At 37.4% G+C, this 140479-nt stretch overlaps 12 protein-coding genes and 2 long non-coding RNA genes across 23 annotated transcripts in view; 4 read left to right on the plus strand and 10 right to left on the minus strand.

Annotated features, from left to right (window-relative positions):
* Positions 1 to 14488: 14488 nt before the first annotated feature.
* LOC149014660 (FRIGIDA-like protein 3) lies at positions 14489 to 20092 on the minus strand. 2 transcript variants are annotated; one of them, XM_089156145.1, is made up of 4 exons: positions 19952 to 20092; positions 15784 to 16842; positions 15404 to 15576; positions 14489 to 15270 (listed from the first exon to the last, which is right to left on the minus strand). In XM_089156145.1, exons 2-4 carry the CDS (start codon positions 16838 to 16840, stop codon positions 14803 to 14805), a joined length of 1698 nt encoding a protein of 565 aa, XP_089012271.1. In that variant the 5' UTR covers positions 16841 to 16842; positions 19952 to 20092; the 3' UTR covers positions 14489 to 14802. The 2 variants fall into 2 exon arrangements, with proteins under 2 accessions (XP_089012271.1, XP_089012270.1); XM_089156144.1 differs by having other exon boundaries at positions 14491 to 15288.
* Positions 20093 to 22781: 2689 nt separating this feature from the next.
* Positions 22782 to 26679, minus strand: LOC149014661 (metal transporter Nramp3.2-like). The gene is made up of 4 exons (XM_089156850.1): positions 25929 to 26679; positions 25434 to 25570; positions 24684 to 25336; positions 22782 to 23659 (listed from the first exon to the last, which is right to left on the minus strand). The coding sequence occupies exons 1-4, from the start codon at positions 26498 to 26500 to the stop codon at positions 23438 to 23440; spliced, it is 1584 nt and encodes a 527-aa protein (XP_089012976.1). The 5' UTR covers positions 26501 to 26679; the 3' UTR covers positions 22782 to 23437.
* Positions 26680 to 28705: 2026 nt separating this feature from the next.
* On the minus strand, positions 28706 to 32172 carry LOC149014662 (E3 ubiquitin-protein ligase APD1-like). Its single transcript, XM_089157067.1, has 8 exons — positions 31967 to 32172; positions 31646 to 31872; positions 31447 to 31543; positions 31282 to 31350; positions 30428 to 30651; positions 30261 to 30330; positions 29867 to 30161; positions 28706 to 29782 (listed from the first exon to the last, which is right to left on the minus strand). Exons 1-8 carry the CDS (start codon positions 32064 to 32066, stop codon positions 29704 to 29706), a joined length of 1161 nt encoding a protein of 386 aa, XP_089013193.1. The 5' UTR covers positions 32067 to 32172; the 3' UTR covers positions 28706 to 29703.
* An 852-nt stretch (positions 32173 to 33024) lies between these two features.
* LOC149014663 (MAR-binding filament-like protein) lies at positions 33025 to 41455 on the minus strand. Of its 2 annotated transcripts, XM_089155726.1 has the most exons (7): positions 40988 to 41455; positions 40639 to 40844; positions 40209 to 40506; positions 38410 to 38517; positions 34083 to 34318; positions 33861 to 33986; positions 33025 to 33442 (listed from the first exon to the last, which is right to left on the minus strand). In XM_089155726.1, the coding sequence occupies exons 1-6, from the start codon at positions 41207 to 41209 to the stop codon at positions 33878 to 33880; spliced, it is 1179 nt and encodes a 392-aa protein (XP_089011852.1). In that variant the 5' UTR covers positions 41210 to 41455; the 3' UTR covers positions 33025 to 33442; positions 33861 to 33877. The 2 variants fall into 2 exon arrangements, with proteins under 2 accessions (XP_089011852.1, XP_089011851.1); XM_089155725.1 differs by lacking the exon at positions 33025 to 33442 and having other exon boundaries at positions 33468 to 33986.
* A 4357-nt stretch (positions 41456 to 45812) lies between these two features.
* On the plus strand, positions 45813 to 47547 carry LOC149014664 (uncharacterized). 2 transcript variants are annotated; one of them, XR_016173519.1, is made up of 4 exons: positions 45813 to 46028; positions 46126 to 46255; positions 46618 to 46702; positions 46790 to 47547. It is a non-coding gene; the product is annotated as an uncharacterized LOC149014664 (long non-coding RNA). The 2 variants fall into 2 exon arrangements; XR_016173518.1 differs by having other exon boundaries at positions 45815 to 45980; positions 46790 to 47545.
* Positions 47548 to 51802: 4255 nt separating this feature from the next.
* Positions 51803 to 71747, minus strand: LOC149014665 (uncharacterized). 3 transcript variants are annotated; one of them, XR_016173408.1, is made up of 4 exons: positions 71208 to 71747; positions 58477 to 58586; positions 58168 to 58317; positions 51803 to 51937 (listed from the first exon to the last, which is right to left on the minus strand). It is a non-coding gene; the product is annotated as an uncharacterized LOC149014665 (long non-coding RNA). The 3 variants fall into 3 exon arrangements; XR_016173409.1 differs by having other exon boundaries at positions 51803 to 51926; positions 58168 to 58586; XR_016173407.1 differs by having other exon boundaries at positions 58168 to 58586.
* LOC149014666 (transcription factor GTE7-like) lies at positions 53392 to 55994 on the plus strand. Of its 2 annotated transcripts, XR_016173406.1 has the most exons (4): positions 53392 to 55063; positions 55160 to 55424; positions 55517 to 55659; positions 55751 to 55994. XR_016173406.1 is itself a non-coding variant. In XM_089155118.1 (3 exons), exons 1-3 carry the CDS (start codon positions 53591 to 53593, stop codon positions 55582 to 55584), a joined length of 1806 nt encoding a protein of 601 aa, XP_089011244.1. In that variant the 5' UTR covers positions 53392 to 53590; the 3' UTR covers positions 55585 to 55994. The 2 variants fall into 2 exon arrangements, 1 of the variants encoding a protein (XP_089011244.1); XM_089155118.1 differs by having other exon boundaries at positions 55517 to 55994.
* Positions 71748 to 75362: 3615 nt separating the features above from the next.
* On the plus strand, positions 75363 to 81876 carry LOC149014667 (CBL-interacting serine/threonine-protein kinase 8-like). Its single transcript, XM_089155119.1, has 14 exons — positions 75363 to 76040; positions 77578 to 77640; positions 77768 to 77839; positions 77920 to 78027; positions 78110 to 78184; positions 78269 to 78322; positions 78427 to 78552; positions 78772 to 78861; positions 79345 to 79467; positions 79681 to 79800; positions 80096 to 80212; positions 80856 to 80912; positions 81078 to 81152; positions 81366 to 81876. Exons 1-14 carry the CDS (start codon positions 75882 to 75884, stop codon positions 81459 to 81461), a joined length of 1335 nt encoding a protein of 444 aa, XP_089011245.1. The 5' UTR covers positions 75363 to 75881; the 3' UTR covers positions 81462 to 81876.
* A 255-nt stretch (positions 81877 to 82131) lies between these two features.
* LOC149014668 (uncharacterized) lies at positions 82132 to 95606 on the minus strand. 3 transcript variants are annotated; one of them, XM_089155116.1, is made up of 10 exons: positions 95496 to 95606; positions 95259 to 95388; positions 94084 to 94679; positions 92635 to 92760; positions 92341 to 92538; positions 89519 to 89746; positions 88310 to 89425; positions 87894 to 88178; positions 84319 to 84772; positions 82132 to 83589 (listed from the first exon to the last, which is right to left on the minus strand). In XM_089155116.1, exons 3-10 carry the CDS (start codon positions 94651 to 94653, stop codon positions 82727 to 82729), a joined length of 3840 nt encoding a protein of 1279 aa, XP_089011242.1. In that variant the 5' UTR covers positions 94654 to 94679; positions 95259 to 95388; positions 95496 to 95606; the 3' UTR covers positions 82132 to 82726. The 3 variants fall into 3 exon arrangements, with proteins under 3 accessions (XP_089011242.1, XP_089011243.1, XP_089011241.1); XM_089155117.1 differs by lacking the exon at positions 95259 to 95388; XM_089155115.1 differs by lacking the exon at positions 95259 to 95388 and having other exon boundaries at positions 94084 to 94685.
* Positions 95607 to 98276: 2670 nt separating this feature from the next.
* On the minus strand, positions 98277 to 102452 carry LOC149014669 (heat shock 70 kDa protein, mitochondrial). The gene is made up of 6 exons (XM_089155740.1): positions 102237 to 102452; positions 100943 to 101019; positions 100773 to 100851; positions 100114 to 100680; positions 99410 to 100030; positions 98277 to 99217 (listed from the first exon to the last, which is right to left on the minus strand). Exons 1-6 carry the CDS (start codon positions 102297 to 102299, stop codon positions 98600 to 98602), a joined length of 2025 nt encoding a protein of 674 aa, XP_089011866.1. The 5' UTR covers positions 102300 to 102452; the 3' UTR covers positions 98277 to 98599.
* A 2435-nt stretch (positions 102453 to 104887) lies between these two features.
* On the minus strand, positions 104888 to 106972 carry BRK1 (BRICK1). Its single transcript, XM_089155724.1, has 3 exons — positions 106851 to 106972; positions 106492 to 106639; positions 104888 to 105354 (listed from the first exon to the last, which is right to left on the minus strand). Exons 2-3 carry the CDS (start codon positions 106622 to 106624, stop codon positions 105233 to 105235), a joined length of 255 nt encoding a protein of 84 aa, XP_089011850.1. The 5' UTR covers positions 106625 to 106639; positions 106851 to 106972; the 3' UTR covers positions 104888 to 105232.
* A 1848-nt stretch (positions 106973 to 108820) lies between these two features.
* On the minus strand, positions 108821 to 116487 carry LOC149014671 (serine hydroxymethyltransferase, mitochondrial-like). The gene is made up of 16 exons (XM_089155170.1): positions 116308 to 116487; positions 116093 to 116143; positions 115834 to 115920; positions 115591 to 115712; positions 115382 to 115458; positions 115028 to 115152; positions 113888 to 113980; positions 112421 to 112513; positions 112123 to 112320; positions 111926 to 112030; positions 110828 to 110893; positions 110504 to 110581; positions 110156 to 110267; positions 109954 to 110064; positions 109634 to 109808; positions 108821 to 109270 (listed from the first exon to the last, which is right to left on the minus strand). Exons 1-15 carry the CDS (start codon positions 116395 to 116397, stop codon positions 109660 to 109662), a joined length of 1557 nt encoding a protein of 518 aa, XP_089011296.1. The 5' UTR covers positions 116398 to 116487; the 3' UTR covers positions 108821 to 109270; positions 109634 to 109659.
* A 1644-nt stretch (positions 116488 to 118131) lies between these two features.
* On the minus strand, positions 118132 to 126047 carry LOC149014672 (uncharacterized). The gene is made up of 4 exons (XM_089156254.1): positions 124842 to 126047; positions 119743 to 119822; positions 118865 to 119129; positions 118132 to 118722 (listed from the first exon to the last, which is right to left on the minus strand). The coding sequence occupies exons 1-4, from the start codon at positions 125584 to 125586 to the stop codon at positions 118460 to 118462; spliced, it is 1353 nt and encodes a 450-aa protein (XP_089012380.1). The 5' UTR covers positions 125587 to 126047; the 3' UTR covers positions 118132 to 118459.
* Positions 126048 to 135404: 9357 nt separating this feature from the next.
* The window catches only part of LOC149014673 (oligopeptide transporter 4-like), a 6492-nt gene continuing 1417 nt past the window's right edge, over positions 135405 to 140479 (plus strand). The window contains exons 1-7 of one of the 2 annotated variants that reach the window (XM_089156112.1): positions 135405 to 135452; positions 135644 to 135793; positions 135944 to 136510; positions 138918 to 139015; positions 139092 to 139655; positions 139883 to 140135; positions 140229 to 140411. In XM_089156112.1, coding sequence (XP_089012238.1) covers positions 135971 to 136510; positions 138918 to 139015; positions 139092 to 139655; positions 139883 to 140135; positions 140229 to 140411 — 1638 coding nt within the window. In that variant the 5' untranslated portion in view covers positions 135405 to 135452; positions 135644 to 135793; positions 135944 to 135970. Of the gene's footprint in view, positions 135453 to 135570; positions 135794 to 135943; positions 136511 to 138917; positions 139016 to 139091; positions 139656 to 139882; positions 140136 to 140228; positions 140412 to 140479 lie in introns of those variants that run through there. The other variant, XM_089156111.1, reaches the window with a different exon arrangement.

The raw sequence follows: 140479 nt of genomic DNA on the forward strand, positions 1-140479 counted from the left end.
CAGAGTCTTCATCCCCATCTATAAAGTCTATTGATTCTTAGTGCATTCGATATTCCTAGGCGTGTAAGCATCTCCCTTAGGGGAATTATGATGGTTCAAGCCATAAATGTTTACAGTTTTATTAGTTTTTGTTACAGTTGCTTAATCTCCATGAGGTACATCTTGTAAACTCAATCTATTTGTTCTCCTAATTTAGAATGCAAATGGATCAGGATTCTTTCTTCTTCTACTACTCATGAGGATCAGATTTCCTTAGTTGTTGCATGGTTCTTCTATTTTGTATGGAATCTAGTGATCTCTCAAGGGTTCTGATCTTTCTGTGAGTCAAGTGCTTTTCCTGTAGAAATAAGAGTAGGAGAAAGCTAGATTCACATCCTATTCACATACCAGCAGTTCCCTATTAGGTGACATTTAATTATTAATGGTTACAATTAATTAAAACCTAATAAGATACTGAATTTTTAATGAATCTTAAAATTTTAAGATTCATTAGATTTAGTTCATAATTGGGTTTTAGTTTTAATCATTAATAGTTAAATGCAACGTGTCACAATCCTAGACACTAATTATTGGGGTAATTGCAAGCTTGTGAATTGTGGGAGAACATCCTCTGTTGTGCACATTTCTCTATTTTGTACAACAATGCACTTTTGTACCAAATGGTTGGCTAAGAAAACAAAGCAAATACAAGAATATTGATGATTTTAAAATTAAGCTTTTAATTTTAGCATTCTATTTGGTACAAAAGTGCACTGATGTGCACAAGAGAGAGATGTGCATAGCAGAGGATTTTTTTCCCGTGAATTGTAGAGGGTCTAAGATATCCTGGCCATTTGCATTCTAAACTAGGAAACAAAAGTGTTGAGATTGCAGATGGATTTCATGAAGATTTGATAACTGTTTTATTATATTGATCTGAATTGTTGTACTCAGACTTTGAAGATGGACTTGCACATATTTTGGTAGGTAATCCAAATGACACAATTAGTAACATTTGTGATGAAAGAAGAGAGCTTGGCAAGGTACGATCCGACCCGATGAATCAACATGTCTATCCAATTAATATTTGGCCCTCAGACTGTAAAAACATTAGTGTGTTTGTAACTTTTTACTTGTTCTTGTTTTTGTAAGAAAAGCTAATGTACTTAGTTTTTTTTTTTTATTAGTGCTATAATTTTGTAATCATTATTCAACTCCCTCCAATGTTAAATCCTGGCTCCGTGCTTGAATATGTACCTTATGTTCTCCTATAGGTTATTGTGACATTAGGATTTTTTGTCTTAGGGTTTTGGGTGAGAATTTTTATAATGCTATTATGGCATTTACTTGAGAAAGCTCCAATGTAATCTTCTCTATATATAGTAAAAGTTCTTCTTCTTTCGCACATGAACATGACACACCACGTTAATGTGTGAACCCACTTAATTCTCTACCTTCTTTTGTTTCTACACCTATTGATAATTTCTTGGTTTTCGTTCTAATATGTGTCAAGATCCACCGGGATTCCAGCAAACGTGGTCAACAATCAAGGCAAAGTCTTCAGAAAGTTAGTGCGGATAGAAACTACGGATTGTTCAAGTTTAGTGTTAGAAGACTAAATTTGGAGTATCTGTAAGGTCAAAGAGACATGCAAGCAGATTAAACTATAAAAGTAGTGTGTAATAATACATAAAGTTAGTGACAATTAATTTTGCAGATGTTCTTGAGTTTTGATACTATTGAATAAACTATGCTTCATGGAACTCAATGAAGACCTTATTGTTGGAGAGTGAAAATAACTCATTCTAAATAAGGTGAAAACCCTTTTTCTAGGGTAAAAGTAAAACATCACTTGGAAAATTTGTTGCTAAAATTTTGACTTCACATGTAAAATTATAGTCTACGTTAAAACTACCTTTTCCTATGATGAAGGTATTCTATAACAAAGGTTCTCCAATCCACTCTATCCCTGGGGAGTTGAGGAAGAACATATCTTATGAGATAAAAGGTGCCCAAATAATTCCAAGAGTATTTTGGCCATTTTCTTATATGTTGTATGTTTCTCCTATTTGTATGACATCTAATGGTTTGTTAAGGGTTCTGATCTTTATATAAGTCAGTTGTCTTTCGTATAGAAATAAGTACGGGGCCAAAGAATAGTATTTAGAGTTGTGACTTGTGGCATTTGATTATTCTTGGTCACAATTAAGCCCAATTAGAAATTGAATCTAATTAATCCCTTAAATTTCTCCTTATTTTCGGCATAGAGGAAAGAGGAGAGACAAAGCTGGGAGAAATTTTAGGGATTCATTAGATTTAGTTTCTAGTTGAGTTTTAGTTGTGCTCATTGGATAATTAAATGACGCATGTCACAATCCTAGAGTCTAATTACAAGGGAATTGTCAGGTTGTGAACTGTAGAGGATCCAAGAAAGCCTTGATTGTGTGCACTCCAAGTCAGGAAACAAATGTGTTGAGATTGCAGATGGATTTCAGGGAGATTTGGTAACTGTATTGTTATATTAATCCCGATTGTTGTACTTGATTTTGAAGTTGGACTTGCATAAATATATTATGGTGGGCGATCTAAATGACACGATTAGTGAAATCTGTAATGAAACAAGAGAGTTTAGTAGGGAGCGATCCAACTCGATGAGTCAACCTGTTTATCCAATTATAATCTATAATCATGCATAGGGGTAGAACTACCATGGGGCCAGGGGAGAGTGGTCCCCCTAATTTATTGAAATTTTCTCTTTTCTCTTCTTGATTTTTTAAAATTATCCTTCTGACCCTATTTTCATGTGAAATATCAGCACCTCCCCCCCCCCCCCCCCCCCCCCCCCCCCAATTTCTTGAAATTTTCCTTTTGGTCTCTTTCCATGTGTGAAATGTTAATACTTAGTCCTCCGATTGTAGAATCATCATTGTGTTTGTGGCTTTTCACTAATTAGTGTATTTGTAAGAAACTAATGTAGATTATGAATTAATACCTAGCATTTTTTTTTCTTAAAAAAATTAGTGGTGGAAACTTTGTAATCATTATTCAGTGCCCTCCGATGTTAAATCATGGCTCCGCCCTTGAATATTTACCTTATGTTCTCCTATTAGGTCATTATGAGAGTAGAATTTTCAACTTAGGGTTTTGGTTGAGAGTTTTTGTAAATGCCAATATGATGATTGGTTGAGAATTCTCCATTGTAATCTTCTTCGTACATGGTGGAAGTTCTTTTTCTTCGCCCATGGACATGGCACACCACAATACAACATTGATATGTGAACCACGTTAACTCTTTGTTTTCCTTCGTTTTTGTATCTGTTTGTAATTTATTGGTTTTTGTTCTAACATGTATCATGAACCATGGGATTCCAGCAAACATAGACAATAGTCAAGGCAGAGTCTTTAGAAAGTTAGTGTGGACAAAAACAATGAGTTGTTCAAGTTTAAACTACCAAAGAAGGCCAAATCTGGAGCATTTGTAAAGTCATAGAGACGAGCAAGTAGATTAAACTACCAAAGAAGTGTGCAATAATATATAAAGTTAATGACAATTAATATTGACATTATTGATCAAACTATGCTTCATAGACCTCAATGAAACCAAGAACATTATTAAAAGACTCACATTCAGACAAAGATCTGATGATGGATATGTGTATTATACTGAAAATTTTCCTCAAAAGCCTCAATAATGTACAAAGGCACTGAAGACCATATTGTTGGAGAGTGAAAATTTGTAAGGAAAAAATTCATTCTAAATAAGGTGAAAACCCTTTTTCAATCAATTTTGATTTCACATAATTTCACTCCATAAGAAATTTGATTTTTTTTTCACATGTGAAAGTTTACTTTTACTAAAATTTTCAATGTTTAAATAAATTCAACATATAGAGTTTGGTAGTGAAGATGCTATTTCGGAAACCAAATCCTTTCCGAAGCACATTAGACGGCTTGCCATGTAATTTGGATGTGCATTGCCTATTAGGATGTTGTTGTTCTGGGGACCGAATCCTATCCAATATTAATCCAACGGCCGAACAAGAAGCACGGTCCCCCAAAGACATTTCCTGCCTTTGTGATGCCAAGTAGGATCAAATCCACAATCTCTATCCCTATCTATAAATTCCAGTGATCCTTAGTGCATTCTACAGTGTGAGTTGCGAAAGCATTCCGTAGGAGTATTCTGATGGTTCAAGCCATGGAGGAGGAGGATTCCAAGCCCTCTCTTATGCCCCTGTGTTGGCTTCTTTCTGTTTCTTTTGTAGTTCTTCTCATATATTATGCCTTGTTGTTTCTCATTGTTTTCGGCATATCCTACTTCATGCAGCTGGACTGTTGAAGTATACAACAGGTTGATATCATGAGCATTCATAGAAGACAAATAAATAGAATAAAAAGTATTAAGTACAAGAACTTATCTCTTTTAATTGACAGAGTTGAAACGTGTTGTTGGAACTTTCTCTAAGGTATTTAAATGCCATGAACTTTGTAATCATTATCCGGCCCTTGCAAATGTTAAATCCTGGCTCTGTCTGACTATGTACCCTATGTTCTCCTATTAGTTCCATTGTTATTTTCTCCTTATATAGTGAAAGTTCTTCTTTGCCTATGAATATAGCATACCACGTTAGTGTGTGAACCACATTAAATTGTTATGTTCTTTGAATCTGTTTTTCTTCCTATTCATTGACATGCATGATATGAGCAGAGGTTCGACAAATCAAGGTTCCTAATCTTCGTGTGAATCAAATGGTTCTTTATGAGAAAAAAAAAATTAACACAGAATTTTATACTGAAACTATTTTCAGGTAAAATTTGGAAAAAGCTTGACTGCTGCTATCTATAATTCAGTAGTGTTATATTAAAAAGATGTATAATCAAAAAAAGCATATTTAAGTGTCTTTTTCTTACAATGAAGGTATTCATATAATTTATGCTAATCCAACAACAGTTAATGCAAGTCTTGCAGATATACAACTATGTATGAAAGCTTATGGCAACAATTAATGTAGGTTACACTAATAAATTCTACCTTATAAAAAATATTTAGAAACCAAATTATCAAAACAGCACTAAAATCAATTTGATTTTTTTTCCACAATCACAGCCCATTGGGTATAAATGCTATTCATAAACCAAATCCTTTCTGGTGCATGCACCTCCATTGGGTATAAATGATTTTAATTGTATGATGTGCATCGCCCAAAAAGAACCACTGGAATTCTAGCAGACCTAGACTGCAGTGGAGGCGGAGCAGATTAAACTATCAAAGAAGTGTGCAATAATATATAAAGCTGGTGACAATTAATTTTGTTGGTGTTGCATATGGATTTTAGGATATTATGTGAACTATATGGACTGAGGACCATGGACCTCAATGAAACCAAGAAACTTCATCAAAAGGCTCACATACAAAAGAAGATCTGCTAATGGGTAAGCCTAGATCGTATATTATATTGAAAATTTTCCACGAAAGCCACTTAGCTCGATAACCTTTAATACATAGAAGCACTGAAGACCATATGGTTGGATAGTGAAAATTTGTATTGAAAGAACACATTCTAAATAATCAAGCAGAGGATTGAATCAAGGTTCTTCAATTTTTGTGTGAATAAAATGTATTTGTGGCTTTCATATAAAAGGTTGGTCTTGAAAGGAGGAGAAAGCGTTGATATAGATTTTGAATACATACCTAGTCGTCTTTTTTCACCCCCGGATATCTTTATCTTTTTAATTAAGTTCTTTATTTTTTCAGGGTGGTCGCTTCTCACCATGTGAAATGCCATTGTTTGGCCGCCCCCTCAATTTTGAGAATAGGGATTTTTGCCTTTCAGGTAACCTAATTGGTTCTTTTTATCATTGTCTTTCCTTGTTAAAAACTATCATTCACAAATCCCATGTATTCTCCCCCTCTTCTCTCTACCATCTGGTTTTCCTATTTATTCTCTTCCCTTTCTTGGATGAGTTAAAGAAATTTTTTGAAATAAAAATGGCGTTGGCTGAGAAACCTCCATTGAAATGCTTCATTCCTAATTAGAAACTAACCCTCCTCATCCCTATTTATTCTCTCATTTGTCTCATCTCTTCTCTTTTCTTTCTATGTTATATCTCTTGCGTTCCTTTGTTTCCTATTTACTCTTCTTCAACTTTGTTAGTGTTCATTCCAAAATTTGGGGACAAAAATCTTCTTCCACAATTGGTATTCTTTCGCCTATTCTGCAATGTATATATTGTGTATATTTTTTTTAAACTATCATTGAGTTTGCTTTATTAGATTTTGTAATGTTGGTGTCAATTAATTTCTTTTGTTATTTTTGCTATTTTGATTATATATTGATCTTCCTAATAAAATATGTTTGCATTTGACCTTTTAGGATTGAAAGCCAAGATCTTTTTCTCTGGCTTTCTTACAAAAAAGATATGATAATTGGGTATTAGCCTCGTTCTTATATTGTATTGAAACTTTAATTTCCACGCTAGCTACTTAGCTGGAAAGAAATCATTCAATACATATTAGCTACTGAAGACCATATGGTTGGCCCCCAAATAGTGAAAATTCTGTAATATAATAAAATACATTCTAAATAATCAAGCAGAGGATTGAATCAAGGTTCTTAATCTTTGTGTGAATAAAATGGCTTTCATATAAAAAAGGATGGACTGAAAGGAGGAGATAGCGTTGATCAAGCAAATGCAGAGTTAAAAGTGGGTTGAGAGCTCCAAGCAGAGGATTCCTGGAAGAAGTACAAATTCAGTATGAGATTTGATCATTGAAATGGTAGTGTGGAAGGACACGATTGGCATCCAAGTTTGATGTTAGAAGACTACACATGAGGAGTGCTTGTAAGAAAGTAAGAAACCAAGGAAAACAAGCAAAATATTATCAAGGATACTAAAGCACCAACAGAATCATGACCAACAACAGTGTAGAAAACAGCAATGCCAATCCTTCATTGGAAGAACCAGCAGGTTTAACTTGCTATGAGAAACACAAATCAGTTCTTCCCTCACTAACCCAACTCCTCTCCCTGCCTTCTATCAACTCGGATGCGTGCTCTCGAATTGAATGATCACAAACTAAAACTGCCCTCTTCATAATTAGCTTCTGCACGCAGAGTAAGCCCTGGATCATAAGAATGATAGTCTCAAAATAAAACCAAATGCTAGTACTGATGTTTTGATACTCTACGGATCAAGCTGTAGATGATACAACCAATCTGTGTTAATATTGTGACTCATCAGAAACTGAATGCAGTAAAAGAATGCAACAAAAGCCTCTAAAAAGGAACTCATAATATATAATAATTGATGGAAGGGACCTCAAGAAATCAATTAATTTAACTACATCAAACAATCTCCTAGCTGTAGCTATAATGTTATAACGAGCAATAACATCTATCTCTACACCCCCCCCCTTTATAAGCTTGTGTACACATGTCAGAAGAACAGGATGCAAATAAAACTTCTGGTCTCCCTATTTTCTTGGACCTGGAGGGCACCAGAACCACCTTTCAGGCCTCCTAACTACAAAAAATACATAAAACCAACAAAAACATATCCACCAAACAACGGACCCATATGAACGATACGACAAATGTGAGGAAATCACTACCGTTCAAACAACAACAAAAAGAAGAATCCTAATAATTAAAATCACACCACCAGCCTGAACCCCTGCAATAGTATGTGAATCAATTGCACTGACTAGCTCCCTCCACATTGTGCATGTCTAAAGATGCTGTTTCTCCTCTTCCCGTCAATCTTGTCTAAAATCTTTTTTCCAAAGGGATGGTTGCGCAAAGATGGAGCTCGTTTCCGAATTTGACCAACTAAAGCATCATATGTATCCAGCTGCACATGAAAAAAATGGGAAGACGATATTAACTCTTATTAGAAGGTAGTCAGGAAAGTACCTAAAGTTGCAATCACTTGGACAATAGTTCAAAAGATTATGCAGATGGAAAGTTACAATCAATAACATTGATGTCAAAATGTCGCAGATATGCGACAGGAACTACATCATAGATTATTTTGATGTTCAATTCCTGGTATAGATATCAATGGGAACTGGAGCAACACTCCATGTGCGTCCATTTACATGTATAATGTTACTTGAAGATATGTAATTTACAAAACCCAGGTCAAAAAATAAAAGAATAATGCTTCTTTTTCGAAAGCATATGTTCAAAAGAAAGACTATAGACAAGTGGGATTGTATGAAGATCTTTTCTTGGTTTTTTTGGTCAAACAGGATGAAGATCTAACCTGTGCCACAAGCAGAGCCGACTGAACCACATAGTTTCCATATGCATCCTCCAGAAGACTATCAAAACTTGAACAATTGATGAGTTCGCTGATAATCCTTGTGGACTGGTTTACTTCAGAGTATTGCAGACACTTCTCTACCACATGACTGCTGCACTTCTGTAAAGAAAGGTATGCATAGCTTCCCTCAAGTTGTTTCAGTAAGGCATCCACAAAGCGGGGAATCTTTAGATCCAATATACACTGCACAACGTAGTTTCTAAAACAAAGAAAAGAGTATATGTATTTTCATTCAGATGAGAAGAAATTAAATTTCTTAAAAGGTAGGCAGTAGAACATTAACAAAAGTTACAGTGACAAACCCATAAGGATCTTGTGCCAGGACCAATGCATTTTCTATAATTTTATCCAATAGTTTCTCCTTCTGTTCTCCCTGGGCATATTTCAGACAATTCTGCATTGCACAACACCCATTGTTGTCCTTGGCAATCACGACGCAATGTTCTGTTATTGACATCACAAGAAACTGGCAAAGAAACACTATAAATAAAAAAGTGTACTGTAAAATTTTAATACTCTAGCATGTAATTCTAGATATATACATTGTGCACTGTATCTTTAATCTTTAACAAATCATTTGCTGTCTGGCATTTCAATATATAAGCAAAAGCTTTCCAGCATTTTTTTAATTTAAGGACATCTTGTTCAGACAGTAATGAGATCAACATATTCATTTAGAAATTCAGGAAAAATTCTATAATAACAGTCATATGACTGGAGATTTATGATACATAAAAAACTAGTTAACAAACAAAAACAAGACCAAGAACAATTGATGTCAAAATTACTTCCACATTTAAAACTAATAAAAGAAAATGTTTAGATCAGTTTCGCCCAAAGAAAAACTTACTTGAGTATATTCACAAGGGAAAAACTTGAGGCAGTGACGAATGACATGCTGACCATTCTTGTTATATACAAGTTTCAAGATGTCTGGATTTAAAGCCGACACAACAGGAGAAATTTGACGTGAGGTCTCAAGCTTCTCCACAAGTTTCTGAACTGCACGAGTACTGCAACCAGAAATAGTTATAAACGTAATCTAAGAAATAACAACTAAAACAACTATTCATAATATAAGTTAGAAATAACAATCAATTTTCTATACGGATTTCAGAAGCAGAAGAAGCATTACACACCCATAGTCATTGAGACAGATTTTAGCAAGTTGAGAGGGTTCCCTAGTGATAGCATGAACAATCTCCATCTTCTGTTCTTCAGTACAAAAATCCAAGAGGTTCTGAACCAGAAGATTACCGCTAAGATGGATAAATAATTCATCCAAATGGCCTTTCACCTCTGCAAAAATGATTTCAATATCTTCCAATTTTCCCTCCGATAACTTCTCCTGCAAGAATCGACCTCCCTTTTCATCCTTGGCTAGTTGAACCATCTGGCCCCTAAAATCTTTTAAAGCCAAGTAGCTTGGGAACTGTTGTCGAGGCTCAAGGCTCTGATTGGATAACCGGGACCGCAATGCATTTATATCTGGTGAAGCTAATCTGCAATTCCCATCAGAATCGAGGCGAAAACCGTTTCCATTGCAGAGTGGAATCGTCGAGGAACGGTTGGTGTAATCTCTGTAACATGGTTTTGGAAGCTGCAAGGTTCCACTGATACTGGGCTGAGAACGGCAATAAGATTTTCCACAACAAGATACCAAATCCCTTGAACTATGGAGGAATTGGGAACTTGGTTCGTCACGGATAGAGATAGGATTTACTCCAGAAGCCGTATAAGTTCCAGCACTACGACGCAGAAGCTCATTCTCGGCCCTCAAGCACAGCAACTCATATTCTACTTGAGTTTGACGTTGCTGATGAGGCAAAGAAGAAAAACCCTGACCCAGAAAAGTATCCCCAGGAAAAGAGTTCGGGAGTAAGGAGACACCAGAGGCATTACCATTAATGGGAGGAAAAACAGGGGAACAAAACTGAGACTGCTCAGACTGATGGGTAGAGGGTGAAGGAATGGAACCAAAATCATATTGCTCAGATGGATTGATAGTAAGACGATTAAATCGAGATTCAACTAACCCAAAGGAATTTCGAGTATCAGAATATAATGGGAAACTATCGTTAATGGTGTTAACATTGTTGTTGCCGAAGAGCATTGGTTGCGTGGGTTGCGTGGGTTGCGTGGGTTGTCTTAGGCAATATTGATCATTATTGAAGGTAGACCTTGTGCTAGGAATTCCCCTCAAGAACCCGTTGAAATCATCCTCCTCCTCATCCCTTCTCTGCTCAACTCTTCTCTCCATCTTCTACTTGTTCAATCACCGACGAGATTGGGAGAGAATGGAATAGAATCACAAGAACAGAAGAAGAAGAAAGTAGGTTTATGAAGGGTTTTAGGAATTATAAAGATCGGTGACTCTAATTCTCCTTCCCTCCATTATCAAGATTAGGAGAAATATCAAAATCAGAGAAGAAAAAGGCTTTGAAGGGTTTTCGGAATAAGAAAGCTAACGGAATTATAGGTGAATTGGGTTTTAAAGTGGTTTACAAGAGATTTACTTAAAATCTATTTCCTTAATAAACTAATCGATTTCAGTGAAGAAACAAGAGAGACAGAAGCAGAGTTCAACTCAATCACTAAAAAGGATTTTCTTTTTCTCTTTTTTCTTCTTTTTCTTTGGGTTTTTTTTTTTTTTTTTTTTTAACCCTAATTCTTGATTTTCTTATTTCATAAAAAAACCAAAAGGATTTAATAATATATTTGTACCAGGAATCTGAATTTAAAAACCCTAAAAAATCCTTTTGGGAAGATGATCGGAACAGGTAGTTAGTTAGTTACTGGTCTGCAAGGAATTGTGGGGACAGAGAGGGACACAGTGGATCCAAAAGGGTAAAACTGACCTTTTCGTATGATAAATATATTCTAGTGAGCATTATATGACTTCGTCTTGGGGGACCCACACTGAAGAGTCCATGACCCACTGAATCTTATCCACGCTTACGAGTTGCCGCCTGCCAAACGACTTAACCAACTCGGGTTAGTTTTGCTGTTTTTTTTGGTACTTTTTAAATTTTAAATTTAAATTTAAAAATTCTAGATTTTAAAGAGTTGTGCCCTTTGAAATATTTCAAATTTTTTTATTAGAATTGAGATTTGTTGGGCGGAGTTTACACGCATCTTGACTATATCCATTTTTTTCAAGTGAAAAAAATCAATTTATTAAATAATAGACGAAAGGCATGCAAGGAGGTCATACTCCTTCAGCCAGGCAATGAAAAGTGCCCACTCCATCATCATATTAAGTGATGGGGCCTCCTAAGGAATCCAGATCATCACCCCTTCAGGGGAGCAGCTCCCTGACAGTTTTACCACCATAAATCTGTGGGACCCACAGATAAAAAATATATTAAAAAAATCTCATCACCCAACCCCTGGGTCCCCTGTATTTATAGTGGTAAAGTCGTTGGGAAGTACAGAGTGCTCCCCCGATAGGTAGCTGATCCGGACTCCCTCCTAAGCTAGATTATGAACCACACTGTTGGCCTCTGTGAAAATAAAAGAAAAAGCACAGGACACACAACAGTGTTACATCAGGGATTACCAATGCTAGGGGGAAAGGGATAGGAAAGCTATGGATGGGAAGCAACTTGATGACTGTCTTATAGTCGAACCATACAACCCCGTGATCCAACCCATAAGAAATAGCCTCCAAAATCCTATGAGGAATAGCCAAAACTTCCCCTACTTCCCTAACACCTTAACCACATTCTAGGGGATAGTTTTTACATATAATTTAAAAGAGATGTCACTTTTGAAATATTTCAAACCTATTCTGTTAATCTGTTACGAGAGATAAATTTTTTGTTAACGGTGTGTTAGTTATTTTACATGACATTTAGAATTTGGAGAAGGCTTTTCACTTTATTCTTTTGATCATATTCCTAAAATTGTTTGACCCAATCAGAAGTAAAAGTTCATTCATATTTGAAAATAATTTTCAATTAAAAAAATATAAATTATTTTATAATTGTTAAACATAAGACCCAAATAGATTTCTCACAAGAGAAAGAATAAATTCTTACTAAAGTGGCAAAATTTCTTTTAAGATAGATAGTTTAAGGGCCTGTTTGGTTACATGAGTCTGAAATTTTCAAATATCTAAAGTTTTCAAATCTATGAATTTCATAATTTATAAAATTATTATTATTATTATTTTTTTTTTTTTTGTTACAAAACGCGGTCAAATACCCAAAAAAATAAAACAAATCAAACTAGAGCACAACTCTTGAGACAATCCTCTCTAAGGATGTTTGTCATTTCCGGCGGGGATCATTGAAAAAGACAAGATCATCTCTTCCAATTAGCCGCCTCTTAGACAATCAAGCAGCAGCCTTGTTATTTTGACGTCTCACATGACTAAATCTAACATGGCCTCGAGAAGCATATAAGCTTCAAATTTCAGCAACAAATCTTCCCATCGATCTTTTGTTCGTTAACTTCTGGGTCCAGTAACCTTATGGCCTTCAGCAAGTCTGATTCTATTTGGTTGTGGAATAAATTTGTGGATTCATCATAAAAAACTATTTGATCGACCGTGATTTTTGTGAATATGCAAATGTATAGCTTTTTTGAAATTTCTGGATTTCACCATTTACCCATAAATCTACAGATTCACCTTTTTAGTGTAAAAAGGTGAATCTCTAGATTTCATGAATCTAGAAATTTTTACAATCAAACAAGTGTAATTCTCAGATTCATGAATCCGAGATTTCAAATCTCTGGATTCATGTAACCAAACAGGCCCTATGACATTTTTCACTACTCTCAAGTTAAGGGCTGTTTGATTATTTGAGTTTGGAGAATTCAAAATTTTAGAGATTTCAAATCTTTAGAAGCATCAAAGAAGTATCCTATAAATATCTCTTACAATAGATGGACAATTTGCGATCACAAATTTCTTCCTGCCTTACTATATTTTCGAGGACATGGATCTCTTCTTTTGATTTCCTTCTAACCAAATTTAGTTTCTTTTTCCTGCTAATGCTTCTGTAGATGTCAGTTTGAACATATCCCTGCAAGTGATTCTCACTAAATTTGTTTCTTCCCTCACTCGCCAAGTCTTCTTCAAGTCTTCCCACACATCCTCTTCAACATTGTCATTTAAGTTGTGCTCATCTTATCTTTCGCAAGCCTTCCAGGAAGGTAACCCATGAATTTCAACCAAAAAAAAAATCCAACAAAATTATTTGACGAAACACTTCATAAGAAATCTAAAAACGCATTCTGTTTCTTCCAAGAAAGTGATATGAATTGAGACTTCCAGGCACTTCATTCAATAAACTCATTTAGGGCTTGTTTGGTTACATGAATCCAGAGACTTCAAATCTCTGGATTCATGAATTTGAGAATTATACTTGTTTGGTTGTAAAACTCTCTAGATTCATGAAATCTAGAGATTCATCTTTTTACATAAAAAATGTGAATCTGCAGATTTATGGGTAAAGGGTGAAATCCAGAGATTTAAAAAAAGCTATACATTTGCACATTCACAAAAATCACGTCGATCAAATAGTTTTTTAAGATGAATCCACAAATTTCATTCCACAACCAAACATTTAATTTTATAAATTATGACTCCATAAATTTGAAATTTATAGATTTAAAATCTCTAGATATTTGAAATTTCTAGACTCATGTAACCAAACTGGCCCTTAGTAAACTTCGCTTTTTCAAACTTCCTTTCAGATTTCCAGAAAAGGCAACTTCTGATCTTCTTAATGATACTCACGTTGGTTTCCACTCCTGTAATCACAGTGAGAATTCTTACCCAAAAAAAAATCACAGTGAAAATTCTCCATTGACTTCATGTTGCCCAGCAAAGACCCACAACACTTCCTCACAATTTCTGAATTTCAGTAGGTACAGAATACAAGAACCATCTTATGACACTTCACAAAGCAATTCCATGGCAAACCTAAACAGGAAACTTGAAAATTTTTCTCACTAGCACAATAGTAGTAATTATTTCCAGCAGAAACACTATAATCTCATATTCATTTTCTAATCTACATTAATGCCCAGATTGTAGTGTGTGCCAGCCTGCCCAGATGCCCAATACGCACTGGCATGCTGCATAGGATTCATCCACGGTTGCAAACCGATGCAACTTTCCTGGTAATGTTGAAACAATATAGTTCAGATCCCACCATTAGCGGGCAAAAACTCCATTACAGGTCTCAGAGAGTTGGACAGGCAGGGTTTATGGTTCACTCTCTCACAGAGCATTCAACATAAGCATCAAAGGAACAAAATGATATCCAGTTAAAACCAGATCAATGTCAAAGAAAGTATCAGTGAAAACCATCATCAACTAAAAGTTACAGCAAGCGAATGTGTACAAGTAGAATCTACTCAAGGCTCAAATGTCCTTTCCATCAAGGTTTAGCCAACACATAAATCAACCTGTTGATACAATTATCTGGTAGCATTCTAAATTTCCTTGCGCATCCAAATGCTTCCTAATGTATTTGGTAAACTGCATTACATGTAAGTTTGCTGTGAGGACGGCAACCCACTGCCCATATAAGCCCCATAATTAGATGGGTCTGTACCGTACGTGCTTGCTGCAACCCTCTCATCTTGAGGATAATAGTAGGGCCTTTGAGCATTCGTTGGCTGGGTGTATGCTCCCTGGCTGGGAACTTGATAATCGTAAGCAGTTGGACCAGCATGAGGATACCTTTCCGCAACTCCCATATAGGCTCCCCTCCCACTGAAAACTGGCGGCTGCCTATTCACAGCCGTAGCAGGCATACGAGGTCCAAAGTATCCTCCATTTGTTCGAGCCCTCTTTGGCTGTTGATGCTTTGCCACTTCTCCCATCCTTTTCTTATCAGCCTTTGATTTCTCCAATTGAGCCACTCGTTTCTGCAGAGGGTCTAGTGGATATTCCTCTTCAAGCTTGTACTCCTCAACGCACCTGATGACAGCCCTCAGTGCACCAAGCTCCTGCGCATTTACATCAATCTGAATACGAAGAAAAAGAAGCTCTGATTAATAATTCACTAGATATTTGAGCAAGGCAAGATTTACAAACGGTGGGTTCTCTTTTATTCTGCTAGCTGAGAATATTGGTAAGCACCTGAGGACCAGCAGTGACTCCTGAATTGCCCTTTCCTTGTGAATTCCTCCTCAAGTCCTTCAAGTATGTCTTCAACAGAGGCACAGGAGGGAAGCTCTCTGAAAGCTGGAATGCTTGACTTAAGTGGACAGCATCAATTTGCCTTCCACTGCTGATCAGCGATTCAACAATACCTGAAACAGAATGAAGCTCTAAATAATTGGTCATTTCTAACATAATATAGGGTCAGCAGGGCTCTACCCATCTGATCCTAGGTACTCTCTCCTAGCTTTCTGAAAAAGATCTATGTAGTGCTCTGCAAGGCTAATTGCCAATGGTATAACCAACATAAAAATGGTAAGGTCTCCAGACACCATTATGGTCAGTTGCAGAACACCAACCTGGCATTTTGTGTGTTAACCCAAGAGATCGGCAGAGCTCAGGTGCCTGCCTGCGACGAGCAACAGCAAGTACAAGCTTGCAAAGTTCTTCTTCATCAAACTCCGAAGCATTCCTAAAAGTGGCGAGGAGCTGCAGAAATGCCTCTGCTTCCAATGAATTTCCATTGGCAGCATCAACGTCCACACCAGCCAACTTAGGCTTCCAGTCATCAGCAATTGCCTTGGCTTGCTGCTTGATTTCAGGGCTCAAAGGGTCATCAGCACCAGGCTCAACCCCCACCAACAAGGGGGCCACGGCTTCCATCAACATAACACATGATCTTCGCATGCCCTGAAGGGCTGCATCCTTCTTGTTACTTTGATGGTCAGTTTGATCAGGAGGGTAAAACCCCTCCAGAGAACCCAGCACCAAACGGGCTGGTTCAGTTGCACTTTTCAATGCAACAGAGACTTCCTCACGTATGGCAACAATATTTTTTCGGTTCTCCATAACAAAATTCAAAAGCCCTTTTGCATCCATCTGTTCGCAAAATTGCGTCAGCTCTGGACGGGGCTTCACTTCAACAGGCACCCCATCAGCATTTCCCCCTGATCTATGGGGGGATTTCTCCTCCAAATCAGGGAGGGGAGAATTGGTATCACCATCTAATGAGCTGCTTACCTTGTTTTCTGTGTTGTTCTCAACATCTACCGCCTCTGGGGATGGGGGGCAGTACTTCTCTCGTGCCTCCACAATGGCGGCAGCAGCAGCATCTTTTATCTCCTGAACTCGGTCTAATAGAGCTTGTTCTTTAGCAGCAACAGCTGCTTCTCTCTCTGCAAGCAATGTGCAAGTTTGAGATTGCTTCTCCTCAAATACCTTCTCCCTTTCTTCTAGCTCATCAGAACTCTTCTTTAACAATTCCTCACGGCTGTGGAAATATTCTTCAACTTCCTTCCATTGAACTGTGTCCTCCAAGGAATCCTTGTAAGATTCAAATTCAACAAACGCCTTCCCAAGCTGTTCTAACATGGTAGTTGTTGATTCCACACCCACAACTGGCTCTGTCTCCGCCATGTCTTATGAAAGGATAGAGATGATTACAGGTTATACATAATAGATTACAATAAGAAAACTAGCATCTCCAAACATATAAGGTGTCTCTAAACATTCTCAAAATGACAAGTGACACAATGAAATAACGGGGAAAAAGACATCCAGCAGACAATTTGTTGGTATGTTTTGAAACTGCTACATGAGCAGAAATAAGCACATGGCATCCGAGCCAACCCAACATTCCAGGACTAGCCAAACAGTATTAATGTTACATGATCTCAGCAAGACAAAAGGTAGAGTAAGACATAGTTCAAAAGTCAAAAATAGGGCCCATCACAAAGATGCACATCTGAGAGATTCTCTTTCATTCTAAACAATTTGTTCAACTCAAGTATTTATTTTGGTGCTACTACATCATTGGAAGACATCAAACATGCAGCTAAACAAAAACTCAATCAAGTCACGAGAGAGGCAAACCTAGTGCATGAATCCTGCAACAGGTCTAGGGAGGGTCAAAAAGTATGCAAACTTACCCTTACCATGAAATTTCAGTTGGGGTCCTATATTAAATAAAAACCAATAAACTTAGATAGAAAAGGACTAGACTGCACCCTACGGTTAAAATTATGATTGATTTCTCTCTCAGTTGAGTGTTTTTATGGTGTCTTGCTGCTGCAAGTCTGGTTTTGTTCAATTTGGCTAGTGAAGGTCCATGAATCAAGAAACTCAAAAGGTTCTAAAGTGAGATCGAGCATATTACTTGCGGATTCTGAATGACAGCCTTGGGACTTCCATACACTTCAAAGCATCCACAAGGTTCCACATCCAGGTATCTAGCAGACTACAACTCCACCCCCCCCCCCCTTCTCCTAATTATAGTTGTCAAGGCATCACCTACGCATAGGCATGAAGACAGTTTTATAAGGGGTAAGGCATGCAATGCTTTAAAGCCACCTTGGACAAAAAAGAAAGCACATGTAAGGGAATCCAATACAGCTTCTTCCTTTTGTCCACAGCAACAAGACAGTTTTATAAGGGGTAAGGCATGCAATGTTTTAAAGCCACCTTGGAGAAAAAATAAAGAACATGCAAGGAATCCAATACAGTTTCTTCCTTTTGTCCACAGAACCAACTTTTTTTGATACCTTTAAAGCGTTGCATGCCTAGGACACCTTACCCCTTACAAAACCACCTAGACACCCTACAACAGTAGCTATGGGTTCTTTTGGAGTATAATTCACAGATTATCAAAGTAACAATATCAATAGAAAACCTTTGGCAATGAAAAAAAATCAAAAGATAACCTCCAACAAGAAGGGTCAAAGTCAAACAAATCTTTCTTAATTCAAACCCCCCCCCCCCCACCCCCAAAAAAAAAAAGGAACTAATCTTTCTTAATCAAATGGGATAATCTCCTCACTATTCGAATAAGACGAAATCCTGAAAAGATAATGATATAGAGAACAGAAATAACAACAGAAACAGTAAAAGAAGGGAGAAGGGTCAAACAAAGCATAGTTATAGAAAACAGTCTATAGTATATGTAATCAATTTCATTAGCAGACCTTTGAGTTAGTCTGCATATGTGATTTAACCATATAGATGTCATCTTGTATCTTCAATTATTGGACGACACTAAATCCGGTGAGATGCTATACTATCACGAAGATAAGCTTCCAATAAGTCATAAGCATGCTCTACTAGGAAGAGAGAGGCCATTCTGATGTATGAAAGAAACACTTCCTGACGTACGAAAAATAACGAAAAATTACGTAAAAGCCCAACTGATTCATTATCCTATGGTAAGAGTGTGAGAAGAAAGAATATGCAACCAAGGTGCGGGCATTTGAGTAAAGGTAGGTTCTACCGTTCTACATCCCATCATTACAGGCAAAGGGCCTGAATCAGGTTAAGACCTCATAAAAAGGGGGGAATGTTTTTGTTTCTTCTTCATTGCATGTCTCTGGTCTTGTATTTTCACTGGGCTGCAATAATCTCTGAGGTGGATCCTAGTTAGGAAATCCTACACAGGTTACTACAAGAAATTCATCACATAAGAGACAGGACCAGTTGATATAACATTTCCTAATCCAAACAGCAGCAAAATGGAACCGGCTGTAAATGAAATACACTATGCTCCTTTATTCAATACCCACTTACAAAGTGAAGCACTGCAACTCAACTCAGAGAGACATGTATTTGAATGCCTTTATTTCAACTACACGTGGAAGGTGTTCTCTAATATTACTCCCCTCATTTCTGTATCCATCATCAGTAACTCTCAGTACCCTCTCTGCTTATTTTGAAACCAACCAGATCACTCCCCAAATTCTCCTTTTCAAAGTGACTAATCATAAATTACCATTGTTTTCTAATTATATTTTCCACTCGGCACTACCCAATGATCTCCTCTTCTTAACCAAACAAAGAAAGGGAAAAAAAAGAAATTCGAATTGACCAACCAACAGTACCCTCTCTGCTTATTTTAAAACCATCCCGAACGCTCCCCAAATTCTCCTTTTCAAAGTGACCGGTCATAAATTACCATTGTCCTCTAATTATATTTTCCACTCGACGCTACCCAATGAACTCCTTTTCAACCAAACAAAAAGAAGGGGGTGGAAACGAATTCAACAACCAACAGTACCCTCTGCTTATTTTAAAACTAAGCCGAACACTCCCCAAATTCTCCTTTTCAAAGTGACTAATCATAAATTACCGTTGTGCTCTAATTATATTTTCAACTCGGCGCTACCCAATGAACTCCTCTTCTTAACCAAACAAAGAAATAAAAGAAAATTCAAATACACCAACCAACTAGGAACATAACCCATGATTCTGAAGAATTAAAAAGCAAGCTGACGGTAAAATTATTCCTCTTTTCTTTACCAAGAAAGACTGTTCGTTTTCTTTCAAACCCAATGTTCAAACCTCTCGAAATCAAACGCAGTTCATGAAACAAATAGAGAGAAACATGGCGTAGAACAAACACAGAAGCATGAATTGACTAGGAAATGGAGATAAACAAGAACATATAAACCAGGAATTGGACATGCCTTGGATAACAAAGTTCCGACAAAAACAAAGGTCTCAGCAACACAAATTTGAACGAGCAGGGACATTAGGACATACCTCCTACGGAGTTACGAACAATGAACTAGTTCGAGAACCGCTCGTTGATCAAAGGTTGCAGAACGCTGCTCTTGTGATGTGCTAAATGCTATTGCGAATCGCGAAAACCCGAAACCCTAGCTTCGTATCTTTCTCTTCAGAACGAAGACCTTGTTCAAACTGTCTCGACATCGTGGCTACTATTATAAGGAGCGGCTAAACCGGACTGGGCTGGCCGGTACCCGGCTCAATTCTACGGTTCGTCAACCTTATTTGGCAAATTGGCATGCCAGCTGTGTACATTACATACGGGTGTCAATACGATACCGAAACCATTTAATCATACCGTATCGTACCATTTAAAACCCCACCGTACCGTACCGTATACTATTTTATGGAATTCGGTAATGTACGGTTTTGGTTTCAGACGGTATCCGGTTGGTACATACCGTATAATATACCAAATTATCGAATACCGAACTGTACTGAATATCATTTTAAGGTTAGTTTTGTAATTTTAATTTAACATTTAAACCCTAATAGATGAATAACCAAAGTGCTAAATGACTATAATTGTAATAGATGATTTTTCCATTTCTATAGATCTTAACTAGTTAGTCTCTAAACAATTTGTGCTAATTTGGGATTGTATTTCTATTATTTGTTTCCGCATCAAACAGATTACCTATTTGCCTAATAATCATTAACCTCCGAGCAGTAAGAGCCAAGAAAGCATAGCATTTCATTTGTATTTGCAATTTTCCAAGTATTTCAAGTATGAAATTTACATGGGTGTTTCGTTATATTGGAAGCCTAAAAAATGTTATCTTGTATAGGAGAGAACCGACAAACATGAAGGCAAGTTTGAATTCAATAATAGCTAATGTTGTCTCCATTTTTTTGTTTCATCCATATTCTTCAGGCTGTTTAAGGGTATGTTTCCCCTGGCTATTATTTAGCTTAATCAATCTCTTTTCTTTTCTCATCTATTCGAGTGCCCTTCTAAATTAAGGTTCATTAGCAAAGTGATATGATTTTATACCGAATTCATACCGTACCATATACCGAACCATTCCATTTTTATCATATCGATTTCATACCAAAACCGTACCGAACTTATACGGTATGGTACAGTTTTGGTTGGACGGTTTGAAATGCGGTACCGTACCAAATTATCGATACCGTATCATATTGACATCCTTAACATTACATATTAATAGAGGTAGCATCTTCTCTAATATGGAAATATTATAGTTAATAATAAAATATAATATATAGACTCACAAAGTCCCTCTGCAAAGCAAGGGTAAGGCTGCCTAGAAAATCCCTTCCCCAGATCCTACAGTGTGGGAGCTTCGACACTGGGTACGCCCTTTTAATAAATTGTTATGATCTCCAATTAATATAGGAATGTAGATCGCCTAGATTATACGCTGAGGTGATTAAGATCTTCATTTAGAAGTTATATCTTTTTGTCACTTTAGGGATGATCGACGTTTAAAAATAAATATTATTTATAACACTTGCCCTTAAATGTTGATTAATAGATAATGTACCTCGTTTAAAACTTTATTAAAAAACCTATCGTGCAAAAAAAACAAAAAATCTTCTCCAAAGACCACAATCGGGTGTTCGTTTTTTTTTTTCGGTTTATTTTTTCCCTTTTTCTCTCCCGATTTTTTTTTCTTTGACTGTTTCTCCTATATATATATATATTTTAAATGTTAAATACGAATGAGTAAGAGTATGAAATTTCTTGTTGTTTTTCTTATTAATTACTCTTCTTCTTTTTTTGTTGATGAGAGAGTATCTATTTTTAACACACCAAATCAAATTTAAAGTTTAAATTCAAACCCAACCAAATACAAACTTCATCCTAAAACTCAAAACACAACAGAATACGAGAGTTTGTATTATATAGAGTTCTTGACTCTTAACACCTGCAACATTGGATAAAATTTTGTATATTTAAATTTAAAAAATTTGTTGTAAATCAAATCAATCATTCAGGATTTTTGCGATCTCAAAAGATCGTCAAGCTCCATTATGATTTTGAATTATTACTGGTACAAGTTTCTTTTTAAATATTAGTACTAAAAATTCTGTAATTATAATTCAGTCCCCCATTTTGTAATTTTGTCAATGCAGGGTTAGTAAAATGGTAAGATCCATACTTCTCAGTGGAGAGGTCACGGGTTCGACCCTTGCAGATGACAAAGCTTCCCCCTTGAGGATGTAATCGAGGTGTGCGTAAGCTGACTCGGATGAACCTTGGATACTTAAAAAAAAAAACACACACACAACTTCTTATGTTAATGAAGTAAATCCAAGGAAGTCTTAAATTCAAACCTCTATCCCTCTACACCTTCTACCCCTTCTCATCCTTTAGGCCTATGAGTCTGTAGTCCAAATGATTGACTTGATGATGACCAAAAGAAGGAACTCGCCCCCCACCCCCATAAGGGAAAGAAGAAAAGAAGAAAAAAAACAACAATTTTATCATTAATGTGTCTCAAGTTAAGATCCGTAGTGTTTACCAGAAAAGAACAAATTAAAATCCATGGCAAGTGAAATGCAGCATATTAGTAGATTGATTTAAGCATTTAGTGATGCCCCAAATTTTTTGATCTTCTAAGCGTTACAATGTCGCTTTAGATTTAAGTTTCTAGCACATCTGTTTGTGATACGGTCCACAAAAAGCATTTTGCGTTAGAATCTCTCACTTATGGCGGGAGAAGAACCTTAAAAGTTGGACCTCCAACTTTAGATCCTAAACTTGATTTGAAAAATCAGCTCATTTGGTGTCTTTGAATAATACCCACAATCACTGAGATTGAACCATTGTTATCATGTTTAAACTCCTTACAATCATAGTGGAGATTTTAGTGTCAACACAAAATTTTGACTACCCACCATGTCCCTACTCCTGTTGATGTTTCTCATCAGTACTGTATACAAGGAAAAAGAAAAAGAAGACCATGCAGTCTCTAGTATGCATTCTTGAATAGGTTCTGGGTCCATTCTGAAGCAAGACAATCGGGAAGAATGGGAGCTTAAAAATGGATTCTAAGATTCAGAGTCTATTCTGAGAATGCATACCAAACACAGCCTTACTGAACCCATAGCTTAGGCAAGGAGAACAAGTCACTTCAGATGATCAACCCACCAACAGATTCCAGAATGTATGAAGAGCAAAGTTGGAGTAGAAAGAAATCAAAATTCAGGTAAAGAAGGATCTTTCAGGGGTCACATTCATATATTCATTTCATTTCAGTATCTTGAAAGCATGTCTCGGAATATCGTAACATGACAACAGTATACAAGTAAGGAGTCTTACAATCACAGTGGAATACCAAAATTTGTTTCATCGACATTAACCGGTGTGCAAAACAACTAACTATATGTTGGAAAATTTTTGCAGAAGTTGTATACAGCAGAGTTAGAAATACAGTAACTGTCGTAACTATACTATACAACATGATGGATGTAAAACCTTTGTGTCTTTTTTCAGTTCCCACCGGCCGTCACACTCTTAAGGCGTTGTTGACTGCACCACTTGGGGATGATGCTGCCTCGTACAATAAGATAAACAATAAATGCCACATATGCAGCTGTAACAGCACAGACCAAAAAGCCAAACAACAATCCATTCACTTCAGCAGAGAAGAAATCCAATAAGAGATACCCATTGATAAGTATTACCATGGCAGCCACAAACCAAGCTAAAACCTACAGCAAACATTCAAAAACATTAATAGAACATAAAATTTATTTTTCTTTTCTAGCCAATTTCACTCATACAGGAATCAGTATTCAGTTTTAATAGACGAAAGCATTTATAGTGTTCAGGGTTATGAAACATTGATTTTGGTAATGAGAACTGCAATCAAGCTCCGATTACCATGCATTTTACACATCCAAAATGGAGGTTGATTATCATTCAGAGTAGCAGGTTAGAGAAATTATGATGAGAGAAAATAAAGGAATTAAAAGCAAGAAAGATACAAATTTAGAAGACTGAATTGAAGAAGAAGGATTGCCTATGTTACACCTAGAATTTCAGTACATGTTAGTCCATGTCAAACAAAATATCTTTTCTTGTAATAAAAATTCATAAAGCATATCCCTGACTCACTGAGCATCTCTGTTGGCTTCTTTGAGGCTGAAACTCCTCATTTAGCAACTAAGTAAGTTTGTCCATCCGACTCTCAAACTGTTACTTAACTATACAAAACATAACACCCAAAGTTTGTCAACTAACAGGTATGTTTTATAGCCAATTACTGAGATACCACTGCAGCATTGAGCTGTTAGGAATCAATTTCTTTTAGGGCTGACTATTTCAATAATCAATTACATCAACTATTCTCCATAATGAACGAGAAATACGACTGAACACCATATATCCTAATGCCTATACATGATGTAATCCATACACTAAAAATTCCCAAAAATCCTTTGGCTTCAGCAGTGTAATTTCTCTAACTGGGTTGGTTTTGAAATTTGCACCAAGGCAGCTCCATTTCTATTTGGTATATGGTTATGCTAAGAAAATGAGCGATGTATGGACAAGAACATGCAGGAGAAAAAGTTCAAAAAGATTAGGATTGACGATAAATACCAACCGCACTTCGTTAAGTGACTTTAAAGAAAAACGAGTATTCATGCAAAAGAAACATAAATTCAAGTCATGGGTGGAACACAAACACACACATACACACAAAAGTACCAAAAAATAGAGCTAGCATCTAACCTTAACAGTACGGCCGATCTTAAAAGTTCCCATTATCTCCTCCTTAGAGACCAAGAAAAGAAGGGGAATAAGGGCAAAAGGAATTTGAACCGATTGAAGGACATTAAGCCATTCATTTAGAACATCCAGCATAGCCTCAGATGAGTCAAACAAAAGAGCAACAATTATAGTAGGGATAATAGCAGCACTCCTTGTAATCAGTGACCTCATCCATTTCTTCAAGCGGAGATTGAGAAAACCTCCCATAATAAACTGCCCAGCATATGTCCCAGTGATAGTGCTACTTTGTCCAGCTGCTAATAACCCAATTCCCCAGATGTAAAGAATTGGGAATAGCCCTCCTCCATACTTCTCTTCAAGATACTGACCCGCATTTACTAGGCCTACACTATCAGCCTTATCTGTACCATAAAATCCCTTTGCAAAAACAGTTGTGACAAAAAGATTGATCATGAAAGAGATGGCCAAGGCGACAGTGGACTCAATGGAATAGTAATTAAGGGCCTCTTGGACCCGGCCTTTCTGGTGGATCTCGATCTTCCTTGACTGTACCAGAGCAGAATGCAAAAACACATTATGAGGCATAATTACACAACCTACAAGACCAACAGCTTGCCGTATTGTCCTGGAGCTCAGTTTTGGAACCAAAACACCTACAAAGAACGAATTATCCATAGAGTGTTTTCTGTCATGGATGTACAGTAATAACAACTAATAGTGGGGAAGCACAGCACCAAGTAGTTATCTCACCTAGAAGAAGTTCCTTGCCATCAGGCTTAGCTTCACCAAACATCCAGGCAAATGAAAGTGCCATTGTTCCAATAAGAACTGCAAAGAAGGCTTCTAATTTCCTCACTCCATAGTTCTCAAGAAATAAAAATATGAAACTGCATACAAGAGTAGAATAAAATCAGTCAACTCCACATATTGAGCCATAACTATCTTTCTACAAAGAAATTTAAACTCGCACATCCTCTGTCCTCTCCAGAATCAAACTCAAATCCATCATTGGAGAATACACAGATGGGAAGGGATTTTTCTTAACTAAAATCAAATCCCTTCAAATAAATTTGTTAGAAATTTAAACGAAAAATCCATAAAAATCTTGAACTCACAATCAAAGACCAAATTCAGACAATAAAAGGACAAAATCTTCCCCTCTCACTATAAAAAAAACTAGCAAAATCAATAACCCAAACTTAGCCCAAATCAGAATCAGAACAACCCAAGGAAAATAAAACCTACCAGTCAAATGCAGTGATCAGAACTCCTGCCCAGAGTGGCAGATGTCCATTACTGAGAATCTTTATCGCAATAGCACTGCCTATAACCTCCTGAATATCAGCTCCAATCAAGGCTACTTCTGTCATGATCCACAAAAGGTAGGTAGCCCATGGTGGGTACTCCTCCCTACAGAGCTCAGCCAAGTGCCGGCCGGTGACAACACCAAGCTTAGCCGATAACAACTGAATCAGAAGTCCCATGATAGTTGCCCACATCAACAGCCACAAAAGAGAGTAACCCGCGATGGCTCCAGACTGAAGATCGCCTTCTAGGTTTCCTGGGTCCAGAAAAGCAATGCTCATCAGGAACCCTGGACCCGTAAACAACCACAGTTTCTTCCATGAAAAGGGCGGAACAGAGGAAGAATCTTTATCTTGGATGTCGTCGTTCTCGTCCACACCCACAACCACTACTTTCTCACCGGCTTCAAAAGCCGTTTCTGTGTCACCGTTCACTTCTTGTAGCTCCCCAGTAGGTAATAACCTGGCCGCTGCTTCCTCCCCTTCCTGGGTTTGCAGATATTGAGCAGGCATTTCTTCTTCACTTCCCTTATACAAATAATCAAAATCGAAGGAACAAGAACAGAAGAAACAAATCACAACACCCCCTTTTCTTTTATCTATCACCCGAATCTATTCTACAAAGAGTGTTTGGGAGGTACAATAAGAAGAACGTGGCAGATGCTCGTAGAGCTGCGCCTTAAAAAGTTGACGCAGACTGATCGCCCAAATAGTGGCAAAAAGAAGAACCTAATAAATAAATAAAAAGACTTCTAACGGTAGAAGATACTATTCTTATCATTCTATCATTCTACTTGGATGATAATGACAAAGTTTTTATCAAGAAAAAAAAAATCGTTTTTACTGAAAAAGTAAATAAAATATGAATTTTCATCAGAGCTTTACAAACAAGAAGAAATTGTAATAAAGGGCAACTACCCATCCTTCTTTATCTAGATGGGGCACCATAGAAACGTTTTTCAAAAAAAAAAATTGATGTCTACTTGTCTTCTCATTTGGGTTTCCTATCATCTTAAGAAAATCTCATGTACATAATATTTTAAATGATTTGATAGTCAAAATTATATAAATTAGTCAAAATTCAAGTTAACTATCAGTATCAGTATCAAAGGCTTGAGCTTTTCAAGCAAATCTTCCATTGTCATGACTCTTGTAATCTCTATTTTAACAAAAATTGAAATTAATGTCCTGAAAACGTCAACTTATAAGTACCAAATGAAGAGAAAGAAACAGGGTGTGGGATTCTGTGATAAATGAACAATAAACATTTGAGGTGAGATGAGAGAGCTCGAAGCATGGCACGTGAAGGGCAAGGGCATTAAATGAGTTTGGTTTTTGTACAGAAAAGAATGAAGATATCTCCATTAAAGCCTGGAATCCAAAACTACGGCCACTGTTAGTAACAGCAATTTTGTTTTTGCTTGAAAATTAATTCCTGTCTTTCTTGATTGTGTTTATTTCATTTGGATGACGTCAACTGGATTTAAATATTTTTTAAAATTTTCCAATGAAAATAATAATATCATATTATCATCTCTAATTTGTTAGTATTTTCTTCTTCTTTTCTTTTTCTTCTTCTTTTCTTTTCTTCTTCTTCTTCTTCTTCTTCTTCTTTTTTCTTTTTTCTTTTTTTCTTTTTTTTATTTTTATTATTATTACTTTTTTTATATGTATGTTCAATTATTCACTTGTCCATGATGGGGCGAAAGAAGAATGAAGATGATGGATAATGACGCAAGTGTGGCTTTGAACCTAAATGACAACAACTAAAAGCTCCCTTTTCGGCCCATGTTGGTAAAGGACGGAAGCCTCCTTTTCATGAAAGAACAGAGTAAATTCGAATTTTGCTGAGGTTCAGCATTAAGCGTTGGTTTTAGCGGTCGGAATAGAAATCTTGATCGAAATTTCAATTCAACTTTTCAAGTTGTATGGTTTAATAGTTCAACGGATTAATGACGATAAACCGAAGCAAGGTCGAGTAAATGACATCAGTTAAGTGGGCATATCAACTCTGTAGGTTTGAGTTTTTAAGATCGGTCCAGGTCAGTTTAGGTGTCTCAAAAACTGAGATGTATAACATTTTATGGAGGAAAAAAACAAAAAACAGAGATGCATAAGTGTATAACATTTGGGGAAAAAAATCCAGAAGAGGGAAGAGGCTTTTCCAAGTTTGCACTAGAATAGACCTCTATTCAGTGATGAGCCCCTCTTAATGAGATGTGAAAATATTACTATTAATGAAAGCAACAATGTCTAATTCTCAGGCTTCTGACTCTGTAGGGTATATTCTAGTTAAGATAAAATGAAGTCCCTCACCCCGTCGGGGTAGCCCAGAGTGCTCCCCGACGGGTTCCTGACCACACAAAATGTGGGGCCCACGGATAAAATTTAAAATTTTTTTTTTGTGTTTTTCCAAAAAGTGTTTTTCATCGTGGGCCCCACTGCTTTGTGTGGTCAGAAACCGTCGGGGGGCACTTTGTGCTCCCCGTTGGGGGAGCTGATCCGGACTCCTCTCCAACTACCCAGATAAGCTGGCAAGATTAGTTGATATATTTTTGTCTTTCTCTCTTGCATCTATCTTATGAAAAATCACACCAAAAAAAAAAATCTTATGAAAAAGACAGAGATATCTTAATATGATCTTGAAAAATCCTGTATCCGTCCTCCATTTATGTTTTTAAGCCACTCACGTTGAACATTACACTTAAAAAAAAGCCTTCTCCCTCAGTGATTTGAATGTTAGTTCCACTTCATCCACTCCTGATAATATCCAACATTCCCATCTCCCATTCAAACTTGTTGCAGAGGTACTTGAAGGATTGAATTGTGGTTTTCTCTGAAGGTGGATGGAGCACAACTGAAACCAGCTGAATCTTTGCTTGGGTTTTGAGTCTTAAAGGTAATTTATTCTATGCTTAAACCTCCAAGACCTTGCATACCCGGGGCCAGCACTTATTAATGTCTCTTTATAAGCCTCCAACCATTCTACACCACACAAAAGTATGAAAAGGAAGATGTTGAAATTGGAGAATATGGGCTCCATGCCTCCATGGTGAACAAAGACACCAATTCTTTTGCTTTGTTGACTTGTTTTATTGCTTATTAACATTTTTTAGGCAGTGGAGAATAATTAGCTTTCACTTTCATTGATCCTCCAATGTGATTTCTCTGCAAGTTTATCTATCTATTTTGACTGTTAGCCCTCTCAATTTTAATTTGGCACCAATCACCTTAACATCCAAAGATGGTCGAGAAAGGGAATCTGGACTAGTTTATAAATGCAGGCTTCAATGTTGCAGTGGAGTTTCATTTCTTTGCCATGTTATCTTTCTCCTACAAACTTGGCATTCTAGACATCTGGGTAGCCACTAGTTCTGTGAATCAATTAGTAATGAAATGCCACCTTAGAAAAAATTTGGGTATTCATAAAACAACCCTTGTAATGAAGAAGCCAATAAAAGACATCACCCGGTCTATTTATTGGATACAGAATACAAAACCCTTACTCGTCTCCTCATCTATATTTGAATGAGCTACTGCTACTCGTTCGTTTGTTCGTAAGCCTGTATCGACGCTGAGGGGTTGAACTTCTACAACTACATCACCACTCATACTTCTCTCAATCAAGCAGAAATTGGTAAACAGAGAACATTTTCTCACTAGAGGATACAAGCATCCTTTTCAAGCACACCATGGATTCATTGATTGGGAGTTTTTTAGGGAGTGAACAATCTTCTTACTTTGTGAATGAATCTCCTGCATATTGGACATACTTTGTTCTCCCCTTCAATGATCCTGCAAGGAAAAATCCTTTTAAAATCTCAAAATGAAGTGAAGCATGAAATTATAACTACCAACCTTTTTCTCTGTGTGTATTACCTTTGAGCACATTCATAACATGTGGCACAGTGACCACATGGAACAAAGAAGCAGTTTCGTTGTTCATCGTAGCAAATTACACAGATTTTTCCATCATACAAGTCCTCAGAGGAGCTACCAGTTCTTGAATCTGGATCTTCATCACTAGTTCCATAATCAATTTGAATTCTCTTCTCATGCAGTAATGGATCGGTTTCAGTCACTTGTGCCTCCTCTAATGTTCTGTCTACAGATGCATCACCATCACAGACTCCAAGATACTTCAAGATGAAACAAATTAAGATTGCAGATAATCCTGAATGGAAAGTAGATCATCAAATCATTAAGGCCAAGTGTGTCTATCAAATGGCAGAAAAGAACAGAAGAATCAGATTGAGCTTGTGTTTAGTATTACCTAAAATTGAAACATAAGTAGCCAAACGAGCGATGAATGAAAGCTCAACAGACCACCCACTGATGTCCTCCTGTATTTTTTTTTTAGGCACTACCAGTTTAGAAGTTATTCCCAAGGAAATGAGATAAGGATCTATTCTAAATTAACTGAGGTGAAGGTGACATTACATTTTCTGGTGTAGTTAAGACAACGAATTTCATATGTGGGAAGGGAAGCTTCAAGCTGCAAGACCCATTTACTGCCGAACACTTGCTCACTGCTTTAGTGACATCGTACATCTTAGACGAAACATTGACATTCAACAGCATTATGATGCTTCGAGAGTTCATGTTCACTAGGTGGATCTTGTAACTGTTATCTTCCTCAGTAACATATTCAAATTGTCCATCACCTGAACAAATATTTACCAAGTTAATTCTAAAAGCAAACAAGACTCTTGTCTTTTAAAAGCTCTTCTTGATGCTTGCATTCTTGAACTTAATCATCAGTCAATTTTGCAGATAAACCCATGAATCTACAATGAACCCATGATTTGAAAAACAATAGAAGACAGAAAAAGAATGTCTCCGTTCAAATTCTAAGAAATTTGGTTAGACTTAACTCTACCCCAATAACCATTATTTCCTAGATCCCTGTCCTATGAATTAATAAAAAAAAAACATATGTAACGATGTAAGGTTTGAGTCCAGTACTTAAGTGTCCAAATTACCAGGAAGTTCCTGATTTGATTTGGATCAATGGAATTGGTATACAGCAGAGGAATTAACTCTGAAATTTTAGTAGAAGAAAATTTTCCCTTGTAGCCTGTAATTCACCAACCAAAGCTAAATATTCTGCTAGATTTTGAGCAGCTATCTTTAAATCATGGGAATTTGAACTTCATTAAGCCAAGTAAAGCTTCACGAAGATCACCTGCTGGTCATCATTTATGCAGCATTTCTGAACTAGTAACCTATGTAAATAGTACTTTTATGCACTAAACTTAGAAAACAGAACATCTTGAATGAATAGATTCAGTTACCACTTGTTGGATAGCGAAGAGCAAGTGAGCTAGAGGAACTCGGCAATGATCTTTTTAACGTGTTCTCTCCTGTTGAAAGACCCACAGACAAACCAGGTCAAGAAACCAGAATGAAGTCCCAGGACTTGAGAGAAAGAAATAAGGGAAGGGTGCTGGTGTCAAAACCTTTAGTTAACACCACTATGAGATCACTGGAATTGCCAACTGGAACTTCCCATCTAATTTGGAGCCTAGAGCCCTTGTTCAACCACAAAGAAAATCCCTAAAGGAGAAGTTGAACCTCACTGTTAAGCTCTTCTGTTCATCAATATAAACAAAAGAAGAAAAAAGAGATAGTATAAGGAAAAGGACATCTGCAAACTACTTGTTGGCGGTAGGATCCGACGACCAGATACTTCGATATGCTCCAGTTCGTTTCCAAGCTCAATTCTGGCTTCTCCGCAAACCCATGAAGAACAGCACCTTTGCTGGCACTATCTGTCACCTGAATCTGTTTTACAAAGATTGAATTGGCTAACAACAAATGGGATGAGCTTGGTCCAGGCACTGTATGAAGACTCCCATAATATCCATATCTCAAAGTCACAGACACTGGAGAAAGAAAGAGAAGAAACTTCTATCAGAAATTGTCTGCAAACAGCAATGAGAGCAAAGAAGCAACAAGATATAGCACTAAATTACATGCCACATAACCAGAGAGTTAATGGAGCAAGCAACCAAGCACAGGTATCACGAAAACGGCTTGAATGGCTTGGAAATGCATAAGGTCTGGTTCCCCTGTACATTGCTGCCTGTCACTGTTTATGTTTGTATTGCCTGCTTGAAGGAGTGGAAGCTAGTAGAGAATAACTAGAGAGAAGAAGAGGGAGAAGGTGAAAATGGGAAGGAGGGAAGGAGCGAATGGTCTTACCAGTAAGCAAGGAACAGAATTAGGCAGCGAAGACCAGAGACCAGTGGATGAAGAACTGAGACCCTCCTGTTGGCCTCTGTGAGACTCTTAACGAACAGTTTTTTGAAGTATGGTGGGGGTTGTTAGGTTAGTACGTGCTTGAACGGTAGTTGGCACTTGGCACTTGGCACGTCGTGGTGGTCGGTAATAACCGTTATAAATATCGTTGCTAGATGACCCAAGGGGCAAGGGAGTATGAAATCTCATCCCTCTCTCAATGTGCTAAAAGCAGAGTTTTGGAAAGAGGAGAAATCCTGGGAAATTGCTTGGATGCTGTGCATTAACTGAGATCTCGACTCTTTTGAGAAACGGACAGTTGGTCTCGACTGTTCACAGCACAGTGCTGTGCATTAATTGCACAACATTGAAGTCGAACTGAAATTCTCACATTACCTTTTCTGACTAGTTTACTAAACAAGCCATCCTACACCAATTCCAAGCCCACCAGCTTATCTTGGTTCATTTTATCTCACTTGAATTTGGATTTTATCTATACCCTAATTTTTTATTTTTTCCTTTTTTGGGTTTCCTTGACCTGAGATTTATGGACCAGCTTCGACACACCTCGCACCTCAACTACATCACCAGAATAACTTTTATACATAATTTAAACATACCAGTAAGGAGAAATGAACTCTAATCTCTTCACTCAAATGCATTGATCATCACCAACTGATCAACTCTTTTGTGGTTATAACCTAATCTTTTTGAACTCCCATTTGACTTCTTAGTTTCATTGACGTCCCAGTAAAGAAAGGAATTGACAATAATGTTAAAATGTTAATTAATTGAATTAAATTTCATACACACCCTCTAGATTGTAAATTATTACATTTACATCTCTCAGAATTTTTTTTCTATTAATTTCACCTTCCCTACATTTCAAATTAGCTAGACGAAAAAGTAAGACCAATTCAATTAGAAAAACTAGCTCAATCAAGCAGAGTCCTAAATAATTGCAGCTTTGGTCAGACAAAATTATTCGATACATGAGAAAAGTGGAAAGCCTAAATAAACAAAATATGGTCAGAGAATATCGATAAATTTCCCTTTCAAGCCTAATTATCAAGAACATAGTGACCAAGGCATCACCCAGGTGATCGCCTGTGTACATTAAGTGCCTCGACAACTAGAGTTGCCTCGATCGGCCTTGCCGGTGCTGCCTGGCGTCCAGGAATCCATCCACTTTCAGCCACCTTTGAGCCATGTTAGCTACGGAAAAGGAAATGGCAAACTGGAATTAGGTTGTACCTACCCACTCAGATGACATTGTTAGCTAAATGAGTTTATGCTTTGCACTTCTCTTGCATTAAATAAATAAACAAAATTGGTCAAAGACGGATACTATCTATAGCCATCTCAAGGCTCAAGCCATCAGTGAAACAAACATACATCATTTGTAGGAACCTGTAATATTATGATACAAAACCAAAGCCAACAAACAATGGAACGGTCATAATTGTCAGACCATGTGGCCAAGCATTGCTCTTAACCTGCAGAAAGCCTCATTAGAACAGTGGGTCTGATTAACCTGCCTCAGCAATCTCAGGAAGAACCCCAACATGAGAAAATATGTTTGACCACTGAATTATTATCTACTTCCAGACCACAAAGGAAACCGAGAAATTACACTGGCTCCTGAGCAATTCATTCACTTGAAGCATCATTGGACCTTGCATCACCAGCCAAAGCCAGAAGCTTCATCAGCTGCAAACGGTATTCTAGACCTCTGAGATAGTGTCCCAATAGCATGCACCTTAAATCAGGGGAAAAGAAAGACACAAGTTAGAAGCCTAATACTCAAAACCCAATATTCATGGAAAAGCTTAAAACACTGAAAAATTATCCTAACCAGAATAGCAGGCGAGCAAGGTAATCCCGAGTTACTGAAATGAGTGGCTGGAATTGAATGGAAGCGTTCTCAAGAGTTTCAGTACTATCTTCATCCTTCCTAATACCAACTGATGTATCTTGGAAAAGAGAAGCCTTTGATTGAATCTGAGGAGAAAGGGTTGCAAGGAGACCATGTATCACACTATGAATGGTCTGTTGCACCTCAGGGGATGTTGGTTCTGACAACTCAGCCACCTGTCCACAAAACAACAGTATGACAATATGAGGCACAGGATAAAGTCGCTGAACAAGCCCTTCAACAGATTCTTTTTTCTTTGAAGTATGTTCATATTCAAAAACCATCACGAGGAAAGTTCAGTCTACTTTTCGTAAGCAGTAATCACAATTTATCAGAGGAAATAGCAAATCCATCGTGCAAGATATCACCGCAACATTGTCAAGAAACATAATGACTCTAAGAATCAATAGAATTCCAAATAAAAAAATTATTGAACAACAGAAAATTCCTATAACATAAAAAGTAGATGACCATCATGCTTTATGGTAAATGTGAAGCAAGTCAGTCATCCGCGCAACCATGTTCTTCTTTTAAAGTTCATCTTGTCCTTTTAAGGCTACAATTTGCACCATCACCACGAGCCTAACATCATTTTTTAAGACTTCAATGAACATGATACTTCAATTCCCAACTTTCAGTCCCATAAAGCATGGTTAATTTATATGGAGGAAGATAGTTTCTAGATATTTCTCCATATTTTCCAGATTTTCTTGCTGGTTAGAGAGGAGATAAGGATCAGATTAAGTGGGGCCAAGATCTTGTTGGCCCCGTGATCAGCTCCTGTTAAAAAGGCCAATGCTGCATACACCAGTCTTTGCTTCTAATTGGAGAATCATTCATATCTGAGTTGCAGAGAATGTAGGGTCATTTTCTTCATTGAGGTGAAGACTAAACAAAAAGGTACTTACTCAGATTTGGTTGACGCATGAAAATTTGTATGGAATACTTCGAATCCAGCTTAAGAAGTTTATTTACTCAGATTTAGTTATATTCTAGATTAGAAATGGGAGTTCTCTTTATATTGGGATATTTGTGAGAAACTGAGAACTTTGGATGCTATCAGTTGGTTTCATAGATAAAGGATTAGGTTGATAAACAGCCAAATTGAGTTTAGCTAAAACCATTAGGTGCTGTAAGATAAAGTTGAGCAAGGTCAGAGAACCAGTCTTTGGATATGCACCTTTTGCTGGCAGTAAATGTTTACTTAATGTAATATTAAAAAATAAAACAAGTAATTAACAACAATGGATGAGAATACATTATCATTGTGTAAAAATTTAAGAAATAGTAAAGAGACTCAAAAGTAAAATTTACAAAGCACGATGAACAATGCATACTAAATAAACACCCAATTTCAATGAACAATACACATGTCATAGACACCATATTCTTCCATGTCCCAACAATATAATATTGGAAATTTATCTATTGATATGAACTATGTGACATGTTAGATCAAGTCCATTCCTGATCCTAGGGAGCCAGGTTGCATTGTACTCTATTTGCAAGACATATGAATGTCACATCATAGTATTCAAGAATAAACAAGAGTAGTTTCTTTTCAATCAGGTTGAGATATCCAAGAGTTTTGTGATTTCACCAGGATCTCAGGCTGAGTTTTTCGCAACAACGCTTTTTTTTTTTTTTAATGTCATATACCAATTCATCTTGATAAGGGGCGAGATCTTGCTAGTTTTTCAAATATGCAGTTGGGAGGGTGAGATGCCTAGGCTATGAAACAGTAAGAAGACTGACAGCAATGGTGACAGACTTAATCCTGTTAATCCTTCTATACAGTCTTCCATTTACCCTTTGTGTTTCCTTTTTTTTCTTTTTCCCCTTTCACCAAACATCATTGTGTGATGTACTACAAATTCCTGCTGCCAGGTCCTTCACGTCCAGCCTTGCATTGAGAGTACCTGCAACAACCCCCCCCCCTTCTTTTCTGTGGAGTTGAGGTAATACGAGACTCAAGTACTAGAAGGAAATGCCTTACTCAATTATTAACTAATAAGGTACCTAAATTGACTAGGAAACTGAAACAACCCAATCCTTCAATGATAAGGTAACCTATATTAACTAGGTGAAATAACAAAATAACAAAGAAATATAAACACTATACTGGCCCATATTATAGACCTATTAAAATGGCCCATGGGATCAAAAGCTCAACACATATATAACCCTACACAAAGGGCACAAAGAACTACCAGTTAATTGATAATGTGCAGTAGTGAGCCAGTGGCCACCTTCTAAGGCAGGGCATTTACCATGGGATCATAGGCTTGCAAACGATCCTTCTAGTAACAGGATGAATCAAATCTTTTGAAAATCTATGACCTTGGTATAAGCTACAGAGAGAAAATCCTTTAAGGCAGATGCAGCCACAACGGCAAATTGCCCATGGTGCTTGCAGCAGGGGCCACCTTCTAAGGCAGGGCAGCACCATGGGATCCTAGATTGGTGAAAGATCTCGTAGTAACTGAATGAATCAAATAAAGAGAGAAATTTCTTTTAAAACTTCTAAGCTCCTTGAGTTGACTCCCAAGGATTTCTATGTATGTAGGTCAACCAAGGTTCGCAAACTCCCATAATTCAGGGCTCATGTGGAAGAAGAAAAAGACAATAGCTAAGCTAGAAAAGAGAATATAATGACTCTAAAGTAAGCGATGGGAGAGAGGATGAAGATAGAACCAGGGCTCAAATGAGTGTCAATTTTATAATTTCTTCTAAAACAAGAAAGAGGCTGAAAACCTGATGAGCAGGGGTGGAATCTCACCATGGACAAGTTTGCATAGTCTATCTTTAATGCAAACCATGAATCTGAGAAAGATCTGTTCAATACTCCATAGAATCTAAGCTGCAACCTTAGAAGGTTTTGCCCCAAGATTTATAAATTAATACGAGTAATCAGCCAAGGCTGCACAAAATGTTCATAAGCGTAACTTTCAAGTTAAAGGATTCTCAAGGGAAGATTAATAAAAAAAAGGACTTCCATTTAGAGGAAGCTTTATCAAGAAAACCATCCAATCTATGCCATACAAAAAAGAAATGGGGAAACTATAAAAATTGTCTTTTTGGGGGTATGGATGGGACCTTCAAAACTCTCTCTCCTGCTTCCACCTTCCAAGTTCAGAACAGATTTTGTAAATTACACTTACAAGTACTAATCAGAAAGTAAAACACTCTTTATTACATGTAAAACAGTCAAAATGAAACTTATTTGCTTTGAATTGAGCAGCCCTTAGAATAGGACAACTTCAAAACCACTAAAATTAATGTGATTTGGTGCCCAATACCTCAACCAAAATTTAGTTTGTTCCTCTCTCCCTCATCCACACCTTCCTTTTCTCATGAACCAATACAGATCATGGATCTAGAACTAGCCCTAAACAAGATGCAGAACCCACTCTGGAAGTAAATAAATGAGCCATCCCGATCAGAAATTGTCAAGCCTCAAGTGACACAACACATAATATTAAATAAATCTAACCCATAGTGAATATTGGGAAGACTGGGTTACCAATAATTCATTTTTCGTGTTTTCAATCCCCCTTCAGTATTGGGATATGCCAAGGTCCTCCTCACTCTGATACCCGTCTTCATATCTGAGGCCCCAGTAACCCTACAGGTTGGAATCAAGAAATTTTACTAGCTTATCAGAAGTCTACCAATTTACTTGTACAAGCAACTACTTGGTTTAAGAAAAGAAAGAAGAATTGTGTATTAACATAAAAATGAAGAAGTTGTGTTAATATAGAAATAACCCCTAATAAACAAACAACAGTTCATGGATGTCTATCAATGATGAAAGAGACCAGCAGGTGGACTACAAGGATCAAAACCATACCCAAAGCATGAGCACAAGTAAGATTCTGTAATCAGAAAGCGAGTTAGCAATGTGAAGAGTATAAGCTCCCTCTGTTTACTAATTACTTGCTTCTCAACCACTTACCTTATATCAACTCATCAGGACCAGACCTGAAGTGACCGTTAGTACCTTGCTTAGTCATAGAAAATGAAAGGGAAAAGGAGAGCGAAATGGGAAAAGATCCAATAAATCATCTAAAGGAGGATAGTACAATCAATATTTCAAGATTTCATAAAGAATGATCCAAGATAAGTAACAAACTACCATAACAATTTTAAAATCTTAATGTCATACAACGAAAATTTTCAGAGAAAGTAAATTAACAACAATATCTCAAAAGTATTTCATGTGTAACACTAGGTTCTACATCTTCTAAAAAAAGACTACAGGGCAAACCTTTTCTGGTTGCAATGATCTTAGGTAGTCCAGCAAATCATTCTTTTCCTCCCCGACAAATCGTTGCATTTGAAGTGCAGCATTTTTCCGTTTGATTTCACGCAGTTCCTTCATATTTCAAAAAAGGTAATGAAATACAGAATAATAGATACACTACAAGAATGTAATCATACACCTCAAAAACACTACTCCAGAGAAAATATACTATTTCTGGGGCTAATTTCTGGAGAATCCACATGCCAGCTTTTGGGGAGGCAAAATGCAGGTCCAATGAAATTCTAGCGACAGAATCTTTACTGCCCCTGAGCTTCTTTGTCTATTGGCTAGGTGATAGTAAATACTCCATCACATGGAATCTTTGAATTGGCTCTTTAAATCTCTAAAAGCTGTCTTTCTGAAACTGTCCAAAACATGCACTAATATAATAGCTCACATAAGTAGCAAAATCAATAGGGTTCCTCCATGCATCAGAGACACATGCAAAACCAATATAACAAAGATGGAGATATGTCAGAATGTGCAGAAATGACAGTTGATGCTGTACTGAACTATGTAACTTGAGAGAATCATCAATAAATTGAAATACTGAAGATCTCTGAGTCTTAAACTAAAAGACCCTAACTACTTTCATTATGACTTTCTGGACAACTAAAGTTCAGATTCTGTGACAAGCATATGTTTCAACTGCATCTGTAAGTTTGTTCCAGAAAGCCAGTCTTTTTACACATCAATGATAAAAACAAATAAATCTAGTCCACAATAATCACTCAACAACCTATTTCAAAAGAAAAACCAACAGACATTCCAACCAATTTGCTAAGGGGAACAGAAGGCAATGCACCAAATATGATTGACTAGAATTTAAGGGGGTATATCTTCACTCTCAAATCGGACTTGAGGACAATATCATTTCACAGTGTTTCTTGTGAAAAGTAACAAATTTTTTGGTTTTGACAGGAATATCTAAGAACTAAACTATTACAACTAAACCTTCTCCCAGCTAAACGGGGTAGGCTACATGTATTGCCTTCTAATCAGGCTCTATTCGAAGTCGTACTTGATCCAAGCCCTAAGGTTTGCATGTCTAGCCTCACTAATAACCTTTAGATATTCAAAGTATGCGCCTAGCTCTTTTAGACATTTAGTCATAGTGATCTAGGCATTGCATGGTGATACCCAAGAATCCAAACTCTTGGGTCACCTTAAGCACCCCTGGGGGGCGCCTTGCCACCTTGTTGGCATTCCCTTGCTTTCTAAACCCTCTCCACTGTGCCACGGTTGCCTTGCGGCCTTGATAGCTATGCTTTTGGTTCTTTTAATCTGAATCAAATCTGTACTGAAGCACCGAAAAGCCTTGGTTGAACATGGTCATGGAATCTCAAATGATTTTCTCATATCTTATCAAGAAAAGAAGCACACAGTGAACCAAAATATCTAAGCTTTTTTGAACAATATCTAACCACAAAATAGCTTGCAGACATGCATATTTTACAGATATGCAATATATATGTCAAATACCTATGAGCATCAGCTAGATATGATATGATATAATATAATTAGCAGAAACAGAAACAGAAGAAGATAATATCATCTAGTATTTTACATGCCACTGAACAGAAATCTCTCCATTTAGAACACGCTTTCATTTCTTTCTGTAACTGCCTTTGTCATATAGTGATAAGTTTATTCAATGCGAGTCATCACAAAAGTGAAGCAGTTAAGAAAAACAACAAAAAGGAAAAGAATAACTAATGGACAGAATAAAAAAGCTTACTACTAGTTCGAAAGGCAGTACATACCCTTTTGACAGAAGAAACACGAGACTGCAAGTGAAGAATATATTGCCTAGCCTCAGGTGTCATTTCACCAAGACCTTGAATATCCAGATCCTCATACGATTGGTTATCTTCAAATCTTTCAGATTTACCCAACAAATCATTTTCTCCAGAAAAATCAAATGATCTCCGGCCACGATTTAGTGATATCTTGTGAGCATCAGCTTTACCATTTTCTGGAATTATTTTCTCAAAATTACCTTCGTCCATTTGAAAGTTCTTTTCAAGGCAAAGCCTATATTCGGCATTGCGAAGTGTATACCTGGAAATTGGAATATATAAAGGAGGGACAACTACTCATTCTTTTCCCCAATTCAACGCAGAGAATATTCAAGTCATAACAAATAAAATTGCCACAAAAGAAAAAGTGTCACAGGAAACGAATATTTTATACCCAGTCATCATGGAAGAAACCAACAATTTGGATAGGGGCTCCCAGAAAGCCTCAATGTAAACCTGAAACTGATCAGAAGGGAGCAAGCCTAGCATGCCGGAGATAGTTCTTTTCATGGCATCCACTGTGTTGGGCGGGACATCCTTTTGTATAAGGCTCACATCAAAAGGTTCTATATCGCGAATTAGATCCAAGAGAACAGAATTCTGAAAGACAACAAATTTAAAGTATGAATTGCAAATGAAATGCACTGTAATCATCGTTAAAAATGATGAATTATGTGAAAGCGAAATTATAGGAATTAAAACGAATCAAATCACTGCAAGGTGAGAAAGAATTCAAGACAGACCTTGAAGGCGTTGAAAGAGTTCGGTTTTCCATTGGCGTTGAGTTCATCGAAGGAAGAAGCAGAAGAAGACGAAGCAAAGACACTTGGCCGAAGCTTTCTGGCGTGATTACTTGTAGTAGGTCGGAATTGGGACAGAGAGAAGAGGGAAACCGACCGAGGATGACGGTGAGGGGAAGAGAGAGGAAGAGAAGGCGGCGAAAGCAGAGAAGCAAGGGTCTGCATCAGACCCTAATTTCCAAATCGCCACCAGCCCTTACCGTCTCCTACTCTACTCAAAGCTCCGAAGCAGATGGAACGAGCTCAATCAAACCTTTAACCTCTACCCATTCCACGTAACACCGTTCCTCACCTCTGCAGATGCGAAAATTGCAGGCATGAAATCCAATTTGACAAGTTGCAGAAACTGGGGTTGCGGTGAAGCCGTGAATGTGAGTTTACGGACAGCGTGGCAGTTTTGTTCGTCCACGCAAAATCTCTCTCTAATTCGCTTGTCAATACGGTCGCTGGCGCAGGCGCAGCTGCCCGTTTTTTTTTTTTTTTTTTTTTTTATTGGTCAAAAACTGGAAATTTTCATTAGATGAAAAGGTCCCTAGAAAGAGGCCCCATAGAGAGAAGAAGAGTTAATTACAAACAAAGGGGATACCCCACCACACCCTAGATAACTGAAACATACGCGCCCCACGGGCTAAATAGTCCGCAAAACTATTAAGATGCCTAGGGATAAACTGAAAATGAACACAAGAAAACCTAATAGTAAGGAGTTTAATCTCATATACAAGACCTATACATAACCAATCTAAAGAGATAGACGAATCCTGTAAGGCTAAAACCGCAGAGTGGCAATCCGAATTTACTTGGATTGCAGAAACTCCTAGAAAAGATACTAGAAAAAAACCATCACGGATGGCCCCCAATTCCATCATCAAAGCAGATTGGGCTGAACTAAACTTGCATTGTGCAGCCAAGAAAATTCCCGTTGAATCCCAAATTAAACAGCCTCTCCCTCCTCAAGAAGAGTTTTTCTCCCACGAGCCGTCAACATAAAGTTGAAAGAAGTCAGTACCTTCTCCCGTTTTGCTTGTTCAATGGATAGAGCTGCCGGAGGGCTGAGGTAAGCAAGCAATGCCAACTAGTTTTTTTTTTTTTTGGAAAAATTAAAGTTTTATTTATTTAACTGAAATCTATGGCGAATCTTAGACGTTGAACAGTCGAAGAGTAAAACCCAAGCTAAAAAGGGGGGGTGGGGAGAAACGGTACAGAAACCAATCCTGAGAGTGGGTCGCGAGTTTAGCAAGTTCATCAGTTGCAAAGTTAGCTTCACAAGGGATGTAGGAGAATGAACATTCAATAAAGGACGCTGCCACCTACGAATGTCGGAAATGAGGTGTGAGACTTTCCAACTTCCACTAGATTCCAGATGTGTAAGGAAAATATAAGCACCTGGTTATCGCTTTCCACTTGGAAATGGGTGATCTGGAAGTCAAGAGTGAGGCTAAGACCGCGACAAACTGCTAGTGCCTCGGCTGTAAGAGAATCTTGAGAGCCCGTGCCTTATCCAAAAGCAAACACCATCTAATGACAAGAGTCACGAGCAATACAACAAATCCCTGAACATGTTGGATTAAGACATGAAGAACAATCCACATTTAATTTGATCCTGCCCGGAGGTGGAGGTTCCCACCTGATTAGAGATATAGGTTTACTAGGGAGGTGAAGAGGGGTTGGAGGTGAACATGCAAAGATCGCATGTTGTAAATGCAACATGGCCTCTGGAAGCTTTGGGGGGGGGGGGGGGAGTAGAAGAGTGGACAATCATGTTATAGTATCCCCAAAGGGCCGAAAAAGCTTATAAGGGTGTGTAATGGTTGTTGTTTGTGAGAGGAAGACCCAGTAGGTTGAGTGGTAAGGGCTTGGATTTGGAGGTCGAATGGACGTGTGGGATCCAACTAGTCAACCATTGTGAAATATAATTACAAAAGACCCATGTGGTGGTGACTCATGAGTCAAGTCATGCCTGGCTGTAGGGGTGTTAAAGGTTTGGGTTGGGCCTAAAGATTTCGGGCTGAAAAACACTTAGCCCAAACACGGCCCATTAAGAAAACAATGGTTTTCGGCCGATGCGGTTTGGGTTTAGGCTGATGGTTTAGAATTGGGTTGACTAACGGTTTTGGTTCGGGTTTACTAGCAATATGTTTTGAGTACCTTGTTGATGTATGGAATTTATCAAGAGCATGTGAACACATATAAGCATTAAGTTTTCTCCAAGTCTTTTGTGTTGGATATTCAAAACCAAAACCCTTTTTTTCTACCAAAAAAATAAAAATTTATAGAACTAATATACAAAAAGAAAGTTGGCATCTCGATGAATTTTAACGGGTTGTCTCTGCTTATTCTCCTCGTCCTTCTTGACACTTGTAAAAATTAATCAAAATAAAGCACTAAAAGATCTTGGTCGTTGGAAATTGTTCTTCCTTCATTGGGGGAAACCTTTTATTATATATAAATGTCACAACTTTTGCATTTGAACAGGGAATAATACCTCACACACTTCCATATTTATAATCCATTTGGTTCCATATTATCTCTCTCTCCCAATCTACTGACTCTTAGGTCTCCCTAATTTCTCCTATTGATGAATTCTCTGTCAAAATAGCAAGACATGAATTGGAAAAAGAAAAATTCACTACTCTACCTAACTTTAAATCTTTCTTTTGGCATTTTATGCATGCAGGGTTACCGGTTAAGTCTACTATATCCCCATGGAAGGAAATGCAACCTGCTTGTGAATTTTGCAGAGATAAGACAAAGACACTATGGCATGTGTTCATTACATGCAAATAGGTCAAAAGAATATGGGCAGCAGAACCATTAGGATTAAGAACGGAGCATATTGCACATGAATCTCTATTACATATGTGCAATGATTTTCTCTTTAATCATTAGTTGGATGAGAAAACGACTTGGTGGTTTTTCTCAAATCTCATTATCACTTGCTATTTCCTGTGGATAGAAATGAACCATACAATTTTTAGAGCAAATTGTACTGGCACATCAAAATAGAGGCAAGCACTAACACCCCCATTTTATGTTTGAAAAGCATAGATACTCCAAAATTGAATTTCCATTAGACAACAACAATAAACCTTGTCTTAACTAAATGAGGTCGGCTACATGGATTCTTGTCCTCCAATCAGTTTTATTAGATGTCATACTAGATACAAGGTCTAAGCATTTTCATTAGACGGATTAGTCCAATTTGTCACTAAAAACATTTAAAGAAAATTATTTTCCAATCAAACCTACAGTCAAAAACTTATAATTTTCAAACAAGTGGAAGGAGGCTGCAGATCAAATTGGAAGAACTAGAAAGTTTGGAAGTAAAGATGGGATTAGGAATGGTTTTGAGAGACCTTGGAACATCTATGAATTCTTCCTTATCAGGATAAAACAGATGTTTCAAAAGAATTTGAGTATTTAGAATAAGGAAAATTTAAGTTGGCAACTGGAAGAAATCTTCTCATCTGATAAGGGAATACTAATAAATGCATACCTGCCTCCTGCCTAAATTGATTCTTGCTTGTTCTAATGCTGGAAGCTCCCTTCCTTGTTCTCACCTCAACCTGAGTCACAAGATCAATCTTATCCATCAATTTGCAGGAGACAGGGATCAAACTCGAAGGACCCTTGAACACAAAAGCATCTCACTTTTTTATAAATGATAAAAGTGGTTTTAATTTTCTTCACCGACCAAGTGATCTATAAAAGTTTAAAGGTAAATATGAAAGCATCATTTGTGTTTTTTGAATTAAATGTGAAAGCATCATATATGTATTCCTTCGAAGCTGTAAAGAGAATTTGGGGGGAACAAAGAAGTTTAACAAATGGATGATCCAGAAAAAGGCAGATTAGTACTTAGGAGCTACTAGTTTTTTTTATTCTTTTTATTTTTTTTTCCTATTGAAAACTTTGGAGCTAGAATTGATAATAACTGAATAACCATTCCACCGAGCTAGAACATTTAATATCTCGAGGATTTGGTGGAACTGCTTTCCGTATTTTATGTTAAAGAACTCTTTCTCTTCGCTAAAATATTCACCAAGATATTTTTAAATAAGCTTATTTTCGAACGAAAAAAAAAAGAAGAAAAGAATAACTACACTTCTCTAAGGAGTCATCACAATTCTAAAATTCTAGCATTTTCTTTATGGAATTTTATGTTATTTTCTTTTTTTAATTCACATTTGAGTTAGAACAAAGACTGCACATAGGTAGCTCCCTTTTTAACATTCGAAATTAAGTCAAATTTTGTTAATTGAAATTTATTCGGGTCAATTTGTCTTAAGATAACTTTCATAAATGATTTGTGTTGTGTTGAGTATGGCTCATGCTTCACATTGTGTTGCTGACGAACACGAGGTCCATATTTCTGTAAGCTTTAGAGTTTCTTAACAGTTTGGCCTAAACCCATTAATAGCTGTGGCTTAGAGTTTTTAAACGCATATACATATTCTCTTGTAACAGAACATTTTATGTAATTGTTTTTGAGAATAATATAGTGAAAAACCTAATATTGAACATAGTCTCATAGTTGAGGTAAACCAGGGTGATTGATCACTCTAATCCTAAGAATTAGGGGGAATTGAACCACACCATGTTGATCATTTCTTCTTTTTTTTTTTGGTTACACTATGTTGATCATTTCTGTTCATCTAAAGAGTTAACTACATTATTAATTATTAATTAATCAACAAAAAAGAGAAAGAAAGAAAAAAGAAAAAGTGGAGAAAAAGGGGAACCAGAAGTCTCCTTTGCAGTTTGATTCTATGTGCTGTGCTCTCATATTTTGCTGCAATAAATTACCAAACGCGTTTGGCTGTGAACTCAATAACTGAAGCGCAACAGAGATGGTGACAGAGATGGTGAAGCTTCTTTGAGATTTAAGAGTTTTCTGGTTAAATAATCGATTCCTGCCTGGAGAAGATAAAGAAAAGACGTAAGCAATAGGAAAACCTGCTTCTCGAATCTTCTCATTCGTGTGATCGTAATCTCTGTCTTTAAATATTCTTTCCTTCAACATTTCTTTTGCTTCTCTTTTGTGCCTTATATATATTTAACGGATCGCCTCGCCTCTTCAATAGACGAAGAACACATCAACAGATATACATTCTTTCGTTGCTTCTCTTGCTCGATCTTCTTAATTCTACTGTTTTAAGTTTGGTTCGTCGGATATGAGCGACCCCAAGTATGCTTATCCATATCCTGCCCAAGGTACTCCTGTTTAAACTTTTAATTCTTTCTGGTTGTCTCACCCCTGTTTCTTGTAAATCGACTGTTTTGATTGTTTCTCAAGATTTTACGGTTTTGGGGTTTGAATCATCTTTTAAATTTCCCTTTTCTATGTGGGGATTTTATGGCTTGGACAATTTTCACAACCCTTCTGAAATCTCACCTGGTCTCTGGTGTGAACTAGGTTTCAGTAATGGGATTTGTCCCTCTGTGACTGTAAAGGGGTTGAGTTTCTGCATCAAAACCCCCAAAGAAAAACAAAACCCTAATCTCCATGGATATTTTTTTTCCTGTTAACCTATGTAGAGAATCTTTTATTAACAAACCCTTGTAAATTGCAACAGGGTATTACCAAGGGCCTCCTGTAATGGCTCCTCCACAATATGCTGCTCCACCACCAAGGAGAGAACCAGGATTCCTGGAAGGATGGTATGTGTTAACCTAACTAATCTTCATCTGGGTTTATCAAAAAACTTGAAACTGGTTCTCAAATTCCTCTGTTTTGTGTTCTGGCAGCCTTGCGGCCCTATGTTGCTGCTGTCTTCTTGACGAATGTTGCTGTGATCCTTCGATTATATTCGTGAGTTGACGTTGCTTATCAAGATGGATCTTGCTTCGTTCAGTCAAATTGTTATTCTCCGGTCTTTGTTATATGTTTGCTTAGGTGATTGAGTGCTTGTTGGACCATGTTTTAAGACAGCTTAGCTGATCTCTTCAGTGTATATTTCTTTACTGGTTTTGGTTTCAACTACTTGTTTCAGAGATTCTTATAGTTTGTAGCTTCTGTTAATGTTTTAATAATTACACCAAAAAAACAACATATGATTGAGCAAGAACTCTGGTATTAGATCAAATTGGAGAGAGAGAGAGAGAGAGAGAGAGAGAGAGATCATGAACCCAGCTAATTCTTGACCCCAGAAGTCAAAAAAGAGTGGAGAGGAAAGTTGGCTGCAACTCCTCTCATCTATGGGTGAGCAAAGAGATTCCATGAAATGCTGGTAGCGGTGCTGGCCACCACAACAACTGTAGCTGGCAGAGGTTGGTGTGGACGAGTGGAGGGAATTTTCAGGCATCGACGAAAGCGAAAGGCAAAGATGTGGGCATGAGCTGGGCCTGGGGTTTCGTGTCTTTTATGCTACCGAATACCAATAATTGATTTGGATTTCAAGACTATACATCCCCATTCTTTAATGAATTTGAAAATTTTCAACATCTCGTATCGTTTTCGACTTTTCGTAACGTTGTTTACCATCGATATTTGAAAATTGAAACCGAGGCATAGAATTTTGGAAATGGCTAGGGTCATGCACATACTTCGAGGGAGAGATTTTGAACCGTCAAATCTGAAATGTTGGTCGAGATCAAAATTTAGACGGATTTTTATTGCGAAGATCCTGAGAATTTCTCAGGAATTGCCACCGTGTATTTGAGTCTGTTCAACGTGTGGCAGCTATAAAGTAAGTGTCATCTTGTAAATATCATTTCTTATTTTTACTTTTAATGGTTTAATAGTTTGTAAATTGGCAAAAGGTGCTCCCGAATGTGTTTGACCCTTAACTCTTTCCATTGGATTTTGGGTAGTTAAACGAGTTGAATAAACCCGATCATTCGTGCGACAAGTGTAAGTTTGTCAGGGGTGGAACAATCCGCATCTAGGTTCTGATTTGTTTAAGAGAAATCACAAATAAAAATCCTGTGCCGTATGTGGCCAGTGCATTGCTCTGTGAGAGATTCCTGCTAGCAATAGATCATTATGTATGAGTTGTCGTTCATTTTTCAATAGACACGTGGTCAGAATTTTGTTATTTTTTACTACTTGAGAGCTTATTGTTTGTGTTCTTTCATCAAATTATGATGCAAATGATGAAGTGTGTAGAAAGAGTTTTAATTAAGCCATTGTTTGGGCAAAAAAAGAAAAAAATTAAGCCACTGTCTATGAGTCGTCAATTCATTCTTCAACAGACACATGGTCAGAACTCTATAATTTCCCACTGCTTGAGAGCTTACGGTTTTCATGTCTTTTCATCATCAACTTATGACGCAAATGATGAAGTGCGTAGAAAGAGTTTTAATTAAACCACTATGAGGGGGGGGGGAATAAGCTATTGTCTATGAGTCGTCGGTTCATTCTTCAACAGAGAGGTGGTGAGAACTCTGTTGCTTCCCAATGCTTGGGAGCTTACGGTTTCATGTTTTTAATAATGAAGTGTGCAGAACTCTCTCTACTAGGCAAATTTTCCTCCATAAGTGGGTAATTTTGAAAAGCATTTCTAGATCAACTTCTCCTTAACACAACCTAGATGTCTCAGCAAAAGGTGTTTGATTTGGCGTCTGCTGTTGATAAGGTTGTTGTATCTGAGACTTTGCTTCAAACACTTGCTTCTCTCAGTTTGATTTGGAAGATGTCGATCTTTTTAATCTATGAACATCTTGGTCTGAGAAATGACAAATTACAGCACACAAAACACTACCTTACATGACGAATTCTCATGTAAGTTACTTGGTTGGGCTAGACTCAAACTGGGCCTTAGACCATCATTTTAAGAATCCTAACCCAAACTCTAGGCCTACTCTCTCAAGGTTCTTCTATATGAGCTTGTCCCAATTGATAGGGACTGTTAGCTCTAACATGCCCTAAACCTAACTTTGATTTTTTTTTTTTCTTCTTTTTCCCTCCTACACTATTTAAACACAACTAACCCCGAGGGGTGGCTCAATTGGCAAAAGACCAACACTTCCACATAAGAGGTCAGAGTTCGAATCCTCTCGAGGCCAGGGGTGCAGCCCCGCTTATATTAATTATATAAAAGCTCCCCTAAGGATGTAGTCGTGGTGTGCGCGTAAGCTAGCCTGGATGAACATTAGATCCAAAAAAAAAAACAATAGGAAGTATACTTTTTATCTCAAATTATTTTTAGAGAAGAGTGAGAAATCCGTGTTCAAAACGTGTTAGAAAACTTTTTTCTATCTTTCGTAACCCAATGAATGATTTAACTTTGAAATTTAGCCTTTGAATCCATTGTGTGTTTCTTTTTCACGTAAAATCCCATCTTTCAAATAAAACCATTAGAATAATTGATAGGAATCTTGCTCGAGATCTTTTTTGCTATCTTGAACCGTATTAGAATATTACACCATTCCATGGTTGGTAGTGATAAAGAAAGAATAAATAAGTTTAAACCAGTCAGGTTTGAGCCCAGTCTGACCAGATCGTAATCAAATCAGTTCGGTATGAACCTAGCCCGACCAGCTCGGATCCAGGTAAACCGACCAAATCAAGATCGGTTGGATAAATACAAAGGTTGAATAATAAGGTAAATCTGAATAAGATTCTAGCCAAAGAAACAATATTCAATCAGGACTCTACTACTCATGTTCGAGTAGGACTCAAGGACTAAGATTCTGATAGCAACCTAATTAGGGTTTGAGTTCCACTCAAACTCATACAGAGAAAGGCTATAAAAAGGTATGAGAATACAAGAGAAAGGTTCCCTGAATAGGGCTATCACTATTCGTATTATTATTGTTCATTACTTTTTTGCCTTCCTTAGTCAGATTTCTATCTAGATCGTCGGAGGTGAAAACTCGACCTCTACGGTCGAGCTCATCTTTGCAGGTTCAACCGGTTGAAGGGACGAACAGGATTGTGCAGCAACAGGTAGAAAAAGTGAAGAACCTTCCATGGTTGGTAGAATCAAGTCTCCCAAAGGAAGTAAAGTTTTCAGACCTGGAGTCTCTTCAGTGACCGTGGGAGTGATGGAGCCATGGAGTTGAAGAAAGTGATAATGACTACTGAACTTGGAATACATTTAGCTATTTTTGTATTTTAATGGCATACTGACTTATTTAGTTATCCAAACTCAATTTATATGAGATTTTATACTTTTATTTAATTAAATTAACACAGGGTCTAGTAGGATTGGGTTGGGTTGGCCCGAGGGCTACACCCAAACCCTACTCAACAGTCAACACTACCAAAGCTAGATAATTTGTAATCTAGACCCACCTTTCATATTGAAAAGTTGGGCCAAGCTCAAACTAACAGGGTTTTATTGACGCCGTTAATGTTGAGTATGGCCCATGCTTCTCATTGTGTTGCCGACCGACACAGGCCATAGCCTATAGAGAGTCTATGTTTCTGTGGGACTCAAAGTTTATTTACAGTTTGGGCTTGGGCCCATGAATCACTGTGGCTTAGATTTCTAAGTGCTTATATATATTATCTTGTAATCGAACATTGAATATAGTGAAAAACCTAATGCTAGCTGTAGCCTCACATTGAGGTGAACCAGGGTAAAATCTGTCTCCTTCTTCCTTGTTTTTTATTTGATTGTGTGTGATTGATCACTCTAATCTAACATTTAATAAGTGAGCCCCCTTTGTATGGATGAAGCTATACTGGGCCCAATCCCTCCCCAAACCCCACGAAAAAATTTTGAAATTGCTTTTCATTTCCGATTGTTTAAATTTTCCCTTGAGTCCTCTTTCCATATATGAAATATATGCACTTACTCCCTTGATTTTTTGAAAAATTTTTTAATCCCTTTTCAAAATGTTGAAAATTTTCTTCTGACCTTCTTTCTATGTGTGAAATATCAGTACTTGAACTTTTGATTGAAAAAACATTAACAATAAAGATAATGTATATCAATACTTGACCCCTCTCGATGTTAAATCCTAGCTCCTCCCTTGCCTCCGTGCATGTACGGTTGAGAGTGAAAACTCGATTTGAAGATACTGTAGACAACATGTGCCCTCACGATAAGGTGATGACTTAATTTAATGATAATTTCAAAAGCATCCAAACCATGAAATTTGTCAAAAGTCATTTTCAGGTGATTAAGACATATTATGTGTCTGGTCTGCAAAAGCCATACAAGGTTTACAATCGATTATTATTCCACCACAAGTTGATAATAAGTAGTTGACGAATTGGAATAGGAAACTTCCCAAACACAGAGATTATTGGATTTTTTTTTCTTTCTCTTTCATTCTTATTTTTCTGTGTTACTTCAAAGGCTATTGATGCATGTCAACCAAGTGAGTCATTTTACCAGAGAAATTCCAGATTGAAAAGTTAGACTAATTAATCCTTTCCAAAAAGAAAGAAGAAAAGGTGGATTCGTTAATGATTTTTCTCCAAAATCTGAAGATATTAGTGAGGCAAAACAGTCTTGATTAGTCTTTTTGAAACACTGGTCCCGACAAGGAGAGGGGACCCTTTAGAATCTTTAGATGGTTGAGGTGTTATCATCGAGTTAAGATTTTGCTCTCAGATGTGAACCAGAGAGATCATGGTTAACAAAATCTCCAATCATCTTTAACTTCCATGGATGTTGATCCCCACAAAACATATGTGGAAAGAGACTCCATTTTCAAAGCAACCAACCAGAGTCCTGCGAGTGTTAATTCCCTGACTCATAAAACTAAGAGGTTAAACAGTTAGGAATCATATCTTTATAAATAAAAATTTTAAAAATAAATTTATTTTATTTATTAATTTATTTTTTCACATAGTAGAAACGGGATGCTAAGATGAATGAGTCGCAAAAGTAATAAGGATAAGATAAAACACGATTATATTAAAATTGGTTTGGGAGTAACTCTAATAAAGAAATTTGTTTGAAGTGGTACGGTCATGTTTGATCGAAGCCTGTAATGCCCCTATACAAAAAAGTGGTTTATATTAGAACAAACACCATGAAATAGCTAATTGAAAAAGAAAAAAAATGAAAACACACAGAGATTTAATGTAGTTCATATACTGATGTAGTATGTTATATCCACAAGCGAAGAAGAAGAGTTTTTTCACTACGTAGAAGAATAACAGAAGAAAATCTCACAACCAATGGCCAAAAACGACTTTACAAGAACTCTCACCAAAACCCTAAAATACAAAATCTCAGATCTCTCAATAATTTGTAATAGGCAAACATAAAATACATATATATAGACTGATTAGACTCCAATCGGGTAAATAGGTCGACCCATTGGGTCGGGTCGTACAGCACCACCACGGGGCTCGCCCGCACCCCCTCCACAAACTGAGATTAGTGGTGGGCTCTAGGCTTAGGCATCGCTTTTCACCACAAATCTCTATAAAATGGTCATTCGAGTTATCAATCAAAATATATCGATGCAGGTCTATCCTTCAAATTGGAAACAAAAATAATAGTTTATCCAATGTTAAAGGAATTAGAAGAACTTAGAACAACTCTAAAATACAGTAAAAAGTGATGGGAAATAATATATATAGCTTAACCCCTATATAAAAAGATAAAGATCTATGTAACCAACCCTATTTTGTTGTTGGGAGAAGAATAGTCGTGTTTGATTATTAAGAATCTGATTTCAGATTCCGCAGATACCGGTACCTGATCAAAATCCTTAGCTTGTAAGTTGAAACAAACATCCCCACAACCCATTACCATCCCAATACGACGATGACGAAATATCTTGAGGGTATTACGGTAAAAGCAACAGGGTGACTTGGCTTTTTATTGGTAGGCTTTATTGTGTTGGGACCTACAAGAACAGAATCTCGTACCGGTTTCTTGTGCGTTACGGATGTGCTTATTGAGCTGACGTGGCTAATTTAAAAACGAACCATGTAATAGAGCTGACCTGGCACCCACCTGGCAGAGGGCGCATATTGTAATGGTGGGCGGCGGAGAAGATTCCGCAAGCAAAACTTCAGTCGGTGTTCTGGGGAGTGAGCTCACGTGGCCAACTGCGGATTCTCTCCAGTGACTTGATACTTGAAAGAACTGGACAGCGCCACGTAGGATTATCATCATTTAAACAACGCGGAGAAGGAGAGAAAGAAAAGGCGTTCTGGAAAACTTACAGCAGGAGTCATGCGCTCTAAATTCACACCAAACTCAAACCCAAATCCAAATGAAAACATCAAAAACTACTTTCGAACGGTTACTTATTTGCCACGTGTTGCCAACTCCATATCAACGCCATCCGTGACAGATGGGACGGTCAGCTGTTCGGGCAGACGAAATTAGCACGAAACCGTGGGATGAACATCTAAGATTACATCGATGCACGAAAATCAATTTAAGGTCCAAGCGGGCAGATCTGGATGCCTTTAAGAAGCGATGCAGCGGCTCTCGAGTTCCTCGTTCTGTTGCAGAGGGTCATCGAAACCCTCGTCGTTATAATCTCCTTTCGTTCCTTCTCTTGCTTCCTTTTCGTTTTCAGTTTTCTTCTCGCTTTCCGGCGACTTCTAGACTTCTTCATGGTTCAGGAATCGCCGCTGTTGCAAACATCTCGCCGGATTCCGACGATGTAAGAGGGTTTCGTGCATGAATGGCGTCTGCTCTCTTGGCCAATCGAAATGAACCGTCTTGGGGAGAGCGCAAGGTGTATATGAGGAAAAACCCTAACCCTAACCCTCACCTGAAAGCCAATTTTAAACCTGAAAGATTGATCCATGACCACCATCATCCGAACCAGATTCGTTCTCGTCAGGCTGACGAATCTGCGACTATTTCCGGCGATTCATCCTCTCTCAACTGGAAATCCATCAGCCTCAGCAGCAGGAGGGGAACCGCCGCCGGCGGTTACGTGACCTTCAATATCGCGGCCTACTCAAGAAAAGAACTCAAAGAGCTCAAGAAACGCCTGATCATTGAGCTAGAACAGGTCCGGAGCTTGGCCAGCAGGATCGATTTGGGGGAAATCCATCCCAGATCTGGTTACAGCACCTCTCAGCTATCTGGAGGATATGCTGCTAGGGAAGCCTCATCTGCCACGCGACCACCTCCTCTACACTTGAATCATCGTTCCTCCTTGAATTCGCCAGTCGCCGATGGTACCAAAGAGAAACGAACACCCAAAGATGCCAAGAAAGTTTTAGGGAGCAAACGTCCTCCACCTTTGTTATCTGGCGGAGATTCAAAGCGGCCGGCATTGGATCCCTCCTCTGGGAAGTTGATGTCCAGTATCATGAAACGATGCGATCAGATCTTGGTCAAGATGATGAAGCATAAGCACGGGTGGATTTTTAATACCCCCGTCGATGTTGTTGGCCTGGGTCTTCATGACTACAACCAGATTGTCAAGCAGCCTATGGATCTGGGGACCGTGAAAGACAAGCTCCGCCAGAACATCTATGCATCACCTCTTGATTTTGCCTCAGATGTGCGGTTGACCTTCAACAACGCCCTGATATACAATCCCAAGGGCCACGAGGTTCATGCCATAGCAGAGAAAATGCTGGCTCTTTTTGAAGATATGTTTGAACCTGCTTGTAAGAAATTCCAAAATTTTAAGCGGCGAGTGGTTCCTACAGATGATATGCCGCGAAACTCATGGGCTGGGGCTCCACTCCGGGATGAGGTTATTGCGAAAAGACCAGATCCAGTGTCAGTTTCCATTCCTGCAGCTGCATCAAACCCATCACCAGAGCGAACCCCCGCACCAACATCAGCTTTTACAATGGCAAGGCAATTGTCAATAGGAAGATCAGTTACCGGGAAGCAACCAAAGCCCAAAGCGAAGGATCCAAACAAACGAGAGATGACTCTTGGGGAGAAGGAAAAACTAGGAATGAGCCTCCAGGATCTCCCGCAAGAAAAAATGGAGCAGGTGGTTCAAATCATAAGGAAGAGAAACGCTAATGTGGCGCAGCATGGGGATGAGATTGAGCTCGACATCGAGGTTTTGGACAAGGAAACCCTTTGGGATCTTGATCGCTTTGTTAGCAACTGTAAAAAGACAATGAGTAAGATGAGGAGGCAATCGTTTGCTAGCAACGAGATTCCTGCAGAAAGCAACAAGGTATTTCATTTTTCCTTAATAATTTTAAAATCAGTGGCTTGTAGCTTTCTCTTCCACTTGCTTTCTGACGCTGACCATTGTCTTCTACCTTTGTAGTCTCCCATTAGTGTGATGCCTGAATCCCCAAAACCGCATCCAGCGTCTCAGGCTGCATCGGAAACAGTTGCAGCTGCCGTTGCTTCAAAGAAGAGTAAGAAAGGGGAGACGATGGAAGAGGATGTCGATATTGGGGAGGAATTAGTAACTAATAACTTTCCTCCCGTGGAAATCGAGAAGGATGCTGCCGCTGGTGCTGGTGGTGGTTACGCCAGCAGGTCAAGCAGCTCCAGTAGTTCAAGCAGTGGAACTTCCTCGTCCAGTGGTAAGCACACTGTTTGTTACCCTTTTTTTGTTTACCTCTTTCATCCATCCTTCTATTGCAGGAGAGTAAGAGTTGTTTTTGGGTTCTTGCAGATTCGGATTCGGGAAGCTCATCTGGAAGCGATTCTGATGCCGACGATGCCCAATCACCCAGGACATGAGGGGAATGAAGGGTGACTTGTGCAACTTGAACTTGTTAAGAAGCGAGAAGATGATTGTTGGAGATGTGGGTACAGGTACACTGACGATTCTATACTCCTTTAACATTTGCATTAGAAGATGATGTGAGTCGTTCTTGGGTTCTAAATTTTGGTTTGATGGTCGCAGTTCCTGGAGGTGAAATGGGAAGTTATTTCGGTGGCTTGGTATGCATGTTTCACAAGTGTACATATGAAGATCAACAGCTAGGAAGAAGAAGAAGAAGAAGAAACATAGACAGATAGAATTCACGAAAGGGTGTTGGTGTGGTAGGGTTTTGTGAACCACTGAGAGATGGGATTACGATACCTTTTTTGTAATATAAACTACACCATCAAGGATTGAATCTAAAATCACATTTGTTTGCATTCAAGACCGGAGTTCCTTTATTTGTTTCTCCTTGCCTCGGCTTATTCGTTCAATCTCGCTCAATTATCGCGCAAGCCAAATGCCTTTAAGCTTTGCTTCAAGCGTGGCTTATAAAACTGATTGAAAAATTACAGAGCTCAACTCAAAGCCATACGTGGGGATTATCAATGGTTGTCTTGACAAGGGTTTCCTCCTTAAGGTGCCCACATGTTCAGTGAAAGAGAAATATCATAAAAAGGGTCAAGGGTAACAGCAGACGATTGTGTCATGTACATGACATATATTATACACCAGAAACAGCAGAGTTGTGTGACATTCTTCTTTCACACCAATGATGATGCAATATACCATATTATCAACATGGTTCATCTAATGGTCTTTTCTTTCTCTAGAAATATTGGTTGAATATTTATACATGACCCACGGCAGAAATGATAGCGATGACCCTCAAATGGATATTCTAACAAAAGACACCATTTTGAATTGCATTGGTTGGTCTACTTGCAATGTAAAGGAAGTGAATAAAATCAAAACCAAAACGAACTCTTGCAATCATCACCCATGATCTCACAAGTAATTCCAAACCTTTCAGAGTCTGGTGATTAGGTCTTTGCTTTTAAAAGAAAATAAAGTCCCGGTACCATTCTCATTTGGGAATATATCATGTCCCGCCCCTGTTGGGGAAATATAAACCCTGCCCTAAATCTAACAGTGTTAACTTGAAACATCATAAACAAATAAAAATACATTACCCCACTTATTTATGATTCAACATTACCCTAACACACCACCCCACCCCAACCCAAACTCCTATTATGAAAAAAAAATTACAGTCAGAACAATCAAATCTGGAAAATAGAAGAGGGCATAACTGTATGATCATGGATATTAGGAACTAAGCAACTACTACCGGAACCATAGAGAGCCAAATTCATTATTCAGTGGTGGCAGTTGCTGAAATTGAATACCAAGTCGAAAAATTTCCAGAAAAACCTAGTGGTAAGTGTACTGAAATTAGATTCTTCTTTATAGTCCTTGGATTTTCACGGGCAATGACGGAGTGGCTTGCGAGTCTTTGCAGCTCACATGGAAAATTTTCCGAATTCAGTTCCAAGTCTCTTCAACTTGCAGAATCTCAACTTCACTGAAGGCATTAGAAGTAATTGGAATAAGAGTCCGAGTTGGATAATGAGGAACAAAGTTTAGAATAGAGGGAAGAAATGATAAGTTGAGAAGGGCAAGATTGTTTCAATAAAGCTGCCAAAAGTAGATGCAGAGGAGGGAGAGGTGGATTCTTTCAACAGCTGATAGTGGATATCAAGAATGGGGAATATCCAAGGTGCCTTGGCTACCAAAGCAGCAACAGACAAGCTTTGCTTTGTAAATGATCTCCCCCTACCCTTCCTTTACTTGCCACTGTTAATAGATGATCTAGGTTGTAATATATCTAGAGATTTCAAATTTAAATAAACTAACTCTTTTACCTAAAAGAAACCAGAGAACATGTTGCCAAGAAGTTACAAAGGAGAATTTTGAAAATGGGGAGTCGTCTCCGATGAATAGACAAAAGAGAGTGAGGTGGAGTATGGAAAGCTTGTTTCGGATATGTGGTGGAAAGGAAAGGAAAGAAGCCGTAAAGATAGAATTTGTTATGGGAAATGTGCTGAAAGAAAGTAGAGAACAAGGAATTCATTCTAGGGTTGACTTACTCTGTCAAGATTAACTTAGGATTAAGTGAGATATAATGTGTGGATGTTAGCACTTAACAATAATCAACTAAAAGATTGGATTAACCTGTATCAGAGCATACATTTGGGGGTAGTACATGACATCTCACAAAATGGAGGTGCTACACAATATTAGACTATGTAAAAAAGGGTTTCATGAAAGTAACCGTTCTCCAATGCAACCCAATGCAGCCACAGTATGAACTTCATGTGCAGCAGTATTTCCAGCATGCATATGTAAGATTAAATCCGTGAACTCGAGGAATGAATTGAAGATGAAACTGTAGACCTGTCAAACAGTTCTATTGGCTACTGTATATAAATTCAAATTCGCAGGTTTTCTACAATGTTGACGAATGGCAGTTCAGAAGAACAGAATAGACGAATTAAAGAAACCTGAAATTGTAGGGATGTTATACAAAAGTAAGTTAACTGATTAAAATGATTTACCTTACAGTTTTTCTGGCCTCAATCTAGCCCTCAGGGAGATCTATCATATGGTAACACTAGCAGAGAAACCAAGATGACTTGATGGGTAATTATAGTTGTCTTTTTGCATCTAGCATCATGCTCCAGGCTCCATAGTTAGAGGGTCCCTTGCTAATATTTTGATGCATAATCACAAGGTTATGATGAAAATCGTAAATATGCAATATTGATTAAGAATATCCTACAGAGAGATGACCAGGGCCAACAAAACCAAGAGAAGATAACTTTTGACAAATACAAAATTAGTTCTTGAAAGTACGTCAAGTTCACCTTGCCACTAAATTGTCATTTGATGAGTATGCTCCACAGAAGACAATTAAAGTTGCATATTTCCAGGAAAAGCAAAGGATTTGGGTAGCACTTGAAAGGGCAAAATAAACCTGCGAATGGTCTCAACAAATCAGCAAAACTCAATATCAACCAAGGAATTAGAAAGATATAAGAAGACAGAAAATAGGATAACTGGACTGAGTCAATCTCTCCCAGGGCTCTCACCCCTCTGAAGGCATCTCAACTTTCAACTGATTGCTCAGCTTCATGCATAGAACTTCAAATATTCATTATCTCAATCATCCTTAACTAATGTCAATTAAAATGATACTAAAAGAAAACCCAATAAAAATCCTAACCTATGTAGGAAATTGAAATTGGAAGTTACAGAATGCAAGGAACAAGGTTAAAAGAAGATAGAGGAGAATAATATAAAATGAGAAGATAGTGGGTTGTAGAGTGTTGAAGTGATAAGTATTGCATATACCTTCTAGAAGGTAAAACGTTCAAAGGAAAATTAAAATATACAGAAAAAATATTGCATATACCTCCCCAATCTAGTTGCTACAGTACCCTTATTACATAAATAGAGAAGAAGACAGTGGAATGTTGTGTCTTCGAGTGATAAGTATTCAGTAGACCTCCCTAATCTAGTTGCTAAAGTACCCTAGTTACATAAACTCTAACAAAACTAATCCTAGCGACAACCCTTAACCTTATCCCCAACTCAATGGGTTGGATAAAACAAGTCCTAACCTACCTCCTTATTCATATCACATATAAGTTTACCAGTAAAACAGCAATATATACCAATAGAAATACCCTAAAATGGTAAACCAGTCGCATACTTTAATTCTGAAAGCAAATCCCCTTTTATGTTGCTAGATGGTACCTCTATTTGGCGCAGAAATCATTTAGTTTGGATAAACCCATAATTTGGACCAGGTGCATGCTGGTTGATCTGTATCAACATGGACCATGGTTGGTAATGGAAAGGTTAATTATTGATGGGTACAGAGAGGTTTGGTTAACGTTTGTCAGTAGACAGGTAAACCACAAGATGAATATATAGTTGCAGAATGTTCAATTAATCACAGGAAAATGGATGTAGTTGCAGAGTACACCAATTAATCACAGAAAGGTGCATAATAGAGAATCCCAGAACACACTAATTTTCAAAAAAACTGAATAAGAATTGTAGTCCATGAGACCAACTATGGTAGAACCAAAAAATAAAAAGGCTATGTTTGTTTAGAGGTTGACAGATCCTGAAGAAATTCCTCCACATTTTTATCCATCTGAAACATCAGGCTACTTAAAGCGTCTACCAGCTTATTGCATTAACTTTCCTCTGATCATCAAACAAAAGAGCAAGGCCTTCAACCCCAAAGAAGCAAGCCCCATCTCAAAAAGCGCAGTACACCATGGTAACGTAACCATCTCCTCATTACTCATCTCTTATGTTGTGTCATGAGCCACAGAAAAAGAAGGAACTGAGTATAAAAGGACACATATCAAAGTCCAATCATGTAAGGGATGATATCAGAAAGAAAGGGCCCCCGGTTCTTTGGCCTCTAGACAAGATATATTTAGGCACTAAGTTAGTTTAGTCCAAAATGGTCTATGGCAAGCAACATACTCCTCTGTGGAGTCCACCTATTCCATTTTCTGAATAACTAATGCACCAAGAAGTGTATATGAAGCTGCCAGAGAAATTCACATACAGAGACCAATGCAGCATTTACCCACACCATCTGTAGATGGCAGGCTTGAAAACAAGACTTACACGAACAGAACTAAAAGATTTACCCTATTTTAAAGTTATTCATCATATTTAACTTCAGAACACCCATTATTGCTCCTACAAAGCAGATATAATAACTGACAGAAGTTGGCAAGCACCGATTCATTGTATATCCTATGTGTTCATCGGATGTATCTGTTCAATATAAATGGAAAATATTTGATGTTCTGAAATTCTTCATGTTTACTTAGAAGGCTTGACCAGTAAACTACCTTATATTTTTCCTTCCTTGGGAATTGGTTGAATCATTCTGTGTATCTACATAATTAGCACTCATCATACAGGCAATCGAAAATTGGGAGTTTCTTCTGTGTCCTTCACAAGTTGACCTCCAAAGCCGATTCATCAAAAATATGCATGATTTTAAGTTGATGTCACCTCACACACTGCATCTCTATTTCTGTTAAAACCAACAACACTTACATTGCATTGGTTTAATATTTATGCAAAGTGGGTTGGTAAGCAACCAGCTCCAGGTAAGATAGGAGTTCTACCCCATGGGAGGGAAGTGGAGGATGAGGAAGGAGGTCGGAGAGAGACTAACATATGTTGGGTAAGCCATGTGCTTAACCAAATCTTTTTCCAATTCTTTCCACCATTTATCACAATTCTTTTGCATGAAGTTGGGTTTGGCACTACTTACAAGGACTTTCTATTAGGCCAAGGTGGGGCTGTATCAGTCCCCATATTCTGTGTTCATTGAAACCCATACCAAGCACCCTACGTGATGTAGGAGAAACCCTAGAAACTAGGGGACCTACAAAGTGGCTACTAGACTCTTAGAATTAACGCCTATTCTTGACAGATAGTAAAGAAAGGAATTTTTGCAGCACTTGTAATCTGATTTATCATGCATGTAAGACAGTTAAAGTAGAGAAATAAACACGATAAGTCTTACTGGTAAGCACAACTAAACAAGAATCAATAGGGAAACAAGGGGATGGGGATCTTGGCACCATAATACTAAATTGAATGCAAGACTATTAAGAAACTTAAAGGAAAATAGAACTATCCTAATCAATATCAGATTTCTAACAAGGAATTCAACAATTAACAATGTAAAGGGAGTCTTAAGAAGTTTTTGTTTTAAACAAATAATTGAGAAGTATTTTAGGAGAGATAATGTTACCGCTGATCTTGGCTGCAAAACAGGGGTTAGAAAGCATCTGGAACATAAATAATAGAAAGAAAATATTTTGAAGAAGTGGGAATCCTAGGAAAGGAGAAAATAATATTCGAAGTAATGGCGTATCCTAGGAAAGAGAGTAGGTGATAAGAGAGAGGGAGAGAAAGAAAAGAAACAAAGAGAAGGGAAAGGAGACTAACGAAGACAACTAGACTAACAAAGAAGGAAGAAAGAAAAGAAAAAAAAAAACCGTGGGTTTGGGGAAGAAGAAGAAGATGTCCAAGAAAGAAACTAGGTCTTTTTTTTTTGAGAAAAAAAAGAGCAGATCTTTGTAGAGGAGAGCAAGGAGAAGTTTTCTAGTGGGAAATAAAGGTGAAAGGAGGAGAGAAAACTTACCGGAGAGAGAAGAGAAAACCAGGGAGGAGAGAGAGGAGAGAGAGAGAGAGAGCAGCCGTGAGCTTTTTCTAATTCTTTTCTTTCATTCAAATTGCCAAAAACGAATTTGATACATGGTTTAAATAAAAAAATTGATTCCTCACAACCCTACATGTTTAATTCCCAAAATAACCCCAACTTAAGTTGTATATATAACCCAAACTCAAAATAATTCAAAATTGGGCCCAAACAGACTCTAGGCCCAGCCCATAAAGACTCAAACATGAAATCAAAATATTTAAATAGTAAACTACTACCCAACCCACTAAGACTTAGAAAATAACAGACAAACGCCATGAGCGGGTTTCTCATCGCCATCCACATAGATCTGCGTGGGATGATCTCACGCGGCGCGGGAAACTCGAAACTGTTCACTAATGTCTTCATCAACTCTCCCCGACTTTGAAGAATTCACCTCCGGTGAATAAAGGCTCGTAGTACTCTAGCATGTCGGGTCAAGTCGTTGTAGCTCTTCCATCGTGATCCAAGTCGTCGATCTCGGGATGCCCCGCCATTTAACGAGGAATTCTTTGTAACCTCCCTCTTTTGTAGTTGTAACCTCTCATCAAGAATCTCTTCAACTGCCTCAACTCTATTGTGAAATTTAGGCATAGGTGGCTGAAGTAGTAGGGAGTGAAGAGGTCATACCAACAGGGTCATCAAAAACAAAAGGAAGGGTGTTAAGGTCATCCGGATGAAAGATGCAGTAGTAGGAGTGCCATGGAAGGGGACAAGGTCCTCCACATTGAAAATATTGCTGATTCCCATGTTAGTTGGTAGATTAAGAACATAGGCATTAGCTCCTATTTTCTTGGAATCTCAAATGGTCCTGCACTACGAGCATGTAGCTTGCTCGCTTTACCTTTAGTGAAACGCTGCGGTCTGATCCTAACCATCACCATATCTCCTTCTTGAAACTCTTGCAGTCGTCGATGCACATCAGCTTTGGACTTATATTGATCATTACTCAGTGCTATTCGCTGTCTTATACTTGCATGTAAATCGGATATGTCGCGCAAAGACTCGGCTGATGGGGAAGTCCTAGAGCTAGACACAACTGGAATAAGGTCTATAGGAGCCTTGGGCTGGTATCCCAGACAAACCTCAAAAGGTGACAGACCAGTGGTTCGGTTCTTAGAGCTATTATAGGCAAACTCGGCCTGGGTAAGGACCCGATCCCAACTGGTAAGGTACTCTCCTATTAGGCAACGCAACAAGTTCCCTAGACTTCTATTAACAACCTCGGTCTGACCATCGGTTTGGGGGTGAAATGCAGAAGAGAAACGGAGTTTGGTTCCCATCATCCTCCATAGAGTCCGCCAAAAGTGACTAGTGAACTTAACATCCCTATCGGATACTATGGTATTAGGTAACCCATGGTACTTGACAACCTCATGGAAGAAGAGTTTAGCCACAATTGATGCATCGCTTGTCTTAGAACAAGGAATGAAATGAGCCATCTTTGAGAAACGGTCTACTACTACAAATACGGAATCATGACCTCTCAAAGTCCTAGGAAGGCCAAGCACAAAATCCATACTAAGGTCCTGCCACGGAGCATGTGGTACAGGCAGGGGAGTATACAACCCTGTGTTCTGTTTTTGTTGCTTAGCAGTCTGACATGTCTTACATTGACTCACTACCCTAGCAACATCTCTTTTGAGTCCTGGCCAGTAAAATCGGTCCTCTACTAGGCTAATTGTCTTATCTCGACCAAAGTGACCAGCAACTCCCCCAGCATGCAATTCCCAGATCAGGAAATCTCGAAGTGAGGTCTTGGGAATGCATAGTTTGGTTCCTTTAAAAAGGAAACCATCTCTCAGAAGGTAATCTAAGCGGCCAATAGGAGGGTCTCCACTGAGGGAAGTGAATACCTCACTAAAATCAGGGCAAGTGGGGTATTGGCCCTTGATTCGCTCAAATCCTATAACCTCAACACTCATTGTTTGAAGTAACACATTGGCCCGACTTGTAGCATTGTTGTGGTGGAGGTATATATTAACTCGGCTTAATGCATCAGCAGCAGTATTTTCAACACCAGGTCGATGTTTGAGTACAAAGGTGTACTCTTGTAGAAATTCAACCCACTTGGCATGCCTCTGATTTAGCTTCTTTTGGGCACTCAAGTATTTTAGGGCCTGGTGATCAGAATATAACACAAATTCTTGCGGTAAAAGATAATGGCGCCAATAGCGCAAGGCTTGGACAACCGCATAGAACTCTTTGTCATAAGTGGAATAGCGTTGCTTGGCTTCGTTAAGCTTCTCACTAAAGTATCAACAGATGTCCTCGACTAAGGACACCACCTATCCCAATGCCAGATGCATCACAATTAACCTCAAGACTTTAGAGAAGTCCAACCAGACTGAGCCTCGTCATCAACTCTTAATCTCTTTAAAAGCCTCCAGCACTTTTAGTCCATTGAAACTCCTTCTTTCATGCAACTGTGATAGGAGACATAATGGTACTAAACCGGTAGATAAACCTCCATAAAAAGTGGCTAAGCCAGGAAGCTCCACCTCATGGATGTTAGTCGGTCGCCACTCAACAATGGCTCTCACTTCGGATCAGCAGATACTCCTGGCTGACACAATAAATCCTAAGAAAATAACGATCACTCATGAATGTCACTCTTGAGATTGGCATACAACTTTCTCGTTGAAGCACTTGGAAAACTTGACCAAGTGATCTAAGTGGGAAGACGTTTTACTATAGATGAGGATGTCATCAAAGTAAACCACTAAAAATTTGCCATTGAATGGTTGTAGCACTTGATTCATTATTCTCATAAACGTGCTAGGTCGTTAGTTAAGCCAAAAGGCATAACTAACCATTCAAAGAGCCATCCTTTGTCTTAAAGGCCGTCTTCCATTCATCCCAGGTTTAACTCTAATCGTGGTACCCGCTCTTAAGATCAATCTTGAAAAGATTAATGAACCACCATCATATCTAGCATGTCATCAAGCCTAGGTATGGAAACCTATACTTAATGGTGATCTTATTAATGCTCCTACTACACACATACCCAAGTACCATCCTTCTTTGTGTGAGTAGGGCAGTCGCACAAGGGCTAAGACTCTCTCTAATGAATCCCTTAAGCAATTCATCACTCCCAACTCAGCGTGTTCTTTGGATTCATGCGATAATGGCAAGTTTGCAATGAGGACCACGGGACTAAATCAATGACGTCTGGACATCACGCATAGGTGGTAATTCATCCGGTAGGTCCTCGGAAACGATTGGAAACTCCTCTAATAAGGGTTCACTTTTCTTGGAACATTAACAAATTTGTCGATGTGTGATGTGTATCTGGATTACTCAGGCAACTAGAGCATAAACAACTCCGATTCTTTACACTCAACTTCAAATTCTTCTGATTTAGTATGCCAAGTGTTTTAGAGCAAGTTTGTTTGATAAACGCCTTTATCTCCACAACCTTAAACTCTTTCACTAGGTCAATCGAATCTTTCCCTTTATATTCAAAGATACAGATGTTAGATTTCCGTAGGTAGTGACATCCCTATCATATAACCATGGTCTCCCTAGAATGATTAGCAACATCCATCTCCAGACATCACACCACACTCATCCTCAAACCACAAAATGTAAGGGAACTAAACACCTAAGGTTACGGATAGTAACCGATCAACCCAACAACCTGACGGTTTGGGGTGAGCCTCCTTTAGCCCCATTCAAATAGCACTTGAGCAACTACATTCATCACTTCCACTATCTATCACTCTTCTTACCTTGATCAAGTGTAGGTAATAAAAATATTAGTCCCCCAATCACGTATCTTTGGTTGGATACCATACAACGCACAACTCCAAGCTTAGACCCATATACCATATCGAGATCCTCATCGATATGTCCTCATCCGGTCTATGGTCTTCATACTGCTCCGATCATCATCCCGATCTAAATCCACGGTCTTCCCTCCAACATAAAGGTTTCTATTGGCATTCCCAGCAACATGTCCAAATCCTTGGCATTTGAAACACAGCCCACTTCATGGGAATTCCTAAAATGCCTTTACCCTTGTTATCAATTGGGTCTTGGTTAACAAGGGTCTTTGGAAATTGGTAGTGTTAGGGGTAGACCTTGAAACTAGATTCTCCCTGAAAACTCTTCTTTGAGGAAAAATCTTCATGGACTCTCAAGTTCTAGAGCAATCCTAAAGGCTTGAGGGACATCTCCACTAAGTGGTCAAGTCGTGACCGGATATCCGAGTTAAGTCCAGTAATAAACCTAGAAAGTGTTTGCTCAACATCCTCACAGTACGGCTCAATCTTAAGTTCATTGAATTTGGCCATATACTCTCATAGTTAATTTTCCTTGCTTTAGGGTGTTCATTTCATTCAACAAGTTCAGCCTATAGGTGATAGGTAAGAACTCCCTTTAAGCCTTCTCATCTCAACCCAAGTGTCACGCTCAAGTCCTAGATTGTTCTCTTGTACTCTAATTCTGTCCAAAAATCTTGGGCAGCCCCGGTAAGCAATCTTAGCAAACCTAAAGCGAACCTCTTCACATATTATAAAAATCAAAGTACCGTCCATTTGTCTAATCCAATCTAGTAAGACTTTTGCATCTATTTGCCATCATAAGATGCCTCTACCTTGACTATCCTCCTAATATCGAACCCTCTATCATGGTGTCAAAGCATTTTCATGCTCATAGGTTCATGATGCATAGGACCAAGATGTCCACGTGCTCCACGACCTCTACCTCTACCTCTTCCATTACCTTGAAATTATCCCCATTCTATCAAGATCCCACGGTGGTCAAAGTTTTGGAGGTCCACTTGGTAGTTTTCATTCCTAGTCCATTGGCTAGTATTATGTCCATCTGCTCTTGCTTCCTCATGGCTGTAAGTCGTGTTCAATCCGAACATTACATTCTATGGCCTGAATGGTGGTGGCTTGGCTGTCGTCTGCCCTTTGGTTATTTAACTCTTCTTAGTTGTTTGAATGGCCTTTAAGATTCTCCATTTGTTGAGCACTGAGTCAATTGTGGGTCAATTGGGCACTTGATGAACCATCATATTGGAATATTCGTTTCCACTTGGGTTACTACCATACACAATCTGACCTAAAGACACCTAAACTAAAACCACAATTCTAACAACTCGAAACCTAAAAGTCCAGAAGATCACACTCTAAACTCTCGATACCAGAATGATTAAAAACCAAAACTAGGGGACCTACAAAGTCTACTAGACTCTTAGAATTAACCCTATTCTTGACAGATAGTAAAGAAAAATTTTTCACACTTGTAATCTGATTTATCATCATTAAACATTAAAGTAGAGAAATAAACACGATAAGTCTCGTAACACAACTAAACAAGAATCAATAGAAACAAGGGGATGGGGATCTTCACCATAATACTAAATTGAATGCAAGACTATTAAAAACTTAAAGAAAAATAGAACTATCCTAATCAATATCAATTCTAACAAGGAATTCAACAATTAACAATGTAAAGGAGTCTTAAGAAGTTTTTGTTTTAAACAAATAATTGAGAAGTATTTTAGGAGAGATAATGTTACCTGCTGATCTTGCTCAAAACAGGGTTAAAAGCATCTAGGAACATAAATAATAGAAAGAAAAATATTTTGAAAAGTGGAATCCTAAAAGAGAAAATAATATTCAAGTAATCGATCCTAGAAAGAAGTAGGTGATAAGAGAGGGAGAGAAAGAAAAGAAACAAAGAGAAGAAAGAGACTAACAAAACAACTAGACTAACAAAGAAAAGAAAGAAAAAAAAAAAAAACCGTGGTTTGAAGAAGAAGAAGATGTCCAAGAAAGAAACTAGGTCCTTTTTTTTTTGAGAAAAAAAAGACAATCTTTGTAGAGGAGAGCAAGGAGAAGTTTTCTAGTGGGAAATAAAGGTGAAAGGAGGAGAAAAACTTACCCGAGAGAGAAAGAAAACCACACCAAAAAAAGAGAGAGAGAGAGCACCTACTTTTTCTAATTCTTTCTTTCATTCAAATTGCCAAAAACGAATTGATACATGGTTTAAATAAAAAAATATCTCACAACCCTACATGTTAATTCCCAAAATAACCCCAACAAGTTATATATAACCCAAACTCAAAATAATTCAAAATCCCAAACAACCCACCCAAAAGACTCAAACATAAATCAAAATATTAAATAAAACTACTACCCAACCCACAAGACTAGAAAATAACAACAAACCCCAGACAGTTCCACCCATCCACATAGATCTGGATATCTCTACCCGCTAAACTCAAACTGTTCACTAATGTCTTCATCACTATGCCAGTCCATTCTACCATATTGACCTGCTCTTTTAGGAGATTATTTTCCAGATGTTCTTTACCAATTGATTTGCTGAATCTAGGAACATTAACCCCAATTTTCACTACATCTAGTGCCAGCTATATGAAGATTAGTTTGCTGATGCTGAACAGATTCTTGCTTACCAAGGAAATATTGACCTCCTTAGGTAAGGATACAATTGCGAGCTAGCTTGGAGATCAAGTTGAAGATTGCCCATGTATGGAGGAGGATTGGACAACTTCCTTGGGCCTAGATTTAAGAGTTCTTACTTGCATTAGGAGGTTTCTTAGCTTAAAGCCAGTCTGTATTTTAAATTAAATTGACTTCATAACAAAGGCAACAGACTCCACAAAACAGTCAACAAATCGAAGAAAGAAAAATGAGGGTTTTGGTTTCTGAACCATGCCAGGCTGGGAGATGCTTTGACCTGTGGATGGGTGAGAGACCTTGGATAGAATAGGATACTGGTTTCCTCATTGTTTGTATATTGGTCTTTTATTATCCTGCAAATCAGATCAACACAGGTTGCAAGGTATTGCTGGGATTCATGAATTCAATAGAATATTAAATGTTACTGTAGTTGCTAACTGAAGAAAGCCCCAAATTGCGGCAGATTTATCTTTAATATATCAACCAAAAGCGAGGCACACAAGCTCCCAAGGCAGGAAGCTCAATGCCATAATGCACGAGAAAGCACAAGACACCTGAAGGGCTCAACTCATGGATGTTATTCTTTACTGAACAGTTCATGTTCCTTCTGCAGACTTGGTTGCAGCGTGGCTATTCTACTTTAACCCCCCCCCCCCCCCAAAATAAAATTAAAAAAAAAAAGAATCTAATACACATAATTAGAAATTCTAATTTCAAAGGATAAAAAGTACGTTCCCCATCTTATAAGTTCCCTGTCTTAAGAAACACAAAATAAGTTTTTGTCAATTGGGGTGATTTTCAACTTTCAAATACAAAGCTTTCTCAAATCTAAGAATTACATAAATATTATTGTTATAAAAATCACTACAAGATCAAGAGTGAGAAAATGATCTCTTCCTTTTGATGTATAAATTTATTACCAATCTAGCCAATTTTAAACAGCATTTTTCACAGACCAAGTAAGGGTTGATCAAAATATAATCCCTAAATGTAAAGCAGATTTAAGCAAAGCTTAGATTTGTTAGAGAACTGGTTTTGTATTCAACATATTACAAAATTCTAATAAATAGCAAGAGAATTTCTCTAATCAAGAGCAGTGAAACATATCAAATAGCACGAGAATTTCTCTAATCAACAGCAGTTTCTAACTTTCAACAACTTGCTTCTTCCATGACTGGATGGGGCTTAAAGTTTACTTCTGATGATAAAAGGTATATATTATAGCAAACCAAATAATGTTAGAAAAGAGGGAAAATAAAAAATAGCACCCTCTCGTCTTATCACCAAGACGCTTAGGCACCCCTCCACAGCCTTGGGTCACATTGTTCCCTTGGCAACTATGATCTAGAAATCTAGTTATCATTTTAACCTCTTCCCCGGGAAGAAATAAAAAACTATTGATAAAATAAAATGGATAAATTCTATGTCACATGACCCAGGAAATAACCAGAAACTTCAATTACACTAGAAATATTCAATATCCAAGCAAACCCCTCTCCTAACATAAAGGAGACCTAGCAACAAACCTAGGGTTGAACCTCAATTATTCAATACTTCAACCCACTCATTCTTTTGTAATTCATTGAATGGAGAAAATCACTAAAACCGAAGTCTAACTCAATTCAACATCTTCACCTCAATTAAATAAAGTAGGTTAAATGGACCTGCTTAAGTGCTTTTTCAGATCGACTCTCACACTTGTAACTAGTGCTAAACTATGTATGACTTCCCTCACAACTTAATCTAGGATGGCCTTAGGCTCTTTTTGTTCCTCCAATCTGAATCATATCACTCATCTTTGCTAAAAATTCAAAAGCCTCCATTGTATATGTCCATGCCACTTCAAACAACTTTTGCTCTCTGTACCACCAAAGTTAGCTCTAGTTATTCATTCTTCATCATATATTTTTCCAATTTAACACCCCTCCCTCTCAACAATCCTGAAACCCAAAAACAAACAAATACAATGTAAATGTGAAATTCTAAATATGTTGCACTCACCCACTTTACTGTGTGCAAGGGTACTTAACACAACTCTAGATACTGCAGCATGGAGTGTAGGGTGCACCTGGTACGGGAAAGTCCAATATGTCAACAGTGGATGCCAAAAAATGGGAGCAGGTTAGACATGATAATTCTTGGGATTCAAGACAGTAAATCAAGCGCAACAAGCACCGATGGAGCTGGATGAAATATGGTGCAATGATGAAGGCGTTCTTGATCTTTTTCCACAACCAAAGACCAGAATATGGCCAGTTAATCTAATCCCCTTTTCCTAGAATTATCTTTATGCCTAACCACTCTTAAGAACACTATTACCAAAAAAACAACCTCACTATGATAGCAGCTAATGCGATGGGAGGGACAACTAGCATGAACTCCAACAAACTTTGTAATTGCCTAACTTAATGCTAATATCTTTTGCTCTCTTATCAAAAAAAAAAAAAAAAACAATACATGGACAACACCAGCTCAGACGATGTAAAGGGTACTGGAAATTAGGTAAACAGAGAAAACCCAATAAATAGAAGAGAAGATTGTGTTAAAGTTGCAGTTGATCGGACCAAGCTAGTTCTAGTAACATCATACGTCATGATTCTGCAACAGATTATTGCTCAGACCATCAGGATAGAAGCTCTCCACCTGAATTATTATCCTCCATTTCTTGGGAAGAGGAGGGTTGCTGTAAAAAGTATTACTCGGTGATAAAGTGAGCAATAAACCAAAAATGGTTTGCGAGAAAGAAGAAAGTAAATATAAGTATTGGATCCCAATATATCATTAAGGTAAAGGTCAGGTCGGAATATCAAAGATAAATCATCAATATAAAGGGGATGGGAAAAACCAATAAAACGCCTGTTTGATCTTCACTTTTGGGGGGAAATGAGGTTTCAGGAGTTCATAAACATACCAGGGTCTTTGTTTGAGGAAAAAACTGCTCGGACACCAACCATCAACCATCAACCATCAGCCACAAAGAACACCAAACTCTGAAGAAACCTTCATTGGAAGGATGAAGGAAGGTTACTAATCATCAATATAATTTCAATTTCAGCCCAGGTGGCTAAACCGTAGGATGTACCATGTGAAAAGCGAGAATTAGGTATTATTTCACACACTTCACTGCCCACCCAATTCCTCAAAACCCATTTGGTGTTATCTGCGCAGGAAATTTCTCCAATTCATTGTCAGTATCAATAAGAAAACTCTCACTGTGTAACACTGGTTCAACCAAGAGGAAGGGATAAAAGAAAAACTGTGAATCACTGTAACGTAGTCTACTGTGACCAATATTTGAACACCACATTGCCATGAGATACCCTAATTCCTCTCCTCTGATTTGATGGCCTGTAGAAAAATATTTGTACTATAGAGGAGTCCCCCTCTGTCGTGAATTCCAAATTTCAAATCTTTGACAAGATCAACATTCCAATTCTCTTTTTTTTTTTTTTTTTTTTTTTTAAATTCTCAGAATATCGAACAAGGAACAGTCCATTTTTCTTTTATTTTTGGTAAAAGGAACAGTCCATTTCGAGTTCAGAAAATCTTTATTCATGATTTGACTTTGTCATTGATTCTATAAAGATTGTTAGAGGTTCGACGTCCCATCACCAGTCCAATTTAGAGGCGTTAATTGGTGGAGGCTTGATTTTAATCAGATCGAATCAATCTTGATATGTAAAACAAGGCAAGGTTCGGTTTTGATCTGATTCCGATTTGGACTTTTCCGGGAAAAAAATCTTCTGCTTGCTAAGTAATGTGGCGCCACAATTTGACACGTGACGTATTCTTAATAAACGGTTCAGATTTAAAAGTAGTGTTTTAAGTGAAATTGACCCATCTTATGACCAGTTTTAACAAAAAAATAATCCGTTTTGAGACCGTGTTCCCGCGATTTCAACTCCATCTTCTTTCCTCTTGATCTCCATCAATCTTCTTTCCCTCTAATTGTTGTGCACATCTACCCTACTAGATGTATTTTCTCCTGCAAATAAGCTCTTCTACTTTGGCCACTCAGATGTGAAATCCACTGTAGAAAGGTTCTTTGTCACTGAGAAACTTTTGCCACAAGAAGCGACTACAACACGTTCTTTGGACGCTCAATGTGGAGCTAGTGTACATTTGTGAGCTCAACCAAGAATACTCAGAGTTGCTCAACCTGCTGGAAACAGAAATAGAGAAGAAGAAAGGTGAGACATTTTACCAATTGAACCCATAAGCAAAGAAGGGTAAGGCATGCTTTCATGAGTTAAATACTCTTTTGTGGGTCTGCTTGTCTAAAAAAGAAAACTAAAGAAAATACAGTGACTAAATATGGCCTCATGATTTCAAAAGGTAAATATCATATCAAAAACACTGATTTTAAACTCTTATTTCCAAAACTCTTTCCTGTTTCATTCCAATTATAATGAGGATGGTTTTATTTTTTTTAGATACTGAGTTCTTCACAGAGTATGGTGAAGCCAAAAATATGGACAAAAAGACCTGAAATATGGAAACGGAGGATTAGATCCTGATGATTGCAAGTTAAAAAAGAAAAAAGAAAAAAAGGAACAATAAATAAATAAATACGAGTAACACCAATAAAAATAATAATAATAAATAAATAAAAACTGCAAAATCCACCCGGTTCTAGCTTTTGGTTTGTGTTGTTTTCCAAGTAGGTGCTTTTGTTGCTTCAGAATGTATTCAAGAATAAATGATTTCCATTGATTATAAAGAGATGAAAAAAAATATATAGCTCATTACATGTATAAAAAATAAGTACTGATCAACATTTTGATAAAAAAAAAAATCAACATGATCAGTAAATATTAGAAAAATATTGATGTGAGTCACTAATGGTTAGAATGTGATAAATAAAATATGAGGACCCTCATATATTATTTTATTATTATTATTTTCTGTTAAGATCTTATGTTAAAGTCACTCGGAAAATAAATCCTACCACATGCCTTTATTCATAAGGAGTTGATGACTCACCACGAACCAAACACTTTCTCATAAGAAAATATTGAGACTTAAGCTCTCTTAAATGCGAGTTGATCTGTATATCAGCGCAGTGCATTACACGATGACCACTCAAAATGAGAATAAGAGCAAAAGCAAAAGTAACTGAAATAAATGTCCAGCTGCCTAAATCTCTCCTTTCCACTTGTTACCAATCATACTAATAACGAATCTTGTTCGTTATTGTAAATGTGAGTCTGGATCATCTTCCTTGATGAAAGCATAGAGTGCTTCGTGCTTCCCGACCGCTATTGACCACAAATTACGAGTTACATGGGGCCACACGATTAGAGTGACAAATTTTTTAAAAATATATATTTTATTATTTTTTACTTGTAGACCCTACATAGTTTGTTGTTGTAAAGCTGTCGATGGAGCACAGAAGGCTCCCCATCAGGGGAGATGATCCACATTCTGTAAATTCTGAATGTGAATCATTTCCTCTGACGGAGAGCGTCTGGTGCTCATTTGACACAACTTTACAATCACAAATTACTTGAGGCCCACAAGTAAAAGGTAATAAAATATTTTTAAAAAATAAATCCCATCACCTAAACTTTGGCTCCTCTATATTTTGTGGTCAACAATCGTCAAGGAGATATGATCGGAACTCTTAAATGCTATGGTTTTCTCTCACTTGAGGTTTGCAATTAATCAAGTCAAAGCATTTTATAGTTATTGATGACTGGGAAGTAAATTTTTTTTTTTTTGTTGTTATGTTATTCGGTGTTAAGAGATCTTATGATCACAAGACTCACAAGAGATCTTAAAAAAATTAGTTTGTAAACATTCAAACATTCTGGTGGATTAACATTATACATGATTTCTCACTCATCTCAATGATTAAATTTTAAATGAAAAAAAAAAAAAAAAAAACCCCTTGAAGCTTAAGAAAACCATACACGACAAATATTAGTGGAGTTATAATATATGAGTTACGTCTATACTAGTGTCATTTGAGACTTCTTATTTTTATTTTATTTTTGGTCTTGGATGAATTGAAGCATGAAGAATGAAGAATCCATTCTTTCTTACATGTTGTATTCTTTCTTACATTTTGTTTGGTCTTTTCATCTATATGGATAGAAAGAGTCCACAGAAATATGGATTAAAATAAATAGGTGAAAAGTTAATATTATTATTATTATTTTGTTTGTTTGTTAAGTTACTATCAAGGTATATTATATCCTTGAAATATATCGCGATATTTTGAAGAAAAATCGGCATGTTGCTTAAGGACAACAAAAAACCAGGCATCAAAATGACAACAACCAAAAGTCGTCAGAAAATCGCCGAATAGTCACCAAAAAATATCCGAACTAACAAAATATCTGCAGAAATCAAAATTTTCGTTGTCAGCTCTTCACCTTCTCTGACTCCAACGATGGAAACGCCTCACAGTCTTCACTGCTGTAGTTCTTATGCACCATGAGTCCGCAAGTACATTTGCAACCTCTTTTATCTAATATATCTCTTTATCTCTCTCTCTCTCTCCTGCACTTTGCCGTCTCTATGATCTCTGTTCTCTCTCTCTCTACAGCACTTTGCCGTCTATGTGATCTTTATCTGGAATCTTCTCTAGTCTCTCTAGTTCTAGGCGAAATAACAAGCTAGCAGCGAGATTCCTGACGATTTTATAGAATTTTACCGCCAATCCCTCTCTGTCTCTCTAGTTTCAAGTAAAGCAGCAGGTTAGCAGTGAGATTCACCACCAAAAGTCGCTGAAATATGTACAATTTTTAGCCCACATTTCAAACTTGTTACTACTACATTTTCACACACATTCTCACAAACCAATCACAGCCTCAAAGGGTTTATTCTATAAAATGGGGATTAGTTGTATCTTACCGACCATTCGTCAACAAAAGAAAATAAAAAAAAATGAACAAGTTGACCTACGGGATTGTGGGGCCCGTTGATATGTGTGTCTCCATTAACTCTACTCCCTTTACAACAACTGGAGAGAATGTTTTATTTCAAAAAGAATCTTTCAGCAAGACAAAACGCTAAAATGAATGAGAAACGGCCACCCATTATTTAATTCGAAATCCGGAAACTCCTCTCCAGTTGTCCAGTTCCTTGAAACCAAACGGAACTATTGCGTTTCCGCGCAGAAGAGAGAGAAGAGAGAGAGAGAGAGCGCGAGAATTACAAATTGAAAATTCCATTCCGTGCAAAAAGCATTTGGGGTTGGAAAGCTGTACAAGAATTCTTTACTCATCACAGAGAAGATATCAAGAAACAAAATCTTCCCAACGCTTATCCACCCCGATCGATTGATTCCGACATTTCTTCTTCACCTGACATTTTTTTCCTTCTTATTTGATTGCTTGCATCTTTGACTATATCTTCTCTGCAACTCAATCCCATACAAGTTTTAAACATATATTTAAATATTATCGATTTGGTAATGGTTTTATTTCTTTCTAATTTCTATATCGAGATTAGTAAAGTTACTCAAAACTGGTAGTAGAGATCTATCTCTCAGAAACACAGTTGTCTTAACGTGGATCAGTGGATGCTTCTTCTTCCGTTGAAGAAGACCAGACGAGATTGAAAGAGCTTAAAAGAAACGATGGTGGTTCGGAAGGTCGGGAGATATGAGATAGGCAGGACGGTTGGTCAAGGGACATTTGCAAAGGTCAAGTTCGCTCAGAATACAGAGACTGGTGAAAGCGTCGCCATGAAAGTGCTAGATCGTAGTACCATCATCAAGCACAAGATGGTAGACCAGGTTTGAGGCGGAAAAAAAATCTGTTTCAAGTTGATATACTTTGTCCGGATTTCTAGGGTTTCTGTATTGAGCTGTCTCTTTCCTCATCTCAACTCAATTGGAGATGAGCTGGGGAGACATAGATTGTGACATATATTCACTGCCGTTTTTTCTGTGTTTTTCTTATGAAACTAACTGCACTACTCGTTTGATGATTGCTTGCTATTGTCTAAACCTCTGACCTATACTTCAGATGAGGCTTTACAGTGCTAATTCGGACCTTATTTTGAATTTCCTAGTTTCCATGGTTCAGTGAGACTATTTTACACATCGTTGCTGGGTTTTGGTACATTTATCTTTATGAGAAGTAGTCGACCTTCTATATCTGGAATTGTTATTTTTCACATTTCTGAGTGAGGAGCAACCAACTGAGTTTCCATCTTGTAGTCCTATCGGCTCAATTCGTCAACCATGAGTTGCTAATCCTAGCTTTAGCTTACCTACGAAATAAAAAACTTTCCCATCTCAGAGGTTGATTTTTCTATGTTCTGTTTTTTTTTCATTTCCTTTCCTTTCCTTCTTCCTTCTTTCACGAGCTCCTTCAAGAAGAAATTCCAGTTTGGTATGTTGCATTGGCAACTTTTCAGACGGATAAATTGAGATCATAATTAAAACCAATTCAATCTTCAGGTTCACACACAAAAAAGAGTTTTCTATTTCTGGAAAACAATTTCAACACTTTATTTCTAGATCTGGTAACACCAAACAAAGACTCTATGTATCCCACAAAATGTAAAATTTTATTGCATTTGTCTCCAAATTCATGAATGTTACCCAAAACTGCAGCCAATATACCAGGCAAGAGTCTTGATTCCTCAATTTTAAAGCCAAATGCAATTTTTTGTCCAAGCCATCTCACTATTGGAAGTTTTGGTTGAGTTGATGCACTTAATGATGAAATTATAGAGTTTTCATGATGTCCTGCTGAAAAGAAGGATCCCCAGCGTTGACTTCTAACGAAGATTGAGGTCAAGTCTTCTGGGAAAAACCAAAGGATTAAGTTCTGTTGAGACAATGTTTTACTAGGGTTTGGCTATTCTTTACAGACAGAATTTATCTGTTGCATCTCAGTGTCTTTAGTAGTTGTGAACTCATTTATCCTGTGTGCAGTGCATTCAGTTTTCCTGTCTTCTCAACGTGTGAACACATTTGCAATGCCCTCTAGTGGGTTCTGAAATCATACATATGATTGCAAGTCTATAAACTATCCCATGGATGATGGGTTCTTGTGAACCTACTTCCTATTTGCTATGGTTCTGTAAGACCAATTATCCGGTCATCCCAATCCTACTTATTAGACTTGGATGAAGTTTACCCCTAAATAAGCCATAAATATGCTTCGAATTGTAAATTCTTTTCAGGCCTCTTCAAATAGCCCAGCGCCCCCCCCTGCCGATTATTGATGTCTATTGATGATGTGATCTCTGACCCTTGGCTAGTGTATTATATTATTGACAACTATTGCTCATTAAGGTTCTCCTTTCTCTTCTGCTTGCAGATCAAGAGGGAGATATCCATAATGAAGCTTGCTAGACATCCATATGTTGTCCGTCTACGTGAGGTAACAGCTGGGACCTCACAGTAAACTTATACTTCCCCTAAACATTTTCATCCTCTTCCTTGAAGCCTGATTATTTCTGCAGATTGTGGTTGGTACTTTTATCTGAACTTAAACAGTGGTTTTCTAGGTCCTTGCCAGCCGTACAAAAATATATATAATCTTGGAGTTCATTACAGGCGGTGAATTGTTCGATAAGATAGTGAGCCTTCTTGCACAAACTCTAAGTGCCACCCATCTTCTTTCTTGCCCTTTATTATTAATATTGTACTGTTTGGGCAGGTTCGCCATGGGCGATTGAGTGAGAATGAGTCACGAAGATACTTTCAACAGCTCATTGAAGGTGTGGATTATTGCCACAGCAAGGGAGTTTACCACCGGGATTTAAAGGTCTTCAATGTCTGGCTGTTAGAAATCTGTTGTCTATTTACAGTTGAGTGAAGCCCTAACAATAATTTCGTTTAACTTCTAGCCTGAAAATCTTCTCCTGGATTCTCAAGGAAATCTGAAAATTTCAGATTTTGGTCTTAGTGCCTTTTCTGCCCAAGTAAGTTCTTAGTATTTTCTGTGTACTCATAGTTACTTAGAGAAATATTATCAGATTGAATTAATTGTTTTCGCGTTTGTTCAGGGAGTAAGCCTCCTTCGTACTACCTGTGGGACTCCCAACTATGTTGCACCAGAGGTACCTATCAGGATAGCTTCTGAATAGAAGATTACAAGCATGCCATATGTTGTTATATTTATGTCAAATCAAACAGCTTAAAGAACCTGAATGTTTTGCTTTAGGTACTCAACCATAAGGGCTATGATGGTGCCGTGGCAGATACCTGGTCCTGTGGTGTTATTCTTTATGTTTTGATGGCAGGATATCTCCCATTTGATGAGATTGATCTCACCACGCTTTATAGTAAGGCATGTTGACTCCGTACATATAACTTGTCCAACTCACTACGCTGTTGACTTGTTTTATCATTTCTAGACTTGTATTTTACCAATTAACTTCTTTTTAACACATAATGATAGGTTGCAAGGTCTGTTTTGGCACATCTCTAATCTGCACATTGATCAATTTTCATGTCCATGCTTATGTATTACAATTAACACAATCTGTGGGGTTGTGTTCTCCGACAGATTGAGAAAGCAGAGTTTTCCTTCCCATCTTGGTTTTCAGCTGGGGCAAAATCCCTGATTCAAAGAATTCTGGACCCAAATCCTGAAACTGTAAGTGTTTGATCAAGCTCTTGAAAGCCATGTTCCTTAGCTAATAGGGGTGCTTCTTTTGAGATAGTAACTTTTAGAAATTCGAGAATTAATCATAATTTTATTCTTTTTTCCTTAAATATTTTTTTACATCTAGGGTGAAATTTGTCGTGCTCATTTACATTATTGTCAGCTGTCAAGCTTGATATTAATTTATATTGAAAGAAAAAGTGAATTTTACAAGATATCTAATCTCAACTATTCTAATTTCTAGCAATTAGAAGATGAAAGATATATCCATAGAAAGGGAAAGTTTGGTATAGATATTAGGGATACGCTTGATAATCAAAGCTGATTTTTTTAATTATCAGAGAGTTAACCTCTTTGTACTACCAGCAGGAATGCCACTATAAGTAATTGACTTCTCCTTGTCATTTATATTTATTCAAATATTTAGTGAATTCAACAGCAATTTATTGAATTCTTACATGTGAACTTTTGCAGCGCATCCACATTGAAGAGATCAAAAATGATGAATGGTTTAGGAAGGACTATGCACCTGTAAGACTTATTGAGTATGAGGATGTTAATTTGGATGATGTCTATGCTGTTTTTGATGATTCTGAGGTTGGTAAGGCTTTAAGCATTGCTTGTGTAACTAATGTAATTGTGTCAGTTAAAATCTTGGAGGATTTATATTATTGTCCTTTGGTCATGGCTGTTTCTTACACATTATACTCATTGGGATTGCAGGAAGCTGTGAATACTTGTTCTTTTTTTACATCCATTCTTTTCATATGTTGCTTTATTTATATTGGATCTATTTTTGTACTTGTGTAGGAGCAGCAGGTTAATGAGAAATCTGGAAAGGAAGACATGGGTCCTCTGAATCTGAATGCTTTTGATCTAATCATTCTCTCTCAAGGATTGAACTTATCAACATTGTTTGACCGTGAACAGGTGCAATTTATCACTTATTCACCAGTCAGTCTTCTATTCTATTTATTTGCCTCTGGATTACTATTCATCTGAGGCTGGTGTTCTAGTAAAATGACCTTTTGTTTAATTTGATATTCCTTTCAGTCAACATAATCTCATGGTTTCTGACTCCAATGATGGCCAAGCAACTTATCTAGTTTCCTAATTCTTATGTTTCTATTCTGAATTTCATCCATTATGAGTCAGATCTTTCGGATATTTTTATCTCATTCCTAATTATATTAGAACACCTAATGGGTTTCTTTCTACTGTGCAGGACTGTGTGAAGCATCAAATGCGCTTTGTATCAGAAAAGCCTGCAAAAGTTGTTCTGTCGAGTATGGAAGTTGTTGCACAATCAATGGGGTTCAAAACCCATATCCGTAATTATAAGGTTGAACATTCTGGCACACCGTTTCTTTAAAGCTTATTGAAATTATGGTATGCTTTATTTATTACAGGCTTACAGCTATTTGTCATGCTACCATACTGTCTATTGGTTGAAGTAGTGGTCAGGTGTAACCAATGACCAACTGAAGGATGTTAAGAAAATTTGCTGTTTTAATTGCTGTTTTTTCCTACTAAGTGTAGAATTTTGTCAGAATTTTGTCTTCTGTGTCACTCTGCAAATGTGGACCATGGTGCAACAGCAAGGTTGCCCCATTGTGACCAAGTGGCCATGTGTTTTTACGTCCGGAAACAACCTCTCACAAAGCGTGGCAAGACTGCTCAGGTTATGACTCTCCCCAGACCCCAGAATTATGGGAGTCTCAGGCATGCCTTTCTACTGGACTTCATTTCCCCAGTTACCTGCAGATGCTTTCTGTGCAGTTCCTTTTAGTGGCTCAAGGATCTAGTGATGTGTTACTGTTTGATCCCAAAGTTAGAACCGGAAATTTAGCTCTGCTGTCACTTGCTCTGAAGCCATCTTGAATCTGATGGACCTTTCATAGTGGTCTAATTGGAGGGTTATTTACAATTTGCCAACCAGTATCACTTCTGGTTTATTTGAACTGATAAATCATGTTACTTCTCAGATGAGAGTAGAAGGTCTTTCAACGAATAAGGGTTCACATTTCTCCGTTATTTTGGAAGTAAGCTTTCTACTTGGATCAGTGTCCATTTTTCTTTACTGGATCTCAACATTTCTAAATAAACCCATACATGCTTCTCTTCTTTTCATTTTTTTATTTTATTATTACACTTTGGTTTGATGTTTCTGTTAATCTATCTCGCTCAAAACCCCATTGTGAAAGCAGATTTTTGAAGTTGCCCCATCAGTTTTCATGGTGGATATTCATAAAGCAGCTGGTGATGCAGTTGAATTCCCCAAGGTCAGATGCTTCTTGAATCTTTGCTCCTACAGTTAATTGTTGATTAGTGCAGTTTTAGACCTGTAACAACCCAGTAAATTTTCGTATGTATTTCCACTGATATATTCCTTCTTTTGATATTACTTTCTTTTAATCAGTCTTCTTGACATTGTGAATCTCCTCCCATGGGGCTGAAAATGATGTGCTTATTTTTTCTTTCTTTCTGAGTTGCAGTTCTACAAGAAATTTTGTAGCAAACTTGAGGATATTATCTGGAAACCACCCAATGAGACCAGTAAGTCATGGAAAACTAAATCAGCAAGGCGCTAATCTTGTTTCTTATAACCTCCATTTGCCATCGCTTGTAAATATATTTTCGATCGATCGCATTACTCAAGTGGTTGGTCAATGCAATGTGAGGATTTATTATTATTATTCTTTATTCAAAATCTGCATTTTTAGTGCTGATACGTTGTAAGAGGTTTTAGATGAACTGAACTTCGCAAGAGACGAATTTTGATTGATATCCTGACCAGAAATTTCATCAACTTTGGCATATTCCAACAAATTATTTTTCCGGAAGCTTGTTACTGAGGTTTTGTTTCCACTTTTTATATCATCACTTCTGATCATTATTTTCTAAAATACAAAATCGCATTTTTGTTAACACAATTTATGCAGCCCGAAACCAACTGATAAGGTTGAAGCTCCTTTAGATGAACAACCCATTTAACTGCCAGTCAGTTCTTGACCTTCTCACTTGTCATTGGTTTTATATCACTTGGCACAATTGATGCTCTTGAATGTGCACTCATTGACCCCTTGCTACTACAGGTGCTATCAAAAGAGGCAAACTTCAGTTAACGCCTTAAATGTGTTCTTAAGAGTAGTTATGAACTTGTGATTAATAATAATCCAACGATTTAAGTATAAAAATAAGTAAACAACAAAATCGTATTGAATTTTTCTCAGCTTTTATCGGAATGGACCGTCAGGGAGCGTGGTTCCATCACCCAGATGCATGATACCATGATATCATGGCTCCAATGCAGGTTCTCATTGATCATCTTTTCCTATGCGAACTCCAAAATCAAAACCGATACTTGTTATTTAAACATCTGCGATTTTCCACCTTTCGGTTTCAGATTGATCATCAGTTTTGACCTTCAAATTAACAGCCCCAGATGGATCGAAATATTGTTCAGGACTTTATTCTGCCAATTGAGTAACCAGGTATTCAAGTTCAGTATTTTCACCTTTCAGCAAAGAGAGAGGACACCAACTTACACTGCCAACTCAAATTACATTTAGCTCAAAATTTGCCTGACATTCGAGGTCGTGTAGGGAGCCTTCCCTTGCAACTCTGAAACAAGTACCAACAACCCTGAATAAAACTGGATCCCAAGTTACCCAATTTAAGGCTAAAACTGCCAGAACTGAACAAGAAGAAAACCCAAACTAAAAGTAAGCTCCAGCAACTAGGAAGCTTACGAGATATTTTTGATAGGATTGTCATGAATCTATGATCCCTTATGCTATTAAAAGGGCCAAGCATGAGAATGTTACACTACAGCCTCCACAATGGCCGCCTTGTATCATTGTTCCCGTGACTTGAAAGGAAGAAAGGTATCAGCCAGTTGAGATTCACAAGCAGCATATGCATCTGGAGTTAAAGATCCCATAAATGATTTTTTCAGGCGTAGCTTTAATACTGACTGCAATACCTGAGCACAGAACCGACGTACCCCAGCCCTCCTAGATTGTTTCTCTGGCATGTTCATCAGTAATTTCTCCAACAGCTCACATAAAGATACCATATGTGCCTTCAAGAATTTCCTACTTGATGAGTACTTTTCATCTTTGTTTTCTACTCCAGAAACTAACGACTTCAGCACTTCTTCAACTAGATCAAGTCCCTCCACACGTCGAAAATCAGATTTTGCATTACCACACTTCTCCAATAGGAAACCAAAAAGCTGGTTTCCAATCCAAGGCTGACGCCGGAAAATTTCTTTCACAAAATCAGATTTTAACTGAGACTTCTTGCTATCAAAGTAGCCCAACAGCACATGCTGGAAGATGTCTATAACCTTCTGTAGTTGTGAATCAGACAGATCTTGTACATGAATAATCTTCAAAATCCAAAATGTTGAATTCTTTGCAAGTGTAGCAATCATTTTGTGCCGGGCCAAGCTGGCTGACTGCTTTTTCTTTGATGGTTTTGTAGCAAACCTCTTTCTCTTGAATGGTTTTGAAGCCCATTTCAAGCTCTTTTCCAACAAAGATTCAAGATTTGACTGTTGAATGTGTTCACCCTTGGGGTACTCTTTACTTTTGAAAATTTTCTTCTGTAGTATTCCCCAAATTCGCTGTTCAAGTTGCTCAGTACCTTCCGTGGTATGAGGATTTACCAATGCCTGGGTCAGGTACGAAAACACAGTGAAAACTTGTGGCTTACCTGCATGAAAGAATAACCATGGATGTTACAGCCAAGGGGGAAGAAATTGTTGAGGATAAATCCTCTTCCTTAATTCCACTTTACTTCCAAAACTGTACTTCAGATTAATGAAAAATACCCTTACAGGACCAATAACAAAATACGCTGCTTAAGGTAAGGACAACCAGTACCATGAAATTTGGATTAGCTCCTAGTCAATCTCTCATCGATCTAGGAGAACAACACAGCAGATCCAAAGCAGGTGATCGATGCTGGGTTGTGGGGTTAAGGTTGATTCAACACCAATTACTGCTGAACCAGAATAGGCTAAACCTAATGCTGATCTAGATTCTGAATTTGATAAACCCATTAGTTTTCAGGGAAAAGATACTATGAGAAGTCTGGACTGAAATAGCTATGGGTACTTAACTGGACCCGTTATTGTATAATAGCACATATTAGATAGAAATAACCGCTGCCATATAGAATAGAAGGAATCATGAAGATTCCATCCTACAGCACAGTCTCACCATCTATCATGCAAACCACTCCTCCCTCAGAGTTGAATCTTGCCATCCTCTGAGAGGTGAGAGGATACAGCTAGCAAACGTGCTTCTCTCTATATTCTCTAGCAACCTAGGAAATATGTGATAGGTCGGGTAGTAAAATTGTGCAATTGTCTACTGTGCAAGGAATCCTACGAACGGATTGTTCAACAACTCATCAGGGGAACTTTAAATGATTACTTGCCTGGATTCTCATGAAGATATAATTCAAGAAGTGAGAGGACACGAAGCTTGAACAGTACAAGTTGTGACTGAGCAGTTTCGCCTCCAGCCTGGTTCTTCTTCTCCTTGAAAATCTGGGCAAGGTAGGAATCCATGCGGAACATTGCATCATCATCCATTCCTTCATCAGAATCTTCAGAATCTTCAGAAAGTTCTCCGTCTTCCACAATTCTACCAGTTGCTTCAGAGTCATCTGCTTCATCATCACTATCATCACTATCACCAATCTCATCTTCCTCAACTTCATCAGTTTCTTCAGCTTCTTCAATCTCAAGAAGATCTTCATCATCTTCATCTTCATTATCATCATTGCTGTCCACAGGTTGATGACGAGCGGGCTTCAGATCTTTCCTTATGATGCGCAACATGCGGATCAGTCCGGTATCAGTAACATCATTGCAGAAATGCTTGAAAACCTACAAATCCAAACAACTGTAAGTACAGTTCTAATGTTGACAAATGATAAAAGATCAGCACAGGGTTTTGCTGCATAGGGCTGCATCTTATTTCATATGGAAACTCATACAATCAAAATAGAATAGGGTCAAGACTACAAGTAATTCTGGGATTTGATGGGTTCTTCTTGTAATGGGATTCTTTACTTGGTTTATATTATCAGTGATTATTAGGAGCACGTACAAATGACCACAATACCATATAAGAACTAGGTTTCCCCCTAAGGCCTGCATTCCAGTTTGATCACCCTTCCAATAATCAGATTGCTGTTGGCATTTAGAATTTCACTGTGTGCTGTAGTGATAAACTAAACATGGTTGTGATGGTTCTTGGGAATATTACTAATATTGCTCTTGGTAGTAAAAGTATTATTATTCCCTAGCTAAACAGTGAACTTCAATCCTCAAGCAACAAACAACTATGGAAGATCAAAATCAACCATCAACCAAGAGCAAATCAAGAGTTGATACCAGACTCAGAAACAGGCGTGAGGATCATGAAGATCAAGACAAACTTCAAGACGCAGAGATTCGTCTCCTAATTGTAAAATTTGCATTTTGTTTTATATAAAGGTCCTAACAGCCTAGAAGCCATACAAAATGTTTAATTAGTCACCCAAAAAACCAAGAAAGTCAAACCACTATCACTAGAGATCAAATTGACATCTTAAACAAGAGAAAAGGAGGGTCAATCGGAAGCTTGGCTAAGACCAATCTTGGGTGGCAGGTGTAGCCACCACAACCAAAGCATTGTGGCAGGCATCCGAGGGATACACTCCTTGACAACTTGCCACTTGCCTGCCAGAAAGGATCAAAGGAAGATGTTCCTGAGCGGGAGAGATGCATTTAGGCTGGTGAGAGGCCCAGATGAGAGTGAGCCTCTCCAAACTGTCCTTCTATCTTTCTGCATTTTTTTCTTCATTTTTTAACCTTTTACTCCAATTGGTTTCAGTGAAAGTCCCACCCTGAAAGTTTCTGATCAACTGAAGACCATTCAATACAGAACCAGGCACTGTAGTTGATCTTCAAGTGTTCCATGAAGGTCTAGCAATCGATGACATTGTACTATTGGTTCTTAAATGAAATAGTATCAACATAACATAATATCAGAGGCAAGTTCCATGCAATGGAATCGAACACTGGACAGGGTTACTTGAAGTAGTGTGAAAGTCGTCAAAAAAGGGTTACCTGCAACCAGCCAGAGACACTAGGACAGAGTTGAACCCGAAAAGACTACCCATGGCCAGAGTGAGAGCCATTGAAGACTATAGCTGCAGAAATGTGGTGGAGTATTATGTGCCTTGTGGGATTTAATCTAAGGCAGGGACACAAGATTGGATCAGCCTAGTATGGAGAGGCTTAACGACTTGGTTGCTTGCCATCGAATTCTGATTTTAGCTGCGTTTTCAAATTTCTCTTAGTTTTCAGCATAAAATTTTTTCAGTATCCTTATATCCAACACTGGTTAATGCTTTACATTTATATATTGTTCTCCTAAGCAAATGGTACTGATGTGAAGCCAAGTTTTGGGATAGATAATCAGGATCTTCTAGAATGGAACCAACACTCAAGTACTCAACTAGGGTTTCTGGAGGCTTCAGTTGAGGGGTTTAGAGGTCTAAAACCATACTGGCATGGGTAAATAGAACTGAAGTTTGGTGGATTTCAAGTTTCAAATTTGAATTTTGAAATTTAGGGTTCAGGTAGGGTGGCAAGGGTTGCTGTTTCTGTAACTCAGAATTAGTAATACTACTAATTTGTAACTTAGAAACTATTTCAGAGAAAGGGGATTAAGTTTGGAAAGGTTAGGGTTTTCTTGAAAACTAAAAAAATTTTGCACCTCTTCTCAAGGTAGAAAATGAAGAGCAGAAATTCTGAACACTAGAATTAGAGCTACGTTGGGAGTTCTAACATTAGGACTAGTTTCTATAGGCTTAGGCAATCCTAATGAGGGTATAATGGGTGCTTTTGGGGCTGGGGTTGAGGGTATCCTTGTGGGGTTGGGACTGAAAACGTGGGGAAGAAGAAGGCTTGCGGCTGTTTTGGTAGGGCTAGGGTGGGGGTGAAACTGAGGGGAAGGGCTGAGTATGTTGGGGAAGGGGTTGGGGATGGTTTGAACATACTTGTGGATGGATGCTTGGCTTGAGTTGCAGAAGAATGCTTACAGAAGATAAGAGCTTCTAACCCAACCGCAGGTCACCCTCCCAGGGATCCCACGACTATACTAGTCTATTCTCAAAACTCATTTCATTCAATCAATCAAATTTGACAATAACTTACACTAGAAAGGCTATGTATAGCCTGAAACAAAGGACTTGGACTCATATAAGGAAACTTTGTTGCTAAACAATCCAAACTTAATAGACTAGCACCTAAAATTTAGGACTCCTTATTAGGAAATAACTCTTTCCTAATTTACAACTCAAAGACTCTTAATAAAAGGAAACAACACTTAATCACTAAGACTCCAATTTAGAAAATGAAACCAAAATAAAAAATCAGAAATAATTCTAAAATAACCCTACTAAATAGACTCGATTCTAGGGGAGAAAATGACCATTTTGCCCCTTGGTCAAATTCGGCCCCCATTTGTTTGGGCCCTATTTCAGATGGGCTTGGCCCTCTTCTAGGCTCTTTTGGAGCTGCCTGGGGGCTGGATACATCAGGTACGCTAATACCTGACTTCTGCCCCCATCAGACCTGATCTTCTGAATTTTTTCCTGTTCTTGAATCGAGATTTCAATTCCTAATTCAAGCGATTATAGTTTTCTAAGTGATCTCTGAATCAAAGAATGAGCCCCTCAGGGACTGGGGATCAATTTATCAGTTTCACTGCTACATGGAGGTAAGCAACAGACAGACATGTAATCTCCTGTTACTCCCTAGCTTCCTGGATCAGGACTGGCCCCAATTGAAGCTATTAATGCATCAAAGGATATGTTAGGCGCATCTTGAACAAATGATTGAATTCCACATGCACCTAAACCTTCAGGTGATGAACACTACTAATTTTTTTAGGTATACCCCCAAGTCCCACAGAGAGAATAAATAAAGATGTAGCTGATAATGTGACAATAGTTACCTGCTCGACAGCAGATCGCATAGGAGGTGAGGATTGAGGCAACAAAGAGAGCAACGTATCAACAAGTACATCCATCAACTCAGGCAACCCACCACTATCTGATTCATCATCTCCTGATGAGTCAACATCAATGGTGCCAAATGCTTTCTTACAACACATAAGAACTTCAGAAGCAGCTTCAGAAAATTCCCCTGGCCTGAGAAGGACTTGCAGCAACAACTGGATGAGCAAATACCGCATAGCACATAATTTATTTGCAGCAGAACCTGGTCCATTATTCCTTTCCTGCAACAACAGTAATAGTTCGAACCAGTCAATTTGTTAACTGATACATTGGCCTGGAACCTAGGGATTAGGCTAGTTTCAAAAATTCAAAGATCAAACATATAAATTTCACACAGTACAGAATATAGTACCTCTCGAGCAAGCCGAGTTTCCATTGCTTGTAATTTCTTGAATGCTTTCCCATCTTCATCACTTAAGGACCTAAAAAGTGAAACTGAAGGTATGTTGCAGAGTGTATTGAGGAACCGCACAAAATAGGATCCAAGATCATTTGGCTCAAGGCTAGTTGAAGCAGATGGCAACCCTTCTTTTTGAGCATTTGCCAACAATAATTGGAGTTGTTCAATGCACATTTGGCACAGAGAATTTGATGTAGCTGCTTTTGGCCATCTGAACTTTTCTTGTAGCTCAAATGACGTTACTTCAGTGCCAAGAGACGCAGAGAAGAGCCCCTGAACGGCTAGAAATTTCATTATTTCCTTCTGCAACCGAAACTTTGCCTCAGGATCCAGTTTCAGATGCTTCAATACACGAGGAAGGGAGTCTATAACCCAACTTTTTAAGTTATCAGGAGTTCCAAATGGCCCCAGAGAATCCTTATCCTCCAATGAACCAACTTCTGAGTTGTCATCTGTTGTCTGGCTCTGGTCTGATGGTTCATCACCCGCAGGGACTTCATCTACAAACATGGTCATTAAATTTTGGACAAATAGCATGCAACCTGATCCAGTTTTAAACTCCGCAGCCAAATTTTTAATTGTCTTTGTCCGTGTGATGCAGTCAAATCTCCCACCAGTGTGTTTCTGGAGGGCCACAATGACTGCAACTCGTCGTTCATCATCATGTCTAACCCAATCTGATAGTTCTTTGACAAAATGCTGTGCCACTTTATAGAGCCAGGAGTCCTTAGTTGAAAGGATATCCATCAGACAGTGGACAAGTTTGTGAGAGAGTACAATCTGCACACATGATGCAGGCAACCTTGGGAGGAGGAGAAGCAGAACATCCAAGGCCAAGTGTTTACGATCATGAGATGACAGAAGAAGTGACCCTTCAATGACAACTTCACAGAAACAGTGGAGATTTTTCACAATGTCTTCCTCTGATGAGTTACACTTGCGACTCCTTTTGTGCTTCTTAGTAGAACCTAATGCTGCCTCCTCTTCTTGTGAAGCTGTGTCTGGTAAGAGTATATTTACTAAAACAGGCCAGATGCTGTGGATTCGAGGCTGACAAAAAGTTGACTCCTGCAATATATCAAGCAAGGGGAGGAATGGAGGAGTACTGGTAAATATTTCCCCACAAAAATGCATGCGGGACAAGTAAGATTTGCAAATTACCTTAAAGCACATAGCAAGGGAGGATAAATGGTCAGAAGAGAACAGCTTATCAGTACTGAAAGGATATGGCAGAAGTTTGTCGAACTTTTTGCTATCCACAGAAACATGTTCTCGCAACTTCAGGGCCAACAACAATGCATCTGGATTTCCAATTTCAACAGCTCTAGCAAACCACTCACTTGTACCTGGGGCTTCAAGAACATGACTCAGTAATGCTTCTGCAGGCAACTGCAAGATTTAAACAGAACACAATTATTCCCAAGGTCCATAAGAGAGCAAATAATAGGTATCTAATCAACCAAATTAACGAGCAACAATGTGTAATACTAGAGAGGCAAAGGTAATAACAATCAACAACTACTGTTCTTCCATTTGTGAAGTGCACATAAGAAAAGGCAACACAAAAATTCACAAAGACTTCCATTACTAGAATTTAATTCCTCTTTTGTGGGGTGAGTTTTTTTTTTTTAGGGGGGGGGGTATTTGGAAGAGAGAGAAAAAGAGAAACAGGGAAGGAAGGAAAGGAGGTGTCTATGACTAAATATAAAAATGAAAACAGCATATCAGCGCACTAAACATTTTATGTCCAGCACCATTAGGGGTAATATGTTTGATATCACTGGAAGAAAAATTTACACATAGACAGGTGAATTACTATCAGTCAGTAATATTTCTAGAAATAGAAAGGTAGATTACAGATTCAGTCACTATCTATAGAAACTAAGCCTAGGAAACCTAACATCTGACATAATACATTGGCGGTATCTATACTAGCTTAAATAAGAGCACCTAAGTGCATGAGGCTCCTACTACTACAGGGTCTAGGAGGGGCAAATGTATGTAGTCTTACCCCCTGCTTGATGGGAGAAGCTGTTTAGAAGTTTAAACCTGTAACCATCAGATTGCATTAGCACAACTTAAAGTGCTCGCTTGCTGAATGCTTGGTCTCAGATACAAGTCCTGGAAACAGCATCTCTGGAAAAGGATAAGGTTGTATCCATTTAACCTCCCTAGGCCCTGCTAAACATAGGATACCTTGGGCAACAGGTACAGCTTGGTGTTTTTTATTGCGGTTCAACCCGATGGAAATCATACACGACACTCATGCAGCTAATCCAATATAGGACTTTGGCTGGAACCCGAAAACAATAGAGTCAACAGTTGAAAACTTGAAATGCATTCTATAGATCAAATTCCACAATTTGAAATTTGTACAATGTATCAGGGATGCAGGGAATCACAATGAAAATGGTCAAAATGGAAGTGACCATATCTTCAGTTTGGTTTCAGAGATTTGATTTATTTGAGTTTTTTTTTTTTTTTTTTTTTTTTTTTTTTAACAATCCTATTTCCAAATCTCCAAACTAAGCAGAGGTTCAACAATGGCACTCGATCCACTATTCCAAATTTCCAGTAAACAATTTTGTATTTCTTTGGTAACCAGTCATCAGTCCATCTTCAACCCTGGTGTAACTCTGCCATAACAAAACCTAGGAAAAATGGGTTAACATCAAGGGTCAAAACACAGTTATCGGTTATCACTAGGACTTTTCCGGATTGGCTAGTATCAGTAAAAATCACTCTCCCGATATTATCAGGTAAGCATGGTATCACCAGAATACCATAGCAAGTGAAAACCCCAACAAAATTCCATGCAAATAAAAAAAACCCAAAAAAAAATACTAAACTGGGATTGGCTGTTGTTCAGTTATAAAAAAATTGTCAAAAAAATGAATGGTAACAAGATTACAAAAAAGAGCTAGGAGAAAGCAAAATCCCAGTACTACTTTTGAGGTTAGAGCTTATCTTTAAAACCCTAACCACATTAATTGATCAATTCTAATTTGGAAAGATAATTCCTTTAGTTGACTCACGATCAAAAAAGATCCCTACGCTTCACTCCCCTTTCACATTGCAGTTTTAGATCCCTAACTTCCTCACTCCCCCTTTTCTTCTGCAGATTTGAATCCCCAAAATCTATGAACCACAGCATGAAAGCCCCAATGGGGGAAATTTTTTATTTGAATTAAAAAAAAAAGAAGAGAGGATATCTTGGGATAACTTGTATCAGATTGAACCGACTGATCCAGACGAGTTGACCAATTCAGATAATGATCCAGGACAACCTAGACAGATCAGGCATATCTTGGGATTGGTCTTAACTGATACCCATCAGATCTGACCAATATTGTGCCATGTTCAGGTCGTCTCTATTCCAACCCCCTATACTGGAGAACATCAACTTTACCAGCCACAATGGCAACCCCAACATCCTACCTGAAACTACACATGTTATGCAAGCAGTTTAAAGAGCAAACGCTGAATTACTGCCACTACAAAATGAATTTTAGCACGGACCGGGGGGGGAATTGTTCTGGTGTTTGCATTAAAAAAATCTGACCGAAGGATGTTTCTACCATAAGGGTGCTAAAATGATAAAGCGAGTGATGTTGTAATCTAAATGCCTACAGGAGAACTTGGAATTAATTTTAAAAAAAAAAAAACCTAGTTAAACTTATCAGGCCAAATTTTAGGCACCCTAGACGTAGTTCCTCAAAACATTCAGCACCCCAAGTCTTATATACCTATGTACCCAATAAAGAATTACAGGGAGGGCGGGTGTAGCATCATTAAGGGATTGAAGTACAAAAGATGCAATAACTGATATCCATACTATTTTATTTCCAACAAGGATGTTTGGGTTGTGTTTTGTCACTTGCCTAGTTCAATGAAATAGGTAAGAGATTGTGAAAACTTATGTTCATTGAAAAAGATCCAATAAAAAACAAACATGTTCATTGAAAAAGAGATGGCAGAAGTACCTGTTCAATCAAATCCAAAATAATAGAGGCAGCTGGCTCCTGCAAGTAATGTTTCTTAGAAGCAAGAGCAATAACACTGCTGGTGAATTCCTTCACAATATGTGTGTTTTTATCAGAGTTCCACTCTTCAGCTATTCGTCCAGATTGCGCCAAAGCACCATAGGCAAATAGGCGACCCAAAAGGCAATCCCTTACTTCCTGCAATGCCACACATAAGAAACTGAAAAATATCACATGCAGAGAACGACAACCTAATCAAAACATGTTCAAAAGCGTAATATTTCTTTTACCCACCTGACCCTTCATTGAAGAAGTGACCTCTAATAACTTAACTATTAGTTTCATAATTGAATCCACCTCAAGGCATGGGATTGAACCAACTAAGATAGTCAAACCTAATGCAAATCCTTGTCTTGCACACTGCATAAACAAAAAATAGATTGCATAGAAATTACAAAGATTAGCTTCCAACATTGTATTAATCAGCAACCTGACAGTCAATGATTCAGCAAACAGGAAACAGAGAAAATGTCATAAAACTTGAACAATATTGTCTAAAACGCTGAAGTAAATTGAAATTAGCATAAAGTAAATACAATACAAACTGAGGTTTGTAGCTCTGACAGTTAATTTTAAAGATCCTCATACAACGTTTGAAGTGGGAAACCATATACCAATCATGCTGGACAAAAAAGAAAGCCAGTATATGCAAGGATGAAATCAATTAAATCTGTTCTGTAAAGTTTCACGGAAGGAAGCTCATCACTTTTCTTATTTAGTCGTTGAATTCCTTCTCTACGAATAACAACCTTCAAAATCTCCCAAAAAATCTGAAACCTTTTATTCAATTTTCTACAAGCTATAACTTACATCCCCCCGCTCAAGAATTAAAACATAAAATTTTTATCAGCCCAAAAATACTGTTCCTTCAGTACCACCCTGAAATCAACATTGCTAAACAGTCAAATGTAAAACTATACAACGAAATACCCCAAAATTATAATTTTTTTGGGGACAAAACATATACTATGTAGTTTCATGCCTGGATACACTTCCTTAACACAATGCTTTAGAAAAATCATATTTTATGAAGCAATTTGAAATCACATTCAAAACCATTTCTTTAGTGTTATACAATGAGCATATAGGCCTGATAAAATTCTTCATGTTTATGTATGCCAGAAACCAGTATATTAGACAACAAATGTCACTCACTGATCATCAACAACCATAGACAGAAGTCTATAGTTATCCTGGTCAGACTATGAATCCGCTCTGTATTGGTGCTATTATCAGCAGGAAATGCATTGATGCAACATGCCCAAGAAAAACATATATCATGAGACCCTCAATCCTGATTGACCTCTGCAGCCTGTTACTTCTAAAGAAAGAGTGACTAGCTTGGAAGTTTGAAACTGCGTCTGTATTATTGATTTTCTCTGCTGCTACATGCTTATTGCTTGACCTAACTGCAACTACAAAGTATAAGTTCAATTTTTATTTTTGTTTTTTTTCGAAAGTATGATGGGCCACAAGACACAGGATGCAATTGACCCAACTTACAGACTGGGAACTTTCTCCTTGCAAAACTTATGGCATCACATTCACCCAGTCCCATTGATATTTAAAACACGTCCACAAAGATGAATGATAAAGAGAGAAGTTCCTATAGTGATCGAACAACAGTTATCAACAAATATAGACATCCATGTACAAAAACTAATCATCTACTAGATTTATTACCTGTCTCGAGGAAGAAACACCACGAATTAGCCTACGGATGGCATATCCAACAGAAGAGGCACAGTTGTTCAAACCATCATCCTTTTCAGCCTCCAACTGAAAGCAACTGTCATCCTTTCCCTTCTTTCCAAGCTTCATGAATGCGTTCTGAACTTGCCACAGCTCAGTTACCAATGCTTCAGCAGCTGCTTCTCTGACGGATAAATCAGCAGAAGCAAGATCCTTAAAAACACCAATATGGAATTCAGGTAGTCCACCATTCGCAGAAGGTAGTGCCACTGATGTCTCTTGAGCAGTCAGATCAGCACTCACTTGAATTGTTTTTGGCACCTCCCCAGAATTAGAATCAGTCCGGTGTCTCTCTTTATCCACTGCTTTCCTTTTTTTCCTCCTCTCCATGGGTTTGATTGAACTAGGTGTAGAAGACGAAGAAACAATCCCATTTTCTGAGGCTTCAGTGTCCTCATTCTTCAAAACTTTTGAAGGCTTCGAAGGATGTTTGTCGGTGACAGAATCAATGTGGTCTTCTAACTCCGCAACAGAGTCGGAACCTCTCTTCTTACCAGCCATGGGAATGACAAATCCGTCGTTCCAGCCTGTATCTTAATCCATCAGCAACAACAAACAAGTTAGGCGAATAAGCAGATTAAACTCCAGTTCGCAAATTAAAGCTCCGCAAGTAAAAGAATACAGCAAATAGTGAAGCGCCAAACAAAAGAAAGAAGAGCGATTGGAGATTTTGTTACTCTATACAATTCAGAAATAGGTAAGTTTACAGAACCGGATAGGAAGAACAGAAGTTGAAAGACATTTACAGCTTCCATTGATATGCAGAAATTGAGAATAAAGTTAGTAGCTTTCTTCAATCTGTTTTTTCACCCAAAAAAATAAAGATGGTGCCTTAAAATTCAATATCTGTTTCACCCAAAAAATGGAAAAACGCAAGCTGTTTTGAGAAATGAAACACAGCATCTAGTTTTGATTATTTCGATGGCATTAATTGACTTTGTGGTCAAGCATACGATGGAGAATTCAAAAGACCTGCAAGTAATGTGAGTGAATCCAAGAAGCATGTTAGATATGGGATTATGGGATCGCAATGAGTGACTGTTAAGTTAAACCCTAGTGGTGCTGTGGATGAGGCCCTAGTTTACGAAAAGGCGGGAAAAAGCGACCTTTGAATCCTTTTCTTTTTCTTGTCTTTCGTTTTTTGGTGATTGCGATTGTGGTGTGGTGTGGTGTAGGAGGGTGGTGGTGGGTGAACACACTATGCTGCTCATCACTTCTGGGTACCAGTGCCTACTTCTTGATATGCAGAAATTGCAGAGAATGAAGAGAAGATATTAATTAATGAGAACTTGATGAAATCGACAAGGAAAATAGGTAGAAGGAGAGAAGGAGGAGAAGGATACCTGAGAAACGAGGAAGAAACCGTTAGGGTTACAGAGCTACAGGTGTTGGGGTTTGCTTTAAATTCGTCACAGAACCCGCCGCAAGAAGCAGGGAAGGGAATTGTTGAACAGATGAAACTTGAAAGACGAGTATAAAACCTCGTTGCGGTCACGCTGATCGCGTAGGATATAATTTCCTGCGCTGCAAGGTTCGACACATAAATAAAACCCCTCGCGGTGTCAATTCCAGTTCAGGCCAACCGGATCGGCCAGACTAGTTGTGGGCCTACTGAAGCCCGATCCTTTAGGCCTGTTTTAGAGTAAAACTCCTGACTAAGGCCCAATTATAAGTTGCCCAACTAAAGCCCAAAACCTGTCAATTTAACTCAGTACACCTACCCAATGTAGGCCCAATTAGTTAAAGAAGTAATCATGATGATAGTGAGAAAACTGTTAGAAGCCCAGTTAAGCCGATCAAGCCCAATGGAGAGACTCATCCATTGACATTGGAGAACTAAGAGCACGTTTGGTAACAGGCCAAGGAACAGCTTTTGGCGTTTCTTCTGTTCTCAGAATGCCAAAGAACGCTAAAAAGCATTTGGTAATATGGATTGTTCTTTCATTTTTGAGAAACAAACCGGACCAATTTTCTTGCTAGAGAAAGCTTTTGGTAAAATAACTTTAACCTATTTCGTCATTCTCAAAAGTAAAAATTACCTCAAGTCAAAATTACTTTGAAGAGGGACATTCAACCCAAACTTCATTCACATGCAACTTCTAACTATTTTCTACGTTCATCATATATTTTTTTTAATCTCCATCACCTCGACTCAAGTGTTTTCAGTACAAATTTTACGAAATAGTCAAAATTGTGCTCAATCTATAGTTCTTTGAAAAAAATGCTAGAAAACGATTATTGCAAAGAACATCGTTCTTTAAATAAAACAATCATCAAATGCGCCCTAAGGATCAAGATCTCCATTTGTAAGGCATGGCAAAATTTGAGAACTTTTGGGTAAATCCAAGCACTTGATTGTAGTCTTGGTCAAAACTAATTGAAACTAGTCTACATTGTTGAAATTGGTCATACATCAGAACAACCGAAATATTTTTCAAACGTACCAAGATTTTTGAAATGTCCACCAAACTTATCTAAGACATGGGAACTTCTAAAAATTACCCATGGTTTTGTCTGGTTTCTTAGAAAAATAAAATTTGACCAGATTTTCAGTTCATTTTTGTCGAAATTTGACTGATGCTAAGCATAAGACCAACCACATTAGGTCCATTTTGTCTATTTAAGTCTTGCTTGTGTACTTAGATAATATTACATGTTGTTTAATGTAGTGAACTTGGAATATTACAAGTTATTCATTTGTTATTTTTTTTTTTGTTAACTTTGAATTTGAAATGACCATTTTACCCATAGGTGAAAGAAAATATATATTTTATTTTTATTTTATAAAACCTCTTAATTTTTTTGAATTTACTAAAAAAAACCTCTTTGTGAGCCTTATGGAGCAAAATAGAACTCAACCCCTCTCACTCACTCTGTCTCAACCCTGGTTCACTAGATTCACCACCCTTCCCCTCCGCCGACCACCACCCCCTCTCCCACCAGAAAAGAGCAAATAAGCATTAGGCGTCAAAGAAATTTAGACATTGGAGCTCTAATGGCAGGTTTTGACAAACTTCATCCTCACATTTGTAGGAGCAACTGCCGTTGTTCTACTCTTCATGTTTCATATTATCCTTCTTATCCATTTTCTTCCCTGTCGCTCTCAAATTGCCTTCTATGGGCAATGATCATTATTGCCAAACACCATCACTAGGGCACAGGGTTTGATCAACTTTCTTGTTCTATTTCGGAAATCGTCCCCATAGTTTCCATCAACATCTTGTAGACGAAGACAAATCAAGGCTTGTCAGAGCTCCGTCTAGATGGTAGAGATCCAAAGCTCATGAGTTTCCATAGTTCAGAGGAAAAATTGAATGGAGAGTCGATCTTCAAAATCTGGTTTTGCTTTGCTAAAGAAAGCCCAGAAGGTTTTTTTTTTTTTTTTTTTTTTTTTTTTGTAAATTTAAAAAATTAAGTGACTTCTATAAAATGAAAAAAAAATTTATATTTACTTTCACTTATGGACAACATGATCATTTTTATCCAAAAGTTAATAAAAAAAATAATAGTAAATAACTTGTAATATTTCAAGTTCACCAATTAGACAACATGTAATTTGTCCAAGTGTTACACAACCAAACAATGATCTTTCACTTGTGTTATGTTCATATTAATTTTTCCATTTTTGATAACCAAAATGTCTGGAGCAGCATACAAGCTTCCGTATTTCAAGAAATACTCCGATTTTAAAAAATTGTTTTGTTTTGTTTTTTATATTTATATTTTATTTTTAAACCAGTTAAATCAACCTCTCGGGCTTTAGCAACATTTAGATAAAATTTTCACCAGTTCTAGATGAGAGAATCAACAATGAAAATTTTTCCAAACATGTATAAGTTTTAATTGGTTCCCAAAATTGAAAATTCATGAATATTATTGTAAAATTTTAATTTAAATTGTCTCTTTAACAACTGTCCCTATGTGGTATGATATAAGATTCAACCACGTATAATATTAACATATTAAATTGCTCAAACCTATCAAGCACTTATTGGAAAATTCTCTCCAAATTCTCTCCAAAGAGACTGGTTCTACAAGAAAATCTCTACAAGAGACTGGATCAACCAAAAAATAAAGGCCTGGAACAGATGGTAACCACAAATGCACAATTGTACCAAGGAAAATACATCTAAACTGGCAAAATCCAGCACCAGTTCTAGACTTTCAGGCTTCTCTGTGTTTTATAGAGTGGAACCTCAACTAGAAATTACAAGTTTTAAGTTTTAGTCAAGAGAAATGGAAAATTTATTACACCTATAAAGACTACAGAATTTGGGTCACCTCTGAACTTCAAGGAATCAGATGTGTTCCCAATTTCCTGAGATGGAATACTACACCATTGGAACACTGTTGATCTATATACATCCTCTTTTGTGATAATGTCTCTCTATGGTTCAGCAACTAGACTAAACAAACAAAACTTCCAACTCACCAAAGACTCAACTGTCTACTTCTTTACTTCCTCATACTCTGCCTCTGGGGGTTGATCACCACCCTGAGATCCACCAGAAGAGCCACCGGAGCTTCCAGACATATGCTGACCAATCTTTGAGACGGCCTTGTTTGCAATATCAAGTTTTGCCTTGATCTCATCAATGTTATCCCCAGATGCTGCCTTTCTCAAATCTGCTACCGCAGACTCAATCTCTCCAGCAATCTCTGCAGGTATCTTGTCTTTGTACTCACCCAAGCTCTTCTCTATGCTGTAGATGGTGGAATCAGCAGTGTTCTTCATGTCAATCAGAGCTTTTCTCTCCTGGTCCTTCTGGGCATGCAACTCAGCCTCCTTGACCATCTTTTGAATCTCTACTTCTGAGAGACCACCAGATGATCGGATTGTAATCTGCTGTTCCTTGCCGGTTGCTTTGTCCTTCGCAGAGACCGTCACAATACCATTGGCATCGATATCAAATGTGACTTCAATCTGGGGCACACCTCTCGGAGCTGGTGGAATACCAACCAGCTCAAACTCACCAAGCAACTTGTTGTCAGCAGCCATTTCACGCTCACCTTGTAGTACACGGACACCCACCTGCGTCTGATTGTCTGCTGCTGTTGAGAACACCTGAAAACAAAGATTTCACCAATAGCATTAATTACTAAACTTGGTGATAAAGACATGCCACCACTGTAACTCATCCTGTTGAATTCAAATAAGAAAAGACTTAATTTCCCATTGTTGTAGAGAAATCATGACACTGCTCACTACAATTTAAAGCACATATAGAGTAACTATGATTCAGTCCTAACAACCAACCTGGCTCTTCTTCGTGGGAATGGTTGTGTTACGGTTAATCAATTTGCTGAAGATACCACCAAGAGTTTCAATTCCAAGGGATAGAGGAGTAACATCCAAAAGAAGCAACTCTTTCACATCTCCCCGGAGTATACCACCCTGAATAGCAGCACCCATCGCCACTGCCTCATCGGGGTTCACCCCTTTACTTGGGCTCTTTCCAAAAATCTCTGCAACCACTTCTTGTACTTTAGGAACACGGGTCATCCCTCCAACAAGAAGAACCTCATCAACATCCTTAGTAGTTATGCCAGCATCCTTCAAACAATTCCTACAGGGGTCTCTGGTCCTGTCGATCAAATGATTCACCAAAGTTTCAAACTTCGACCTAGTCAAGGTGATGTTCATGTGTTTTGCACCAGATGCATCAGCTGTAATGAATGGCAGATTAATATCAGTCTGAGTTGTTGATGAGAGTTCAACCTTAGCCTTCTCAGCTGCTTCCCTCAGCCTTTGCAGGGCAAGCCTATCCTTGGAGAGATCAATCCCCTCTAATCTTTTAAATTCACTCACCAAATAATCTAGCAAGACATTGTCAAAATCCTCTCCACCCAAGAATGTATCTCCATTTGTTGCTTTGACCTATAGAACAAACACAGATATGAAAGAAATCCTCACATAATCTACAAGCACAAAAAAATTGCCAACAGAAGAATATTACACACCTCAAAAACACCATTTGAAATTTCCAGGATAGAAACATCAAAAGTCCCACCACCGAGATCAAAGACTGCAATAAGACCTTCCTTGTTATTTAACCCATACGAAAGTGCAGCAGCAGTTGGCTCATTAATAATTCTTTGAACGTCAAGGCCAGCAATTCTCCCCGCATCCTTTGTCGCCTGCCTCTGAGCATCATTGAAATACGCTGGCACAGTAATTACAACCTTGGTGACTGTCTTCCCCAAGTAAGACTCTGCAGTTTCTTTCATCTTGGTTAGAATGAATGCACCAATCTGACTGGGAGAATACTGCTGCCCATTGGCTTCAACCCATGCATCTCCATTTGGACCCCTAACTATTTTGTATGGAACCATCTTCATCTCTTTTTGTGTCATGGGGTCATCAAAACGTCTTCCTATCAGACGCTTGGTCCCAAATATCGTATTTGTTGGGTTGGTAACTGCCTGACGCTTGGCTGGAGTCCCCACAAGTAGTTCACCCTTCTGACTGAAGGCCACAACAGATGGTGTGGTTCTAGAACCTTCAGAGTTCTCAATCACCTTTGGATTCTGCACACAACATACATAGCTATCAGTGCTAAGAGAGAGAGACAACGGGGGTGGAAGCTCTACAGAACCAAATACATCATAAGAGATATAACCTTCCCCTCCATAACAGCAACACATGAGTTTGTGGTACCCAAGTCAATACCAACAACATCATTCCCAGCAGGTTTGGAGCTGAATCAAAAGAGACATAGTAGTCAATTAGAAAAGGGAAGCACACGATAAAAAGAGTGGCCAAATAATCAAATATAAAAATAATAAGCACCTGAATGGCCTGGCCAAACTAGACCACTTCTGACCCAGTGGAGAGGGAGCCCAAAATGTCTTGATATTACCAGCAAGCTGCCAAAGGTTTAATCAGCTTCAAATAAGGTTGCCCATAGTAAGGTATCTTTAACATAAATGGTACAACACGATATGTCCTCAGGATTTCACAATGAATCCAGCAACAGCAGAAGACATTCATCTACAAGCTAGAGAAAATTCAATCCAACAAAATATACCAGGTAGAAACCCTTGGATTATTTGCTTTATTTCTTGCAATCATTAAAAGTTCCAAGACAGTTCAAAGAAAGTAGGAAGTGTGACATCAATAGAGCATCTGCTTCTTCTGGCTCTGAATCACAAGTCATTATCTAAACCATACAATAACATGATCTACCAATAAAAAATTGGAGTGGAATTTCCTCAAAATTTTCAAGGAAGCATTTGAAATCTTCTTCATGGATGAAGCAATTAAAGAACCAACATAACCTCCCTAAAGCAACTTCCTATACCACAATATTGAAGCACAGTTCATTTCCCCAAAGAAAGATCTGCTTCAGAAAATTTCAATAATCAACTAAACCATATGACGCTATGAACTAGAAGGACAGAAAATTGAAAAGATATTAAGCTACAACCTACAACTGTAAGACCAATATAAAAGATCGGTAGAAGAGATGATAAACGTATTCCTGCTACTATAATTCACTTGCAAGATCAGAATTCTCAAAATTTTCCCAAAAATAGGCAAGCCTTGTTCTCCTTCGACTCATGCGAAGAAGAAAGAATAACAGGGTTATCCAAACAAAATTAAGACTCCATCATAATGCATCAACATGGGTACGGCCAGCAAAACTTCAAAGCCTATAAACACGATAAGCTTTGATTACAACTATCACAGGTAAAATATATGTCTAAGAGTAGGTCCTGTTGATAACCGCTAACTCCCGATGATGGAAATCCAACGATGAAATGTAGAGCAAACTACAAAACCCATTCCTGTAACCTCAACACGATCCCAACACAAACATCCATAAAAATAAAACTCATATACGAGAACCCAGATCATGGAGAATCATTAAAGACATAAAACAAACACAAAAAGTTTCGATCATCTAAAAGAAACAACAATATTCAAACAGAAACATAAAAAACCCATCATCGTTTCTGGCAGAATACCATAAATATCATATGGACAACATGTAGGTAAACCACCAAAGAAGAACTTCAATTATAAAACAGAAGTATAAAAGTGATCGCAGAGCAGTAACACCAAAAAAATCGAGAAGACATACACATCTCTGTGATGATAAATGGGAAGAACGCTTCAGAGAACGGAGAAGAACCGAAGTTGCCATAATTCAGCTCCGGCCAGTTAGGGTTTTACGTCTAAGGGTTTATGCTTTGGTGATTGCAACCGAGCTTCCACAGGTTTTCTGTTTTTATTTTTTCTGACGCTACCGCTTCTAAATAACTCTGTGTCTCACGTTCTGTTTCTTCCGGAGCTTCTAGAGTTCTCGACACCGTTACCAGCCAACAGACCCAACAGTGTCTTATTGTCCCAATTGTTGATTCAAATTACAGCCCTGCCCCACTGCCAGAAACTTCGATTTTATGAACCTTATTGGCCAAGTTTTATTTTAAAAAAATTTCAGTGCGAATCATTCTCTGTTCCAAATTTTCCAATTTTTATAACGATGTTACCCGATTCAATTGGTAATATCAACACCTCAACACCTTTCAGTGAAGCCATTGTGGGTTCGATTCTGCGATGGCATATTATGTGATACCCATCTCTATTCCAAAATAATAACGATACTGTTAAAACCAGGGTTCTAACCATTCTCCCTCACTTCTCAGGAATTTTACCAGAGAGGGAGAACAGAGATAAAGCAATGGAGCAGATCTCAATAATGACGAATGGCAATGGAAAAACTCAAATCTTGTGCCAAGCGCTTCTCCTCTGGACTTTCCCTGGTAGTTTGTAATGGTGGAATAGCCCAACTCGCCTCTGGTGTAGGAACGACTCCATCAGAAACAAATGACAACAGCTCAAGCAACTTGACAGCAGGTAATCTACTAACAAATGCTCATTTCCACAATTTTAATCAACAATTCACAGAAGAATAAGAAGCCTTACCCTCTTACTCTACTCGTTTCCATTGTCTTCTCAACTGCATTACCATCTCACTTCAGTTCATGAAAAGCCGGCCCTAACCATGAAGCCACAAGACCATACATAGCCTCTTCGCATGACTGGAACCCACAAGACCCAAAACCATTTAATGGAACTGAAGGCACTTCCTTCCATAAGCTTATCGATCTACTCCTTGCTCTCAAGTCTCATCACAGCATTTTTCCTCACACCCTCCATCTTCAATCTGATGCTGCTTTTTTAATTCAAGATTTCTACAGGAAAGCTAGGATTACCTGAACAAAGGTGCTAAACAATGAGTTGGGATGCTGGATTTTGCTCCCTTACATTAATCCATCACACATTTAGGGGAATAATTGCTTTTAATTTAATTTATCAATGTTTCAGATATGAATCTCGCTCATAAATATGTAGAAGAAGAATACGAGGGTGGAGGATCTTCACTCACCAAACATAGATGTGGTGATTTTGGCTCTCCGATTGGGTGCCTTAAAGGTGCCTTACTACCGAGAACTCAAAGCCAATGGGTTTATGCAGACAACATTTGTATAATTGTATTTCATATTTTGCTAAAAAAAAAGTATATTTTTATTTTGCTCATGAAGAACATTTGATTCAGTTGGCTAAAACCAATGTTGGGATTAAAGGCAAAATCCCACAATATATTTAAATGATGTAGTCGAAGTATGCATAAGTTTACTCACATAAACCTTAGTTTTAAAAAAAAATTATTCCCAATGAAACTGGTTTGAATTCACTCATACATGTGTTATTATTTTGACAAAAACTCCTAAGGCGTTCGTTTACTGGATCCAAGGATTACAAATTCCTGGATTCATGAATCAAAGATTTATACTTGTTCGGTTGTAAAACATCCATAGATTCATGAAATGAAATTCAAGAATTTCATTTTTTTACATAAACATATGAATTAAGCCATTTTTAAATATTGGAAAAATTCATAAATCCCACACTAGGTATAAAATGGGTGAAATTTACAAATTCACGAGGAATAACCCAGCTGAACTTTACTAACTTCAATAGATTTGAGGCTATTCAAATAGTTAACTTTTTGAAAATTTTCATTTCATTTCAAATCCCTGAATTCATATAACCAAACTGCATCATGGTCTCAAATCATGTCTATCAAACTCGATATGGGTAGGTTGTGCTAAGGCTCCTTAAAGTCTTTAAGTATAATGCTCTCAACCACCAATTTCCACGTTCCAGAGAGATCAAGATACACGTAACCATGTTAAAATCCTCTAATTCGTTCATCTAGCAGCGCTATGCAGGTCAGACCTAAGAGCTAACATAACCGGCGGTGAATCATTCAGATGTTGAGAATTGAGAAACCCTGGAAATTCACGGGAGCAAAAGTTAAACACAGCATGGCTCTGCAGTTTCCTCCTTCCGGAGACATGATTGGCGAGAAATGAGTAAAGATCTCCCTCTGCTACAAAACAAAACCAGGTCAGAAAACTGAAGCACACAGCAGAAACAACAGCTCATGCTAGCGGGTTAAGCTAGTATGTTATGCCACCCTTTTCCATCTAGGGAAACTCCTCTCAACTATCTCCAAGCTAAATGTTTTGCTGATATGACATTGCCAGAATGGAGTTTCGATGCATTAGAGTTGAACCTCGTTACAGTGACAGCTAACACGTTTTATGTTAACACTCCATTGTCCTTTGGAACTCAAAAAATATTGAAAGTTCAAGTAGTTGATGTCTTGGGAAATATTTGACAGCAATCTGAATAAAAATGGATCACAATAATCCCCTAGGAACATAGAGCTTAAGCATCATCTCCCAATTTGTTACTACTGTAGACCTCGAAATTCTTACATCATGGACTAGTAGAAAAATACTAGAAAAGTTTGAAAATTCAAACCCATCAACTTGGTGTATGAATTGTCACTAATGGTACTGATGATACAAAATACCAAATTTCATTTGTTCCAAGCCTAGTACAAGATTTCTAATCAGCTGCAATACATCTAAAAACAAGTTGAGAAAAATGTGACAGAGAAAGAGGATTGATTGCTTTTCAACAGGGTACCAGAAACAATAAGGTATCACCATGCAATCCAAGAGGGTTTTGCAAGGTCATTTACCAACATCATCCGGAAACAGATCAGGAGAAAAGTGAGGGATTGGCTGATGCAGTACCAACTTGGACTTCAAGCAGCTCCAGGCGACGCTCCAATGTGTCAAGTTTTTCATTTAAAGATGCTAATTTGCTCTTTGTTGTAGCTTCTGGAGGTCAATGGGATAAAACCAGTGAATAATAGCCAAATTGGAAAAGAAATCAACTTAAATATATAGTATGTTCAGACAAATAGTCTACATCCAATCTGTCCCTCCCCCTCCCTTGGTGTTCTGTCTAAGCAGGTCAATGCAAAATCATAGGCATTTAGCAATGCATATTGACAATTAAAAATCAGCTTCTCTTAGTAGAAATGATGGACACAAAACTTACGATCAATGCAGTGCATGCTACATCTGGACCAGGGAAACATCTGATATAAAGACAAGGATCTTCTATTTTTCCCTAGGTAGAAAGGAAATTCATTGAAGAGAGAGAGCTACTACAACCAGAGAATGAAGATCTAAACAGATTCAACACCCAAGGATTAACAATAGGCTACACCATCAGAATCTCAACCCACAAGGCCAACTTGACCAAGGAGTCCATAACCAAATTGGAGGCCCTCGGAATAACAGAAAGATGGGTATCTTCATTTCCAATAAGTATGGAAAATGGTATAATATTTGCTGGAGGAAATCTGTACATCAAACAAAAGCTGAATCTCCAAACTCCACATTGATGCAGAAATCACTCTAAGTAGCAGACTCATCTAGAATGATCTTTCTAACATATTGTGGGCACATTGGAAATAGCAAAAAGATAAATTGGGCAAGAATTAGCTGAAGTCTCAAGCCAAGAGACTAACACTCCAGACAAGAGGAAATCCTAAGAACAAGTAATATGTGCCATGTGATAGAGCTGAAATTTTGTAGGCAGGTAGAACACGAGTTCTGCTGTTCTGGAAACAGAAACAGGGGCAAGGCTGTGTATATTATGATCCTCCTAGAACCCGCCATGGCGGGGTGCCTTGCATTAGGTGTGCCAAAACTTGGTAAAATAAAGCTATGAGAATTCAATTTAACAGAAAAATAGAATTGAACTTTTCTAAATAGAGATAAAAAGCTAAAACATTACAGCGGAGTTCATAAGCACAAGGAACACAAAGGAAGGTAAAAGGATGAATCCGAGTCTGAAATTTAATAAGTGACCAATTCATAGATTCCAATGACAATAGAGGCCTAGGGAACACAATTCAGTCTTTAGATAAGAGCTTAAAAGCATTAGGAATGCAGTAAAATTGGTACCGAATTGAATGAGGAATTCAAAGAGACGACGAACATTGAGGGAGATGTGAGAGATGAACTCTCGATTCTCCCAATCTGCTTGTACTGCTATACCAACGTTAACCGCGTTTGTAATTCCTCCAGCTCTCGCCATATCAAAATTCAGAAACTATCAAGAAAACCGCCCAAAGTCAAACAGGGTAAAAAAGAAGAAACTTCAAAGTATAAAGCCACGGATTCCATAATACTTAAACAAACGACGAAGGAAATGCAGATCAAAAGACAAGTGAAAAGTTATATCTGAAACCCTAGAACCGAATTATGGGAGTTAAAAAAAATGAAATGAGCAGAGGAAGAAGTTGAAGTTTGAAAATAAATACCTTCAGCCACTGTTCGAGATCTGATTGTTGTTTTCATCCCCTGCAAGAGAGCATTGGAAAGAGGGAGACAACAACGAGAAGAAGGAGCAGTTCTAGTTGGGGTTAGTGAGGTTCTCCATTTTTATTCTTTTTAATTTTTAAATAATTGGATATCTCTCTGCTGTAGTACTGTGCTGATCACAGTCGCTCGCCTTAGTGAGAGACACGTACGATGAGGGAGATTCGATTGGTCTGTACGGTTTGGTTTTTCACCGGTTGAATCGGTTTAGGAAGCGTGTGGACAAAAAGGGTTGGAACAAGCGTTTCTAATGAAATCCAAAGATACTCTTCATTTCTTCGTTTGGTTCTCTATCAGGGGTGTGGTGGTCTAGTGGTCTCAAGTTTATTTTCAAATGATTTAGTAAATTTTATGTTCCAAGTTTAAATCCATTCTAACCCTCTGTTTCTTGCATTAGATGGTTGTGTGTTTTTTGGCCTAGGCATGAAAGTTACTGTTTTCTATGGACTACATTAGGCTTCCGGTGGGGCTCTCTTGACAAGGTTAGTGCTTGCGCTAGTAGTGCACAGAGCTAATGCTTGCATATGTCGTCTTTGATAAAAAGTTTGAACAAATTGGGTGGTCGGTGTGGAGGGGGAGATGCTAAGTAGCCACTACTGCATCCCCTTTTTTATTAAAAAAAATAAAAATAAAGAATCATTGCGTGTTATTACTAAAACCCCTTTCTTTTCTCGACCTTGTTGACAGAGATTTTGATCTTCAATCATTGAGATTCAACTGCAGAAATTTTGCTTGAGAGTCATGGGCATGACTGAAGTTTTTTTTTCTTCTAATCTTTGTTTCCTATTTCTCACCACCAGTGGGTCCCACCTGTTATTTTCCTTTCATTTTGGTTTCGCTTCAAATCTACATTGTTTTTGGTTTTTCGATTTGTATCCGGTTCACTAAACCAAATTAACCAAACCGATACACTACATGAGGTGTTTTCAAGATAATCGGAAACAGAGACTTTTCCGGTCATCCACTTTATAAGTCAGATAGATCAATTATGAAGCCACGCTTGAAAGGCAAGGCTGCTGGCACTGAACCTTTCTCTCAGTGGCAGTTGGAGATTGCTTCTCTCCTATTCCTTACTCTCTTTATTTCTCTGCACGGATGAACTTAGAAGATTTTCAATCCCTACACATACTAATACTTTTCATAACAGCAAGCGAGCATCATTAGGCGATTACCAAAAGAAAGAGAAGAAAAAAAAAAGTGAGCATCATTAGGCAACATTCATGGTTTGGGTTAGATCAAGATTGGACCTGGTCGTGGTTCATCTTTGGGTGTAGTATAATTCGGTTCTGGTTCAATTAAAAAACCAGAAATCATGGGATCTTATATTAATTAATTGGTGGGTCAATTTGGGAATAGCAATTATAGCCGGAGGATTCACGGTAAAACATATCGGTGAAACTCGGCCAAATTTCGTCCAAATTCTGTGATAAGCGAAACAAAATGGGGGCGAAATCTCGATTTATGCTATATTATCGCCATAATCCATGGCCGTTGCTACCTCATCCTCTTCTTCTCACTCGAGTTCTTCCAAACCTCTCCCCAAACCTCACAAACCCTTCCATCCCAAACCTGACAATCGCACCCTGCACTGCACCTTTGAAAATGTCGAACTCCACCTAAAAAAATCAGTGAACAATTGGCAAAATTCGCCAATTCACTAGGTTTTGCCAAAAGGAGAACCAGAAAATCTCGCTAGAATGTCACCCCCCTTGGGAGGATTGTAAGTACATGTAAGGCAAAATCCAAGTGTGCACCTGCTTACATATATATATTTTTTCTTTTCTGGATGTTGCTATGAGTATCCATCCAAGTCCTGAATCAGTATCTCCAATGAAGATTAGATCTTCTGTTAAATTTTGTTTTCCAAGTCCGAGTGATATATGAGAAGTTTGACATCAATGGCATCTTGACTAATACTGTTTGATTACTGATTTCAGTATCCTTACTCTACATCAATTGTTCTGTATGAGATGTCCTATTCTCAGTTGGAATCTGCAATGGATGGATTGTCCTGAGAATTAAGCATCTTACCCTTCTCAAAAATTACAACCCTCGAGGAGGGGTTTACACATCATATTCTTTAATTTGATTCTACCAGATTTCTCCTGAAATTATAAACTTTCCTCAAGACTCAAAACCATATTAGAATTACTTCGTAAAACAAGGTACAGGATTTGTATACAACACATACACAATTCCATCAAGAAAATCTCAATGAAATTCTGCTTGATATTACAGTTGCAAGCTCTACAGTCTTCTTTCTTCATAACCGTATCCCTACAGGGAAGACTTTCTTCTCTCAACCGCCTTCACGTAATCAAGAGGTCTGTAAAATTACAGTTTCCACCGCCATTTCAATGTTCTGCAGAAACAGGAAATGATAAAGTGAGAAATGCATTCTCTATAACAAAGATTCTGAATGTTCTTTTCAATTGCATATAAACATAGGCCAATTACTCTCCTTTTCAAATGTAGCAGCATCCTTAATGGTATTCAAGAAAGGCAGTAAGGCCTGAGATTATTTCCCATGTATAGCACTACTAATTATACTCAACTTTTGTCATTTGTATGAAAAGAAGGTTGGCCCTTTCATAAGAAAACAAGGATTGGACCTTCACTAATGAAAACTAGAGGTATAACAGGCATTAGAAAAGATAACTTACTACTGATTTAAAAGCATAAAAAGGTCCAAAAAAGGAAAACCAAATTACAAGAATTTACATACCTCTAGAATAAGATGCTTTATTTCCCTCAGTTTTTGTACTTCATAGTTTCTTTCTCAAACCCAACTGTGGGGAATTGTTTTGCATATTCTTCAACCTCATGACGGAGCTTCGAGATTTCAGATTTGATATCATCACGGGTCTGGATTGTAGCCATGAAGTCCTTCACCTTAGTCCCTGATATATGAAAACCCACAACATGATATACCTTCTCTATGTAAATTGAACCACTCACACATACAAGCAGCAATATGCAGCTGAAATATGTAAGAAATAAAGCAGTCACATACAGAAATACTAAAATTTGCGAAAAAATATAAACCTTTGGTTTCAGACTTAATCTTCAAAGCCAACTTCACAGCACTATCAAAACACTCAGCTACTTTGGCAAAATCCTCTTCAACAAATCCTCTTGATGTAAGGGCTGGGGTTCCTGAATTACAAAAGATAGAAGACCATTTAAACTGAATGTATCATATTTATAGATAGAGTAAGGATGAAAATGGTGGAAGTAGAGGCTTTACCCATCCGAATTCCACCAGGGACCATAGCAGACACATCCCCGGGAACTGTATTCTTGTTGGCAGCAATATGAACCAATTCCAAAACCTTTTCCACTCTGGAACCATCAATACCCTGTAGATCAAAAGTTTGAAAGAGTAATTCTACCACGGTCTAAAATATTCCAGAAAACATTAGTGGGGCTTACACTTTCAAGAATCATGGTTGAGTAGCTAAAGGTTCGACTGAAATTCAGAAGGATTAAACTAATGTTCACTAGTCATCAGTGGAATGAAAAGTTTAACACAAACATCTGAAACAAACTTCAATAATGAAAAAAGAGGAAGAAAATAATAATAATAATAATTTACCTTGTTTTTTAGATTCAGCAAGACCAAATGGTTTTCAGTTCCACCAGAGACAAGATCATAGCCCCTCTCCATCAAAATCTGCAAAATGAGTTAATTTTGAAAGTCAAAATTTCCAATCAAAGATTATATAATCCCAAACCAATTGAAATTGCTTCAAGTAATAGGTCACATAATGGTCCCATGTTCAGAAAGCCAGTAATTCACAGACCTAGGATCAAATCCTATCTTCCCTTTAGTGCCAATGCTAAACACATAAAGGTGACTAAGAAAATTTCCTCTTCAGGGAGAAAAATTAAAAAGGAAATCATGTTACCTAGGATATACCTGAGCAAATCTTGAGCAATTACGGAGAACCTGCTCTTGGTAGGCTTTGTACTCTGAAGTGGTTGCCTGCAAATTGCAATTACACATATCGGAACGCAGCAATGAATTGAGTTGAAGCAAAACCAGGATTTTCCATTTTCTTATTTCATTTCTGGTAGGGTTGTTGGGGGGGGGGGGGAACTCATATGCAAGAACATGCTCAATGTCAGAGTTGTGAAGACATTGGAGGTGCCCTGGAGGCAAGGCAACCAAAGAAACACCCAACTTGCCAAGCTGCTCTGATACTAAGACAGTCACCTAGGCAATGCCTTGACAACTGTGCTTAATCTATTTAGATTTAGCAGAATGAAGTTTGGCAGATACAGGTTTCCAATAGTTAAACTAGACATCTTTTTCTGAGAAGAAATACAGGTCTACAATAATTAAACCAGACATCTTTTTCAGAGCACAAATTCCATAGTCTCCACCATGGTTGTCACAGTCTCTAGCCAACCCAATGTGTTGGAGGGTGTCCAGGTGCAAGGCAACCAAGGCACCTAGACATCATCTTGAAAATGTTTTTTTTTTGGGTAAAACCTTGAAAATGTTTGCTGCATGCTCTTGTGAAGTGTATAGGTTGGATAACAAAATGCAGGCTAATGGCTCTATGATGTGTCATGTGGGTTGTTTGAGTAAAGCTATTTAAAACAATATAATCCATACAAGAAGTCTACCCACCCCCCCCCCCAACCCAAAAAAAAAGAAAGAAGCAAAACAACCCCAGCAGGAAAAAAGGGAAAAGAGAAAGAAGAAAGAAGACTATAAACCGCATAACATACATGCTCCCTGTTTAGACTACAGTCACAAGTGTTAAAAGAACCAAGATTCACAGGTGATTGTGCATACAGAGCATTGATCTTGTTATGATAGGGAAGAGAATGTTCCTGGTTTATTCAACCCCCCCCCCCCCCAAAAAAAAAAAATTCCTGGTTTAGGTAAATGAAAAAGAAAAGGAACTACAAATAGTTAAATAAGGAAATAGTGAATAAGCCACATATCCATTCATCCTCATAGAAAAATCTCCAAAAGAAGTCAAAAATTATCCACAAGAATGCATACCTGTTTCAATGCAACTGCTAACCCTGTAATCGTATGATTGTGTGGACCACCTTGAAGCCCTGGAAAGACAGCTTGATTTATCTTGTCTTCATAATCGTACAAGACCTTTCAACGCAAAAGTAGTAATAGTTTTAGCTTTGCCCTAAATCTCAGTCTTGATTTTAGAACTAAAAAATTCACTTCTCATAACAACTCACCTCTTGGCCTTGTTTGTTGATCTCTTTCACTCCTTTCCGGAAGAAGATCATGGCTCCACGTGGCCCACGTAGTGATTTGTGTGTTGTAGTTGTCACGATGTCTGCATATTCAAAAGGTGATGGGATGACACCAGCTGCAACTAATCCACTAATATGCGCCATATCTGCCAACAGGACAGCTTTCTGCTTATTACAGACCTGTAAAACACATGATAATTGCGCTCAGATTTTCTAACCTGTCAATAAATTCTTACTAAGATGATTGTATTGCATGAATCAGGATTAAAATAGCTTTTACCTTGCGCATAGATTCATAGTCATAAAGGCGTGCATAAGCACTAGCACCAGCAACTATCAATTTTGGCCTGAAAAGAGCAGCACTCTTCTCCATCTGTCATTTTCAAAGCAAGTGAACTCTTTAGATATAAATATTGTAACAATAAAAAAAAATTAATATTAGACTACATCATGGGGCCTAATGGAAACTGACCAAGCAATCCATGAATTTACTGAACCAGCTACTATTTTCAATTTGCATGCATAATTTTAATGGAAAACTAGAAGTATTATAATCAGAAAATAGGTTACACTTTCCCAGTCATAAATCAGAGAAGAGAAAAGCAATTTAAACCATGCAAAAGTGCTGGAATCCTTTAATCAGCAATTCATTAACCTATTTGTTCGGTGTACCACATATATGATCCAGTTCAGGGCCATGCTTTACTACCTGGATCAACCTTTATTTATTTCAGTAAAAGGCACGGAAGACAAGTATTGTTCCCATTTTCCATCTACAGGCCATATTCCAAAACTGGGAGTTTAATGAGGATAACTTCACACTTCCATCTTCTAAAGTCATTATTAGCTATTTAAGGTGTCACATAGAAAACTAACACATAATTGGCTAATTGGATGCATTTCTAGGTCCAGGTGCCTGACATTTTCTACTCATTGTTTCATCCATTAAAATTACATACTCTGATCAAATGAATGGCCAAAAAGAGAGCTGAATTTGCATGTAAAGTATCCTTTGAGATGCATTTACAGGAGCAATGGAGAGAGAGATACAGTCAGTATATTAGTCCCCCAAGGGCTCCTACACAACAGTGTGGAAGATTCCAGGGTCACCTGGCCTTCCTACTTAGCAAATCCATCTGGAAGAGGTATGTAAATCTTGCTAATATTGGCAGAATAGGCATCATATATATCAGGTTGCAGGCTTGCAGCTTAGGTGGTATCTAAATACCCTGCAAAGCCATGCCCTGCACTCCCTTACATTCATTCGTTCCAAAAGGACTTTGCCATGTGGTGGAGTAGAACTTCAAAAGTTGGTTGAATAGTCAATATTTTGAAAAACAACTTGACGGATAACAGTAAAAGGGGAAACTCCAATATACAGCCATGCATAATTGAGGTGGACCGGTACTTTGGTCAATCCAAAATCTCTCAAACAGTCCTGATGGTACAACAAACCATCCTCATGGATGAAAATGGTGGGCTGTGATGCTCAGCTCTGCAAAGCAAATGGTGTGTCCAGCATTTTGAATAAACAGAGCTACAACTGTCATGCCATCTCAGCTTGACTTTCATCCCTTTCCTGGATGATTCTTTTTGCCTCTATATTTGAACTATATAGAACAGATATGATGTCATTTGGCATGTTAATAACAGAACAATAAATCAAAGGGTCCTAGTTTCAAACTTAGATAAAAGCAAAATCCAATCCCAACAGCTAAATGGAACTGGAAAAAAGCAAGGAAGATACCTGCTCATAGTCAATGTACCCTGTGCTTTCATTCAATCTATATGGCATTGTCTCAAAAAATATAGACACCGCAGATATCTTCTTGGTATCAGTCTGCACAAATGATGACACCGATACATCACAAACCATTACTGAGACAGAAAATAGTGTTTCCATCAACAGGACTCTCCACTTTTTTGCATACATACACCCCTATCCCGCAATCAAAAAAAGCAACAAATCCTCAAAACCATTTTCTAATCCAAGACAGAAATGTTCCTCAACCAACAAAAGAAAAGATACAAACTCTTTACAATTCAAAGTTATTATTAATTTCATCAAGAGCATAAGCTTAAAAATATTTCACATGCTCATACGAAGCTGAGAGATTATTGATTGCTTTCAATTCTCCACTAGATGTGCACGATTGAAAACCCTAAGAAATAAATATCTATTTTCAACATCTCTGAAGTGCACATTATAGATGCCTCTACTTTAGGTGTAGATCACATTAGTGAGTTAAATATGATGCCCAATTTTATCTTAACAGCATGCTGAGTCAAAGACAATCTTCTCTGTCACTGCCTGTACCTCCCCACCCACCCAACCCCCCACAAAAGAAGAAGGTGGAAGACGTATAACTTATATCACCACATAACAAGAATACAAAATTACAAGGTACAGTGGTTTAAAAGGAAAATTGCTATGACCAGGATAGATGAATTTGAAATGAAGTGTGAACGTCAAAATAAAGCTGAAGAAATGTGTTGCTGTTTGTTCACCCTTTTTCAGGTCAATTGCTCACCTTTCCATAACGTATTCTATTTTTAGCATAATAAGAAAGAAAAAAAGGGAATGCATACCAGTTACAAACACAATTTATGGGTTGCTTTGAACCTTTTACAAATCCATTTTTTGACAAAAAAGGTGAAGTCAAGAGAAGAAGGGGGACAAAACTTCTAGCTTCGGCAACATGGTGGATAAGTTGAAGAAAAATCATTGGTATTAGGAGCTTTGAAAGATGAATGATGTATTTCACAGACAGTGAACATTTGATATGGTAGTGTTAGATGAATATCCCTCTTCAGAGGCCACTACAATCAGAATGTTACCACCAAATTTTGCTGCAAGGAAGCTAAACCGGAGGGAAATAGTAAGAACCTGATAGCCATGAGACAGATGTCCACCATGAGGAAGATCAAGAGCCATGATTCTCTCATGAGGCTTCAAGAGTGCAGTATAAACTTGAAAATTAGCAGGTGAGCCCGACAATGATTGAACATTCACTGAAAGAAAACAAGCAAGTACATATTCACTGGAGAGGAAAGAGGGGTTGGTTTAATGGAAACTAGAACTTTATGTCGTAATACTTGTATTGCATCACCAAGTAAGAAGTTTTCTCACTATAGATCTCAACTATCATTACATATACACTATACGTCATGCAAATCACATTATTCAAGTTGGGTTGGAAAGCCTCAACCCTACCTAAATGTATGCATTATGTTTGTTTACCTCCCCATTTCGCTGGATCCAACCTGAAAGCTTCCAAAGCACGTTTCTGACACAAGCGCTCCGCCATGTCAATGTACCTAAAAGATTGTAAATCCCATATATTTATACCAAAACCAGGACATACCAACTTGAAGGATAAACTAGATGGTAAACGTCACTAATACTACAAAACAAAAAAAGTGAACCAACTGCTTATTGGAATCCCGTACTCGTTTCCTCCATAATATCTCGCACCGGGATATCCTTCACTGTACTTATTGGTCATGATGGAACCAACTGCTTGCATCACGGACAAAGAAGTGAAATTCTCCGAAGGTATGAGTTCAAGTCCCTTAACAAAATACCAGAATTTCCAATCAGAAAATGAGCCACAAATCCACACGTGAAAGTTCTAGAAACCGATTTTGCAACACAGATAATCGAGAGAGAAAATAATAATTGGAAAGGAATACCTTCCATTGCCTTGCTTTCTCAAGCTCTATAATATCTGCAATCTCTGGATCGACGACCTCCAGCGGGCTATTCAACTGCTTCGTCCACTGGTATCATAAATTAATTTTTCGAGTAAGCTTCAATTGAAACAACCTCAGATCATATAATTCAACAGAATCCAATAAAAGAAACCAACAAGAATCTTCCTAGGTAGAGCGACACTAATGACTTCAAAGTTAATCGAAACAACACAAACTATCGCGGAAATGAATAGCTTACCGTCACACCAGATTTCTCCTTATCATAAACAGCTTCATTCGGTAAAGAAGACTGAACATGTAAAGGTATAAATAAATTAGATTCAGGGAGAAAATTAAAATCCAGTTCATGATGAAAACATTACTACTTCTGAAACAGAACATCTTCTTGACTGATTTGAGTAGTCTTGACAACAAGAAAAGAAAGAAGAGATTAAAGGAAGGGAAAATGTAAACCATGTAACGAAGAGATCCTTGAAGAAAGGGAAGCGGAATTGGTTTTCTCATGGAAGAGGAGAGCCTGCGAAGCGCCATAGCCATTGCCATCTGACGTTCTTCGCTTCGCCTCCGAGCTCTATCTCTCTCCCTTTCTTCTCTTTTCTGTAGCTTTTGCGCTTCGCTGTGTTCTGTTTTACTCTGTTAGTGGGGTTGGTGGTTGTATTTTTATTATTATTTGGGGAAAAGAAATACAAAAATTCTTTTTATTAATTTTTCTTCCTTTTTTGAGTAGTTTTTCTTATAAGCTCTGATAGTGATGCCTAAATGTTTGTGTGGTGGGTCCAACTTGATGCGCTGGCCACCTAACGGACTACCAACCTTCTCAGATTCCCTTTGATTCTTGATTCGAATCAAAACTATGGTGATTACACATTTGTCCTTTACATTAGTATACTTTTAGATTAATATATTATTATTGAAAAGATTGTTCAATTAGTAATAACCGACATCTTTTAGTGAAAAAATTACGAGTTTCAATACTCGCAATGGTATATGTAATAATTTCACTCTGTAATATAAACTACTAATCCAAAAAAATAATGTTCACATGAATACTTTACCAATTTAACATTAACTCAACTAAATTTCAGTTCTGATTCAATTTTATTATTAATTTTATTTTCAAATAATAATTGTCACCCTAATCTAGAAGGATGATTTAAGAAAATCATCAAGAAAAACATAATTTGAAGAGTTTGGATCCTCTCTTAAGAGATGTCAATAAGTATTAGTGAATGAAAATATTACATATGACTAAATCCTATAATCTATTAAATACTCATTACAGAGATTTCTTTCAAGAAAAAGAGCTAAGAACTAATTTGAATTGGTGATGTGTTCTTCATCTACATAACAAGATTAAAATATTTGCTTTAATAAATTGGTCAATTTGATTCAATTCTTCCCCCCCCGTTTGAAATCTCTAGATATTTGAAAACCCCACACACATGAAAACAAAAACCCCACAAAAAAATATTAAAAATTTTTTTTTTTTTTTTTCTTAAATTCAAAAGTGAAAATCATTATTTTGTTTTTTCTTTACTATAAATTGTTTTTTTAATGTTCCAATGGAGCATGACCCTCGCTATAAAAAAAAATATTACAAAATTGAGCATGGTCCTTGAATATGCATGGAATCAATGGGAATGTGTGCAACATGATAAGTGTAAGATTCCCACCTACCATAGGAATAGCATTGTCACCCAACTTTGGGTGTAGGTAGATAGAGCCAAATAATCAAATCTAGCCACTAATCCTCAATGTTTGGTTTGTGTAAAATGAAAACTCAATATTTCCACCCAACACAATTTTCCACGAAAACAAACGGAGCTTAATTATAAGCATTCGCACCCTAAATTATGCTAACACGCCAAAAATTCCCACGATTAGATCTTGTCTCTGGGTTTTTGTGTGTGGGACCAGCTGGGACAAACCACGTGACGAGATCCTGAAGAATATCTCTGTTTAATCAATTTTTCTAATTCTAAACTCGTGTACCTTCTTTGTTCACGGGTCCCCAACAGGGGTGGTTGGTAAGAAACACTGATGGCCATTGGATTGGAATATAATTATTTGGAGACATATCCCCATCAAAAGTCAATTTATCTGGTAACCCCACGAAGTAATTCTCACCAACCTTCTTTTTTTTTTTTTTGGTCAACAATTCTCACCAACCTTCATGGCTTCATGGTTCATCTTCAGGAACCTTATATTCAAATTCAAGATTATACTTTGTTATGATAAGTCTACAAATTCAAAATTGTGAGAAATCACAGAAGAAGAAGAAGAATAGTATAAAAATGAACTGAACTAAGTTTACATAAAAGCTTCAATGGACATGTCTCACTTTGACAGGAAATTTACAATTCTCCATGAAAACTGAAGAAGAATGACATGGACTCACTAAAAATCCAAACCCCATCTATATGTACAGCTGATGGTTTTAATTTAATGAGGATAAATTTCCTTCAGGATGGAGCACTAAATGTCCCCCCAAAGATGTCAAGGTGAAATACATTTTCATCGTCAAGGACAAATTTATACGAATGGTAAATAAAATAAGATTACGAAGAAAAAGAAGAATGTGTACCGAGAAGCTCACACTGATCTTTCATACGCGGATATAACCCCCTCTTTCTTGAGATCCAACTCCGAGCGTTCTTGTCAAGAAAGACCTGTTTACAGACCAGCTCCTTCTAAGTATGTTGTGTCTCCTCCAAGTGGATATGCGGGCATATATGGTGGGGAACATGAAGCAAAGCAGTAAAAGCAGCATCACGCCAACACAGATAAACATGACATTGCGGAACCCAGCTTTTATGGCAGGGTCATCTTGCCCTGACCAAGGAACACCTCCAACATTCATCCCAAATACTGTTCAACCCCAAAAGAAAGAATTGGTATTACAGTCATTACTTAGAGAAGTCTTATAGATGTGTTCTAGTGAAATACACTTTACAGCAGTGAATAAATTTGACTAAATTCATCAGAAAAGATAAATCAATTAAAAGTGTACCTCCAGTGACGATCGACAAAGGAAGGAATATCAATGATAGGAATGAGAGGTAGTATAACTTCTTATTGATTTGTTCTGATTGCCAACTGTGAAGACCAGCTTGTAATGCTGTTACACGATTCGCAATAAACCCAACGTTCTCTTTTAGCCTCCTAAGACGTCCAATCAGCTCTTCCAGGGCGACAACGTCTTCACCAGCTAACCATCTTTTTGTGGAACATTTTTCCCTGACACGTGGGAACACTTGTTCTCCATATGCTATCACCTGAAATGGAGCATACTCTGAAATATAGTTTGGAACTCAAGCAGCATGACTTGAATAAATTTAAACAATAATTGCAGATTACTTCAATAAATAATCCTTATGTGCTATCTGAGATTTTTCTTTTGTTCGGACGGTGCAGCAAATTCAATTGCAGATAAATTGGCTGAAGTTGGGCCTTCTACAGCCTTGTATCTACTCATTTTCCATTGTGTTGTTCCCGTTGAGGGCCCTGACCAAAGTTGGTTGTTGCTGTTGTACATTGGCTATGTATTTACTTCTATCTTTTTGATAAAGTTATTACATATAATGAGGGGGAAAATGATTTGCCAACTCCCATCACAATAACAAGCAGAATGAGGACACCTTCTTAACATTAAGTCACCTGGGTATGGTAGCAATTCCCTCCACATTCATTTAGATTGTTTACAAAAATGGTATGTACAATCCAGAGGTCAAACTTCAAGTGGCCCCATTGCCCCTCAATGTTTCCTAATACATACCACTCTGCTGCTGGTAGTTTTGTTCTAAAGGGGTATACCCTGGTAACAATACAAGCTATACTTCACAATCCAAATCAAGTTTGATCAAAGAAGTATCAGGAACCTCAAGTTACCTGCAAAAGCCGCTGCAAATTTAGATGCATCTTGGGAAATCTTCTGTCATCCAGAATCTGTTTTTTCAAGCCAAAACCACCTGCAGTCATGTCAGGTAAGTTATAATTTCAAGTTTAAGCCAATAAATTGCATCAGAGAATCACAAAAAAAGAGAGGAGGGGGGAGGAAGCAGAAGGTTTTGGAAAGTTAACTCATCTACCCAATTTGAAAGGCAGATCCAATTAAGCAAGACCCACAACTAATACGTTTGTGTAGTGACACAAGTGTTTCCACTTTCCGCAGCTTTGCAGTTTACAGCTCACAATACTGTGGCGTAATATCCAAGGTCTACTTTTCACAACTTCTATTACTTATTCTTCTACTCTTGTTCAGTTATCTATGAAAATTTGTCGTGATTTCATAAAAATAAAAAAGAGAATGGTTCTGGTTCTCATTCAAAAAGTGAAGAACCTGATACAGCCTCTAAGATCTAGGTTACTCCATGGCTATCCAACATGAAAAACTATGAACTAGAGATTTAAGGTGGTTAAGCAAACACTAGAATCAAGCTTGACAAGGTCCGAGCTGGAGGACCACTTAGTACGTGACCACAAAACCCACAATATCGGGTCAAGGAGTGGTGCCAAATATATGGGGAGGTAGACTAGGAAGCAAACTGTATGCCATTCACATGTCTGAGTCAGAGATTGACACGCTTGTAGTTCTGGAACCAGCAGTAGTTGGTGACTGCATTGGAGTTCGACAAGACTGACTCGGAAATTTTATAATGGGTTGTTTTCTGCCAGATTCTAGTAGGTGGCACAAAACAGGTACAGGTGTGGTCGTCTTCTTTGTTATCTTTTGTAGTCTCTCTTTTCTCTGCTTGTGTTTTCTTTGTTTCTTCTCCTTTTCTTTATGTTTTTCTGGAGCATCCGTCCTCTTGATTTTACATAATTTTTATAATGTTGAGTGTTATTCATTACTTGTCAATAAATGACAGAACTGACAGAAGAGAATTCACATAGCCAGCCATGGTGGTTGGAGTAAGCCTTGGTCAGACTGTGCCTTAAATGTCTCTGGCTCAATTGATGGTAAGGGTCCAAATGATGCAGAAGGGGAAGAGAAAGAAAAAAGGGGGGCGGATGACTTTACAGTTTAAATTGTAAAAGGTTCTATGGTTAGGGAATCTAACGAACCTAACTTAAGCTCTTTCTCAGGAAGCATCAGTTACAGTAAAAAGATACAAATGGGTGAAGGACCTGATGACCAGGGCACACCAAAAAGATTTGTTAAGATGTACAGGAAAAGCTAGAGTATCTAATAGGGAGACAGGAGGTGGACATTATGTGGGAGATATAGGGTTGATTTGAAGGAGAAAAGAAGATCTTGGCTGCAGGGTCTGGCTGATCCAAAGAAATCAGATAGGGATGTAAACGGATAGTCAAAAATCCGAATTCGTATTCGTATCTGTTTAAAAGCATCCAAATCCAATTTTTTCGAATTCGGATGATCCCTTTACTAATCGGATTCAAATACAAATATGCCAATTTTAAGTCGGATATTATCCGATTTGATTAGATATTTGACTAATATTATCCATATCCGATTAAAGTTAAATTTTGGGGAATACATCAATATCCCTTCACTAGTATTCATTAATAGTAACTAATTACATTAAACTAACAATAGTTACTCTAATCAAACGTTGGATATTTGAACTACATTCGGATACTTTTATCCATCGACTACTCTGAATTTGGATCGGATATTATCTGAAAATCCGATTAACTAAACAAATTTGAATTCGGTTATAAATATACATATCCGACAAATATCATATTCGAATTCGGATAATGTGTTTACTAATCGGATTCAGATTTGGATATTATCATATTCGATCCGTTTACATCCCTAAAATAAGCTTCTATAAGGCCAAAAACAAAAGGCTCAGAATTAGTAGACATTTCATGTCTTATCCTGAAAGATGAAATGGAGAGCCTCATAAGATACCCATATGATTAAGCGAAGGGGAAAGAAATTTCTAATCTTGAATAAAATTTCCATTAAAATAATCAATTTAGCTATTACGGTTCTTGTAGGTCTGCAAAACCATTTATTAACCAGATCGCCACTCAATATGCAGCATAATTCCAGGGTTGGTTGACATAAATGACCGCATTCTCTTTTTGGGATAAATTTTGTGTGTGTTTTCCGTTTATTTTTTATTTTTTTTTGTTGGGGGGGGGGGGGAGGGCCGGGGGCAAGAAGATGATAGCATACTGTATCAAAACAAGCTCACTTTTCAAAATAAAGGAAAAACAAAAAAGGATGAATAAACCAAATCGTATTGTCTATGGTGAGTGATTTGAAGAAAGTAACATTGTCATGAACTTATCTTCAATCCTTTCATATTTATCCTCTTATAGCAAACCTAATAAAACAAATAGAGGGGATGGAATGACAGTATAGCACATTATCTTATGATTCATAGCCAAAGCAATGATTGTGGGTTATTTGTTTCACCTTGAAGAGAAAAGCTTACAAACAGAACAAGAAACTAATATGAGTGTCTCGCCACAACCCCATTTTAACAGGACATTTTCAGCAGTTCTTTGGACTCAATACTTCTTCTTTGGGGTGCAATTTGGTTTCCCACCTGTGTCTAGAGTTATAGGATGCACCCATATTGATAGTCACACTGAGTTATGTTCAAATCGCTTGTTGCTACAATCTTAGGACAGGTTCAGAGGGTTCTAAAAGTCAAATCCTTGATCAATCATATAGTCATTTAACAGCAACAAGCATAAAAGGACATAAATGGGCTTTTACTCTTGATTTTTTTAAGAATAGAAGAAGAAGAAGAAAAAAAAGGGTGCCCCATTACTGGAGTTTATGAAGAGCCACCTATTAATTGATGGAATGATTTCTTCATCCCACTCCACCAAGCCCCTGAAACAATGTTATATAAGAGCTGCATGTGGTTTGGTGTTCTTCTTCTTCTTCTTCTCTCTCTCTTTTTTATTTTTATTATTATTATTATTTTTTTTTTTTTTTGGTAGCGTAAAAATATGTGGGTTGGTTTGCTACTTCTTCCACGGTAACATCTAGGCTCCTACCTTTGGGGGGAAAATCTGCGTACAGAAAATATATATTTTTCTTAATTCCTTATTGTAAGGTGTGGTTCCTTCCATAATAGGTGCCAACTAAGATATTCTCATGAAATCAACAATTTCTCCTCTTCCACTCAATCTTCCACCTCATTCTAGCCTTCCTGTGACTGTCAGTTCATTTAGTGCTCCTATAAAACCCTAGACATATACTTATACCACTTCAATTATTCACAATGTAGCCTTGCCTCATCCCAATTGTTCTTCAACCAAGGCCACTTGCTCTTTATCAGGGGTTACGCGAAGATGAAAAATTCGTTCAACTCGACAAAGCCCAACTTATGGTATCTTCATTTTCATTTCATTAGTTTTGGAGCAATGTTGGTGTGGATACACTTGGTCAGCTTCCAACGCTTCCCTAAGGTCAATCAACATGGTCTGGTGAGAAGTGAAGGAGTTCTCTCCCTCCCCTTCAGCGAGACGAGTGCCATGAGGTAAGCCTTTCAAGAATCTTGTTCAATTTTCTAATATCAAGCACTGCCATTAGAAAGAGACTCCAAATTGGCTTTTAGCTTCTCCACCCTCTAGTCCATGTTGCAGTTTTGATAGCAACATAGTGTGTGCCGTATCATATGCTTTCCCTATGGTGCCTAGTAGTTTGAAACAAAAGAATTAGAGAAGAAGAAAGGACTTGAAAAAATGTCATACACTCAAACCAAATTACCCCACATTCTGACACTCAAAACCCTAATTCTCCTTATCAAGTTGGTTTTGTTCTAATCTTCCTTGCAACATTGGCCCTTAGCCGAGTCAAATCAGTCCGAGGCTACATCAGCTGATCTATGTGGAAATACTTTTAAAAGTTCCCCAAAAAAGGATTTGACTCAGATACAAAGGAGAAACACTTGAGAAATGTATTTATCAAAGTAATGGAAGCTTTCAGTCATTTATGGTGAAAAAGAGGATTACAAATAAGGTATGCTAACTATGGCTGACTCATAGGCCTTACCTAGTTATACAAGTACACTGAACCTAGGAAGTTTACATAATAAACCTCATCGTCAACAAATATAGAAGTTAGAATATGACTAATTCGGCTAATGGAGTAAACGGTTCTCCTTCTCAAAGTAAGAAATTGTAGATAATTCTCTGAATGCCTTCTCCCCATTCATATGGTAATTTAATAATACATGCCAGGAGAAAACAACACACATGTTCCCTACATTGTTGTACAACTTCCCTATTTTAGTTACAATAGTAAGCAACCCCATTCTTATCCTAACTACAAGAACTTGCTTGCTTAACCTAACTGCCACAGTAACACTACACCTTCATTCCAACTTGATAAGGTACTGATCAGATGAATTCCTACAACTACTGCTACATGACCAACTGCATGTACTTGTAAGATGTAACCAACAAAATGTACACATAACACTTACCAAGTAAAATAATCATCTTTTGTTTGATGTTCCCCTCCATCACTTTGCAGCCCAAAACTATGATGATACTAAATATACTAGGAACTTATTTTGATATGCTGAGCTTCTTTTCAATACCACCCCCCCCCCCCCACAAAAGAAGTGCTGAACTTCTCCCAAGTACCACAACCATGAAACACTTCAACTCAGCTCTATGGCTGCCGAAGTGAATCCTTCCTAATAATTAATAACTAGGTTCACAACTTTCTGTTCTGTTGAAAACAAGGACTCAAGACTGTGAGGTTGTCTTACCCTACCCTACAGATCATTTTGACTTAGACTCAAGCAAGTTTCACTTCTGGGATGGTAGAAAGCAGAATTACACGAACGCCAGTCAAGAGGTTATCAGAAACTTGAAATTGACTAAATGAACTCAGATTAAAACTTTTTTTTTTTTAACATTCAAGCTGAAAATATTTAAAACTGAACAAGGAACCAAACTCGTTGAGCATGAATTTATTGTTAACTAAGATACGGAAACAATTAGAAAGAAAAGGAAACTACTCAAACAAATTATTACATGTCTATTACCTTTGTCCAGTTCAAGTTCCGCTGCATCCAACTCTATCTCAAGCTTTGTGACTATGTCTTGAATGTGATCTACATGTGTGTCCAATACATGAATAACGAGATTTGAAAGGGTGCGTGGAACTGGATTATCAGCCTCCTCAGAATGATTCATTGTTAATAGGAATTCAAGAACATGTTCCCTGATTACAATCGCACCTCCTTCCTTCTCTGCTCTAGCCATACTGGGACTCTCCACGCTAGGAATCTCGGAAAGAAGAGACTGACCGACTGGAGAGAATCCCAATCTGGGAACACGACCCAAAGACACAGTAATCAACGAGTTCTCAGTCATTCTTGCAGCAATTCTAAGAGTAAAATCACTTGAAGTAGTTCCAGGTGAATTTACCCTAAAAACAAGGGCTCCATCAACATAACCACAAAAAGGTCCATTGCTGACAAGTGAGAGGATGTCTTGAAGTTTCAAAGGAGGGCAAAGAACATCAATAAGGTACTGTGCAGACAACGCTAGTTTCTGGTTTCCCTTTGGAAGTTCAACATGATACCAACAAAATTCTTTGCCTCGTCCTTCAGCTAGATCCCATTCCTTAGAAAAATAATTCCCCAATCCATCAAATGCATAAGCTTTCTTTCTCACAACGCCAGGAAAACGGGTATTCATTTCCTCCATGGGTGTTTCCTTCGAGTTTTCTTTCTGCAATTCCACTGCCTCCCCTTCCAGACCCGGCTCTTCTTCCTCGAGCATCATGACTGTAAATTTAGCCTCGAACGAACTGGATATTTGTCCAACATAAATTCTCCCATTTGGGAAAATTACTCTCCTTCAACGTTGAATTTCCAGCGACAATAACCTTGGAAAACTGAAATCTCAACTCTGAAATGCAGAAATACGCTCGAGTATTTCAACCAACAGCATTCACCTGATTCTTTGAAGATTGAGAAATAAGACTCCCTGTAAACCTATACAAAGCAAGTATATCAACAAAACCCAACAAACATTTGCAGGGGAAAATAAAACCCAAAAAGGAATCGATGTCCCAATCAGGTAGATCCAGGGTTTCAAACAAGGAAATCGATCGTGAATCAACCTGGTCTGATCAGATCGTTCACGACCAATTCAAATCGTAAACCCAATGTCAAAACATTCTTTTTCAATCTAGTTTTGTTCTAAATCAGCTCGAATTGACCGGGTACCAGCTGAACCCTACAGTCTATGCGCAAAAGTCATAAAATAATATATTGATAGATTGAAAAAATCTTAATTTTAGCCTGAGATTTCAATTTTAGTTCAAAATGTAGATTTTCTGTTTTTCCCTTTTTTGTTTTTGTTTGTTTTTTTTTTTTTAAGACCAAAGTTGCACTCAATCATCGTTATTTACATTTTTATTCGTTTGATCAATATATCAAATATCCGACCTTGAACTTGAAGGGTTGACCAACGGTTCATAATGTGAAATTATTAACAATTAAAAAATAATAATAATAATAATGTATGAATTTGGCCAACTCAAAAACCAATTATAAATTGTGTATGTGGAATGTAGTAGCAGTGTACATTTAATCCTAATGGCAAGATCAATTTTGATTTGCCTCGAATTGAATAGGGTTTAGGTTCAGAACTGATTGAAAGAAATACTCTGGTTCTTAATTTAATCTTGGCAAAGCATATCAAGTAGTATGTAGTGCAATACTATGGAATTGTGGGTTGTTTTTATTGTTTCATAGTAAGTCAAGATCGATGTATATTATCAAAGTCTGTATCAAAACCAACAATTTGAAAAATCAGCAGACTTTGTTAGTGTTGTGCCATTTTGCATCAAGTCCTTCAACTCGGCTGCTAGATCCAATGTTAATTCGACTAAAAGCCAGACCAGGCAAGACGAGAGAAGCATGAGGTTGAGAAGCCCAATCGGGAACAATACATTGTTCCTTTGTCGAATAGAAGAGTGGTCTCCAGATGTCGGGTCATGCAAGTTGATGAATTACCTCCTCACGAAGACCTTACATTCGTATTATCGTAAGATCCTCTTATCTTTGCATTTAATATTTCGTATGTATCAAATGATACGTTGACCTCAAGCATATCTACCTGAAAGAAGCTCCTGCCGAATTATTAGGTGGTCAAGCCTAGAGTTGTCACACCAGTCGCCCAGCTCTTCTGGTGTCAGGTACAGATGTGATAGAATGGTGACTTGCACTCAGTGACATGTTGGCCGCAAGGAGAGCACGCATCCAATTAAGATGATCCAATAGTCATCTTGATTTATGTTTGAGCTATAAATATCTCTCACCTACTTATGTATGCTCACTCTACCTATTAAACTTGTCAACTTGGGTAACTAAAAGCCCCTCCTAGAATGGTGTTGTTCTTTACTGGAAAAAAAACGGTGTTGTTCATCAATTTGATTTAATATTTAAGGAGTGACTAACTAACCACAAAGTCAACTTGCATTCACTTTCTTCTATGTGGACAAATCTCAAGCCAAAGAATTAAAGTCACAAGGAACACTCGTTACATCAAATGAAGCTTATAGTGTTAAACCTTTTTGTTTCTTGACCACCCTGATTATCTCATGTTACCATTACTTAACACTCTAATAATGGGGTCAACAACTAAAATTTTTAACTTTGTTTTTTGTCATAGTAGATTTTCTATATTGGGATGGGGGTATATTACATAATAGGCGGGGCTATAACCCTACCCTCGAGAGTATTTGGACTATGATCTTCTACTGCCTCTTTTTTTTCAATTAAGCCACTCCTTAGAGTTTAATTTTTAACATGTCTTTTAAAAGAGAAATCAACCAATGGTTTATATATATTTGATGGAACTCCAATGAAATAGTTTGTCACTATTCGATAAAAACTTTATTACAATAAAAGAAAAAGAAAGAAACACCTAGAGACAAAAAATTTAAGGATAATAAATTTGAATATTTAGTCTGCAAAATCTGAAATTTTGTTTTTCAAGTGCTATTTTGTTTATTATGATATTCATATATAGTTATTATATTTTATTAGTTAGGAAAGGAAAAAGAAAAGGAAATATTATATATAACATATTGTTTTTCTACTTATTTTTTTTGTACATAAGCAATGTCTAAGACTGAAGAAAAAATTTTATTACATCAACACCACAAGGAGAACAAGGAACGTAAAGGATCTTCTCAAGCTTTTAAGAAGGATTTCAAAATGTTGAGTATAGCTAATGCTTCACATTGTGTTACCGACCGTCACAAGGGATTTAAGAACAGCGCCCCCATAGCTTGTAGAAAGTCCATGTTTTTGTGGGCCTAGAAGTTTCTTTACAATTTGGACTTGAGCCCATGAATAGTTGTGGCTTAGGGTTTCTAAGCATCTATATATATTATCTTGTAACAAAACGTTATATGTAGTTGTTTTCGAGAATAATATAGTAAAAAACCTAATGTTCGACGTAACCTCATATTGAGGTGAACCAGTGTAAAATCCGTGTCTCCTTCTTCCTTGTTTTTTATTCGATTGTTTGTGATTGATCGCTCTAATCCTAATACGAAAGAACGTTAAAAAATTAACTAACATCAGCAGTGACTTCAACATCTAATGAGCAACATGTCATACACGCTTATAAGATCTTGTTTGCCGATTTACTACTATTATGAACTATTACAATCATTATATTAATGAAGATGCACCAAATGTTAAGGAAGCATGAAAATTGTGATAATTATTTTAATTTTAGAAAATATTATGTAAATCATGGTTTAAAGTTTCTTTTATTATTTCAAAAGTTTTTGATAAAATATATTTTTTTAAAAGATTAAAAAACGCATGAAATTGCTGCTAAATTACTTAAAAGTAAGCTTAAAAACATCAATTGTCCTTCTTAAAAGAAGCAAGACATGTCTTAGGTGATGATAGAAAAACACATGAGAGGTAAGCAGCTTGGTCCGCTTAAGTAAGGTTACGGTATCGAAATCTTGTAGATGTAAAAGTTCCCCACTGGAAAACTCACCCACCACAGCCAGGTGTACGACCCGATCGAACACCAGATTAGTCAGGGCAAAGCCTTGGAAACCGGGATTGACAAACCAAAAAGAAAAAAGAAAAGCACTTGAGACACTAAAGAATGTTCAAGAAGAAATTCACACCTTGAAATTTCACACTTTTGACTTGTCGATGAAGCATCAAATAAAGCTCAAGATTGAAGTGTCAGGAGCTTGAATTCTCTACTCTACTTATATGGAAAGAAAAAATTTCAACTCACATAGTTGGTTTTTGCAATATATTAATCTCAGAGCAATATTTTTTATTTTTTAATTTATTAGCTAAAATTGACCTTAACACTATTAATTATTTAATGAATGCTCTCAACGTGTCCACAACTTGTTATATCTCTATTTGATAGTTGGATTTTTTTTTAATAAATACCTTATTTTCTTATTTTGGTAAGTTGACTTGACACTTCGAGATTAAGAATTTAATTATCGCTATTTAAATAGTTAGTCGCTATTTAAAACGGCACATTACATTTAGATTTTAGTGAAACTATCATATGAAAACTATGAAAGATATGAAAGAAGTTTGAAAGCACAGCATGTAAAGCCTTGAAAAGAAAGAAGGAAAAAAAAAGCCTCAAGAGTCCCCCCTAAAAAAAATGTTACAACCATAAAAACTTTATTAAAAAAAAAAAAAAGAAAGAAAGAAACACCTAGAGACAGTAACTTCAAAAAATTTAAAGAAGTAAAAGAAATTTGAACCTATAAAGCAATGTGGAAGTTTTCACAAAAGAGAAAAAACGATTTTAGTCGATGAATTATTTGAGGATAATAAATTTGAATATTTAGTCTGCAAAATCTGATTTTTTTTTTTCAAGTGGTATTTTGTTTATTATATTTTATTAGTTAGGAAATGATAAAGAAAAGGAAGTATTATACATAACATATTGTTTTTCTACTTATTTTTTTTACATAAGCAAGGTCTAAGGGATCGGGATCATCTCCCCGGTGGGGGAGCACCTTGACGGCTTCCCAACCACAAAAACCATTGGGTCCCATAGGTGAAAAAAAGTTTTTTTTTTTTTTTCAAAATGTATTTTTTCACCAGTGGGACCCAATGGCTTTTGTGGTTGGGAAGCTGCAAAGTGCTCCCCATTAGGAGAGCTGATCCCGACTCAGGTTTAAGACCCAAGAAAAAACTATATTACATCAGCACCACAAGGTGAACAAGGAACGTAAAGGACCTTCTCAAGTTTTTAAAAATGATTTCAAAATGTTGAGTATGGCTTATGCTTCACATTGTGTTATCGACGGACACGGGTGTGTAGGGACAGCGCCTCATAACTTGTAGAAGGTCCATGTTTTTGTGGGCCTAGAAGTTTTTTTACAATTTGGACTTGGGCCCATGAATAGCAGTGGCTTAGAATTTCTAAGCGCCTACATATATTCTTTTGTAACAAAACATTATATGTAGTCGTTTTCCAGAAGAATATAGTAAAAAACTTAATGCTCGACGTAGCATCACATTGAGGTGAACTAGTGTAAAATCCGTGTCTCCTTCTTCATTGTTTTTTATTCGATTGTGCGTGATTGATCGCTCTAATCCTAACATAGAAGAATAATAAGAAATTAAGTAACATCAGTTGTGACTTCAACATCTAATGAGCAACATGTCATACACGCTTATAAGATCTTGTTTGCCGATTTACTATTATTATGAACTATTACAATCATTATATTAATGAAGATGCACCAAATGTTAAGGAAGCATGAAAATTGTGATAATTATTTTAATTTAGAAAATATTATGTAAATCACGTTTTAAAGTTTCTTTTATTATTTCAAAAGTTTTTGATAAAATATTTTATTCTTAAAAGATTAAAAAACGCGTGAAATGGCCATTGAATTACTTAAAAATAAGCTTAAAAACATCAATTGTCCTTGTTAAAAGAAGCAAGACATGTCTTAGGTGATGCTAGAAAAACATTTGAGATGTAAGCAGCTTGGTTCGCTTAAATAAGGTTACGGTATTGAAACCTTGTAGATGTAAAAAATCTCCACTGAAAAACTCACCCACCACGGCCAGGTGTGTGACCCGGATCGAACACCTGATTTGTTAGGACAAAGCCTTTGAAATCGAGATTGGCAAACCAAAAAGAAAAAAGAAAAGCTCTTGAGACACTAAAGAAGGTTCAAGAAGAAATTCACACCTTGAAATTTCACACTTTTGACTTGTCGATGAAGCATCAAATAAAGCTCAAGATTGAAGTGTCAATTGAAGTGTCAGGAGCTTGGATTCTCTACTCTACTTATATGGAAAGAAAAGTTTTCAACCCACATAGTTGGTTTTTGCAATATGATTAATCTCATAGCAATATTTTTTTCTTTTTTAATTTATTAGCTAAAATTGACCTTAACACTATTAATTATTTAATGAATGCTCTCAACGTGTCCACAACTTGTTATATGTCTATTTGATAGTTGGATTTTTTTTTAATAAATACCTTATTTTCTTATTTTGGTAAGTTGACTTGACACTTCGAGATTATGAATTTCAAATTTTTATTAATTTGAAAAGCATTGCTGATTTTATTTTATTTTTGGTCAAAATGATAAATATATTAGACTCCCCCTACATCGGGTACCAAGAAGTTTGTAATATAAATATAAATATATATTCAGAGATGGAGACATCCACCAAACATAACTCAAAGCAAATTTCCTATTAACATAATCAAACTAAAGTAAATGAAAATGAATTTTCAAAATTTTTGCGTCTCTTAAAATCCTTTTACTATCCCAATTCCACAATTGAGCGACCCATTAAGAGTTAAAATAAGAGTCTGGGATCATCTCCCCCATATGGGAACACTCTGTGCTCCCCGAGGAACTATTGACCACAAATTACACGGAGCCCACAAGACTAGGGTGATGAATTTTTTTAATATTTATTATTTTTTTACTTGTGGGCCCCATATAGTTTGTGGTTGTAAAGCCGTCAAGAAAAATGATCCACACTCCCAAAATAGCAACCAACAATTAAACTAAATGTTTATTAATTATCCTCTAAAGTTCTATTAAATCAAAAAAAAAAAATTTGGGGTCAAACTATTTAATCGAATCATAGAATAATTAAGCGATGGGCTGATTCCTGGAACCAAGGAAAGAAATACAACCATAAATATATTTATACTATTAAAAGAAACCCTAAGGACTAGGCCACGCTTTGAAGCGGAGAGCCTCTATCTCTTCGCCTCTTCTTCATCTTCTTCCTCTCCTCCTCTCATCGCTTTCTCTTCTTCTCCCATCGTCCTCTTCATTTCTCCCATCTCCGAATTTTTTCTCCTTTCTCATTCTTCCTCTTTCTACTTTCTCAGTCGTTTTCCTTTTCATTTCCCTATTTATTGTAGATGCCTGTTTTGAAAGCAATTCCATCAAATTGGGTGCCTCTGTTGTAGCCTTTGTACTGCTGCTTGTTACCACTATCGTAGTTCCTACAACTTCTTTAGCCAAATCTTCTATCACAATATCATCGCGATGGAAAAGTCAATAGTACTAAAGCACAAAGTCAACAGTGGAACTTCACTCGATCCAGTAGTTGTTCAAGTTGTAGCTACTCTGCCCTATGGCGTATTTTCTCTTTCCCTGCACATCCGATTTCTGATTTATCACTTGATCCAATAGTTGTTCAAGTTGTAGCTACTCCACCCTATGACGTATTTTCTCTTTGCCCATGTAGCTTCTGTTTTTTTTATTTTTTGGTAAACCACCCATGTGGCTTGTTGGTCTACTTGTAGCGTGTTTTTGCCTATTTTGACATTTGTGATGGATGATGCGAAAAGTTCCTGTTGTATTTACAACTTGTAGCGTGTTTTTGCCTATTTGGACATTTGTGACGGATGATGCGAAAAGTTGTTGTTGCATTTACAACATTATTTCTAAAACACATTTGTGATGGATGATGCGAAAAGTTGCCCATAACTTTATTGAGTTTGACCCATATCTTATTCTGGATGATTCTGTCAACAGCATTTATAGGAGTTTAAATGAATTTCGATTTTCAAGGTTTAAATACCGGAACCTTGCTTAAGCAGACCAAGGTGCTTACCACTTGAGCCAACCCCGGTGGTTTCTATCTTTTTATATTTATTGTTTTAATGTGTCTATATATTTATTTTAGTTTAATGAATAAAGTTTGTTTTCTTATCAAAAAGAAATTAATAATATATTATTCACTTTAAATGGGCAAATAAGACTTTACCCCAACTTAAGTGGCAAAATTCAATACTCTTACATTTCATAATAGCGAATCTTTTTACCAGAAAACGACAGAAATCTTGGAAAGTGGGAAACTCAAAATTCAAGATTGGCGTGGAATCCGTTGACTAAAACAACAAAGTCAAAAACATGGATAAGGACTGTTCATGCGGTTTCCAAATTTAGTGCCTCGTAAAATAAATAAAAAATAAAATAAAATAAGAAGAAGAAGAAAAACCTATAAAATTTGTATCTATGGATTGGTTGAAGTATTATCAAGAAAAATGATAACACATATATGATATATACTCCAAAATGTAAGTACAAAGTTTTAAAAAATAATAAAATAAACTTAATATAGTCAACTAGTCAAGTCACTTTTACGTTTAGTCATCTTCACTTTTTTTTTTCTTCTATAATTCTATGGTTCTACTCGTACCATGTGTGTAGCTACAAATGTCAAACGTAACTCATACTCGTCATTTTGAGAAATGTCAAAATAACTAGTTGTGGACCCAAATTATTTTATTAAATTATATAATAGACCCACATATATTTTAGGGGGCCACACATATTTGAAAAAAAAATTATAAATTATTGATAATGATATTTTTTCCCGACAAAATATAGGTAAAATTAAAGCAATAATATAAAAAAATAGACACATGACTTCAACCCTACAAAGTCATATGTAAACTAAAATTTTATTTGGTAAGAAATGTAAAAAAAAAAATTTTTATGTAAGAAAAGCAAATTAATGGTAGTTAATTACCTACTAACTATAGACATTTTATTCACAATACAAAATCAAATAACAAAAATTGCAGAAGAAATAAAGAAACATAGAATATAAAATCAAATTAAAAAAAAAAGAAAAGAAAAAGAGAAACAATAAATAAATTGAGAAAGAGAAAGAGATCTAATTGTGGAGTAGATTTTTTTCCAAATTTTCTTAGCCACTTTGGGCCTGTTTGGTTACATGAGTTTGGAGATTTCAAATATCTAGAAATTTCAAATCTATGGAGTTATAATTTATAAAATTAGATGTTTGGTTGTGGAATGAAATCTTTGGATTCATCCTAAAAAATTATTTGATCGACGTGATTTTTGTGAATGTGCAAATGTATAGCTTTTTTGAAATCTCTGGATTTGAAATCTCTAGATTCATGTAACCAAACAGACCCTTATAGAAAGGGAAGAGAAATAAATAGGAAAAAAAAGAGAATAGAGGAGAAAAGACATAGGAGAATAAATAGGGATTGAAGAGTTAGTTTTTAATTATAAATAACATTTTAATTTTTGAATACCTAATAAGATAAGAATTTTTTCAAAAATTTCCTTTAACCCCATGTTTATAGAAATAGAAGAATAGAAAGAAAAGATAAGAGAGAAAAGAGGGGAATAAGAAGAGACGATTATGAAAGATTGTTAATAACACTCATCTTCTTCTTCTTCAAACTTCAAAGCAAGGATTTGAACTTAATGACGAACTCATACAGAAACGCGCGAACTTTCGATGCCCTAGCCTTCAAATAGTAAATTGTCACACTCGATGCCCTAGCCTTCAAATAGTAAATTGTCGCCCGAACTTTCTCTCTGGGAACTTGCTCTCTGGCTACGGCGAACAAATACGTTCTTAAATCAAGTGAGATTGCAAGAAGCAGAACCGTCAAGTGGACGAAGTAAGATTGATTTTTTCCCTTTTGATTCTTGGTTTTTTTTTTCTTTTCCCCCCTCTATAATGTTTTCTGCAAAATTAATGGTGTATCTTGTGCTGTCTTCCACAACATTTCTTATATTCCACGAACAATTATTGCTGATATTTCACAAGTTCAGCCATTTTTTGTCGATTTTCAGGCAATTTTCTAACAAGATTGATTGATTTAGCTTTTTTGGTGGGTGTTTAGATTCACTATTCACCAAACTGTGAATACCAGACGAAATTCGCCAAAATATTTTACCATGAGTATTATAAATAAATGAAGGCCAAGTGTACTGTGATAAGTTTCAATGGGGATTAGTTGGTCATCTACTCTTGTTTCCAGTGTGAAATATCAACACATACTTCTCTCTTATTGGAAAGAAAATTAGAGTAAAAATAATGAGCAGAAAAGTTATTATGACCTATTACGTAGAATCTTGACTCTTCCCTATATGGAAGAAACGAATATTTTCCATAGCTATTTTTGGAGAATTTTTTTTTTTTTTTTTTTTTTTTGATAAAAATTGTTAGGAAATATTGATGGGATAGTGTCACTTTAAATATCATAAATGATAATTATATGGAAAAAAATCTCTAAATACCAATGATGGAATCCTAAAAGAAGAAATCCAGATTCCAGACCTGCCCTAACTGGCAGATTCAGATCCTGATTCCAAGGTTTTTATTTCCAAACAATTTTTCAATAATTTCACGCCAACTGTCGCAAATCATAAGCTGGCCTACTAATCTTGATTATTTTATACTTAACCTATTCAAGATTTCAAGAACAGTGTGAATGAATCAAAATGAGGAAAGCTCTCTCTCAGTGATCTCAGCCTTTCTATATCTAATGAATTTTTTTTTCTCAGAATTTGCGAAGATTGCGTGAGCGTGTCTTATCTGATCATGAAGGCCATGATCGTTCAATCTGAACACGAAAACTACGGCAGCAGTTGAAAACTCAACTGTGATTCGTTGTTTAGAGTCCCACAGCTTAAGCGACTTCCATTGACTTCAAGGTAGATTCAGATTCCTCAGATCTCAATTTCAAGAATTAATATAGAATTTATCTCCTTTAACTCGATCACTACCTTATAAATAGACGTTTCTGGTGATGATTCCACTTAACATTTTCAATCTTCTTTGTCTTCTACATCATATTCTTCCAGGATTCTGCTTCAGACTCTTGGTTAGCCATGGAAAGTGTTTTCGAAATAGACGATCCGGCAACGAATAACAAGAAATTGGTTAAGGAAGAAGAATTAGAAGCAGAGAAGATTGATGAGGATGAGTTATCGCCGATCGAACAGGTTCGCCTGACGGTGATCAACACCGATGATACAACTCTTCCAGTGTGGACTTTCCGGATGTGGATTTTAGGTTTACTGTCATGTTGTCTTCTATCGTTTCTGAATCAGTTCTTCTCATACCGAACAGAACCGCTCATCATAACACAGATCACAGTTCAGATCGCAACTCTTCCTCTTGGACGATTCATGGCTGCTGTGCTTCCGGAGACCAAATTCAAACTGCCTGGTTTTGGATCGAGAGAGTTTTCTCTCAATCCAGGTCCATTTAACATGAAAGAGCATGTTCTTATCACCATCTTTGCCAATGCCGGCAGTGCCTTCGGCAACGGAACTGCTTATGCCGTCGGAATCGTTAATATTATCAAAGCTTTCTACCATCGGAATATCTCCTTCGTCGCCGGATGGATACTTATTATCACTACTCAGGTATGAAACTTGAAGAACTTCTATGATTATTCTACAATGAATTCCTTGTTCCTTTTGACCAGAAAAAAAAATTTAATTCTTTGTTCCTGTTTTTTATTTCCATTTTTGCAGCTTTTGTCTTGTGCAGTTGTGCTTTCACTTTTTCATTAATATTTAGCTGGTTGTTAGGTCTTTCGGTTCACTTTATATTCGTTTCTCTTTAGGTAGTAGTTTTTACCTTTCTGGTACGAGAAAAGAGCAAGGGCAATAATTTAGTGAAAGCAAGGGGTCGTTTTTCTTTTCTTCTTTTTCAGAAAAAAACACTCATTAGGCATAGGTAAGACTTTAATTTCAGCTATAAAAATCCTATCAACAAAAATTTAATTGTCCTAGAAAATAGGTGTCATACTTTGCTGCATCAATTTTGAATCAGTGAATGGGAAGGTTGGCTTGACTTAGGACCTAGAGACTTGAAGAACTGTACATTTGGAAATCTTGTTTGTTACTATATGAGCATTTCTCATATAGTTATCTTGAATCGACATTTTTGAGATTCAACGGTTATGATATTTCCATCTTTGTAGTCATAAATCATTGAATTCCAAAAATACTCTGCATTACAATTTGAGAACTATACAAACAAATAAAGACATATACTGAATTTGGGTGGAAGAAAGTTTCATCACCATAGAAGCATGATTATGGTGGGGAAGCTGCCAAGGCTAAGGAAAAAGCTGCAAGGCAATAAATTAGTGGGAGAAAGGTGGGTTCTTTTTCCTTTCTTTCCCTTCTTCTCTTTGAACAAACAGCCATAGAAAAGTCATGCCCTTTGATTGTGTTAGAAAATAAGAAATGTCTTAATTTTCGCATCAATCATGAATTATAAAGTTGACAAATTGTATACTTAGAAACTTTCAATGCTATCAAATCACAATTTGTGATATTTCTGAAATCCAATAGTTATGATATTTCTTCCGTTCATGTAATCATAATCATTGAACTTTAGAAATACCATACATGACAGACTAAGAGACAAAAACTTATAATCAAATTGGATAGTGGAAAGTTTTTTCAATATAAGAGCATAATTACTGTAGGGAAGCTGCCAATATGGAACTCACATTGATCAAATATGCAAAAACATTATTAGAGGACCAAAACGAAGACTTTGGGCATACACTGATTAATAGGGGACCAATCAATTATGTGCAACAAATTAATATTTTAGCAGTTTCCAGAAAATAGAAATAAATACTTATAGTTTGTGTAAGAATTAAGTTTTTCTTAACCCACATTAATTAAAGACTACATGACAAGGGTTGAAAGACCTCATTTATATGGAGTAATTTATGATGTTATCCTTCAAGAATGAGACGTAAGATGATTTTTGGATTGTATTTTGAATTGAACTAAAAGTCCAAATTTCTAATTCACAACCATGATCCTTCAGCCAGGTTGGATGTGTATTTAATATTTTTTTACTAAGTGTTTCTGTGGTTCATCCAAAAAAACGAAAAGTACTATCTGTCTAATGTATGCCAAACAAGCATGAAAAATAATCATCTTTAGGCACGAAAAAAAAAAGCATGAAAAAGCATTAATAGAGGTCCAGAGGAAGAATTAAGTTTTCATGAAACCACAATAATTAAAAGACCATATCACAAGGGTTGAAAGACCTCTTTTATATGGAGAAAATTATAACGTTAAACCCGACGAAAGAGACAAAAGATGACTTTTGAATTAAATCACATCCATGATCCTTCAGTCTCACTTGTGTATTTAATAGTTTTAATTAAGGATTTATCTTTCTAATGTTTGCTATCCCACTTGGGAACTATTAAAATCAATTATTCAAAATCCAAACTTCTCATCATATATTCCTTTATTTATTTATTATTATTATTATTATTTTTATGTCCAATAAAATAAAATTCCACCTCTTCTCTTTAGCTTTTATAATAATGTTAAAGTACAAACAAGAAGCAGACAATTTTTTTTTTTTTGTCGAAAAAAAGGAGAAGACTTTGACCAGACATGAATAAGTACATATAATTTTTTAATATTTCTTAATAGATGTGCTTCTAGTATAGTGATAGCAACTTCTTATGTAGAGACAATGATTAAGTTTGGATTATTTCTATCTAATTTATCCGTCAGAACATTCTTCCATATTTATATGAGTGGAAAACCTAAACTACATGTTTGATTCAAGTAATCCTATGAGTGTAGGTCTCACTATCTCATGTGAATGTGAAAAGATGATCTATTGGATTGGTTCAAACCTCCGCCCCTACCACACTTCCTCCTCCCTTGGGCCTATCAACCCCCGGTTGGTTGCTATGACTAGTTGATGATGACCCAAAAAAAAGGAAAATTCAATGTTTATCTATGTTAAAATCTGTATGCAAATAATAAGCCCATGGAACAGGTACTAGGATACGGTTGGGCTGGACTACTAAGAAAATACGTGGTCGAACCGGCTCATATGTGGTGGCCCAATACTCTTGTTCAGGTCTCCCTCTTCAGGTACGTTGTTCCACTTTTCCCTTTCAACTTTCATTTTTGGAATCAGATTGATGAGATGAACTCTTGGTACTTACAGGGCTTTGCATGAGAAGGAGGAAAGACGAATGACAAGAGGCAAGTTCTTCCTGATCGTATTTGTTTGCAGCTTTTGCTGGTACGCCGTCCCTGGTTACCTCTTCCCAACCTTGACAAGCATTTCATGGGTTTGCTGGGCTTTCAAAAACTCTGTCACCGCACAACAAATTGGTTCAGGCATGCAAGGCCTAGGACTTGGAGCTTTCACCTTAGATTGGACCGCCGTTGCTTCCTTTCTCTACAGCCCTCTAATCAGCCCTTTCTTTGCCACCGTCAACATCTTTTTTGGTTACTTCTTGATCGTCTACATAGCTATGCCCATAGCTTATTGGGGGGTAGATTTGTACGGTGCCAAGAGGTTCCCCATATTCTCATCCGGGTTATACACAAATGATGGCCAATCATATAACATATCCGCCATTGTTAACAACAAATTCGAGCTTGATATCCCCAGTTATAATCAACAAGGACGTATCCATCTCAGCATGTTCTTCGCTCTAACCTATGGTTTTGGTTTCGCCACTATAGCATCCACACTCACTCACGTAGCTCTCTTTAATGGAAGGTAATTAATTATCTCTTTCATTGTCTCTACTATTTGTAATAGTTAGCTAGATAGCTTGTATGTGCTTAATGGGGCTCAGCTTAATTGGGCCAGCTTCGGAATCTTTTGACACATTTGTCAAGTACCCAACACTAGCCTCCAAGAATGGGTTCTTCCCCAAATCTGGAGTAATGTTCCACAGGCACTCTTTATGATGTTCGTTGACATGTACTTGAACTCATTTACAGAGAGATTTATCAACGATTCCGTGCTTCATACAAGGGAAAGAGCGATATTCATACCAAATTGATGAGCAAGTATGAAGACATACCTCAATGGTGGTTTTACATTCTCCTTGTGCTATCTGTTGCTGTTTCTCTTGTGCTTTGTATCGTGCTGAATGATCAAGTTCAAATGCCTTGGTGGGGTCTCATCTTTGGCGCTGCTCTTGCCTTCATTTTCACCCTTCCAATCAGCATCATAACGGCTACAACGAATCAGGTAACTGGTAACTAATAGATCTAGCGCCCAAGTTTTTAGGATGAAACTAATGCCCACCCTCTATGAGATGCTCATATATATCTATATTTGCAGACACCGGGGCTTAACATCATCACAGAATACCTGATGGGTATTATATTACCAGGTAGACCAATTGCCAATGTGTGCTTCAAAACGTACGGATACATGAGCATGGCCCAGGCTGTCTCCTTCCTCAGCGACTTCAAGTTAGGCCATTACATGAAAATACCTCCAAAGTCAATGTTCTTGGTTCAGGTATACTATAAACGCACCTTTCATCCGGTTCTACATCCTTTACAATATCCACCACTCCCCTTTAACTC

This window comes from Hakea prostrata, chromosome 5, assembly GCF_041222555.1.
Source record: "Hakea prostrata isolate BN-2017 chromosome 5, UWA_Hpros_2, whole genome shotgun sequence".
Lineage (NCBI taxonomy): Eukaryota > Viridiplantae > Streptophyta > Magnoliopsida > Proteales > Proteaceae > Hakea > Hakea prostrata.

What these genes read in the sequence shown, in the direction of transcription:
- LOC149014660 (XM_089156144.1), bottom strand. Translation starts at nt 16,840, where the DNA reads ATGGCGGAGACAGAGCCAGTTGTGGGTGTGGAATCAACAACTACCATG. An exon ending in GTTAACACACAAAATGCCAG is followed by an intron (nt 15,577 to 15,783) that starts GTTGGTGTTCTG and finishes ATTCTGTTTCAG; the next exon opens with GTATTGTTGAATCGCTGATC. An exon ending in GAGTCACTGCTGGTCCTCAG is followed by an intron (nt 15,289 to 15,403) that starts GTGCTTACCAAT and finishes CTTCGTATTCAG; the next exon opens with ATTGATGTAAATGCGCAGGA.
- LOC149014661 (XM_089156850.1), bottom strand. Translation starts at nt 26,500, where the DNA reads ATGCCTGCTCAATATCTGCAAACCCAGGAAGGGGAGGAAGCAGCGGCC. An exon ending in CTGATCACTGCATTTGACTG is followed by an intron (nt 25,571 to 25,928) that starts GTAGGTTTTATT and finishes TCTTGTATGCAG; the next exon opens with TTTCATATTTTTATTTCTTG. An exon ending in AGATCGGCCGTACTGTTAAG is followed by an intron (nt 23,660 to 24,683) that starts GTTAGATGCTAG and finishes TGTTTGCTGTAG; the next exon opens with GTTTTAGCTTGGTTTGTGGC.
- LOC149014662 (XM_089157067.1), bottom strand. Translation starts at nt 32,066, where the DNA reads ATGTACAGGGGAACCAGACCTTATGCATTTCCAAGCCATTCAAGCCGT. An exon ending in ATTAACTCTCTGGTTATGTG is followed by an intron (nt 31,873 to 31,966) that starts GCATGTAATTTA and finishes TTCTTTCTCCAG; the next exon opens with TGTCTGTGACTTTGAGATAT. An exon ending in TCTTCGCTATCCAACAAGTG is followed by an intron (nt 30,652 to 31,281) that starts GTAACTGAATCT and finishes ATATTTGTTCAG; the next exon opens with GTGATGGACAATTTGAATAT.
- LOC149014663 (XM_089155726.1), bottom strand. Translation starts at nt 41,209, where the DNA reads ATGCAGACCCTTGCTTCTCTGCTTTCGCCGCCTTCTCTTCCTCTCTCT. An exon ending in ACTCTTTCAACGCCTTCAAG is followed by an intron (nt 40,845 to 40,987) that starts GTCTGTCTTGAA and finishes GTTGTCTTTCAG; the next exon opens with AATTCTGTTCTCTTGGATCT. An exon ending in CTTGCTCGCCTGCTATTCTG is followed by an intron (nt 33,987 to 34,082) that starts GTTAGGATAATT and finishes CCCTGATTTAAG; the next exon opens with GTGCATGCTATTGGGACACT.
- LOC149014666 (XM_089155118.1), top strand. Translation starts at nt 53,591, where the DNA reads ATGGCGTCTGCTCTCTTGGCCAATCGAAATGAACCGTCTTGGGGAGAG. An exon ending in TTCCTGCAGAAAGCAACAAG is followed by an intron (nt 55,064 to 55,159) that starts GTATTTCATTTT and finishes CTACCTTTGTAG; the next exon opens with TCTCCCATTAGTGTGATGCC. An exon ending in TGGAACTTCCTCGTCCAGTG is followed by an intron (nt 55,425 to 55,516) that starts GTAAGCACACTG and finishes GGGTTCTTGCAG; the next exon opens with ATTCGGATTCGGGAAGCTCA.
- LOC149014667 (XM_089155119.1), top strand. Translation starts at nt 75,882, where the DNA reads ATGGTGGTTCGGAAGGTCGGGAGATATGAGATAGGCAGGACGGTTGGT. An exon ending in AGCACAAGATGGTAGACCAG is followed by an intron (nt 76,041 to 77,577) that starts GTTTGAGGCGGA and finishes TTCTGCTTGCAG; the next exon opens with ATCAAGAGGGAGATATCCAT. An exon ending in TTTACCACCGGGATTTAAAG is followed by an intron (nt 78,028 to 78,109) that starts GTCTTCAATGTC and finishes TTTAACTTCTAG; the next exon opens with CCTGAAAATCTTCTCCTGGA.
- LOC149014668 (XM_089155117.1), bottom strand. Translation starts at nt 94,653, where the DNA reads ATGGCTGGTAAGAAGAGAGGTTCCGACTCTGTTGCGGAGTTAGAAGAC. An exon ending in TTTTGGATTTGATTGAACAG is followed by an intron (nt 89,747 to 92,340) that starts GTACTTCTGCCA and finishes TAAATCTTGCAG; the next exon opens with TTGCCTGCAGAAGCATTACT. An exon ending in ATATCTTCATGAGAATCCAG is followed by an intron (nt 83,590 to 84,318) that starts GCAAGTAATCAT and finishes TCTTTCATGCAG; the next exon opens with GTAAGCCACAAGTTTTCACT.
- LOC149014669 (XM_089155740.1), bottom strand. Translation starts at nt 102,299, where the DNA reads ATGGCAACTTCGGTTCTTCTCCGTTCTCTGAAGCGTTCTTCCCATTTA. An exon ending in TTGCTGTTATGGAGGGGAAG is followed by an intron (nt 100,681 to 100,772) that starts GTTATATCTCTT and finishes TGTTGTGTGCAG; the next exon opens with AATCCAAAGGTGATTGAGAA. An exon ending in TTTCAAATGGTGTTTTTGAG is followed by an intron (nt 100,031 to 100,113) that starts GTGTGTAATATT and finishes TTTGTTCTATAG; the next exon opens with GTCAAAGCAACAAATGGAGA.
- BRK1 (XM_089155724.1), bottom strand. Translation starts at nt 106,624, where the DNA reads ATGGCGAGAGCTGGAGGAATTACAAACGCGGTTAACGTTGGTATAGCA. An exon ending in TGAATTCCTCATTCAATTCG is followed by an intron (nt 105,355 to 106,491) that starts GTACCAATTTTA and finishes ATTGACCTCCAG; the next exon opens with AAGCTACAACAAAGAGCAAA.
- LOC149014671 (XM_089155170.1), bottom strand. Translation starts at nt 116,397, where the DNA reads ATGGCAATGGCTATGGCGCTTCGCAGGCTCTCCTCTTCCATGAGAAAA. An exon ending in AAGGATCTCTTCGTTACATG is followed by an intron (nt 116,144 to 116,307) that starts GTTTACATTTTC and finishes TTACATGTTCAG; the next exon opens with TCTTCTTTACCGAATGAAGC. An exon ending in TGCTGAATCTAAAAAACAAG is followed by an intron (nt 110,268 to 110,503) that starts GTAAATTATTAT and finishes TTTGATCTACAG; the next exon opens with GGTATTGATGGTTCCAGAGT.
- LOC149014672 (XM_089156254.1), bottom strand. Translation starts at nt 125,586, where the DNA reads ATGATGCTCGAGGAAGAAGAGCCGGGTCTGGAAGGGGAGGCAGTGGAA. An exon ending in GGAACTTGAACTGGACAAAG is followed by an intron (nt 119,823 to 124,841) that starts GTAATAGACATG and finishes ACATGACTGCAG; the next exon opens with GTGGTTTTGGCTTGAAAAAA. An exon ending in TTTGTCGATCGTCACTGGAG is followed by an intron (nt 118,723 to 118,864) that starts GTACACTTTTAA and finishes GGGGTTGAACAG; the next exon opens with TATTTGGGATGAATGTTGGA.